This window comes from Eschscholzia californica, unplaced genomic scaffold (assembly GCF_041429995.1).
Source record: "Eschscholzia californica isolate CP2 unplaced genomic scaffold, dmEscCali1.0.p SCAF_1, whole genome shotgun sequence".
Lineage (NCBI taxonomy): Eukaryota > Viridiplantae > Streptophyta > Magnoliopsida > Ranunculales > Papaveraceae > Eschscholzia > Eschscholzia californica.
Genome location: NW_028238198.1, coordinates 59,050,080 through 59,193,487, shown reverse-complemented (window position 1 = coordinate 59,193,487; position 143,408 = coordinate 59,050,080). Strand labels below are relative to the sequence as shown.

General features: G+C 38.5%; 5 protein-coding genes and 6 long non-coding RNA genes across 15 annotated transcripts; 8 read left to right on the top strand and 3 right to left on the bottom strand.

Annotated features, from left to right (window-relative positions):
- Positions 1-2,997: 2,997 nt before the first annotated feature.
- Positions 2,998-11,747, bottom strand: LOC147567884 (uncharacterized). Its single transcript, XM_086658666.1, has 5 exons — positions 11,277-11,747; positions 4,877-6,458; positions 4,244-4,505; positions 3,271-3,751; positions 2,998-3,066 (listed from the first exon to the last, which is right to left on the bottom strand). Exons 1-5 carry the CDS (start codon positions 11,745-11,747, stop codon positions 2,998-3,000), a joined length of 2,865 nt encoding a protein of 954 aa, XP_086514792.1.
- Positions 11,748-24,621: 12,874 nt separating this feature from the next.
- Positions 24,622-36,391, top strand: LOC147567883 (shaggy-related protein kinase alpha-like). 3 transcript variants are annotated; one of them, XM_086654392.1, is made up of 26 exons: positions 24,648-25,424; positions 26,093-26,183; positions 26,998-27,081; positions 27,169-27,214; positions 27,358-27,480; positions 27,943-27,996; positions 28,095-28,158; positions 28,552-28,623; positions 28,732-28,872; positions 29,795-29,844; positions 30,353-30,436; positions 30,558-30,649; positions 30,809-30,849; positions 30,928-31,026; positions 31,119-31,298; positions 31,477-32,311; positions 32,591-32,644; positions 32,725-32,847; positions 33,649-33,752; positions 33,859-33,908; positions 34,645-34,737; positions 34,845-35,004; positions 35,476-35,568; positions 35,730-35,758; positions 35,880-35,997; positions 36,117-36,391. In XM_086654392.1, the coding sequence occupies exons 20-22, from the start codon at positions 33,867-33,869 to the stop codon at positions 34,947-34,949; spliced, it is 240 nt and encodes a 79-aa protein (XP_086510518.1). In that variant the 5' UTR covers positions 24,648-25,424; positions 26,093-26,183; positions 26,998-27,081; positions 27,169-27,214; positions 27,358-27,480; positions 27,943-27,996; positions 28,095-28,158; positions 28,552-28,623; positions 28,732-28,872; positions 29,795-29,844; positions 30,353-30,436; positions 30,558-30,649; positions 30,809-30,849; positions 30,928-31,026; positions 31,119-31,298; positions 31,477-32,311; positions 32,591-32,644; positions 32,725-32,847; positions 33,649-33,752; positions 33,859-33,866; the 3' UTR covers positions 34,950-35,004; positions 35,476-35,568; positions 35,730-35,758; positions 35,880-35,997; positions 36,117-36,391. The 3 variants fall into 3 exon arrangements, 1 of the variants encoding a protein (XP_086510518.1); XR_015230883.1 differs by lacking the exons at positions 32,591-32,644; positions 32,725-32,847; positions 33,649-33,752; ... (5 more) ...; positions 35,880-35,997; positions 36,117-36,391 and adding an exon at positions 28,288-28,427 and having other exon boundaries at positions 24,622-25,424; positions 27,169-27,267; positions 27,351-27,480; ... (1 more) ...; positions 29,795-29,840; positions 31,477-32,091; XR_015230882.1 differs by lacking the exons at positions 32,591-32,644; positions 32,725-32,847; positions 33,649-33,752; ... (5 more) ...; positions 35,880-35,997; positions 36,117-36,391 and having other exon boundaries at positions 27,169-27,267; positions 28,558-28,623; positions 31,477-32,091.
- Positions 36,126-45,288, top strand: LOC147567882 (uncharacterized). Its single transcript, XM_086654391.1, has 4 exons — positions 36,126-36,198; positions 43,610-43,747; positions 43,825-43,954; positions 44,609-45,288. Exons 2-4 carry the CDS (start codon positions 43,632-43,634, stop codon positions 44,744-44,746), a joined length of 384 nt encoding a protein of 127 aa, XP_086510517.1. The 5' UTR covers positions 36,126-36,198; positions 43,610-43,631; the 3' UTR covers positions 44,747-45,288.
- A 157-nt stretch (positions 45,289-45,445) lies between these two features.
- LOC147567881 (uncharacterized) lies at positions 45,446-47,997 on the top strand. The gene is made up of 7 exons (XR_015230886.1): positions 45,446-45,577; positions 45,778-45,888; positions 46,017-46,052; positions 46,932-46,961; positions 47,101-47,216; positions 47,551-47,649; positions 47,874-47,997. It is a non-coding gene; the product is annotated as an uncharacterized LOC147567881 (long non-coding RNA).
- Positions 47,998-51,966: 3,969 nt separating this feature from the next.
- LOC147567880 (uncharacterized) lies at positions 51,967-52,668 on the top strand. Its single transcript, XR_015230889.1, has 3 exons — positions 51,967-52,104; positions 52,372-52,474; positions 52,581-52,668. It is a non-coding gene; the product is annotated as an uncharacterized LOC147567880 (long non-coding RNA).
- Positions 52,669-53,163: 495 nt separating this feature from the next.
- Positions 53,164-54,521, top strand: LOC147567879 (uncharacterized). 2 transcript variants are annotated; one of them, XR_015230888.1, is made up of 3 exons: positions 53,164-53,430; positions 53,711-53,863; positions 54,353-54,521. It is a non-coding gene; the product is annotated as an uncharacterized LOC147567879 (long non-coding RNA). The 2 variants fall into 2 exon arrangements; XR_015230887.1 differs by lacking the exon at positions 54,353-54,521 and adding an exon at positions 53,919-53,985 and having other exon boundaries at positions 53,299-53,430; positions 53,711-53,778.
- Positions 54,522-55,413: 892 nt separating this feature from the next.
- LOC147567878 (uncharacterized) lies at positions 55,414-56,230 on the top strand. The gene is made up of 3 exons (XR_015230890.1): positions 55,414-55,569; positions 55,672-55,949; positions 56,091-56,230. It is a non-coding gene; the product is annotated as an uncharacterized LOC147567878 (long non-coding RNA).
- Positions 56,231-57,255: 1,025 nt separating this feature from the next.
- LOC147567877 (uncharacterized) lies at positions 57,256-64,489 on the top strand. Its single transcript, XM_086654390.1, has 6 exons — positions 57,256-58,979; positions 59,061-59,150; positions 61,977-62,140; positions 62,413-63,180; positions 63,406-63,546; positions 63,731-64,489. Exons 3-6 carry the CDS (start codon positions 61,988-61,990, stop codon positions 63,980-63,982), a joined length of 1,314 nt encoding a protein of 437 aa, XP_086510516.1. The 5' UTR covers positions 57,256-58,979; positions 59,061-59,150; positions 61,977-61,987; the 3' UTR covers positions 63,983-64,489.
- An 8,581-nt stretch (positions 64,490-73,070) lies between these two features.
- LOC147567876 (uncharacterized) lies at positions 73,071-75,235 on the top strand. 2 transcript variants are annotated; one of them, XR_015230884.1, is made up of 3 exons: positions 73,071-73,245; positions 73,381-73,449; positions 75,053-75,235. It is a non-coding gene; the product is annotated as an uncharacterized LOC147567876 (long non-coding RNA). The 2 variants fall into 2 exon arrangements; XR_015230885.1 differs by lacking the exon at positions 75,053-75,235 and adding an exon at positions 73,657-73,780.
- Positions 75,236-87,839: 12,604 nt separating this feature from the next.
- On the bottom strand, positions 87,840-90,574 carry LOC147567875 (uncharacterized). The gene is made up of 5 exons (XR_015237941.1): positions 90,274-90,574; positions 89,198-89,228; positions 88,942-89,040; positions 88,489-88,647; positions 87,840-88,174 (listed from the first exon to the last, which is right to left on the bottom strand). It is a non-coding gene; the product is annotated as an uncharacterized LOC147567875 (long non-coding RNA).
- A 37,263-nt stretch (positions 90,575-127,837) lies between these two features.
- Positions 127,838-128,825, bottom strand: LOC147567874 (zinc finger protein ZAT11-like). Its single transcript, XM_086670149.1, has one exon. The coding sequence runs from the start codon at positions 128,657-128,659 to the stop codon at positions 128,015-128,017; it is 645 nt and encodes a 214-aa protein (XP_086526275.1). The 5' UTR covers positions 128,660-128,825; the 3' UTR covers positions 127,838-128,014.
- Positions 128,826-143,408: the final 14,583 nt, after the last annotated feature.

The following is a 143,408-nucleotide window of genomic DNA, read 5'->3' as shown; positions in this document are numbered from 1 at the left end:
ATAATCTCTAACGTGTATCTGTGCACAAGAGAAAAAATTGCTCAATCCTGTAAGTAGTACGGAAAATACCTCAATTTAACGTGACTCGTCTATACGCGTTCTTGATTCGTAAGTGTCTTTATTTTGTACATGCCTCCATTTTGCACGCGATTTTCAGTTAGTCTATCTTGTACTCGTGTGAGGCATTCCTGAGTGTGTTTTCCCTTTGATACGTAGGATTGCCAGGACTTTCCCATACAACCGTGAACAAAGTAGCGCTGAGCTTTCTCCGCATTTAGGTGGAGAGCCTCATGTTGACTCGTCTTCTGATGACGAGATCGATGTGGAACAACAACTCTCGGTGCTGACTGAGGAGTGCGTAGAAAACCTCAGGATGAGGTATCAAATTCCAGCAACTCTAAAGATGAGAGCGCCTGAACCCGGTGAAACTGTAGTCGAGTTGCGTCGACCTGGATATTATGCCCTTTATGAGAACTTTCTGGAAGCGGGCATACGATTCCCCATTTCTTGTCTGGTGAGGGATGTGTTGGTCAGGTTTGGGATAACCCCTACTCAACTCATGCCGAACGCGTGGAGGTTGTTGATGGCTTTGGAGAAGCTTGGGGAGAATCTGAACGAGCCTTTAACCGCGTAAGATGTAACCGCCCATTATTTCATGAAAGCAAATGATCATGGATCAAGGCAGTACCAACTCAAAGTCCGTCCAAGGATGCAACAAGTTATAGTCGGTTTGCCACGTTATGAAAAAAATTGGCAGCGTCGGTTCTTCTTTGTTAAGAGAGACGGCGTGTTTGCCCCGCGCGAGTACGGGAATGTCTCGTTCAGATGGAGAGACGCTCGTGAGTGTTGTCCATATTGTCGATTTCGCTTTCACATGCTTTGTTTTCGTGTGTTTGGTTTTCACATGTTTTGTTTTCACATGTTTTGTTTTCACACGTTTTGTTCCACATGTTTTGTTTCACATGTTTTGTTCCACATGTTTTGTTTCACATGTTTTGTTCCACATGTTTTGTTCTGACATCTGCTCTGTGTAATGTAGAATTGGCAGACGGGAACTTGCACGGACTTTCTCGTGAAGATCAGATAGCCAAGTTCCAGAATTTCTGGGAGGAGCCCGTATTGAGGAGGAGTTGGAGAAGGTTGGTTTTCGGAGAGACTGAGTCTGTAGCTCCTAGACGCGCACAGGGTACGTGTTCAGCTTTTTGCGCGCATCAGCTTTTTCCAGCCGTTTGACTTTTGCCTGTTTCCTTCGCGCGTGTAGATGTATTCTTCAGCTGTTTCCTTTTTTTTTTACAGGTGGAAATATGACTCCAAGAAAGAGTTTGAAGGTACCATCAGCTAAGGAAGTGGCCTCCAAGAAGAAAATTCCAACGAAGAAGCCGAGGGTCGAATCGTCTCCCGAGCGTGTGCACGTTCATCCCCCTACTTCTGGTGTTGGGCCCTCTTCCTCGAGAGTTAATACGCATGAGGCAGACTCTGGAGCGATGCACGTGGATTTTTCCTCCTCGATGTCGGTGTTCGAAGATCCATCGTCCCTTCGACGTGTTTCTAGCTCCTTAACTTCTGAGAGTGATAAAGCCTATCTTAAGAAGATAGGTGTTCAGAAGGCGTTGGAGCATACGGCGCTTAGTGGTTACCAGGTTTGTAATTCAAAAAGTGTTGGAGCAGACGTCTGCTACGTCATTGGCTTCCCGACTTGTGTGTGTTAACATCCATATTCTTTGTTGTAGGCGATGATGAGTGCGAACTACGCCCAGGAACATATTAGTTCTTTGAACGCGCAGATCGAAGCGGAGAGTAGTCGCCACGCAGAGTCGGAGAGAGTCATGCAAGGGCGCTATGAGGAGTTAGAGGCCAAGTACTCCAAGCTGAAAATCTCACATAAGAAGTGTGCGGGAGTGCTTAAAGAGATGAGTTACAATACCGTGGCAGTAGCTCGAGGGGAGGTGATGAAGGAGTATGTCGCGAAGGAGCACACAGAGTGGGACTTGGAGGGGGAGATTGCGCGTCATGAGGCCCTGAAGGATGTTGACTACTACCTAGATTCTTGCTTTGACTAGAGATGTCTTTTGAGTCGTGGACTCTATTTCTTTCTTTGCTCGTATGTTTTTGTTTCAGTACTAGTTGATGGATTTCGTAAATGGGTGAGTTTTTGCCGCATTCTTTTTAAGTATTTTGACTTGAACTTGGTGAGACGTTGATTCTCACTTGTTATATTCTGAATGAAGTATTTCGTTTACGCTTATATTGTGTACACAAGTTGTGAATGTGTTCTTTGTATGAGCAATCGGGTTGCCTTTTATAAGTCGTGTTGACTTATGTTTTGTAGACTATATTGAACTTGTGTACGTATAAAGACGAGTAGAAGTAAGAAACTTAGGCTTTGGAATCCACACATAAATGAAATAATACCTCGAGAAATCCTTTATTGAGACAAGTAGTACGAGTACAAGACAATCAGGTTGTCGTCTGTAAGCCTTTTTACAAGAAGAGAGGCAATCGGGTTGCCGAGTACATGTAAAACAAATGAGCAATCGGGTTGCTAAGTATATGTAAAGAAAATGAGCAATCGGGTTGCCACTTTGTCGATGCTTGCGAATGTAGACAGACAAACGGATTGTCTTGTAGTTGAGTTTGTTGTACATTCACACCTGGTTTATGTTATCTTTTCATGCGTTTTTATTGCTTCTTCATCTGTTGCTTCTTCATATGTCTTTACGTGCATTTCGTTGTTTCTTTCTTCATGCTTGCTTGCTTTTTCCCACATCTGTTTGTCCTGTGAAAATACATCATGAGTGTGTTCCCCCCAGCCTAAGTGTAGTACTGAACTTTGTGCTGGACTTAGGCTGTGTTATCCTTCGGCAAGAGGTGTCCTTGATTTCCTGTGGGGGAAGAAACAAGTGGTCAATGGCATAGCCATTGACCCTCCGACGCTCAAGTTAGTCAAGTACTAAAAGAGAAGCGAAAGTTGAAATATTTGAGTTTAGAGTGCGGAAACTACTTCCCATTTCCTCTCGACATGTTCTTGTGAGTGTTAAACGTGTACTGGTGTGAAGATGTTTCTACCTGCACAATTTCCGTTGAGGGGCTATAGTCGGTGGAAATCCCACCGACTCTCCGATGCCTAAGTCAGTACATGTACAAGCAGGAGAGAAAACAAAGAAGTAACAATAGAGTTTAGAAATGATACAGTTTGAGATGCACGGCATTCCAACTGTTGTTTATGTCACGTCCATCTTGTGCTTGAATTTTATACGCGCCTTGTCCTACCACTTTAGTGATCTGATACGGGCCTTCCCAAGTGGGTGCAAGTTTTCCAGCACCTCTTTCTTTGGTGCTCTGGAACACTTTTCGAAGTACCCAATCTCCTACCTTAAACGTTCGAGCTCGAATGTTTCTGTTGTAATGACGTGCCACTTTCTGCTGGTAAGCTGCATTTCTAATGGCTGCCATATCACGAATTTCATCGAGCATGTCAAGATTGTGGTTGAGTTGTTGCCAATTGCTTTCTTCTTCCGTCCATTGGTAATGAGTAGACGGAAGACCTGCTTCTGCTGGTATGACGGCTTCTGAGCCGTAAGCGAGAGAGAAAGGGGTTTCTCCTGTTGGAGTTCGCATAGTTGTTCTGTATGCCCATAGGACTCCAGGTAGTTCATCTGCCCAGGCCCCTTTGGCCTTCTTCAGTCTTTTCTTTATTGTATTCATGATTGTTTTGTTTGAAGATTCGGCTTGTCCGTTAGCTTGGGGGTATCTCGGAGTTGAGAAGTTTAGTTTGATCCCCCATTCTTTGCAAAAATCTTGAAAGTCGAAACTAATGAATTGCGAACCGTTGTCGGTCACAATTTCTTTTGGAACGCCAAACCTGCAAATGACATTCTTCCAAATAAAACTTTTTACCTCTCTATCTCGAACTTGGTGGAATGCTTCTGCTTCAATCCATTTGGTGAAGTAGTCCGTCAAAGCTAACATGTACACCCGTTGCCGAGGTGCTGTAGGAAGTTTTCCTACTATATCCATCCCCCATTTCATGAATGGCCAAGGAGATAGTATTGAGTTGAGACGTTCTGGGGGGAGATGAGATGTGGGTGCGAAGCGCTGACAACTATCACACTTCTTTACGAAGTCAATGCAATCTGACCTCATAGTTGGCCAATAGTACCCGGCAGTGAGGACTCTAGTTGTTAGACTGCGTCCTCCGGAATGATTCCCACATTCTCCTGCATGTAATTCAGTGAGGACGTACCTGGCTTCTTGTGGGGTGATACACTTCAGATAAGGTCCTGAGTATGACCTCTTGAGTAGTTGTCCATCTAGGTAGGTGTATCGGGCAGCTTTAGCATGAATCTTTCTCGCTTTTCCTTTGTCTTCTGGTAATTCATCATTTTCCAAGTATCGAATCAAGGGATTCATCCAGCTATCGATTTGATCCGTAGCGGCTACCCTGAAGTAGGATTTTTCCACACTACTGGCCACTCGAGCAAAACTAGAGGAATATTTTGAGTTACCTTTGTTTGAATTGAAGAACCGAGGTTAGCGAGCGCATCAGCGTGTCCATTCTCTAGACGAGGTATCTGTGTTATGTTCATTTCTTTGAAGGACGTTTGTAACTCTTTTACGTGAGCAAGGTATGCAGTCATCTTGGCGTCACGTGCTTGATAAGTTCCCTGTAACTGGTTGACAATGAGTTGCGAGTCTGACTTAACGTCTAATCTCTGAATTCCCATTTCTTTTGCAAGTGTAAGCCCAGCTATAAGTGCCTCGTATTCAGCTTCATTGTTTGTTGCTTTGAATGCGCAACGGATAACTCGTTGTATTAGATCTCCTTCGGGAGAAGTCAGAGCTATCCCCAACCCTACACCGTTCATGTTGCTTATACCATCTACTGATAGGTTCCACTTCTGTTCGCTTTTGTCGGTTAAGCACAACAACTCTTTCTCTGCCTGTATTAGTATATTAGGTGAAAAATCAACAAGGAAATCAGCTAATACCTGTGATTTGATGGCGGTCCTTGGTTGGCATGAAATGTCATACTCACTCAGCTCCACTGCCCACTTGGTGAGACGTCCAGAAAGTTCAGGTTTGTGGAGAACATTCTTTAGAGGAAATGTCGTAACGACCACTATTGAGTGACGCTGGAAATAAGGTCTGAGTTTACGAGAAGCAGTAACCAGTGCAAGGGCAAGCTTTTCTAACCGGCTGTATCGGGTCTCTGCGTCTAGAAGTGATTTGCTCACGTAGTAGACTGGAAGTTGTTTTTTATCTTCCTCTCGTACCAGCACAGCGCTTACTGCTGTCTCCGCAACTGCCAAATAAATGTAAAGTTTCTCACCTTCTTTGGGTTTTGAGAGTAGAGGTGGTGAGGTCAGGTACGCTTGGAGTTGCTGAAGTGCATCTTCACATGCTGGCGTCCACTCAAAGTTTTTTGACTTGCGTAGGGTGGCGAAGAAAAGGTAGCACTTTTCAGAAGATTTCGATATGAAGCGACTGAGTGCGGCGACTCCCCCTGCTAACTTCTGCACGTCTTTTATGCAAGTGGGAGATGGAATGTTCATGACTGCTTGTATCTGTTCTGGGTTGGCTTCGATTCCTCTTTGTGTCACCATGTAACCTAAGAATTTTCCTGAGGAAACACCAAATGAACATTTAGCAGGGTTCAGTTTCATGTTATACCTTTTGAGGACGTCGAAGGCTTGGCGAAGGTGATCGAGATGTTGTTCCGCTTCCAATGACTTAACCAACATGTCGTCTATATACACTTCCATCATATCCCCTATCATTTCAGCGAACATTCGGTTGACGAGCCTCTGGTAAGTGGCTCCTGCGTTCTTCAAGCCGAAGGGCATTACTTTGTAGCAAAAGATGCCTCTTTCTGTCACAAAGGCAGTTTTCTCTTGATCATCAGGATGCATCAAGATCTGATTGTACCCGGAGAAGGCATCCATGAAACTGAGGAGTTCGTGTCCAGATGTAGCGTCGACTAGCATGTCAATATGTGGTAATGGAAAGGAGTCTTTTGGACACGCCTTGTTGAGGTCGGTAAAATCGATACACACTCTCCAATTGCCATTCTTCTTTTTTACCACTACTACATTAGCAAGCCAGTCGGGATAGTGGACCTCACGAACTGAACCGATGTCGATCAACTTTTGAATTTCTTCGTTGATTACTTTGTTTCTTTCTGGAGCAAACTTTCTCCTCTTTTGCTTGACCGGAGGGAAGCTCGGATCAACCTGTAATTTATGAACGACAACTTGCGGATCAATACCTGTCATGTCAGCGTGTGACCATGCGAAGCAGTCATGGTGAAGCGTGAGGAATTCTACTAGCTTTTCTTTGAGCGTAGGATTCAGTCTTGAACCGATCTGTACTTTATGATCTGTTAGCTCTGAGTGAATCTGTACTTCATCCAACTCCTCCATAGTTGGCTTGTCTGGGTCACTATGGAGTAGTTGTTCTGTCTGTAATTGTTATAAGGGAGCTTTGGGTGTCTTCAAGGTGTTTTTGTAGCAGTTTCGAGACGTGCTCTGTTCGCCTTTGACTTCACATACCCCCCACGGAGTAGGGAACCTTATAACTTGGTGGATGGTTGATGGGACCGCCCTCATGTTGTGGATCCAAGGACGTCCAAGTATGATGTTGTAGGCGGAGGGACTGTCGAGTACTACGAAGGTTGTACTCATGTTGATTCCACCTGCAAAAACAGGTAAAGAAATTTCGCCGAGCGTGTACTTTTGCTCGCCACTGAAACCGATGAGAATGGTGGGTCGGCGACATATACTCGTTTCTTCCAGTCCCATTCCTCGCAATGCATGTAAAAACAACACGTTAGTAGATGAACCATTATCAACAAGTATTCTTTTAACAAAGACGTTCGAGATAGTGAGTGAGATAACGAGAGCATCATGATGAGGGTTGACGAGCCCTGATGCTTCATTGTCAGGGAAGCAAAGAACTTGATCAGTGAAGGCATTTGAAGAGGCTTTAGGTGAGTGAGCAGCTGGGTTGGCAGCGATACGAGCACTTCTTTTGGCGGCTGAATGACTGGCTCCGCTTACTTCTGATCCTCCCGTGATAACCAAACATGTTTTTGTTGGAGTTGGTTCCTCTGGTTCCTTTGGATGAACATCTCTTTGGGCTATAGTGTTTTTCCTTTTATCTGTCAATAGGTCAGTGAGGTGACCTCTCTTCAAGAGTTCATGATGTAGACGCAGCGGAATAAATAAAGAACAATAAAATAAACTAAGAACAATAAAGAAAACTGTAAGAAACGATAAAATAAACTAAAATTCTTAATAACTTCAATGGTTTTTCTCTTCAAGGTGAATAATAACATAGACTAGATCTCCTTTAATAAGATAATAAACCTTCCTAGATAGACTCAAACTAGGATTCCTAAAATAATAAACTACTCAAACATAGAAACTTTAAAAATAAAGAAATATCAAATTAAAGTAACTTCTCCTATACTAAATAAACTACTATTATAACCAAATAGGATGTGGGCACGCGTGGACGTGGGCCCACACGTTTATGCCCCTGCATCAGCACCCTGTTCCGCAGAAGGTTCGTCCCGAACCGATTTCGATGAAGAAAACAAGTTGATGCACCCGCAGACGATGAACTTTGTCATGGCGATCCGTAATTCCCACTTCGAACGAAGTTTGCACTGGAATGGAAGGATACTAATGTGCAAGTAATCGTCAACCTCGTACCCAAACTCATATGCCAATGATTCTCGCAAAATTAACCTTAGTGAATAAATAATGTTCATCTCGCCATCTTCCCACGGTAGGCACAACCACTTAATCTTCAAGAAAGTGTGAAGTACTATGAGCAAGTGTGAAGTAAAAGTAATTGTAACAAATTTCCAAAATACTTCATCAATAGCCAAAGTATAAGCATAACCATCGCTAACTAAGATATCGATATGGAACCATGTAGTGTAGATATGCCACGCAAAATTGACTTTTCCAAGTTCATCTTGATGTAGTTTATGTACTCTAACGTGATCAATACCTGTAGCCCACTGTTTGTTTTCTTCAATTGATATGTGAAACCTAGATGGAAGTTGTTCAATTGGTATGTGATCTTTGACCATTGAGTATAGGTTCATTGTAAGAATTGGGAAATTGATCCTCTTTTTCTTAATTGTTTGAAGAAAATTTGGTAGGAAGAGATTTGATAGAGAAAGCGGCGATGTGGGACATAATTGATTCGGAAAATTCTGGGTTGTTCTTCTTGTTCCTCTTTTTCTTAATTGTTTCTCTTGTTGCTCTTCTTCTTGGTTGTGATGGGTTTTGATAATTGCTTTTTGTTCTTCTTTTCCTTCACTAAATTCTGGGTTTTGATTACTTGGGTGTGTTGATAACTGAGCTTCAACTTGAGGAGAAGATTCAAAATTTTCTGACAGAAGTGTTGGGGATATGGAAGATTCAAAATTTTCTGGTAGAAGTGTTGGGGATATGGAATAGTAAGGAGAGGTTTGTTGTGTTGGTGATGGTGTTTGACACCAAAAGATTGGGAGGGAAACAGGAACATGTTGGTGATATTGGGGTAGGGTTATTTGGGTGGTGGCTATAGATGGGATTTGAATATTATGTATAGGGAAACTAGGGGTGCCTATAGAATCCGGGTTGTAGCCTACATAACTAGGGTTTGTATATGTGTGGTGGAATGTTTGGTTGGAGAAGGGTTCCTGTAGAGAATGAGGAGAAAGATGATGTGGAGGTGCTTGTAGTTGTTGTTCCTCATTGTAAACTTGTGGGTGGTTATAAAAGTTGAATTGGGAGAAGCTGAGTTGGTTATGGGTTGAGTGGCCCAGGGTGGTTAATGGTGTTGTAGGGTATGTGGCAGTAGGTAGTGGGTTTTCGAAAAAAGTAGGGTTTGGGGGCTGATGGTCGGGTATGTGATGATATATTAGAATGAGTTGGCCAATTGTTCCAATGTTTGCGGAAGATTCGAGAAAGAGTGGGTTTGAGAATAGAGGGTAGGGTGCGGTTATGTGGGGGCTAGTAATGTTGTGTGGAGTTCTATTGGTGGTTTGAATTGGTGTAGAAGATGTGGGTGGTATACTGTTGTAGGTAAAGTGGAATGGTGGGGGTGTTGTGGGACATGGGTTGTATATTGTAAAACCAAAGAGTGTGTGTAGTTGGATTAGTGGCATAAGTGTTGGAACTTCCTGGGATGTTGAAAGTGTTGGTGGGTACTGTTGGTGGACTAATGGAAGTCGGGTAAGAAGTGGGTTGTTGGGCGGTGGATGGTGGTGGTGTCGGTAGAGATGAGGGTTCGGGGTTGCGGTTTTGGTGGTGGGGTTCGAGTGGAATGGTGCTTGGTGAATAATATTGCCGAGGGGTCTAGAATGGGTATGGTTGGGTTATACTTGGGTTGGTAGTAGATTGGTGGTCGTTGAAGGAAAAAGGTGGTGTGGTTGGAGTGGTTGTAGGGTTTATGTATGTTAATGGGAAAACCGGTAAGAGTGGTGGTGTAGTGTTGATGTGAATCGGTGGGAGGAATGTGGTCGGGTATGGGTTAGTGATAGGTTGACCAAGTAGGGGAATTGAAATTGGTGTTGTGGTTGGGAGTGGTTGTGGTGATGATGTTTGAATGGAAGTAGTAGATGAAGGAGTGGTGGTAAAAGAGGGAGACTTACATATGCCTTCGAGTTGTTTAGATAACTTCATGATGGAATCATTGACTTGATCGAATTTTTCCATATTTTCCTTCTTGTAATTTTCGAAAGCTTCTTCCAATTTTGTAACCGAGGATAACTTCTTGTTGATGTTGTCCCATTCGGAGGCAAAAGTTGGTGTCTTCTCTTTGATTGTTGGTGTAGGAACGGTAGGATTAACCATTGTGATTGGTTAAAAAAAAAAATGGCTCTGAATACCACTTGATGTAGACGCAGCGGAATAAATAAAGAACAATAAAATAAACTAAGAACAATAAAGAAAACTGTAAGAAACGATAAAATAAACTAAAATTCTTAATAACTTCAATGGTTTTTCTCTTCAAGGTGAATAATAACATAGACTAGATCTCCTTTTATAAGATAATAAACCTTCCTAGATAGACTCAAACTAGGATTCCTAAAATAATAAACTACTCAAACATAGAAACTTTAAAAATAAAGAAATATCAAATTAAAGTAACTTCTCCTATACTAAATAAACTACCATTATAACCAAATAGGATGTGGGAACGCGTGGACGTGGGCCCACACGTTTATGCGCCTGCATCAGTTCAGCTACTTCTAGTCGAAGAGCTATGCAATCAGCGGTCATGTGCCCGTGGTCAGCGTGGAACTCACACCACTTGGTATTGTCTCTCTTGTCACTAGGAGTTTTTGTCTTGGCGGGCAATCTTACTACATTGCCCATTCCTTTCATTACAGCGACTACTTCGACAGGTTCAATGTTGAGATTGTATTTTGGAATTTTGGAGCGAACAGGCGCTTGATTTTTATCACTTGGACGCCCAGAGGGGGTGCTGAATGGTTTCCTGTTCTCCCTGGACAAGGGTCCTCTGGATGTTGGATATGGTTCTGCATGTCGACGATCGGTCCTTCTGTCGGACTGTCTAGAGCGTCGATCACTGTTTCTTCCTTTATACGAGTATGACCTGTTTCGGTGGGCTTCGTCTTCTTCCCAACGAATTTCTACCCACGCCCTTGCTAATACGTCTTCCATTGTAGTGCAGTTGAACTTTGTGAGTTCTTTGTAAAGTTCTCCATCTGGTAGAAGACCTTTTCTGAAGGCGTCTACAGCAGTTTCCTGGTTACAATAAGGGATAGATACTTTCTCCCTGTTAAATCTTCCCACGTAGTCCCGTAGTGGTTCTCCTCTTCTTTGGTGGACTCGGTACAAGTCACCAGAAAGTTTTTCCAACTTTTTGCTGCTGGCGAATTGTTCGACAAAGGTATCCGTCAACTGGGCAAATGATGCAATCGAGTTATTTGGGAGGTTTGTGTACCACTGCAATGCTGGTCCGATGAGACTAGACCCAAAACTTTTGCACATGCAGGCTTCACGAAGGTCTCTTGGAATAGCTGCTGTGAACATCCTCTGTTTGTAAGAGGCAATGTGGTCATCTGGGTCAGATGTACCATCATACATCTTCATGTTCGGGAAAGAAAACTTCTTTGGCATCTCCACCAACGCGATAGCATCGACAAAGGGCGAGTTAGCGTAGCTGTGAGGAAGACTCTTTTTGAAAGGAGTGGGCATTCCTGGAATACGTGTAATCAATGCTTCCATCTCTGCCAATTTCTTTGCCATTGCCTGTTCTAGAGGAGTACCTGTAAATGTAAACGGAAGCGAATCAGAAGATACATTAACTTGAGTTGATCCATTTGTCATAGGATACATAGTAGGTAAAGTATATGGGAGAGAAGAGTAAAAGGGTGTAGTAGTTGGAAGAGTTTGATGCTTGTGCTGGGAGACACGTAATGGTGTGACTGGAGTAGCGGTAGGGATTGGAGTTGATCCTCCAACTGTTACTGGAATTTCTTGACTCGAGGGGCCCGCTCCTTCTATACTTGTAGGAACTGGTCTGGCATTTCTCGAGGTATGAATTCTGGAACCTCCTGGAGTCGTCATAGAAAGTTCAGTAATTTTTTCCTGGAGTAACTGGTTCTCTGCTCTAACCAATAGGTTCTCTTCTTCCAATGCTTTGAAGCGTTCAGAGTTCTCTCGTACTTGAGCGGTAAGTGCAGCAAGTTGAGCAGAAACGTCAAGAGGAGCAGATGTCATATTCTTTTCCATTTGGCTGATTGTCTTCGTTGTTAGTTGCTGAGGCCCCACGGTGGGCGCCAAACTGTAGACGGTGAGAAGTCTACGGGTCGGAAGTCAGAAGGTCGGAAGCGTGAACGTCTTCTAGAATTCCAAACGTCGAATTCTTGATTGATGGGCACCAACAACGTCTAGAAGAAACCTGCAAAAGAAAGTGAACAAACACGAACAAACCCGTGAAGACTTGGGGGACACCGGGATGGTGCCTGCCAAGGGCCCTCCGACGGTCAAGTCAGCAAAGTATTACAATGAATAATAAATGAAAAGCCGAGGGTATAACCGTTGATGTATAATCGGAGAGTGGCTAGGCTCGTAGAATGACCGGAGTTCGAATCTACGGGAGTGAAATGATCAGAAGTATGAGAGTAGATGTTACCAGTAGCGTCGAGCAAGAAGAAGGTTGTGATCTCCTCGAAGACGTCTGGAAGCGTCGAGCAGGAAACGTCGAGCAAGGATAAGCTTTAACACCCTTGAGGCGTCTAGTAGTGTCCACGACCAGAACCAGGTGAACTTGTATGCAAAATGTCTCAAGGATAGTCGAAGAACAGAGAGCGAGTGGAGAAAGAAGAAGTAGTATGGGTTGCTTTGCTCTGCATTCGATGTCTGAGAAATGAAAGTGCTCCTCTTTATATAGGCTTGAGGAGTGATCCGTTGGGGGAAGTAAAGGCTTGACCGTTACAGAGTAAATGCATGGCAAGATACCTGGGATGTGGTGACGTGTGCACGAGTTGTACATGCACAACGGTTGTGCATGTTCTCTGGTAATGACTCTCAGTGTGCATGTACATGGTCTCATTATTTATGTGAGACGTTACCATGTTATGCCTTTCATCAATGGGGGAATATTCGTTTTTGGAGTTACGTTGACCAAGTCTGAGATCTTTGTCATTATGGATATTTTTGACATATAGAGGATCTCTTCATTAAATAATCTCTTACACGTGGTGCGTGGAGATATAGACGTGTCGATCGCCAGACATGTGGAGATTCGGGCGTGTGGAGTTTTGTGCATGTGGAAACTCTTTGCACGTGATTGGGCCTTGACACGAGTTTTAAGGTCTAGTTGACGAGGGTCCATTAAGAGACTTCTGGGTTGGGCCCAAACAAGGACAAGCGAGCCGAGTTGGGCTTGACGTCTCAATGGACATTTTATCGTCGAGGGCCCAGGTGTAGTTTTTGGTCAACACAACCACCACAACCTATATCCAAATCCCTAAGCCCCACCACCCGTCTTGTCTTTTATCCTCTCATCTTCATCTTCCATTTTTGTCTTCTTCAAAAAAAATTCCAAAAATAAAACTTATCTTGCCAAAAAAGGATCAATGCAGAGAGAACTGGACAAATTCAAATCAGATCACCCACTTCAGATAGGCATAAAGGTTTACAAAATCAGGACTAGTTACTCGACCTTTTCTTCCGAAGAATAGACTCGATCTATTCTTGAGAACTGTTCTTTTGAAAGATAAACTCTAGGTTTTCAGATATGTTCTTAATGCTTGAAGATGAAGTTTGTTATTAACGCTTGGAGATTAAGTTTGTTCTTAATGGTTGAAGATCGATTTCTTCAGATCGGGGATAGACTCTGAAAATTCCAGGACCCCTTTCTCCTAGTCTCCTCTTTGTCTATCTCTCTCTATTTGAAATTTAATGAAAATAATAAGGGAGAAACATTATGTTTCTCTATCTACTGCTTTGGATATTTGAGATCTATTTTTTAAATCGATTTTTGAGATACCTGTTCAGATCTTCGCCATTGGTATATTGGAGATGAGATGGAGCGGTGGGTGAATAGAGACCAACCAATTTCACTATCACTTCAAAAGCATTTGATGAAGATGAAGGTTTTGTCGAAATTGACATATTCAAAATGTACAACTCTACTAATCCCACATACTGATCTTCTCTATCAATTTAACTGGAGTGGTTATTGGTATTTGTTGCCATTAATGGATATCAATCATGGGGTATTGCTTGTCTACCCAGTCCACCAATTATTCTCCTGATCTTTTTTCAATTTCGCTATTCACATCTATTATTTGATTTTATTTATTTTTTTGGATCCGATTTATTTTACTATTAATGAAGATGACAATTGAAAAGATGATGATGGTGGTGGGGGGATTTCTTCATATCCGTCAATTAGAGAGAGATGATAGAGAAAGAGTACCCAATTAAAGATAGAGAAAAACATGAAATAGAAAATAAAAAGAATTAGAAAAAAGAAAAGAATTTACAGAATTGCCATAAGAGCAAAGTTGGTACATTTGACAAAAATTGGGGGCCAAAACGAATTGTCTGACACAATTTGGGCCAAAACGGGCAGTTGGTCACAAATTCTGGGCCAAAACGAAATTAACCGTTAACTTTTTTATACTCTACTTAAACTCACATTTCTAATTAAACTTTTACATTTTTAACTAAAACTCATACATTAATAAGATTAAATATCTTAAAATATGAAAAAAAAATTATTTCGAAAATAGTTCAAATATGTGTTTCAGACATGCATGAGATCACACACATTTTCCGCACACCAGAAATAACCCACACACGTATTTAAGACAAACACAATTTTTAAGTCTAAGTCGATCGCTTTAAAGTTTGGAAATCTCGCAACCTTGATTTAATTTTGGGTAGAAAAAAAAATAGTTGTTTGGGTCTAAGCCCCTCATGGGTTGGAATGGTTCTATAAGACTTTAGGGTCCGTTTTTTATGTGGGAAATGGAGTAAGAAAATCGATTTTCTTACGAAAATTGATTTTCTTACGGAAATTGATTTTTTGTTGTTTGATTTAACCAAAACGTGGGAAAACCACTTTCTCGTGAGCAAAAAAGTGGGTAAAAGAAATTGTACCACCTAAAAGGTGGTCAAACTATATTTCCACTCTTATTGTCAAATTGCACTCTCTCTCCTCTCGTACCCATCGACCATTCTCTCTCGCTCTGCATACTACTTTATCCCTCTAACTCTATTCGCAATCAATCCCTAAAATTAAATGACTACAATTCTCATTTCAGAAATTTATGTAGTCATTTATTTCTAACATAATTACCCCTTTTGGTTTCAATGTGTAATTATTAAATCACAATTTCCAGGCTAATTTGTTTCCATTCAATCACTAAGACTTTCAGATTTGAAAATTTTAGTTTAGGCTCCATAAAATTTTCATTCTTAAAATGTGACGTATTTTTCTCCCTTTTAGTTAGTACTCCTTTTGGAGCCTAAACTTTAAGAATGAAAATTTCATTCTGAAAAGTTTATGGAGCCTAAACTTTAAGAATGGAAATTTTCATTCTTAAAATGTGGCGTACTTTTCTCCCTTTGACGGATAAAATGTGGCGTATTTTAAGGGCCGCGGCTTTGGGGAATAAGGAATAATCTCCGGGGAATAAATTCTCTAGGGAATTCATCTTTTTCTGTATATTCTCGGGGGAATACTTTATTTTAGTCCAAAATCTCACTTGATTAAACATTGATCCCTAATCTTCATCTTCTTTATCACCTTCACCACCACAACTTATGTAAAAAAAAAAGCTTCGAACCACCACCATTCCGACCACCATTGCCACATCTTCTTTTTCCTCTGTAACTTATGTTACCGTCTCCCTCTTGTTGTTTTCTCTCTCTCTTTAGATCTCTCACTGACTATTTCTCTCTCCCGCTCTCACTCTAGATCTCTAGATCTCTCTCTTTCCAATAATCAGAGAACAATCCAAACCCTAAATCAAAACCACACGAACAATATATTAGAAAGATGGATTCACGGATCTAGTACTAGCAATAAGTTTAATTTCAGATTCTGTGTTAGTTGTTAGATTATATAAATGTAACAAATTAGAAACTTTAGATGATGGAAACTCAACCTTCAAAATTGAAAGATTTGGTCATGTTTACTTCTCATGATCTCATCAATGGTATAGAAGGTAATTGTGACAAAGGAGATAAATTGATTGATGTTTTAACATTAAGAAATAAATCTCCATCTTCTTTATCTTCTCCAAAATCCCAGCCACCTACTCTTCCACCTCCAATTCAGTCACCCACGGCTCAACCACCAAATTCATCACCACCCAAAGCTCAACAGCCAAAAACCCACACACCAAATCCTTCTTTTCACCATCCCTAATTAGAACCACCCCACCCAAGTCTTATCATAACCTTCTACAACTTAGGAAGAACAGTAAATCAAGTATGAATCAATTAGGGTTTTCCCTTTTCTTACCTTTGTTGTTTTGGGTTCTTCATGTTTTCAACACCCAGGATATCATATGTACATGTTTTGCTATTGAATATCATATGTTGTTAGACAGAGAGAGAAGAGCAGCATGATAGAGAGAAGAAAATGAAGATTTTGGACCTAAAAACAATCTTGCGAATTCTTGGATTAAAAGAAAACTATGCACTCAGAGTCAAACTTGATCGACTAATTTTTTATTCCCCGGAGATTTTTCTTTATTCCCCAAAGCCGCGGCCATTTTAAGAATGAAAATGTGGAGTATTACTAACAAATTTTTATTCCATAAATATGTATATTCTAAATTGTTACCATAATTTTCAAAAATTAAATTTGATGAATTTATTTCTATGACATTAGGAAGCTTCCAAATTGAACTTTTTGAGTGAGATTTCACCCATTTTTCACTCCTAAAATGTGGCTAACTTTTTCTCTTTTTAGTTAGTACTAGTATTACTTTAACAAAAAAAAAGTTAGTACTAGTATTAACAAATGATTTTATCCCTTAAATATTAACTTGTTACCATAAATTTCTAAAATAAATTGTGACAGACTTCACCTATATGAAATCAAAAAACGTTCAAGATTGAAATTTGAAATTTGTAATAAGGTTTTTCCATTTTTCATTCATAATACGTGGTCCATTTTTTTCTCTATTTAGTTACTACTAGCTAACAAATACTAGTCGCTAAATATTGCTCTAAATTTTACAATAATTCAAAATTCAAATTTGGTGATTTTACCTCTAATTAGGAAACTTTCAAATTGAAATTTCGTATACGATTCTACCGATTTTTTATTCTAATACGTGGTTCGTTTTTTTTCGCTTTATAGTTACTACTATTAACAAATCTTTATCTCTTAAGTATTCCTCTAAATTTTACCATAAATTTCAAAAACCGAATTTCGCGATTTTATATCTAATTAGAAAACTTTGAAATTGAAATTTCGAATAATATTCTACCGATTTTTTATTCTAATACATGGTTCATCTTTTTGTCTTTTTAGTTACTACCACTATCAACAAAGCCAATTTTATCTCTTAAATATTTCTCTAAATTTTACCCTAAATTTCAAAAATCGAATTTGGGGAATTTACCTCTATGAATTAGGACAGTTTGAAAATTGAAATTTTGGATAGAATTCCAAATGTGGCGCCTTTTCTGTATTTGGTACTAATATAACTTCACCAATTAATAGAATTCCAAATGTGGCGCCTTTTCTGTATTTGGTACTAATATAACTTGACCAATTAAATACTCTGTATTTGGTACTAATGTTCAAAAAGGGTTCGTGGGTATATAGACCAAAATAATGTTCAAAAAGGGTTTAGGGTCCAATCTTGTCAAAAAATTGATTTTTAGTCCTTTTGCTCTTGGGTCTAAAAACCCATACTATCTATAAAACAATTCCATTCGTGTCCCAAACCATTTTCACGGGATTTTAAATTGTGGGCCGAACCGAAAATTCCAACAACTTAATTAACCGTGAATTTGGGATAAATTATAGGTAACAAAATCGAAACTTTCCCAAAACGAAACGTTTCCAAAAATCCTAACCTAAATCTTCGAAACGCCATTACCAGAAACTAATCAAACGCTGAAAAGAAGGAAATCAAATTTGGGAGTGATTTGGGGAATTTATTAGCAAAAAACGGATAGAAACACATCATAATTTCTCTCTCCTCTAAACAGATTTGTAAATTAAATTTATTTTCTCTCTCTAAACTTTCAGATTTGGAAAGAGTATATTTTCTGAGTCAATTTAGCGTGATTTGGGGGTTAATATACAAAATGTATATATCACTTTCTCTCACTTAATTTTCGGATTTGGAAATAATATATTTTTCTGGGAACATTACAACAACATTTGTTTTTGTTTTTACTCATACATAAATACACATCGAATACAAATTATGAAAAAAATACGTAAATTATTTGTTATTTATGACGAGGAAACCAACATTTGTCATGTATACAACGTAATTTATCAACTGTACGTGTGTCATGTTCAATAAATTACACATAATATCTTTTACATTACACATCGTTTACATTCTGTTACAAAAAAATCGTTTACACTATATTCTCGTACAGCATATGTAGTCTTGAGCAGGACAAACAACATTTACACTATATTGTTGAAGAGCATATCCAAATGCTTTTGCACCACCAAGAAACAAATGACCAACTTCAGTAGGAAATTCCATAAGTAACAACAAAACTACAAAAAGAAAACATATACATTTGTCAACAAAACACATAATTTACTAGAAACGACATGTATAATGGAATAAATTATGCATACTGTTTGTTAAACTTCATAATGTGTTAGGAGACAAACATAACTTTAGCTTGAATCACAAAGTCACTGTTATGTGAAAAAATATGTATAATGTGCAATCAATTACATATAATTTTTGGAACATTTATTGTACTATAAAGAACAACTGTTTTGGGGAAAAAGTACGCGTAATGTTGAATAAATTATATATAATTTATGCAGATTTATAAGATGTTTTTGATATTATTTATAAAATATGTATAATTTGTAACAAAATACATATATTTTACATTCTGTTATAAAAATATCGTACAGAAGATGTTTGAGTTATGTATGTGTTATGTTCAGTAAACATTATGTAATGTCGTGTAAATTATATATCGTTTACATTCTGTTACAACCAAATCGTACTAGATCTTCTCTGGATCAAAAATGATATGTAATTTATTGTAAACGATCCGTAATTTATTTTAAATTATATATCGTTTGCATTCAGTTATAACAAATCGTTCGATATCTTCACTGCATCAAACATTGTACGGAAACCTTGATGAAGATTTGAAAAAATGATCTAAAAATCAAAATCTGTAACCTATAACTACTAAAAAGTAACAAAATACACAGAGACAAACACTTTTTAATCGAATAAAATGAATTGTAAAGACGGATTTAACATTAACATCATAAAATCGGTTATGAATCTTAGAGAGAGAAAATACTAAATAATGATAAAGATTTGATTAGATGATACAGAGAGAAATTTGATTATAATGAAATTCATGAACAAAGTTAAAGATGAAGATGAAAAACATTAAACATAAAAGAACGACGAAACTAAAACCTTTAACATTACCTGAAAAGCAATATTAAATCTGATTCAGAATCTGTTTTAATGGAATGAAAAATGACTTTTGCAATGTGTTTTACCTGATAAACGATGAAGAAGATGATTTCAGTTGGTCTAATAAAGAAGAAACAAGATTTCTGAGATTAATGGATGATTATCAAACAGTTACTTTGTTTAGAGAGAGAGAAAATAAGCAAGTTTCGGTTACTAAAGATAATGAAGATCACGGTTACTTTGTTTTGAAACATGATTGGAGACAGAAAGGTGGGAGATAAAAATGGAAAAAGATATTTTGAATTTTAAAATGTAAATCAGATTTTATATATAAAGAAGGTTAGTATAGGTATTATAAATTAATATGTATTATAGGAATTTGTGTTTTCTCTCTAGATGACACCAAATGGAATAGATATCCATTTGTATTATTTTTTGGTTTTGAAACCCTTTATAGGATTAGAGAGGACTAAATGTCTTATTAGGGCCCATTTTTTGGGCTATAAACCCAAAAATTCTTAACCAAATTTGAATCGTGTTTAATAGGTGCCATAAATTTTCATTCCTAAAATTTCTATACAATTGGACTAGCAAATATGCAAGTTTCCATAAACAACTTCTATTCTTTTTTCAGTTAAGAAAAATACCAAACCATTGCATTACACTACTTTCTTTTAATCTTTTTCTTCCTATGCCAAATATGAGTGATCTACATCAACCAAACTTCCATTCCAAGAGAAAATTAACAAACCAGTAACGTCAAGAAATTCTAGATTATCTCTTGAAGAAAAGAGATAATGGAAACCTAAAGAAAAGAATCATTAAAGATACAGCAGAGTTATTTTGTCTCCATAGGAAAACAATACAAAGAATTCGGAAAATATCCTAGGAATGTCGAGCTAATGGAGAAACTGTGAATCTGTATAGCAAATTCGTTGGTAACGTTGGTTGTAAAAGAATTCAAATTGATCGTAGCAAAGTATTAGAAATTCCTTTAAGACGTAGAACAAATATTCGATCGATGGCCAATGCTTTGGATGTTTCAAAAAGCACGCTTCACAGATGAATCAAAGAAGGTATGATTAGACCTCATTCAAGTGCTCTGAAACCATCTTTAAGCATTGAAAAAAAAGGCAAGAGTACAATTTTGTTCATCGATGCTTTATACGACAAAATGGTTTTATATGGTTTATTGATGAAAAATGGTTTTATATGACAAAAGAGTCACAAAGATACTACCTTCTTCCTGAAGAAACATGATAGAGAAAGATATTCTCTATATTTAATATTAGGATATATTTTAGAAGATATTCTATATTTATTTAATATTACGAGTTTCTATATTTTAAAAGATATTCTATAGTTATCTAATATTAGGAGTTTTTATATTTTAGAGTTTCTAAGTAATTTAGGAGTTTCCATATTTTTATATTTCTAAATATTAAATCCTAGTTGGAGTCTAAATTCTCTTATTGTAGCTTATATATATGGCTGAGTTCATAGTAGTAAGGACATGAATATGAATTTTGAAGTTATTATGAAGGTTTATATTAGTATTACGTTTATCTTAGGCTGACCTAGAGAAGGACTTAGGTTCTTATCAATTGGTATCAGAGCCAGGTTGTCAGTCGTAATTTTGGCTGAGAAGATGGTTGAGATGACGGTAAATCAATCATTATTGATTGAGAAGATTGATCGATTGGTCGACAATAGTGAGATTGTGCCTCAAAGAGGTGATCGTTTTAAAGGTGAAAGGTTATATTTTAAACGATTTAACGGATCAGATGTGGAAGGATGGATTTTTCAAGCTGAATAATATTTTGAGTTCTATGACACTGCACAAGACCAAAAGATTCAGTTTGCAATCAATTACTTGGATAAAAAAGCATTACAATGGTGTCGTTGGGCTAAAAGAGGTATTCGTTTATGGGAAGAGTTTGTCGAAGCGGTTGTCGGTCGCTTCCCGGAGAACGACGTATGAAGCTGCAGAGGATGCAATAGCAAAATTACGACAAACAAACCCCTAGTATGAATATCAAGAAAAATTTGATTGTCTTTCAAATATGGTTAAGGAGCCCGAAAAAGATAAGGAGAAGACAAAGAGAAAAACAACCAAAGTAGAAGAGAAGGAAGCTCACAGAGAGAACACAAAAATCTCAGAGGAAGACGACATTGATGCCATCCTGATGAATATACAAAAAGCAGAATCCAAAAAGAAGGAAATTCACATTGAAGAAAATGTTCCTAGACCTTCTTCTTGATCAAACTGTTCGATGAACATCAATCCACTGAAGGAAACAAAACTGATCATATATGGAGGATATTCCAAACAAGTAGCATCTAATAAGAGTATGAGTAACTGCTTTGAGAAGGAAAGTTCTACAGTAAGAAGGGCGTCTCTGAAGTTATCTCCAAAGTACTATGGTCCATACAAAATACTGGAAAAAATCGGTCCAATAGTGTATCGTTTGGAATTACCAGAGGGCACTAAAATTCATCTTGTTTTTCATGTTTCTTGTGTGAAGAAGGCACTTATCCTCAATATTGTGATTGATGATGAAATACCAATTGTCGAAGATGAGGGAGACCCGGTGTTAACTATGACCGAGAACATTCTTGAGGGCAAGGATGCTGTCAAGGGAGGAAGAATGATAGCGAAAGATACTCTCTATATTTAATATTAGGATATATTTTAGAAGATATTCTATAGTTATTTAACATTAGGAGTTTTTATATTTTAGAAGGTATTCTATAGTTATCTAATATTAGGAGTTTCCATATTTTAGAGTTTCTAAGTAATTTAGAGTTTCCATATTTCTATATTTCTAAATATTAAATCCTAGTTGGAGTCTAAATTCTCTAATTGTAGCCTACATATATGGCTGAGTTCATAGTAGTAAGGATATGAATATGAATTTTGAAGTTATTAATAGGTTTATATTAGTATTACGTTTATCTTTGGCTAACCTAGAGAAGGACTTAGGTTCTTATCAAAACAGATCCTTATCGTACGTGTAAAAACAAGAGCTAGGTTTATCTCAAAAGTTATGTTTATGGCGGTTGTTGCTAACCACGTTTCAATCATGAAGGTAATGAAGAATTTAATAGAAAAATTGGAATTCTTCCTTTTACAAGTAGAATATCGGCAACGAAAAACAGCAAGAACTGTGTTGCGGGTACATTAGAGACAAAACCAATGGTATCTATGAACAAAGAAACTATTCGATCTTATTTAATCGAAAAAGTTTCGTTGGCAATTAAAGAAAAGTGGCCACTCGATGGTATTTCAGGTACTACTATTTTTTATCCAGCAAGATAATGCTAAACCCCACATCAATCCTGATGATGATGAGTTTCTTCAAGCCGTTTCAAGGACTGGACTTGACATTCGTTTATGTTGTCAACCACCAAAAAGTTCAGATCTAAATGTTCTAGACCTTGGATTTTTTCGAGTAATTCAATCGTTACAACATCAAGAAGCACCTAATACCATCGATGAGTTACTTGAAGCTATAGCGTAAGCATTTTATGATTTACCCGTAAAATTTCTTAATCGTAATTTTCTAACTATGCAACAATGTATGTTTGAGATACTAAAAGTGAATGGGGAAGATAATTATAAACTCCCTCACATGAGTAAAGATCATTTGGAAAAAGTTGAAAACCTTCCTTCTCAATTGAAATGTGATCCTGATTTAGTCGATAATGTTTTACGGATTTTACAAGAGTAGAAGTGTTAGTAATTGTGTTGTATTGGCTACATTAGATTTGGTTCAATATGATTATAGTGAATTTATTTGCTTGTATACAATTTTTCTGATTTACTGTTTTTATTAAACTTGTATGGTTGAAACATTAAAATTGGTTACTAACAACTAAGAGTAACTAGATTGGTGGAAAAGAGGAGTATTTTGTTTGTTGGAAAACAAACTTGTTTTTTTTCTTGGAAATAGTCAAATGCATCGATTGGCTTAATTAATGCACCATATTAGCAATATCAAGAAAAGGGTATATATGAAAAAAGAAGGGATTTTGTATGATAAATAAGGTGTGGGACTCTTAATTTGGGACATCCAAAAAAAGAATAGTGGACTCTTAATTTGGGACGGAGGAAGTATTTTTTTTTGTTCAACGAAACGGGAAAATCGACTTTCTCGTGAAAACGACTTCTTTGCGAAAACGACTTTCTCGCTAGCCCCTCTTCCTCTTAAAAGACGTTAGAGTAGAGTTACTTTTTAAGGCCTGTCTGTTACATAGGAAAATGGGGTAAGAAAATCAAATTTCCTACGAAAATCAAATTTTGGTTGTTTAATTGGACCCCAAAAGGTAGGAAAGTCGATTTCCATCCCTCACATGTGAAAGTCGATTTCTCACCCACCCTTTTAGAACTTGCTCTCTCTCTCTCTCTCTCTCTCTCTCTCTCTCTCCTCCCTAAAAGATATTTTTGTACTTCTATAAATCATTCTTTCTCTCTCCTTCCAACAGAACTTTCGGTTCTCTCCTCTCCAAACCCTTTTTCAGCCCATATCGATGTCTATTCCTTCGATTCAAGTAACTAAAACTAAATCTATGACTTCCATATCAAGTATCTACCTTTCATGAATCAGGGCTTACGATATCAATGTATTACTTATATATTGTCCTAATCAGCTTCAGATACGCTGAATAAACCCTAGATCCATTATTTGTTCTTGCTTTAGCTTTCAATTGTTCATAACTACTTGTGACTTACATAAATGTTTGGTTAACCAGTTAGCTTTTATCGTTTGAATAGTTATAATATTGATTCTAGATTCACGAAAAGCTCTCTCAAGTCTCAATGTAGTGTAGTAATGGTCTCTGGGTGTTTTTCTCTTTCTAACTTATAGTAGCTAAGGAATTTGAAGTTGTTGTCCAACGGGGGAAGGGATTTGACGGTTAGAACTCCACCTTTCTCCATTTATTATGATTTATGAATTTGATTTTAATCCTTATTTAATGTTTTTAAATGATCTTGATTTTCAATTGTTGAAGCCCTTTTTGGAATCTCACTTACTTAATTATTCTACCATGATTTTAGGTTCTCTTCCGGCTCTCGTGATCCGATAATGGTAAAGATCCTCAAATATTTCAGGTGCAAGTCCTAATTAATTAATAAGTAAAACATATCAAATTCCCATTATGGTTGAAGTAATGGACGAGAGATGAAGTAATGGACGAGAGAGTTAACAAACCGAGATGAGAGAGAATGGAGGATTTGAGGTTCAGTAAACCCAATTAGGTTTAATTGACATGAGTTTTAAATGCACCTAAATGTTCCTGCAACCAATGAAACGGTAGAACTTAAATTAGATAAATAAAAAGTTTTTTCTTTCCCATAAGAAAAAAGAAATCATTTTCACACTCAAACCTTTTCACACGTATCAAAAGGACCTTAGCCACGTCAGTCCATTGTTCCAACGGGAATGTTAGAATTAAGTCAGTAAAGATTGTATCCTATCTCAATGATGATAAAAATTCTGATATTAAAAGTTCTCTTTGACACATCGTCTTCTTGGAGCCGTTATGCCATCTTTCTCTCTCTACTCTCTCTCGCTACTTTCTTCATCATTCTTCCACGATCTTCATTATCATCATCAGAGATAGTTCGTTCATTCATTCTCTGTATCTAACAAATCAAACCCTAGTGAATTCTTATCATTGAATGAAGAAATTACAACATCCGACTAGCAAGAAATGCTGCCAAGAATTTGAAGCATTATGATCAAGATTTCAGTTCACCCAAAAACTCATGCGATTGAACTTATTGAAGTTGCAAATTTCAGTTCATACATTTCGTACTTACAGTTAGTTTTAAATTAAACCTAATTTGTGCTTTCATCCTGAATCAGGTTGCCTTTCTTTGTAACTACGCCTTCGAAACTTAATTGGTTCCAAAAAATTTACCCGTTACAATCAAGATACAGTTTATCAAGAACTCTTGCGATTAAAACTTCTCGAAGTTGCAGAGTTTCAGTTCATACTCCACTTCTAACTAATTAAACCCTAGTCATTGATGGATGAAAGAAGAAATGACTAAAACTGGACCAACTTGAATTGCTTCCAAGAATTTCAAGCGTTATTGTCAAGATTTCACCAAGAAATCAAGCGAAAGTTTTCTGTTCATACATTACGGACTTACAGTTAATTATAAATTAAACCCTAATTTGTGCTTTCATCGAGAATTAGGTTCCCTTTTCTTGGTAAAGTTGAGATCCTTCGCATATGAGATTAACTTCTTCGCATATGAGTATAAGAAAAGGTAAATTCTGAAGATCCAATTTAAGACGTAGAAGGATGTTTCTAATGTTCTCTTTATGACTTCCAATTTACGAATGTTGGTACAAAGAATCTTTAATAACACTTTTATTGCGATAATTAGTAACTCAAAAACGAACATAAGAACCTCTATCCTCTTCCAATTTAGTTCTTGATGTTATCATTACAACGATAGCAGTATCGTATTGATTTATACATTTTTTGTGCGTTATGAGTCTTGATGATGAACTAAGCACTACTTTTGTCTTCAGATGTTTCACTCTATCTATTGACAGATTATTTCCAGGATTCGCTTACGAGTTATGAGACCATTGCTAGAGTTTTCAGAGATTTCCCTTGCTAACAATAGATGATATTAGTTCGTTGCAGCTTATACAGATTGGATTTAAGCATCCCGATCGGCTTCTCCGTTATGCTTAATCACTAACACTTCAAAGGCACCCCCACTGGAGGTTGCTAGAAGTATATTAAGTTTTCAGACAACACAATTGCATCACTAGTTCTCACATTTTTTTAAACTGACGAAACACTTTGTGTTTGAACTGATAATTTGTTGGATATGCTATTTGTTAGAGCTGTATTTCATTCATTAGTTACTTTAAGCACTAACCATGCAGTAAAAAAACACATCCACTTATCTGTATATGACAGGATAATGCCGGTTTCTAGGATTCAATACAGTGATGTGCTGGAAATCGAGTGCTTTTGCTAGAGTTCTAGACAAAGGGGAGCAAGAAGATAGGTATGACTTATACCAATGGCTTGTAAGGTTTCACTTACTTTCAGGAAGAAGACTGCATTTAAATGTGTGGGTCTTCTCGCTCAATTAGATTTAAACTGACTTTCCCAGTGTATGCAACCTGTAAGATTAAAACCACCATCCGACCTCTGTATTTTTGAAACCATTTACTTGTGAACCATTGACCATTTAAGTGTTCGTTTTGTGTTTTGTATTTGGCTTCAAGTGTTTGTTTTTGTGGTTGTGTTTGAGTTCGATGTTTGCAGTGTGTTTTCTTGTATTTGTTCTTGTACTGCTTGTTTGTGTATTTCCTCTGAAATACGACCTCTTGAAGTGTTTGGATGTCTCTTGCACTTGCTTTTCTTACGGCGCTTATGCATCTATTCACAAAGTGATGTGCTGGAAATCGAGTGCTTTGTCATAGACTTCACCAAAGGGGAGAAAGACGATAGGCATGATTTATGCCGGTGGCATATAAAAGTTAGGTTCGTTTTAGGGAAGAAGACCTTGTTAGTAATTGGCCTTTTGTGTGGATTCTGTTGCTTAGTTGGGATTAAATTCGCCTTTTAAATGTATGCATCATAAAAGGTTATAAAACACCATTCGACCCCCGTCTTTTTGAACAATTACCCTTCTAGAGATTGTGAACTCACGTACTCTCGTTGATGAATTAAACAAATAAGGGATTTCATGTTTACGAAGCTCTATAAACTCGATATGTATAATTTATTTCTTTGTTATTTTATACTTTCATTTGTAAATTGTGTTTGAGCATCTTGATAACCTAGAATTTGATGTTTTTATATGGATAGCGCAGGTGGAAGTTCATTGTTCGTAAGCACTTCCAGGTCTGGCTTTGCCAAGTAAATGGCATACCAACTAGTTTCAGAAACAGTAGAGGGTATAATAGCTTTATTTATCATGGCGTTGTCGTTATACTTGCTTCTAAATCAACTAGCAGCTAATTTTTCTACATTTCCCATGCAAGGCTTGGGGAAAGGAAGAGAATACGTTGATTGAAACCTTAGACTGACGTATGATAAGATTTCTTTCATGGTGGTCTGTTTTGTCCCTTTTAATGAAATCGGTATCTATATATTCTTCATTTTAATTTATCTGTTTCTATCAACCTTATGTTGTTATGCATGTCATTAGCTGATATAAGTTCAGACTTCAGTAGGTAAAATGAAAATAAAAGTTCGGTTGTGGTTTTGAGATTTGACTAGCAAGAACTTATGTCCAATCCAGAAGTGGTATGGATGCCTTTCATTTGCACTTTTCGACCTTCAGAATGATCATGGTATGGATGCGTTATTCTTGGAACTCTAATATTATTTGTAAATCTTGGGAATTTCAGAAATGTAAATCTTCATGCTTCTTTAAGCATTAAATCTCCATAAGTTTTGAAGTATATACTACTCTGCCTTTAGATTTGAAGTATTATACTACTCTGTGGGGTTGTCCAACATCATTTATGTGACACTTTGTTGTATTGAAGAATTATACTATGTCTTCAGAACTGAAGAAGTGCTCTGTGTAAGAACTGAATTATTTCGAAAAAGCTTCACGTTTGAATTCTATATCAGTCTTTAGAACTTTAGGTTAGATTTTGGATGATGTAGGTTTTTTAGGGTTTAAAAGATTGGTCTGCTAGAAATCAGAGTGTTTTTCTCGGAGTCTTTAGAACTTTAATTATACTTCTGAGTTTGTTTATTTTTCTTGTTCTGCATTTTTTCCGTCTTTAATTGTAATTTTGTAATAGGAGCAATGACTCCAATTCGGAATCTGATGTATGAATGTTATGCTCTCTGACTAGGTATGTTTCTAGATTTACTTGATTTTGTGATTGACTATGTGTTCGATTTTTTTTTTTGTTATTACAATCTTACTCTTATCTTTGTTTAATGTCGAAAGGAATTTCATGCTGGGTGTTTTACGGACTGTTGCTTCTGTGATCTAAAAGAGAAAACTGTTTATTGTAAGTATAGCTCGCTGTAATATTCATTTACACTTGAACACATAAACTTCTGAAGAGAAAACGGTTTATACCAAGTTATTGAGGTGCAAGCTGGGATGATTTCTTAGAGATCTGTTTATTCAAGTGCAGAATAGATAGGGAGTATTTCTGAAACGGCCTAAGAAGATGGATATGAAAAATAAAATTTTATTGAAGGAAAGGCAAAATTCTGATTGTTATAAAAAAAAGTTCCCGTCTATTTTGTAGTCTCTTGCCATCACTTCTCTAAAGTGAGTTAGTTTCGTCTATTTCGTATTCTCTTGCCATCACTTGTCCGAAATGAGTTAATTATGTAAGTGTAACTAGTGGAAATGGTTGCATACCGTTTCTTCTCTTACTGATATAAGATGGTAGTCTCAGGTACTCGACACTTACTAGAAAGTCATAGAAACTCAGTTGATTGATGGTGACCACTTGATTAGAAAGGTACATGAAATTATTTTGTGCTTACATTTTCCTTTTTCTTTGTCCCCCAAATCACTAACACCTTTCTAACCCCAAATAGTGCCTCGTGTCTTATATGTATATATATAGGTTGATCTATTTTGACTGTGATGGACGACTTCAAGGAAAGATTGTATTGTAAAGCACAAAAAGGGATTTCGGGAAATGAAGAGAATATGTTGAATCTTCGATATTGGGGCTTCCTAAGAGGATAAGTACACTGATGAACTGGTATGTCAAGAACTAGTTTTTCCTTTTAGTCCATATAAACTATTGCTCCTAGTGCCAACAACCCTTGGTTGGCGTGGTAAGAGGTATTTCCACTTTAGAGGCCAGGGGTTCGAGGCACACGCTGAACAATAAAAAAAACTATTTTGTTCCTTAGTCTTACAAAGTATATTAGGCCTGTAGTTAGAGGCATGATATTCTTTCGGAGAGCTTTGAAGCTTCATTTTTTTTTCAGACTTTCGATGAATTTTATTCAGAAAAAAAAAATACAAGGTGAACACAGAGGGCCTCGACCGTAACATGCTTTTGAAAGTGGTATATGAACAAATCTTTCAGTTGTTGCAATAGTGCCTCATGGTTGTTATGATTATGTAAATATGTGTGCATGTGTGCTTGGGTTTATTTTTCTCTTTTAATTCATTCAAATATTTAAAAAAAAAAATTATCAACGACATTTGAGAGCAGAATTAGCTTCCTCCTTGCAGAGGTATCTTTTGCATCTCTCCTTAATCATAGTATAACTTGGTTTTGCTCTCTGATCCATGTGATCGATAGTTATTGGACGCCGTTTTAAAAGTGGAGTCTTTTGGACGAATACAACGAGCACCATGGAATACGCCCATCTACAATTTTAGGTTTTCATGATGACGACTTAATACCTATGAGCTATTGCATTGCTCTTATGCTATTATTTTAGCTAATAGAAAGGTGATTGATGCCTCTATGAGGTGTTTCCTTTGGTTTTGTTACTATATGATTTGTTGTTTCGTTACATGGTTCTTGATTTAATTATGGCCATCCTGATTTTTCTTATAGAAACTTCAATATTACATGCGTAGGAAATGATTTAATGCAGATTTATACTTGATGTTCAGATTGCTAAAGTTATTGTTGTTTATGGGGTTCAGTTCTTTTCTCTTATTAGGTTTCCCAACCTCACAGCGAGTGACATCTAGCATTGTGGGGCTATTGTAGGTGGAAATTTTGTTTCTTGTTTTCCCATCTCATCTCCTTTTAGAGATTTTTGTTTACCTAATAACCAGTATGAATAATGATAGATGAGAATCATAGATTTCTTGATTTTTGTTCGACCAAGCCTTCCGTCGATGCATTTAAATATTACATATCCACACCGATGGAGAGAAACATAACTAGAACTTCTATTATTAACCAAAACCAACAAGAAACTGAGAACACGACGCAGGTTTAACAGAGAGTCCAGGTTAGACTTTACAAACCTCAAGTTATTTCAGTAGCTTCATCAAATTTTTGTTCTTATTGAATGCCTTTACCAAGTGAAGAGGGTTTATAGAATTTCCCTGAAAGCTGTCTTGGCATATGGAAATACTCTATGACTCCCGGTCTTGGCTGTATGCCTACCTATTTTTACTGCAGATCACGATCACCAATAGTCATTACGTGTTTTTGGCTTACTCATTTTCCTTTTCTGATATTTCCTTTTTCTTATTTTCTTAATGAGTAGGTAACAACCAACGAGAGAAGCGAATGTAATCGATATTATTTCACATTGAAAGGAGCCTCGAGAGCCAGGTATTCTTCGTAATGGGTAATTCATGTGTTTTATGTTATTCGTCTCCTTATTAGGATATGTAATCAATGTTTTTTTGGACAAGCAAAATGCAGGTCATGTAAGGATCTGATACTAAGTTTTCTGGGTCGTTCTACAGGTTATAGCTAGGCCATGCTCCTCAAATTTCTCTGAGTGGCAATTAAATTTTGTCACCCCATAACCAAAAGAGCCACTTCTAGGAAACTTAAGGTAAAAGTTGGATTCACTTATTGTTATTAGATTTCTGCACAGTTTGTTCGTTTGAGCCGCTGCGCAAAACAGATTTAATCACAAATGTTCCACGACATATTTGGGCAAAGTCATTTAAACAACCTTTATGGCCTATTTTATTTAGTTATGTTTCATTAGGTAATGCAGCTTGGAGATCTCAACAATATTGTGGCAAACTGGTAGGATCGAGGTCTTGAGTACGACTATAGTACGTTGTTGTACTTGTGATGTCTCTAATTTCCTTTTTTATTGATTAGGCTCCGGGTAGTGGCGGGTACGGTTATTCGTTCAGTGAAAATGATATAAAACATGCTAAGATTTTGAAGGTCTGTTTGCATTCTCAATAATGCACCGAGGTGATTGAACTTTATCCACTTCTTTGGATATCTTTGTTTTCGTGAGAAGTATCCAGTGGGACATATTACTAATATTTTGAACAAAGATTTAGTGGGGCATTATTGATAACAACCGTTGGAAATTGAGAGTGTGAACGTGAAGGCCATGTATAGACGGGCCGGAGTAAGCTCCTAAGATTGACCTTGGCCATATTGAAGTTGAACCATGTTTAAATATGGGGAAAGAAACGTAGCTACCAAAATGACTAATCCACCATATGTCACAGGGACAGGTGATTATCATGTTCATTAGGTTAATGAGTAACTTTTGCTTTTAATTAGACTATCTGAAGGATTAATGAGTAACTTATGCTTTTAATCTTTAGCCCTATTTTTATTTAAACAACGTCAATAGTAGAACTGAAATGAATCTTTTGCTTTTTTAATTCTTTGAACTTTATCTCTAGGCAGCTATTGCATGAATGTGAAGTTCTTTGTTCCAGGCTTCGAGTATGTGGTGTTAAAATCTTTGCAGAGGAAGATAAGTTCTCTTTCATTTCTTCTGCATTGTCAGAATTGACTTCCTTCTTGCAGAAGTACTTTTGCATCTCTCCCTAATCGTTAATTTGGTTTTGCTCTCTGATCCTTGTGCTCAATCTTTATTGGAAAAAGTTTTAAAATGTGTAATCTTTGGGACGAATTCAGCTAGCATAATGGAGTGTGCCTAATTCTAGGTTTCCACGATGATGACTTATTTCTATGAGCTATCAAATTGCTCTCTATGAGGCATTTCCTTTGGTTTTGTTACTATAAGCCTTGTTGTTTCATTACATGTTTCAATTTCAATATGGCCATCCTGATGCTTTTTTTTAAAAATAAAATTTTCAATATAACATGTGTAGGAAGAGATTCAATGCAAATATATACTTGATGTTATCAGATTTTTGCAACCTCACAGCGAGTGACATCTAGCATTCTGGCGCTATTGTAGGTGGAAATGTTGATTCTTGTTTTCCCATCTCATCTCCTTTTTGAGCTCTCCTTTTTTTTTTGAAAAATTTGAATTAATATTGACGGAAAAAGAAATACGAAGTTGAAATAAGAAAAAAAGAAAAAGGAAAAGGGATGGAAAACATCGGTTGATGAGAAACATTGATTTCTCGATTATGTTAAACCAAGCCTTCGGGCGAGGCATTCAGATATTACAGATTCTCACAGATGGAAAGAAACATAACTAGAACTACTACTGTTAACCAACACTAGCAAGCAGCAACTGAGAACAGGATGCATGTTTAACAGAGTCCAGGTATGCCTTTACAAACTTCAACTTATGTCAGTAGCTTCATCATGTTTTCCTTCTTAATGAACTCTTCTACCAAATGAAGAGGGGTTTATAGAATTTGCCGGAAAGCAGTTTCGGCTTATGGAAATATTCTATGATACTCCGTTTTATCTGTAGGCGCACCTTTTTGACTGCTGCCGGAATCACAACTACGAATTAATTGTCCAGAGTGATTAGGTGTTTTTTGCTGAATTCGTTTTCCTTTTTTTAATAATTTTCTTTTCTCATTTTTTAAATGAGTAGGTAGAAACCAATGAGAGAAGCGAATGGAATTGATATTATTTCATATCAAAATGGGTAATTCTCGTGATCTGTGTTAATCATAACCCTTATAAACATGTGAACTAAAACATTTTTCTTCGACAAGAAAAATGCAGGTCGTGCAAGGATCTGATACTTACAAGTGTTAAAAGAAATCTTGTCAAACCATAACCAGAAGAGCCCATCAGAGGAAGCTTAAGATGTAAAAGAGTACAGTTGGACTCACATATTGCTATTATGTTTCTGCATATTTTGTTGTTTTGTGACACAGTGCGAACGGATTTAATCACATATGTTCCACGAGATATGTGGCCGATGTCAATTAAACGGCTTTTATGGTCTATTTTATTTTGTTCTTTTTGTTTCGTTGTAGGTCATGCAGCTTGGAGATTCTTCAAACAATATTGGGGCAGACTAGCAAGATCGAGGGGTCCCGAATATAACACTATAAGGGCAAAAGTAGATCTGTTATGTTCTTAGTAAGAATTAGTGCTCAAAAGAACATACACGATAAGGGCAAAACTCACGAAGTTACAGAGTGACGGTGTTTTAAATTCTTTAGGTATGCTCAAACAGTTAGAGCTTTAGGTACTCTAGACTCACGAAGTCTGGCATCTCCCACTATAGTTTTACCCATCTTGATTTGTTTAGTGTTATTGTTGTCGGCATATGTTTTGTATTTGTGTTTCTGTTTGTGTTTGTTTGAGCTTGTTTGAGTCTGTCTGTGTATTGTATTTTTAGGTTTTTGGTCGTGTTTATGTATATGTTTGTGTTGTTGTTTGCTTTTGCTGTTGTGTTGATACTGCTGGCCGTGAGAACGCCTAATGAATACAGGCCTTCTAAATGTGTCAGTCTTGTTGCTCAATTAGGATTAAATTGACTTTTCAAATGTACCATTATGGGCCCCTATCTTCTCGAACCATAGATGGTGGTTATTATCTGCAACTCTGAGGGAGCATTTAATTTTAATACTTGGTAGCTAACCCTTTGCAATCCCTGCCGGAGATTGTAACTGGCATGTTGATGACTCGGGGATCCAGGGAAAGCAAAAAATGGAAGAGCCTTGCTTGGTGCAACTATGATGAATTAAACAAATATTTTGACGGGATATTATGTTTACAAAGCTTCTGATCTTCTTATAGAGGTAATAATCCGGATTGTATAATGTTTACTAAGCTTAACGGCCATTCAGCGCCAGGGGTCTTATTATGCAATGAAAATTAAATTGCCTTTGTTTTTGTTTTTTCTAGTATTATATATGGCCGAGTTCATGGAGAAGCTAATACAGAGGCCACACAAGGTAAATTCCCACCTTTCATCATTTCTTCTAATGATGTTGTATAATATTTCGTCTTTCAGATTTTCATTGCATCCCAATTTTGTTTTGGTTACCGAGATCTGATTAATTGAAACGTATATGTGCTATTATTTAATCAGTGAGTCGTTTAAACTATTCTCAGTGTCTTAGATGGTGGGAAAACTTTTTTCAGTAACATTCCCCTTTTCAGTGCCTTCCTGGAATCTTCTTTTCGGATAAGTAAGACTTTCTTGTTTCCTGTGGTGAATGCAAATTATTGCAACATACTAAGGGCTAAATATGCATCTTGTTATAGCTTTCAAAAGGAGTTTATCACTGGGAAGGACAAACAAATTCAGAGTCAAATTGCATGCTATAGATAAGTAACCAGATAAAAAGATTTGTTATCTGAAAGAATCGTTTCAAACAGCAAACATTCCAACAATTAAAGGACGAGTAAGAGACATTTATTTTATCTTTGCAGATATTATTTTCCATGTTCAATAATATCAGTTTGTGACCATTTACTTTGTAAGTAGTGATATCTTGCGAGGAGATTCTTTGGTTAGTTCTTCGCAAACTGCATCTTTTTGTTTTTAATTGTCTTTTTCTCATCAAATTTGGAGAGCGAACACTTATCTCTATGAAGATATATGCTTATTGATACTTGCTATTTCTACAGTTTACCATTTTATTAGATTTCATCGAGATATGGGTTTTAATTCTTGTGTTGCTACAGGAATTGGAAGCGACTATTGTAGATGGAAATGGAATCGAGACAGGCAACATAACTGTTACAACTATTGGTGGAAAAAATGGACAACCGAAGCAAGTAAGTTAGGATGTTCTTGATTCATCTAGATATTTCTTCTTTGGCATGTGCCCTGTAATATTGAAGTGACCTTTTAAATTGAACCTTTTACTTGTCCATGTCCTCAGCAAGTCAAAGTTTTAATTCTTGTTGACTATCTATCTTCAAGCCCTTTCTTTGTTGACGATTCAGATAGTTATAAGAGCCCCTCATTCAGCCTGATGGAAATATGATGATTTAAACAAATATTCGAAGTTTCAACAAAAGAAAAAGACCAATATTTCGAAGGTATATCATGTTTACAGAGATTTTTATTGTCTTGAAGAGGTAATAAACTTTGATTTGTATATTGTTAAGCTTAACATCATTTATGTGATTTATTTTGGTTGCTCTCCTGGAGATGATTTATGCTTCATCCTGTTTGCATTTGTGCTACCACGCAGTTTCCGAAAAAGTAGTGGGTGTAACACCTTCATCTATCACGATAGTGTTTTTATTTGTGAAACTTTAAATGAATATATATTGATATCTAAAATATGTACAAGGGGGTTTACAGGACAGTCATGGGATCTTTCACGATATCACGACAGTGTTATTATTCTTGGTTTTGAATTTACTAGCATGTAATATTTTTACATTTCCCTTGCTTCAGCGGTGGATTGAAAACTTAAACCGTTATTGATATTTATATCTCATCTTAGTTCATCTCTTTCTATCCTCCTTTTGCATGTCATAAACTGATATAAGTTCAGAATGCAGGTAAATTGGGAAACGAAAGTTTTGTTGTGGTTTCGAGGTCTGCTGAATTATGATTAGCAAGAACAGGCGTCAAGTCCTGCCGGTGCAAAAGTGGTATGAATGCCTTGTAGTTGTATGTTCTTATTCTTGTAATGCTAATATCATTGGTAGATCTTGGAAAATCTTGTAAATGAAAATTTTTAGATGTCCTTAAGCATTAAGTCTCCCTAGATTTTGAAAAATTGGGTTATTAAATCTGTAACTTTATGTAACAGTCTGTAGGTACTAGGCATACGGAGTCACTGTAAGTTACGAGCTGAAGTACTATACTACTATTTTGAATCGGAGATTGACAACGTTTGTTACTGTTTTCGTTTTCTTGATCCATATATTTATTATTGATGACTTCATCCACTTACCTACAGCGAAGAATTTTTTTGGAAGAGAAATGCCTAAAAGTCAGTTGCCCTTATCGAGTGAGTTCGAAGTTGAAGCTCTTAGTACTCTCATACTCTGCTCAGTTGCAACTAGGATTTGTATGAGGTGAGTTTGTATGGTTCAGATTTATTTATTTTTTGGTACACTGTGTTTCATTCTCTAGAACTTCAAACTTTACTAGAAATTTTCTGTTCATGATCAAGAACACACACATTATAATGCAGATTTCTAGGTTATAAAGAGTGATGTGGTGGCAATTGAGTGTTTTTGTCATAGAGACTTGGACAAAGGGGAGCAAGAGGATAGGTATGACTTACGTCGCTGGCATATAAAAGTTAGCTTAGCTTTAGGGAAGAAAACCTTGTTAATAATTGGCCTCTTAAATGAAATTATTTTGTGCTAACGTTTACCTTTTTCTTTGTCCCCCCAATCAGTAACACCTCACTCTATGCCTCTGTATATGTATTTTTCTTTATATGCAATTTTATGCTTCTAATTATCTTTATATCCAATTTTTGTTCATTCTTAAACACAAAATTTCGATTTCATAAATGCTGCTCTACAGGAATTAATAATGGAAAGTAATTTTAGGCTTAACTCATAGTAGACAGAAAGCTTATTGAGAAGGGCCTAACTGATGAAGTTAGGGTATGCATTGACAAGTTAAGTTTGGACTTTTAGATAACACGTGGTTAATATACTAACTTAATTGTTCTTTTATTGGCATCTTCTCAAAATTTTTTTGAATTGACGCGTCTGTGTCAATTTTTTAAGCAATCCGTAGATCAATATATAGTCCTAGAATCTTTTTTTTTTCTTTTACTGAATTCTTATGTTACCTCTAGATAAAAAGTGTGGGTGCGTGAAGAACCTAATGTTATAAAAGCAAGGAATGAATTTCGGTTTCGGTGGAAATCTCGGTCGGTTCAAAAGTGGAGACGTTTCAGTCAGTGTGGAAATCTTACAAATCTACAAAAATGATAGAAATATGATGCAATTATGTATAACAAGATTATTAAACCATAATGAAGCATAAAAATGATATTTCTAATGGATTAACATTATCTATTAGTTTGAGGGAGTATTAACAATTACACAGTTACGTCCGGGGGTAAATTAAATAACTTTTTGGCTTTAACACTAAAAATATAACATTCTTACTGGTAATAGCTAATAGGTAACAAACTATGTTAGTTTGAGAAGGTATCGTCAATTACACAATTATATCATGGGTTTTTCTAAGATAAAATCAATTTAGACAGTTGAGTCTGGGCATAAATCATTCAAATAGATTTAGAAACCATCAAAAACATAACATAAAAATCAAGAGATATCTATGAGAAATGAAGATGAAAAAGATGAAGGAAGAGATATGTTTCTAATATTAGTTCCTCCTGTTTTTTTTTTTTGCTAGATTTCTATTATGTCGGTCGAAATTTCCATCACGTCGGTGGAAATTTAGATATTTCTAACCTTTCGGTGGAAATTTCAAATTTCCAACAATTTCGGTGGAAATTTCGATCGTGTCGGTGGAAATTTCCAACAAGTTAATGCTTTGGGTTGTGAGGTGGGTTCTCTCCCTTCTAATTACCTCGGCCTTCCTCTTGGACAGTCCTACAAGTGCAAGGCCGTTTGGGACCCTGTGGTAGAGAGGGTGGGTGAATAGAAGATTATCATCATGGAAGGCTAAAATCCTCTCGAGAGGAGGCAAGGTCACTTTAATCCAGTCTGTCCTCTCGGCACTGTCTCTTTACTACCTTTCTCTTTTCAGTATGCCTGCATCAGTGCTAAAAGTGATCGATAGGAAAATGTGTGAATTCCTCTGGCATGATAAGGAGAACACCAAGAGGATTCATTGGGTGTCTTGGGAGGCAATATGCAAGCAGTTAGAGGTTGGGGGGGGGGGGGGGGGGTATCAAGAACTTAAAGGTGATGAATGACGCGTTACTTAGTCTAAGTGCCTTTGGAGATTTGCTCAGGAGAAGTCTTCTCTTTGGAGGAACATAATAGCGGAAAAGTTTGGGTGTTCTAGTGGAGGGTGGAGACAAGGCAGCATTAAAGCTCCGTTTGGGTGTGGACTTTGGAAGGGGGTATAGCAGCTCGAGAGAAGGACTTTTTGAAAATCACTAAGTGGCACTTGGGGGATGGCAAGTGTATTAGCTTTTGGGAGGATGTGTGGTGTCTTCCGATAGCTCTTAAAGAGAGATTTCTAGCCATTTATTTCATTTCGTCTTCGCAAAAGGAATCAGTCTCTAATCACTTTAACTGGTCTTTAGGAACTTGGGAGATCCGAACGAGAAGGAGTCTTAACGATTGGGAGATCTCAATCTTCGCCGACCTTCTGAGGGTTCTTGATCAGTTCGTGCCTATTGAAGGCAAAGAGGATTCAAGGGTGTGGGTTAAGGAGGGGGACGAGGTATTCTCGGTTAAGAACTGTTACTCCAGACTTAGCCCCAGATCAGATCCTTCGTCAGACCAGTTTGATTTTAGTCTCTTGTGGTCGAGTCGTATCCCTCCTAGGGTGAACTTCGTGGTTTGGGCAGCAGTTCTAGGGAAGATTCCAACAGTGGACAACCTCAAGAAGCGTGGCTGGATCTTACCTAATAGATGTGGTAGGTGCAAAGAGAGTGAAGAATCAGTGTCTCACTTGATGATTCACTGTTCGGAGGCTGCGAAGCTTTGGAACTTCTTCCTGCTGGTAGCAACCTTCTAAAAACACGTGTACGAACAGCTATCCTGCAATGTTAGGAAGGTGTTTTGACCAATGGAGCACCACACTGAAGTATACTAAGGGAAAGGTAAATAATGGTTGTTCTATGTATTTTTCAACAATGGAACCGCATTGAAGTATACTAAGGGAAAGGTATGCTTTCAGTTTGTGTATGTCCGTGTAATATTAAATTGACCTTTTAAATTGAACTACTTACTTATCCATATTCTTAGAAAGTGAGAGTTTTAATTCTTGTTGACCAACTGTCTGCAAGCCCTTTCTTTGTTGACGATTGAGGTAGTCATAAGAGCCCCTCATTCAGCCTGATGCAAATATGATGGTTTAAACAAATATTTTAAAGGTAGATCATGTTTGCCGAGCTTTTGATCGTCTTGAAGAGGTAATGAACTTAAATGTGTATATTGTGTTTTTATATCTTAAGCTTAACATCATATATGTGGTTTATTTTTGTTGAGGTCCTGGAGATGCTTCATCTTGTTTCCATTTGTGCTACCTTGCAGCTGGAATCGTCTTAGTTCATTTCATGTTTAAATTCTTTACCTAGATACACTAGACTCGGGAAGTCTGGCATCTCGGACTATAGCCTAACTTAGTCTATCATCTTGATTTGTGAAGTGTTATTGTTGTCGGCCTTTGCTTTTTTGTGCATTTTCTTAAGTTACGGTTTGTTTTTGTTTGAGCTTGTTTGAGCCCCCTTGTGTATTGTCGTCTTGGGTTTGGGTTTATGTTTTGCTGTTTACTTTTGCTATTGCTTTTGTTGTTGATATTGTTATTGTAAATGTTGTTTCTGTTGCTGTTCCTATTGTGTTTATATTTGTATTTGTGCTTGTACAAGTGTTTGTCTTTAAAGTTTATTGTGTGTGCTGTACTGCTTGTTTGTTACTGCTCTAGCTTTTTTGGTTCTTGTTGGGACTCACTATTATTTTTCTTACGGCGCACACTTGTACAAGTGTTTGTTTTGTGTTTGTGTTATGGTTTTTTCCTCTGTTCATGTCTGGGTTCAAGTTTATTGTGTGTGTTGTACTGCTTGTGGTTCCTGCCTTGCTTTTTTGGTTCTCTTTGAGACCCATAAAGTGTTATTTTTGTTGGCCTCTGTTTCTTTGTGCATCTTTTTGCGTTATGGTTCGTGTTTGTTTGAGCTTCTTGGAGTCTGTGTGTGTGTTGTCTTTTGCTTTTGGTATTGCTTTTGTTGTTTATATTGTTATTGGAATTGCTGTTCTGTTGATGTAGCTCCTGTGTTTATGTAAAACATCTGGAAAGGTTCTTCAATACAAGTAAATGGGGGTTTGAAGGTGCAAGTCCAAAAAGACGCATTCGAACCATGTTCTTGTGCTTGATTTTCTTATATGCATTGATGATCAGTTTGGCCAGCACTGCATGAGTTATATATATATATATATATATATCGTATTTTTAAATTTTGTTATGATATATGTCAAATTAGTGATCAAGGTTTGCTTCTCTTGGTTGCGGTTGATTTTCTTATATGCTTTAATAACCAGTTTGGCCGGCATGAATTATATATATATATATATATACATATATCATATTTTTACATGATAAGATTGCAGATTGTTATGATATATGTCAGTTTAGTAATCAAGATTTGCTTCTCTTGGTTTCGGTTGGATCCTGACATGTACTCGACAAGATTTGGTTGTTCAACTGAAGTTTTCCAGGTATTTTAAAAGTAATATATCTTGTTCTTCTATTTTACAATTGTAAATGCTCTTTCAGCATCTTGAAACCCTTCAATTTAATATTTTCTTCGGTTTCTCATTGTTACTGTTAAGTGCATTTTATGTATGGACGAAGATCTCAATTTCATGCATTTTTGGGGGTTTCAAGTATGAAAGATTGCAAATGGATGACGTTGTCAAGTCATACACTAAAAAGTAATATATCACCAGATAAAGCTTTTTGCAAAAGAGCGAAATGTTTCTTCGACCCGTTTAGTGATTTCCAGTGCAGTAGTTTCTAGTGGTAATGTTTGAAGACAAAACTCATTAATTTGATTATTCATATGGTGAAAGATAATCTTCTTGTGGGTGTTTGGACTTTGTTACAACGTTCTGGATAACACAGGAGGAAGTTCATTGACAGTAAATACTTGTTGGTGTGGTTTCACCAATTAAAGGGCATACCACACAGTTTCATACAAAGTAGTGTGCGTAACACCTTTATATATCACAACGGTGTCATTGTTCTTGCTTTTGAATTATTAGCAGATAAGATTTTTACATTTCCCTTGCTTTGGCGGTTGAAAACTCAAACTGCAATATGATAAGGTTTTTGTTATTGTGGTCACTGCCTCACTGGTATTTTGTCCTTGTAATGATGTTATTTGTATTTTTCATCTTAGTTCATTTGTTTTTATCAACCTTATGCGTGTCATGAGCTGATATAAGGTTACAATTTTAAAGGTGAAATGGAAAAGAAACCACGGTTGTTTCGTGGAGTTCTGCTGAAATATGACTAGCAAGAACACGCGTCAAGTCCTGCTGGTGCAAAAGTGGTACGGATGCCTTGTAGTTGTATGTTTCCGGCTTCAAAGTGATCATGGTATTGATGACTTATTCTTTCAACTCCAGTTTAATTTGTAGATCTGTGAAATCTTGTAAATGAAAATTTTTCACATGTCTTCAAGCATTAGATCTACATAGATTTTGAAAATTTGGGTTATTAACTTTATATTTTCAGGTAACAATATGTAGGTACTAGGCATGCAGACTCACTGATAAGTTATGTGCTGTAGTGCTATACTACTCTTTTGAGTTAGAGATTGACAACTTTTGTTTTTGTTTTCTCAAGCGATATTTTTAGTCTTATTATTGATGATTTCATCAACTTACCTCTAACGAAGAATTTTTTGGAGTAAGAAGTTCGCTTTTATCAAGTGAGTTTGAAGCTCTCAATGCTCTCATACTTGGGTTCTTGTTTTCCCGTCTCATCTCCTTTCACAGCTTTTCGTTTAACCATGACGTAATAATGGTAGATGAGAATCAATGGATTTTTTTCGAATTTTATTCAACAAAGCCTTCAGTCGACTCATTCAGATATTACATATTCACACTGATGGAAAGAAACATAACTAGAAGTACTATTATTAACCAACACCAACAAGCAACTGAGAACATGATGCAAATTTAACTAAGTCCAGGTAAGCCTTTACAAACCTCAAGTTATTTCAGTTATGATTTTTACATTTCCCTTGCTTCGGAGGTTGAAAACTCAAACTGCAATATGATAATGTTTTTTTTATTGTGGTCACTGCCTCACTGGTATTTTGTCCTTGTAATGATGTTGTTTGTATTTTTCACCTTAGTTCATTCGTTTTTATCAACCTTATGCGTGTCATGAGCTTATATAAGTTTTGAAGGTCTGTTTGCATTCTCAATATGTACCGAGGTGATTGAACTGTAAACACTTCTTTGAATAGTATCTTTTTCTTCGTGAGAAGTATCCAGTGGGACATTATTATTAATCTTTTGAGCAAAGATTTGGTGGGGCATTATTGACAACAAGCGTTGGAAATTGAGAGTGTGAATGTGAGGCCCTCTTATAGACCGGCCCAAGTAAGTTCCTAAGATCGATCTTGGTAACAAAAAGCATGACAAACAGACACTTTTTTTTGTGAATATATATGTCTGATGGGGTGTATGGTGATTTGGGTGGGTTCCTTGGGACTTGGGAGAAGGTGAAGAAGAACAATAGGAAGATGCCAAGTTGTATGAGTATATTTTCTCATACATGAGCAAATTAAACCTCTTGATTCAAATTGAAGATGCCAAGCTGTCAATAAAACACCTTACCTGGAGGCTAAAGGAAGGGTAGAGCAACAAGAGGGCTTTACCCTGTATGATGGCTGGGGGCTGGAAGAGGGTTGTGGGTTGTATGAAGGTTCTGAAAGATATTTTGACTACTGGTAGGGGCACTTACTGATGGCTGATCTGCCGTACGAGGACTTCAATGAATGAAAGAATGAAGCTCTATCAACTAAAGGGAAGGTGAGGCACATAACTGACTTGATGGCTTGGGCTGCAGGGAGAGACAGTGAAGCTAACTCGAGTCATCGGACAAAGGGTGAGGAAAGAAAGATGCACCACACGGAGGATGAAGGAGTACGAGTAAGATAATGTAGGAAGTTGCGGTTTCACAACTAAGGAACAAAGTGATGTCACAACTATGACAAGCCCAGGTACCAAACCACCTGGAATCGTCTTATTGATTTATTGACAAAGTTACGACATGCTGGAGTACACCGTAAGGACAAAACTTACAGAGGTGATGGTAGTTTGAATACTTTACCTATTTAGGAATTCCGGTAAAATAGAGTTCCAGGTAACTTAAACTTTTCAAGAAATCTGGCATCTCCAACCAGAGCCTAGATTATTACATAAATCTTTTTTTGTATAATATATTTATCGGCCATTGTTTGTGATTAATAATTGGATTGAGTTTGTCACATTAATTGGTTTTAGGATATAATATCTAAACCAACTTCTACATTCATAAAGTTTTAATCAATTAATCCGAAATTTGACATTGATTGTAAAAATAGCTGAGAGATTTTATAATGTGCAGGTTATACCAGCACCTACTGTGTGCAATTTTTTTCGGACTAAGCTGAAAATTTTGCCTATAAGCATGCCGATCGGCTTCTCCGTTATGCTTAATCACTATCACTTAAAAAGTGGACTTCCAAGTGAGTAAAAGGCATTATGTTGCCAATTTAAAGGCCCCCATCTGGAGGATGCTGGAAGTTCATTGAGATTTAAGACAATACAATGGCATACCAATAGTTGCAATTTTAATAATGAAAGGGTAACTTGGACGGTTTTAACGTTTCATAAACTGAAGAAACACTGTTTTAGAACTGATTTTTTTAGGAAATTTTGTGTTAGAGCTGTATTTTATTCATTAGTTACTTTAAGCTTTGACCACGTAGTGAAGACCACATTCATTTTATTACTCCATATAATGCAGGTTTCTAGGTTTTGAAAGAGTGATGTGCTGGAAATCAAGTGCTTTCACTAGTGTTCTAGACAAAGGGGAGAAAGAAGATAACATGACTTGCATCAACCTGACAGTGACATCTTTTCCAGACTTTTGGCGCTTTTGCAGGTGGAACTGTTGGTTCTTTTTTTCCATTTCATTTCCTTTTGGAGCTTTATATCTAACTAATATATGAATAACGGCAGATTAGAAACACAGGTTTCTCAGTTCCACCAAGCCTTTGGTCGAGGCATTCAGATATCAAGTATTCTCAATGATGGAGATTTCACAGAGTCCACTTATGCCTTTACGGGATGCAGATTTAATAGAGTCCAAGTATCCCTCGACTTGTTTTAGCACTCAGTAGCTTCATGCCTTCGTCAAGTTTATGTTCTTAATGAATTCTTTTACCAAGTGAAGAAGGGCTTATGGAATTTTTGAAAAGAAGCTTAGGCAGATGGAATTCTATAGGACACCCCTTTTGGCTATAGGCACACCTACTTGACTAGGACAAGGAACACAATCTGTGCATGTGTGGTGAGTGATGATCACCAATCACCAATTAATTGTCTAGAGTCATTGGGTATTTTTTGTCTACTCCTTTTTTACATCTTTCCTTCTATCAGTATCTAAACACGTAGGCATAAACTAATGGGAGAAAGCGTGTTTGATTGACAATATATCACATCGAAGGCAGCCTCCCCAGTCATTATTTTTTAAAACTTCGAATGAATATATTAAAAGCAAAATATTTACAGGAGTGATAGGTAACTGAGATCCAGACTTGTTACATCGTCCAAGCCTCCGAATTAAGTACTATATCGTTAGGTCATGTAGCTTAGAGATCCCTCTAATGACATTGAGGCAGACTTGTAGGATCGAGGTCGTAAATACACCGACAGTATCTACTTCTGGTGAAATAAAACTCCTAGGTTCTTAGTAAGAATTACTGCTACTTATGTTGTCTCTAATTTTCTTAATCATTTATAGGCAGCTAAGTTTACCACGTACGTTTCTTCGTTTGATAAAGATGGAAAGAAATTAACAAAGTGTCGGAAATTGGGAGTTGAACGTGAAGGGGCTGACTGGAGGCCCAAGCATACATCTACCTGGATGATCTCGATCTAGCTAAACTTGAGATCAAGAAAGCTGCTCTGATGGGTTGTGTGGTGTTTTAGGTGGGTTTCCCAGATAAGGTAAGGATGCCAAGTTTTGTGAGAATATATTCTCAAAGATGAGCAAATTAAGCCCTCCTGATTCAAATGTAAGTGTTGCTAATAAAGCACCTTAGACAGAGAATTCTTATGTGGGTTTGTTTTTTTAAGTTGCTAATTAACAACTAAGGAACAAAGTGAGTTCACAACTAAGGCAACAGAGTTACCAGAGCAGCTGGAATCATCTTATTGATCTAATGACAAAGTCAAGGCATGCTGGAGTTTGAATACACTGTGAAGACAAAACTTACAAAGACAATGGTACTTTGAATTCTTAACCTATTCAGGAAGTGTGGTATAATGTTATTTTTATCTTCCATTATTTGTGATTGTGTTAATCTGTTGAGTTGTGTTTTGTTTCTCACATTGATTCATTGTAGAATATACTGTCTAAATCAACTTCTACATTCATAAAGTTGTAATTAATTAATCTGATCTTTCACATTGACAGTAAAAGTAGCCGAGGTATTTTATATCTCGCAGGTTATAGCTGCACCAAATCGTGCTTATATTCTGGATCCTGCTCTCATTGGTCGGGTAGTTTAGATCGAAAAATTGGGTTCCCTCATCCGACTAAGAAGCAAGAGCTAGAATCTTGCACGCGGGTAGACGGGTCTTGTCAATATTATTCTTTATTTGTTCTATTAATGACAAATAATGAAGGTTTTTAGGTCATAAAAGAGGATGTGCTGGAAATCGAGTGCTTTCGCTGGAGTCCTGGACAGAGGGGAGAGGAAGAGGATAGGTATGACTTGTACCGTTTAGTTTCTAGAAGAACGGCTTGCTGCTCAATTAGATTTGAGTTCACCTTCTAAATGTCTATGCCCTGTAATGTCTATGCCTCTATTAGACCCCTGCATTTTTTAACTACTTACTTATCCATATTTTGAAGCAAGCGTTTAGTTTTAATGCTTGTTGACTAACTATCTGCAATCCCTTCCCTAGTCGATGATTCAGGTATCCATACGAGCGCCTCATTCAACCTAGCGCAAATGTAAACTCATCTCTCGAAATGATATCATGTTTTCTTTTAGAGCTTTTGATCGTTTTGAAGAGGTAATAAACTTCGATATTTGTATTGTATTTCTAGATCTAAAGCTTGACATCATTTATGTGGTTTATTTTCGTAGACCTCCTTGAGATGATTTATGCTTCACCCAAGTTCCATTTGTGCTATCTTGCAGCTGGAACTGTCTTATTGACTTCATATTTAAATTAAGGTATGTTGCAAAAGAACAAACAACTAAGGAAGAATTTACAAAGTTACAAAGTGATGCTAGTTCAAATTCTTTACCTATGGTTAAATAATTAAAGCTTTAGGTACTCTAGACTCGGGAATTCTGGCATCTCGCACTATGGCCTGACTTATCCTATCTTCTTGATTTGTGAGGTGTTATTTTTATCTGCTTTTTGTTTTTTTGTGCATTTTTTGCGGTTCCCTTTGTGTTTATTTGAGCTTGTGAGTCTGTGTATCACATATTTTGGTTTGTAATTGTGTTTCTCTTACTGTTTGGTTTTGTTATTTTATAGTTATAGCTATTTGTATCGCTATTGCTATGTTGTTCTTGTTCATATTCGTGTTTGTATTTGTCATGGTGTTTGTGTTTGTGTTTGTGTTTGTGTTTGTGTTTGTGTTTGTGTTTGTGTTTGTTATTTGTCTTTGTGTAAGTTTTTGTTTTTGTGTTTGAGTTTGGAGTTTATTGTTTGTTGGTTGTATTTGGTTGTGTATTTTCTTGTATCTGTTCCTAGGTGAGGTGCATGCATATGTGTTATTGTACTGCTTGGTAGTGTATTTTCTTGCCGACATGGTCATGCACGAGCGGTTTTGGTTCTTGTTGAGAGTCGCACACTATTATTTTCTTTCGGCGCACATGCATTCATTAACACACTCATGCACGAAAACACATTGTAATGTCTGTTGCGCTTCCTGATAGCAAAATCCTAAAAGGAAATAGATTGGATTGCATAGCTCTGCGATCCACATTCATTGATTAACTGCATAGCTTTGAAGGTCAACTCTAGTGATTGACTGCATAACTTGACATCCACTTTATTGTTAACGGATTAGGTGAAATTTTTTAATTTAAGCATTTTGGCAGATCCGACTCCTTGCAACTCTTGCCGAGAAGGTATGCTTCCATTTTGTGGAATTTTTATGGGTTTGCCTACACAAGTCGCTGTACTAGATTTTTTTTACTGAAATAGTATTTTTCTTTGTAAAGCATCTGGAAAGGTTCTTTGATACAACAAGTAAATGGTTTTTTGAAGGTGCAAGCTCCAAAAAGATGCATTATGGATATGGGGATTTGCTGCGACTGTGGTTTCGTCATTTGCTGAAATATGAGTAGCAAGAATTTATGTCCAGTCCTACCAGCGCATAAGTGGTATGTAGGCCTTTTATTTGTACATTTCCAGCTTCAGAACATCAGATATGGATGACTCATTCTAGGAACTCTAATATAATTTGTATATTTCCTACAAATGAAAATTTTCATGTGTTGCTTAGCATTTAATCTCCTTAAGTTTTGATAATTTGGGTAACTAACTTGGTAATCTCAAGTGACAATTTGTAGGTACTAAGTATTATACTACTCTGCCTTTAGAACTGAAGAAGCACTTTGTTTAAGAACTGAATTGTTTTGTAAAAGCTTTACGTTGGTACTGTATTTCAGTCTTTAGTACTTTAAGTTAGATTTATTCATGGGTTTGCCTACACAGGATAACGCAGGTTGGTAGGTCTGAAAGAGCGGTGTGCTGGAAAATTGGAAATCAGAATACTTCTCTCAGAACCTTGGACAATTAGGAGAAGGAGGATAGGTACGCTTGTACCGCAGCCATAAAAAATTGCTTACTTTAAGGGAAGTAGACCTAGTGAATAATAGACCTTTAAATGTGTCGCTTTTCTTGCTTAAGTAAGATTAAATTGGCTTATTAGGACAAGTGGGACCCCTATGTATTTGAGCCATTGATGGTTCTTATCTGTATCTCCAAGGAAGCATTTATGTTTAATTCTTGGTAACTAACCGTCTAACCCTCTGCAGTTCCTTCTAGAGATTGTGAACTGGCGCGTTGAGGACTCGAGCATCCATGAATAGCAAAAACGGAAGAGCCCCCATTTAGTCTGGTGCAACTGTGATAATCTAAACAAATATTTCGAAGGATATCATGTTTCCGAAGCTAATGATCGTCTTAAAGAGGTACTAAGCTGGGTATATATATGTATTACTATATCTTAAGCTTAATGACCTTTTAACAGTAGGGTTCTTTTTGTGCAGTTTAGTTTATCTGCCTTTGGTTTTTTGTTCCCATTATATAAGTTGGAGAATATGGCACTGAAGTTTATATTCATGACACATCTGTCTTTCATATCTCAATAGCCGCCAAATTTTGTTTGGGGACTTGGACTCTGAAAAATTGAAGCGTTTGTGTTATTGACTCAGTGGCTCGTTTAAACCTTTCTCAGTGTCTTTTTTTTTTTCTCACTTTTAAGATAAGTAATATATTCTTGTTTCATGTACCAGCCTACAAGGAATGCAAATTGTTGCCACTAACGTTCACTTTTGAAAATGATCAGTCTTCTCTGGTTAAAGCTTTTAATGAAGGAATTTATTGCTTAGCTCCAAAATCAAACAAGTGTAGCAAATTGCACGCTACAGATAAGTAACCACATAAACCATTTACATGAGATCATCTAGAGTAGTACTATAGATCTGCACGTGATACATTGTGCTGAGTCTGATACCAATATTTGATTTTGAGGTACTGATGCAAATGATTCTAGGATATGGTGGAGATTCTCTAGTGTATGGAACAGTCTAGTTAGTAGTCTAATTACTCAAAGAATATTAAATTCTAAATACTAACCTGTTTGTTTTAGGTATTATCGTCAAATAAGTTGGAATGCACATATTGAGTAAGACTTCATTGCAAATTTCATTATGAATCCTCTACTTCCGTTGCAAGAAAGTTGTGGAGCTTGGGGGGATTTTGGTAAGTCATCGGTAAGACTCCTTAGTATATTTTCTTGTATTTGATCCTAAATGAGCTGCATGTAGGTGTGTGTTGTTGTACTGCGCATTTTGTATTTTCTTCTATTTGATCATTTGCAAACGGCTAGAAATTGTTTTTCCCGCGGAGACGACCATTACAAGTGCTTGGGTGTCTCCTGCTTTTGGTTTTTTGGTTCTTGGGAATCTCACTATTATTTTCTTGTTGAATGGGCATTCTACTTCTGTCACTTCATCGTTTGAAGTGGCATTGAAATCTTCTACACCTTACGCTGCTTCGGTGTTGAAAGATTTTATTCAAATTTGGCAAGAGTGGTGACTGAGTGGGGGATTATCAAGTTCAATAGGTTAGTCTGTAATTTGTGGACTTCTGAACTGTATTTTAATGGATCGTAAAATTTTATTCCCGAAGGAGCCTGGTTGCTTAGTTATTTGAAATTTTTTCTCACTTTCTCTTGTTATATGTTTCACTTATAATGTTGGTTATATTTGGTAAATGTTCTCAGGAAACAAGAAAAGTTTCTGGTTACGTACTTTTGAGTAGAAAAAGGAATTGGTACTCTTTTGTTTCTTCCAAACATACACCCACCTTTAATGTTTTTTTACAGTTTCTTCTTCATCCATCTTCCCTTCCCACCACCACCATCAACTTCAGCGACACCTCCACCATCAACTCCGGCGACACCTCCACCATCAACTCCGGCGACACCTCCACCATCAACACAGACCTCAGTGCAAGTACTTCACGATTGCAGTCATGCTATTAAGGGCACTGTGGTCCACTGGTCCTCATTGTCATGTTGTCCTTCATCGGCAACTCTAATAAATTTAAATAGTGTTACTTCTTCTCTTCTTTTTATGTTTATTTCACACACATTATAAAATCAGTTTTGTGTTAATAATCTTGGTAACTAAGTGGTATCTTGTATGGAGTCTCTTCTCGTGTTCAATTTAGTTTGAATTTTTTAATAGCCATGTAGTCAATCAATTAAGTATCATTAAGCACTGCCAGAGTCTGTTTATATTTTTTTTTTTGTAATTTTCTCATTGGACCCATGCCTTCAATGCATCAAACTTTGATATATGTTATGCTCTCTGACCATGTATCCTTCTAGATTACTACATTATGTGTTCATGGCTTCTTGTTAGTATTACAATGTTACTCTTATTTTTGTTTAGTGTCGAAAGAAATTCCACGCTGGGTTCTTTGTGGACTATTATTTATTTATGTGATCGAAAAGGGGAAACGGTTTATTGTAAGTATAGCTCGCTGTAATATTCCCACATACTTGAACACAAAAACATCTGAAGAAAAAACGGTTTATTGCAAGTTATTGAGGTGCGAGCTGGGATGATTTATTAGAGATCTGTTTATTCAAGTTGAGAAGAGCTAGTGAGTACTTCTAATACGAGCTAAGAAGATTGATTTGAAAACCACAAGTTTGTTGAAGGAAAGGCAAATTCTGGTTGTAACAGATTTTTTTTCGTCTATTTCGTGTTCTGTTGCCATCCCTTTTCTAAAGTGAGTTAATTATGTAAGTGTAACCAGATCGTTTCTTCTATACCGATGTAAGATGGTAGTCCCAGCCTCCCAGGTACTGGCGCTTATTAGGAAGTCGTGAAAACTGCAGTTGATTGAATTTGTTCATGACAACTTGATTAAAAAGGTAAATGAAATCAATTTATGCTTACATCTATCTTTTTCACTACCCTCAAATAACTAACATCACAATCGTGGGCCTTGGAACACAGTGAGACTGATGGAATCAGGGTCCTTCTGAGAACCACCCGTAGGCTGATGTGCAAGAACTTTCGTTTCTGATAATAATCGTGGTAACTAAGGAAATTTTTCATCTTTATTTAATAGTAAACATTATTTACAGCCGTGTCTTTATTAGCTATATGCTCTTATCTGTCTACTTTTCTTTATATGCTAATTTATGTTTCTAATTGTCATTTTCTCATTAGAAGCCTTAACTAGCAAAGCCGGCCCAAATATTTGGGAGGCCTAAGCGGAGTTAAAAATTGGGGTCCTATATGTTAGAAAAAAATAAATAAAATTTTTGGTAGTGTTTATGGGAGGATTAGAACCATTGACCTGTTGCACACATACTAGACTCTTAATCACTTGACTACAAATTAAATTTTGTCACAAGTTTGTTTAGAATATAATTGTTATTTGGAAATTGATATACAAAATCCAAAATATGAGATCTTTCATTATGACGGGGCCTAAAGCAGCTGCTTTGTGGTGGCTTTGGGCCGGGGCTGCCCCTGAACTTGTGTATCAAAATTTGATGTGCAAAGCGTTAATCTGATCATGTGCTTCTGATTTTACTTAATTTTATGGTTTACGACTTTACGATGTTCTCTGTTGTTTGCTAATATCACGTCCTTACTTTTTCTTTCTTTGTTTAGTATGAAAATTAATACAACGTTGGTTGCTTGAGGGACTATGGTTGAGCTATTTTGAGGTAACTAGGTAAGTATACGTCATGACTTCGGATTGAATGGTTAGTGTTCATTACTCTTCTCTTTGTTCATTGTGGAGGAAAATGTATCGTGTTTGCTCCTTGAGGCACTGCTGATTTTCCTATTTAATGGATAATGTTCTGTTTTTTCATTCATTGAGAAAACTGACACCTTTTTTTAGGCAAAATACAAGATTTTTTTTGAAAAAATAGCATTTCTTCATTCTTAAACACCAAATTGCAATATGATAAGTGTTGCTCAACAGGAATTGATTACCAGAGTCTATTTAGCTCACTATAGACAGAAATCTTACTCATAAAGTTGGGGTGATATGTGTTGACAACTTAGGTTTGGACTTTAAGATAGTTGGTGATCTGCTTTTGAAGGTTGTTGCAGTATTTCTAGCACATGGTTAATATACTAGTTTGTTTGCAGTATCTTCTCAATTTTAATTTCGTTGCATTGCCGCGTAGATGAATATATAATCCTACATCTTGTGTTTATCTTCCATTTTTGTTTTTCCTTTTACTTATTTCTTATGTGACCTCTAAATAAAAAGTATGGATGGGTGAGTAACCTAATCCTTTAAATGTAATGATCAGTGAGGGCAACAATGAAGGCATGAACGAGGTGATACATTGTGCCGAGTCTGATACCAATATTTGATTTTGAGGTATTATCGTCAAACAAGTTGAAGGCCACATTTTGCGTAATACTTCATTGCAAAGTTCATTATGAATCCTCTACTTCCGTTGCCAGAAATTTGTGGAGCTTGTGGGGATTTATCATTTATGTGAGTCATCTGCAAAAATCCTTCTTATTTTTTTTTTCTTGTATTGGATCCAAAATGAGCTGCATGTAGATGTTTGTTGTTGTACTGCGTGATTGTGTATTTTCTTCTATTTGATCCTTCGCAAACGTCTAGAAATTGATTTTCTCGCAGACACAACCATTACAAGTGTCTGGGTGTCTCTTGCACTTTTTTTGGTTCTTCTTGGAAGTCTCACTATTATTTTCTTGTTCAATGTGCATTCTACTTCTGTTGCTTGAACGTCTGAAGTGGCTTTGAAATCTTCTACACCTTGCGCGGCTTCGGTGTTCGAAGATTTTTATTCAAATTTGGCAAGAGCGACGACCAAATGGGGGATTATCAAGTTCAATAGGTTACTCTGTAATTAGACTAGCCCTCTATTTTTCATTAAACACCTTCATAGTAGAACTGAAATGAATCTTTTGCTTTTTAATTCTTTGAACTTTATCAATATGCAGCTATTGCATGAATGTGAAGTTCTTTTTTCCAGGCTTCGAGTATGTGGTGTTAACCTCTTTGCAGAGGAAGATAAGTTCTTTTTCCGTTCTTCTTCATTGTCAGAATCAGTTACTCCTTGCAGAAGTACTTTTGCATCTCTCCCTAATCGTTAATCTGGTTTTGCTCTCTGAAACTTGTGCTCAATCTTTATTGGAATTTGGAAAAAGTTTTAAAATGTGTAACCTTCGGGACGAATTCAACTAGTATCATGGAGAGTACACTGTCATAAAATTTTAGTTTTCCATACTGATAGACTTAATATCTATGAGCTACCAAATTGCTCTTACGTTATTATTTTAGCCAAACGAAAGGTGATTTATGTCTCTATGAGGCATTTCCTTTGGTTTTGTTACTATAAGACTTGTTGTTTCCTTACATTGTTCGATTTCCATATGGCAAGCCTTTTTTTTTACAGAATTTTCAATATTACATGTGTCAGAAGAGATTCAATGCAAATATATACTTGATGTTCAGATTGCTAAAGTTATTGCTACTCATTAGGTCCACTTTTTACTCTTATTAGGTTTCTCAACCTCACAGCGAGTGACATCTAGCATTTGGGCGCTATTATAGGTGGAAATGTTGCTTCCTGTTTTCCCATCTCATCTCCTTTTACAGCTCTCTGTTTAACTGGAGATGAATAACGGTAGATGAGAAACATAGATTTCTCGATTTTTGTTCAACCAAACCTTTGGTCGAGGCTTCAGATATTACATAGTCTCACGGGGGAAAGAAACATAACAAGAAGTATTATTATTAACCAACACCAGCAAGCAACTCAGAACAGGAAGCAAGTTTAACTTAGTCCAGGTATGCCTTTACAAATCTCAACTTATTTTATTAATTTCAATAAGTTTTTGTTCTTACTGAATACTTTTACCAAGTGAAGAGGGGCTTATAGAATTTTGCTGGAAAGCAGTTTCGGCTTATGGAAATTCTCTATGATACCTCGTTTTGTCTGTAGGCGCACCTTTTTTACTGCGGCAGGAATCACAACCATCAATTAATTGTCAAGAGCGATTAGGTGTTTTTCGCTGATCCATTTTCCTTTTCTTTTTTGTTTTTCTTTTCTCATTTTCTAAATGAGTAGGTGGAAACAAATGAGAGAAGCGTATGGAATTGTTATTATTTCACATCGAAGGAACCTCGACCAGCCCGGTATTCTTTAAACTGGTTTATTCTCGTGTCCTATGTTAATCGTCTCCTCATTAATATATGAACTAAAATGTTTTTCCTTCGACAAGTAGAATGCAGGTCATGCAAGGATCTGATACTTGGTTCTCTTGGCCGTGCTACAGGTTATAGCTGGCCATGCTCCTGAAAAAGAACGACGTATTTTAAGCTAAGAGACTTGTTATGCTATGTTAGTAAACTTTTCATTGTTATTTTTGAGTTGTTTGGCAACACTTCAGACTTTATACTATGATAGTAAAGTAGAAAAATTTGTTATGCTATAGTTTTACATAATTGATGTCATTGTCTTTAGCAAATTCCTTTCGTACTTTACGCATCAAGGCGCGCCTCGAGGCACCGCCTGGCCTTGTGAGAGCAAACCGCCTTGAGGCATAAAAACGTATTCTAAAACCTTGTTATATTCCAACATATTTTGTTCTTTTCTTACGCAGTGCAAATCATATTTAATCACATATGTTCCATGAGATATGTTGCCAGTCATTTAAACGGCAACGGCTTTTATGACCTATTTTATTTTGTTGTTTTTGTTTCGTTACAGGTCATGCAGCTTGGAGATTCCTCAAACAATATTGGGGCAGACTAGCAGGATCTAGGGTCTCGAATACAACTATAGTATGTTGTTGTACTTCCCCAAAAGTAGATCTCTAGCAAGAATTAGTCCTGCAGAAGAACATACACTATAAGGGCAAAATCACGGAGTTACAAAATGATGGTGGGTTAAATTCTTTAGGTGTGGTCAACAATTAAAGCTTTAGGTACGCTAGACTCACAAAGTCGGGCATCTCGCACTATAGCTCGACCAATCTTGAATTGTTAAGTAATATTTTTGTCGGCCTTTGTTTTGTATTTCTGTAAGTTTGAATGAGTTTCTTTGTGTATTTTTTTTTGTGTTTTCGTTTGAGACTGTTTGTGTATTGTATTTTTAGGTTTTTGGTCGTGTTTATGTCTATGTTTATGTCTATGTTTATGTTTGTCTCATCGTTTGCTTTTGTGTTGATATTGTTATTGTGATTGTTTGTGTTTTGTCACTTTGTGTTTGTGTTTGCATTTGCATTTGTGTTTCTCTCTGCTTTTGCATTTGTGTTTCTGTCTGCTTTTGCATTTGTGTTTGTGTTTGTTACCCTGTTTGTGCTTCTGCTTGTCCTTGCTCTTGCGATTATGCTTGTGGGTATTTTTCTGTATAAGTGCTTGTTTTGTTTTTGTTTGTTTTGTGTTTGAGTTCGGATTTTATTGTGTGTTTGTTGTACTTGTTTCGGTATTTTCTTGTATTTTGTTTTGTGAAGTCTGTTGTTTTCATGATGCCAATATCCAGCAAGGAAATAGTTGGAATGCATTGCTTTGACATTCACTTGATCTGACTCTTAGCACCTCTTGTTGAGAAGGTATGCTTTCATTTTGTGGAAGTTTTTGGGTTTGCCTACACTTGTCACACTATTAGATGTCTTTTACTGAAATACTACTTTTAGTTGTAAAGCATATGGAAAGTTGCAAGGTCCAAAAAAACACATTCAAAACCATGTTCTTGTGCTTGATTTTTCATATATGATCAAATAATGAGTTCGGGCAACATGAGCATTATATATATACCATAGCTTTACCTGATAAGATTGCATACCCATGAGTTCTCGTTTAACTTGATATTTGCAGACTCTATTACTGTATATGTCATTAGTAATCAAGGTTTGCTTATCTTAATTTCTGTTGGATCATGACATATCTTCGACAACATTTGGACATTCAACTAAAGTAACCTTGGTATTTTGAAATTAAGATATGCTATCATTCTATACTTCCAATTGTGAATTTTATTAAGCATCTTGGAAACCTTAATTTGATCTTTTTATATGGATATCACAGATAGGAGTTCATTGATAGTGAGGCCTTGCTGGTGCGGCTTTGCCAAGTAAAAGGCATACTACCTTTATATGGTGTTGTTATACTTGCTTCTATCAACCTTATGCATTCATGAGCATAAGTTTAGACTTTAGTAGGTAAAATGAAAAAAAGAAAAACATCGGTTGTGGTTTGTGGATTTGCTTAAAACATGATTAGCAAGATCTCGTGTCCAGTCCTACCAGTGCAGAAGTGGTATGAATGCCTTCTATTTGTTCAGTTCCAGCTTCCGAACGATCATGGTATGGATGACGTATTCTTGTAACTCTAATACAATTTTTATATCTTGGGAATCATAGAATGTAAATCTTCATACGTCTTTAAGCATTAAATCTCCATAGGTTTTGAAATTTCGGGTATTAACTTGATAATTCTTGTAACAGTTTGTAGGTACTGAAGTATTATACTATACCTTTACAACTGAAGAAGCAGTTTGGGTAAGAACTGAATCATTTTGGAAAATCTTTCTATTAGAACCATATAAATGTCTTTAGAGAAGTTAAATTTTATTCATGATTAAGAGCACATTCACTTTTCAAGTATATTACACGATAATTCAGCTTTCTAGGGTTGGAAAGAGTGATGTGTTGGAAATCTAAGTGCTTTTCGCGGAGCCTTGGACAAATGGGAACAGGAGGATAGGTATGACTTAAACCAATGGCATTCAAAAGGCCTAGTTAATATAGGCTTCTTGAACGTGACGGTCTTGTTGCTCAATTATGATTAAATTAGCTTTTTACATATACTACCATGGTGTCCTATCTTCTTGAAACATTGATGGTTCTTTTCTGTAACTCGAACGGAGCATTTAATTTTAATGCTTGCTGGAGATTGTGAACTGGCACGTTGATGACTCAGGGATCCATGAAAAGCAAAAAAATGGAAAAGCCCCTAATTTAGCTTGGTGCAACTATGATGAATTAAACAAATATTTCAACGTGATATAATGGTTACAGAGATTTTGATTTTTCTATTAAATAAGTCCTAGGTCATGGAGAGGCTAATATAGAGAATCTCCTTCTTGCTTGCTAGGTAGGTAAATTCCCACCTCTCATTTCATTTCTTCAAATGATGTTGTATGATATTCCACCTTTCAGATCTTCATAGCAACGCTATTTCGTTTTGGTTACTGAAATCTGATTAATTGAAGCGTATATGTGCTGTGATTAAATCAGTACGTCGTTTAAACTATTCTCACTGTCTTAGTTGGTGGGAAAACTTTTCGCAGTAACATTCCCCTTTTCAGTGCCTTCCTGGGATTTTCTTTTTGGATAAGTAGTACTTTCTTGTTTCCTGTAGCAGAATGCAAACTATTGCAACGTACTCAGGTCTAAATATGTATCTTGTTATAGCTTTCAAAAGGAATTTATTACTTACCTCCAAAAAACAAACAAATTTAGAGTCAATTACCATGCTATATATAAGCAACCAGATAAACTTTTACCTTACAGAATCGTTCAAATAGCGAACACTCCAACAGTTGAAGCCTTGAAGGACTAAGAGACATTCAAAAAAAAAAGTAAGGGATATTTATTTTATCTCATCTTTGCAGATATTATTTTTCCATGTTCAATAAGATCAGTTTGTGATAATAATCTTTGTAAGTAGTGATATCTTGCAAGGACATTCTTTGGTTAGTTATTTTCAAGTTGCATCTTTTTGGTTTTAATTGTCTTTTTCTCATCAAATTTGGAGAGCGAACATTTATCTCTGTGAACATGTATCCATATTGCTTTACTTTATTTTGTTTACTGCATAAATTATTTCGTTCTTGAGGGATGGTGGATCGTGTGATTTTGATTATGCAATAGTAACATACTTCTAAGTATAGCATACTGTAATACATGTAAATGCTTTAATATTAGAACTTCTGCAAGAAAAATTTTTGTCGCCAGGATTTCTAGAAATGCATACTTTAACGTTATAGACCAAAAGTTTCTAGAGAAAGGCCTAACTGATGAAGTTCATGCAACTACGAAGTTTGAACTTTAAGACAGTTACTGATTTCTAAGGCTGCTGCAATCTTTGTAATTGTCATTTTCTCATCAGAAGCCTTCGCTTGTGTTTATCGAATTTTTTTGTGCAGACAGTTACTCTTACCAGGTATGCTTCTGGTTTTACTTGATTTTATGGTTTATGTCGCCTCTGCCACTTCTTCAAATCACAGTCTTACTTTTTTCTTTGTTTAGTATGAAAATGGTTCAATGTTCAATGTTGGTTGATTGAGCTGTCCTGTTGGTTCCTTAAGGGACTGCTAACTTTAATCTTCCACAATCTTCATTAAAATCATCAGAAATAGCTATTTAATTGAAGGATCAGTCAATTCACTGGAACTAGATGATCTCTCAGATTGATTTAGTCACATTTCTTCTAAAATTTTCACTCGTTACAGTCAAGATCCAGTTTATCAAGAACATATGTAATTGAACTTGTTGAAGTTGCAGTATTCAGCTCATATTTCGTTTCTAACAAATTAAACCCTTGTGGGTTTGTGCTTTCAACGAGAATCTGGTTGTGTTTCATTGTAAGTACGCATTCCAAACCTAATTGGTTTTTCATCGAAAACCTGTTTAGAGTAAATTTCTTCCTTCATTTGAATGTCTCTCTTGCTGTACAATAATTACGTCCTTCGTCAAGTTTGTTTAAGAAAAGGTAAATCTAAAGATCCTTTTAATTGAAAGATGTAAAAGGATGTTTCAAACATTCTTGCTGTGATTTTCAACAAGTTTTCTTTGGTTTTGTTCAATAGTTTAAGATGCATCTTTTGGTTTATAGCGATAAAACATTCATTGCGAGCGAACTGAAGGAGCATAAGAACCTTTATTTGTTTTATGTGTTCTCCTTTCTTAGTAGTGTTTGAAGATGAAGTCTGGGTGCTCTTAATGCATAATATGTACTAGTTCTTGATGTCGTCATACCAATGGTTGCAGTGTAATATTGATTTATAACTTTTTTTTTTTTGTTTATTGTGAGTCTTGACGAAGAACTAATACTAATTTTGTCATGTTTCACTCTATCTATTGACAGATTATTTCTAGGATTTGCTTACGAGTTACAAGAGCTAAACCGGAGTTTTTGGAGTTTCTCCTGGTTGACAATTGATGATGTTAGTTTGTTGCAATTTGTAGAGGTTGAGTTTAAGCATGCCGATCGACTTCTCCGTTTTGCTTAAGCACCAACACTTCTGGAGATTGTTGAAGTTCATTGAGATTTGAGAAAACACATTGGCGGCACTTGTTCTCAATATTTCAAGAACTAACAAACACTTTGTGGTAGAGCTGTAATTCCTTCATTAGTCACTTTTAGCTTTAACCATGCAGTAAAGATCTCATTCATTTTTCTGTATATGACAGGATAAGCAAGTTTCTAGATTTTAATAGAGTGATGTGATGGAAATCGAGTGCTTTCGCTGGAGTCTTGGACCAAGGGGAGCAAGAGGATAGGTATGATTTATACCATTTGCATAAAAAGCTTTACGTAGTTTCAGGAAGAAGACTACCATTTAATGTTGGTCTTGTTACAAAATAGGATTTAAATTGGCTTTCTAAATGTTTGTGCCCTGTAAGATTAAATTGACCTTTTAAGTTGAACTATTTACGTATCCATATTTTTAGCAAGTGAAAGTCTTAATTCTTGTTGACTAACTGTCTGCAAGCCCTTTCTTTGTTGACGATTTAGATAGTCATAGAGCCCTCATTCAGCCAAATGCAATAATAATTATTAATCAAATATTCCGAAGGTATATCATGTTTACAGAGATTTTGATAGTCTTGAATACGTAATCAGCTTCGATATGTATATTGTATTTCTATATCTTAAGATTAACATCATTTATGTGGTGTATTTTGGTTGACCTCTTCGAGACGATTTATGTGTCATCAGGTTTCCTTTTGTGCTACCTTGCAGCTAGAATCGTCTTGTTGATTTCATGTTTAAATTTTTTGCCTAGATACACTAGATTCGGGAAGTCTGGCATCTCGCACTATAGCCTGACTTATTTTATCATCTTGTTGTAAACTGTTATTTTTGTCGGCTTTTGTTGCTTTGTGCATTTTTTTGTGTTATTTGTGTTTGTTTGTATATTGTCTTTTGTGTTTGTGTTTATGTCTTGCTGTTTGCTTTTGCTATTGCATTTGTTGTTTATATTGTTATTTTGTTGTTATTGTGTTTGTGTCTGTGGTTGTGTTTGTGTTTGTGTTTGGTGTTTGTGTTTGGTGCTTCTACATGTGGTTCTGTTGTGTTTCTTTTTTTTTTTGTTTTTTTTTTGTTTAGTTGTTTATTGTGTGTGTCGTACTGCTTGTTTGTTCCTGCTCTTGCTTTTTTGGTTCTTGTGAAAGCATACCTTCTCAGCAACAAGAGCTACAAGGAGGAAGTCAGAATTGTTATATTTGTTAAATAAATAAAAAAATCACTTGATCTGTTAACAATCCAGTGAATGTCAAAGCTATGAAGTTAATTAAAAGAAGTGAATCTCAAAACTATGCAGTTGGATTATTCTAATAAGAACGTGTTGAGATCAATGGGTTTATTTAATCATCTACTATCATAGGGTTGAGGTTGAAGTGTTGAATTGTTGAGAATTCGAGAGATCAAACTTTGTTTTTTCAGGTGGGAGAGAGAGAGAGAGAGAGAGAGAGAGAGTGAGTGTCTCAGTTATAACAATTCTGACTTCCTCCTTGTAGCTCTTGTTGCTGAGAAGGTATGCTTTCATTTCATGGAAATATTTTGGGTTTGCTACACTGCTTACACTTTTCTATGTCTCTTACAGAAATAATACTTTTCTTTGTAAAGCGTCTGGAAAGGTTCTTTAACATAATGAATGAGGATTTTAAGGGAGAGGATAAATCTAAGGCCCAAAAACACAGCCCAAATAGGAAATCCAACCCAATAGGGATTTATATTTAAAAAAAAACCCAAAATGTTAGATTACCTCTCTATCCCTCCAAAAGAAATTGTTCCCTCTCTTATCCCTCACACATTTCCCGCCAACACACCCAGCCTTTCTCTTTCTCTCCCTGACTTCGATTAGACACAACACACATCCCTCTCTTGGCTTCCGCGCTCTCTCTCTCTCTAACTTGAAATCCTATCTTCTCCCTCCATCAAAACGTTTCATCTCTATCTCTCTCTCTATTTCGATCAAACTCTCTCTCTTCTCTCTCTCTCCTCATTCAAACCGGTAAGACACAACCCTCTCTATCTCTCTCTTCATTCAACCGATTCACTCTATCTCTCCTCTCTATCTTTCCTCTCTATCTCGATCAAAACCAGAAAACCGGTCCATCTCTCTCTCTCTCTGTCTCTTTTTCAAGCGAAATCCCTCAGCCATTAACGCCTCTTAGAGTCCAAACGTTACAGCCGAAACTCTCTCAACCAAACCTATTTAAACAACCGGATCTCATCTTTTTTCTCTCTATTTCTCTCTGTTTCAACGAATCTAAAGCTTCTCTCTCGATTTCTCTCTCTTTCACAAACAGGTACATCTCTGTTCTTCCTCTAACTCTTGATTCTATCTCTGTTGTTGGTAAATTATTATGATTGTTGGAACATTTTTTGGGTTTCTTGTTTCACATCTGTGGGTTTTGGTACAGATTTAGGGGTGTTTGAAAATTTGGGGGAATTTTCAAACAATTAGGGTTTATGATTTCAAGTTTAGTAGTCTGATCTATAGTCTGTGATAAATCATTTTGGGTTGTTTTCCGAAAAAGTTTTAGGGTTAAGTTGCTCTAAAGTTTGTGATAAAACATTTTGGTTGTTGTTTTGTGATTTCGGAACCATTTGGGTGTTTATGGTTCTTCATCAAGCTTCTAGGTTAGTTTTGTTTTAACATTTAGGGTTGTGATCCGAAAGTTAGGTTTCTGTGGAGACATTTAGTACTTTGTCTTTGTTTTTTGGGGGTCTGTCTTTGTTTATGAAGTGCATGATTTGGTTTATCATTGTGGGTTGTGTTGAAGAAATGTTGGATTATGTTCAGACATTTTGATAGTTGTTAGTGATTTCGAAAGCATGCATCTACACATAAAGGTCATTTGGGTGTTTATGATACTACATCAAGTTTCTAGGTTAGGGTTGTTTTAACATTTATGTTTCTGTGGAGAAATTTAGTCATTTGTTCAAGATTTATGGGTTGTTGATTAACAGAATGTTTTTTTTTTAACATTCATGGTTGTGATAAAAAAAACTAGTATATGTTTATACAATTTGGTTGTGTATATACATTCTGCTTTTGTTTGTCTTTGTGTTTGTTTGAAACATATGAACTTTTGCAGACAATCCAAAGATGGCTAAAACTAACACCAAGAAAGTAGATGGTGCTGAATTGAAACAGCAGACTCCTGTGAGGGCTAGCCCCAGGAAGAGACCTGCTGAAGAGGCATCAAGTGCTGGGCCCAGCAAGAAAGGCAAGAAAGTTGCCAGCCCACAAAAAGCAAAGGTGTGTTATTGTATAAACATTTTTTACTATGTTCTGACAATAATGTTTGTGTTCTCACATTTCTTATAATTGTTATGCATATTTGTTAGTGTGTTAACATTCTGTAAACTGTTGCTTCAATTATTGATCTGTCATTATTGTGTAGAGGCCTATGCTTATTGTGTAGACACATTAAACAATGATCTCCCATTATTTATTGTGATGAAGCATTAAGTCTACTGTTGTAACATTTTGTTGAATGCCCTGACATTTCTGTTATTGTTTCTGTGAAGCACCGTGGGTTTACTTCAAAGGCGAGAGTGGACAATGTGGAGCCTCAACCAAAACCAACAGGGGCTAAAGAGCAGAAGAAGAAAGCTGCTTTCAATTACAAATGCAACTTCAAAGCAGTTTTCAAGGTGGCGCGGGAATTGCAGTTATATATTACTGAAGAGCAAAGGGAGATGTTGCTTTCTTCACCATTCGGGGCCTTATTTAAGGCAGTGACCAGTTTTAGTTTCCGATCAGAGAATGTGATGGAGAAGCCGAACAAAGCCATCTATGATCTTCTGTACTGCTATGACAAACAGAGCCAAGCCTTCAACATCGGAGGGAAGTTGATTCAGTTCACTCCCGGAGATGTTGCTTTGTTGTTGGGAGTCCCGATGGAAGGACAAATATATGATGCATTCCCAACCAATGTCACCATAGATGTGGCTAAGGACCAGTTTTTGAGCAAGTATTTCAAAGACTGTATTGTTGAGGGAAAGGCTGCATCTTTTGGGGGTCCCAACATCGAGAAGGCTTTGCATGTGGCTGCAAGAACAAAGGCTCCGGCCATTGAGTTCTTGAAACTATGGATTATGTACATGGCAGCCACATTCCTGTTTGCTTCAGCTGCCGGCTCCTCGGTTGTCGGGAGTTTTTATCACAATCTCCAAACGGAGAGAATGATGAAAAGAGTTTCATGGGCGAGAGCTATTCACTCCTACATGATGGAGAGAATAAACAAGCACTCGGAAGACCCAGAAAAAGCTTCAGGATGCCTGACTCTTCTCCCCGTAAGTATTCATAACCATGCACTTAAATGTTTCATAATTTCTTATAGTGATAAAATTCAAATTAGTTTGCTCTGACATTCTTTTAAATGTTTCATCATTTTTTTGGGGCTTCTGTAATGCTGGAACATTTTGGAGAATGTTTGGGCATGTTATAAATTGTGTTTCCATTTCTTATGGTGATAAAGAAAAACAGTACTGACCTAAGAGTGTTTAATTTCTTTGCAGTACTGGTATTGCATGCACACCAGGATCCATGAGGACCTGGTTGGAGAAGTAGGGGTCAGTCCTAGAATAGCTCGATGGATGATCGAGCCATTCTTCCTTAAAGGACTGGAAGAAGAGCTGGAAAGCATTACAGAAGAGCAGGTAATTTGTTTTAACATTTCTTATAATGTCTCGGTGATTTAAACTAATGTTCTAACATAACTAATGTCTGAGTGACATTTTAGGAAATGTTGGAACATTTGCACAAATGTTGGAACATGTAATTAAGTGCATGTGTTTTTTTAAGAGGTGTTGAGATAATAACCTTATGTATCCCTTCTTGTAGGTGAAGGTGGAGTTGGTGGCGGAGTCTGTGGAAGAGGAAGAGTTGTTAAAGTTCACGGAGAGGGTGGTGGAGGAGATGAATGAGGAGGAAGTAGAAAAGTTGAAGGAGGAAGTGGAGAGGTTGAGAGAAGAAAATTTGTTGGTTAAGAGAGAGTGTGAGAGGGTTAAGAGAGAAAGTGAGATGGTTAAGAGAGAGAGAGAAGTATTAAAAGAGGAGTTGGAGAGGATGAAGAGAGAGAGGAGAGAAAAATGATGTATTGGAATTTGATTTTGGTGTAGGAGGGGAGGTGGATGTTAGAGACGAGGTTGGTAGAGAGTTGGTGACTGTTGGAGAGGAGGTGGAGGGTGGGGAGGTTAGACAAGAGGTGGAGAGTGGAGATGGTGGAGAGAAGATAGTGGAGCAGGAAGTAGCCCCAAAAAATGCGGAACAAGTAAACGTAGAGGCCCGCAACGAAAAAGAAAGTGATGCCGAGGCCCAAGCTGAAGGAGCAGAAATAGACAATAAGGGTAAGAGGGCAATTTCTGATGAGTTGGAAAAGGGTCAAACTTCAGGGGAGGGGCACAACCAGGAGCAGAAAGAGAGCCAAGTTGCTGGGTCAAGTGAGTAAATGCTCACGCAATTCTTTACTTCTGTTGACATTCCTGTCTTTGCTTGATAAGAATTTGGAAATGTTGGAGCAAACACCACAATGCTTCAACATTTGAGATACTGTTATAAAATTAATGGATATTGTCTTTGTTTAGATTAAAGTTGGTATTATTTCTAGTTTTTTTTTTAAAGCAACGTATTAACTTGTGTGCAATCAATATATCTTCTCTGAAATTCTTACTTACTTGTCAGATGATTGGTATGAACATAAATTGTTCGGCCATCGTTACAAGTTTTTTGATAAACGGTAAGTAAAAGAGTTCTATCGTACTCCCACGATGTCTTTTACCACGACAATTGAAGACTTTCTTTTACCACGAACGACAATAGACTGGTCGGCTAAGTAATAAATAAGAAACAAACAAGTAAGTGTTCTTCTCCCACATAAATACGTAAAATGTTGGAACATCCGTGATAACGTTTATATATATTGATCAAAAATTGGAGAATGCTTTTTGTTAAGATTTGGGTTTTATATCGAATGTTGACTAGTTAAACGTGTGGTGGTGGGGGACAGGTGAAAAGTCTTTTGCAAGTGTTTTGAATGTAGGTGAAACAGAGACGGGAGAAGTAGACTTCCAGCTGACTTGGCCTTCAGCTTTCTTTTCAGAGGTTTGTGAAGTGGCCAAAGAATATGAAAACTACGAGATCGTGGAGAACGAAAGTTCTTCTGAAGACGATTTTGTAGATAGGCCAAAGGTTGAAACGGCTGAAGTTGTGGAAAAGAAAGATAAAAACAAACCAAACTCTTTGGTGAAGAGGGTTAAAACACAGCCAAGAACCCGAACCATGACCGAGAAAGGCAAGCAACTCGAGAAAAAGAAAACAATCAATGTAGAGGACATTATAGAGTTGGGAGCCGGAAAGTCAGAAGAGGAGAAAGTTAAGAAGCTTGGAAACTGGAGAAGAAGCCCAGTCTGGAAGAATGTCAAGGAAGATGAAAAGGGTCTGATGGAAGAATTCATCAGGAAAAGTGACAAAAGGTACGAGTAGGTTACTGTAATGTTCATGCACGGACAAGAATGTTTAAACATTCTTGTTTGTGTTGTAACATTAATTTTAGCTTACTGTAATGTTCTAGCATTGGCTGATATGTCCTATCATTGCAAAAAGTGACACTGTTTTTTCCACGTTTTCCAGTACTAAAGTGTGGTTTAGTGACGGGATAAACGACATATGTGGAAAGCAGCTCGACATGTTGATGATGAATCTAGAATGCGATTCACAGATTATCAACTGGGTCAGTTCCTTCGTCACTAACCAAAAAGAATTGAAAGAAAAGTGTGTGCTTTGCCTCCCATCAGAGATCTACGTAAGTGAAGAGATTAGAATGTTTTCCTATCGTCATCTTTTATATGAGAGAACATTTTGATAACTTTGTGTTTGTTCGACAGACAATGATAAAGTCGGAGGTCAACCAAGCTTCAATCGAACATATGCTCAATCGCACGTTGAGTAATAATGCTGGGAAACCGGAGATCTTGTTTGTGTGTGCACCAATCTGCCACCCAACAACGGGGGACGCAGCAAGGGGGGGCACTGGACACTATTGATATACAATGTATTTCTCCATAGGTGGACCCATTATGACTCAATGTCATTTGACAAGAAGAAGGCCAAGGACTGTTACGAAAATGCCAGGGAGTACGCGGCATATGTCGAGGATGTAATGGAAGAAGTTGGGTTCACAATGTTTGGAACCCAACAAAAATATGCAGATGTCGTTGGGGAGCCAGAATTCCCTACTCAGGGAGAAAAGTAAGTGTTCTCACTCTTTATTTGTTCCAACATTATGATGCATGTTTTAGTTAGTTTGACATTGTTCCAACATTCCTGGAAATGTTGGAACAAAAACTTATATGTCTTCAGAAATTTGATAAAAACACACGTAGTTATAAATAATTTAGTCTCATTTAACATTATGTTTCAGAATTGTCTGTGACTGTAGACACATTATTGGTTATGCTTTAACATTTCGTTTGTGTCTTGAACAGCCCGGATTGCGGTCTGTTTGTCATTTTGAAAATTGAAGAGCTCGTGGCAGACTGCACGACAACAGGACCCAAACAGCGTACAGAAAACCCAGATTGGGTATCCCTGGCACAAAGGAAGAGGGCCAAGCTAACCCACAACATTTTGAAAGAGAATACGATATCTTGGAGGATGGCCCGAGCTTGAAGTAGTTTCCCCTGTGTATGTTTTTTTTGTAAAGGATCTTTTTTAATCAAAAATGAAGTAGTTGTTCAGGTAACGGGTTATGTTCATATCACTAATCCCGAAACGACTTCATTCTTGATTAGATTACAAACAAACTCTATGCTTTGTAAATTATTTTGGGATGTTAACAACATACAATGATTTTGGATGGGATGTTTATGTTAAAACAATATGAAGTAAATTTGAATATATTATTATTTTTCTTCAACAACATGTGTGACATGCATTGTCCCCTTAGACTTTGTTTCTGGTAAGAACATACACAGATATGTTAGAACATTCCTTTCAATGCTGGGACAAATTGACAAATGTTTGAGAAATATGTTATAATGTTCCTTCATTAATACGAATGTATTAAAAAAAATCATAATGTGGACACATTGTAAATAATAGCTAGACATGTAGTAATTCTTTCACTGAACATTTTGTAGAATGTTATCACATATTCACTAGACAAAAATATATGTACTAAAGACCAAAAGATTTTACTAAACATTGAACACAATGTAACAACACTCTGTTACATGTTGGGACATATCGGTGAGTGTTATAACATTTAGTAAAATGAGACTACAGTTGGGCTCGACATGTCGCACTGTTGTGATAAGCGGGTTGGTTGCACCTGCGACATATTCTTTTCCTCCTGGTAACATCTCCGGAACTCTTCAACCTTGTTGTACGTGGTCTGCCTGGTGCCCTTCTAACTAGTGGAGGAAGAGTCTTGGTTAATGGATCAAAAGTATATGGTTCGTCAAAATTTGGAACGGGGTAAACACAATGTTGGTAAGTGTTCCTGTAAGCCTCCACGGTCCAGACCGGATCGTAAAAACATGTACTATCACCACGAGTCTTGTTGATGCATAACATTGCATGTTGACACGGAAGCGAATCTACTTGCCAACGCCGACAAGAGCATGTGAGAGTACCAAGATTTACGGAATGGCGTGGAGTAGAATATACTTCATAAACAAGTGGGGCTGCCTCGACGTATCTCCAAGTCTCCGCAACTTTGTATTTCGCTTGTTGCTCCAAGTTAATGGATGGGCAAAGAAATGTATTCCATCCAATAGAAGCGTCTCTATGCTTTCGCATCTTGTTCATAATCTTCTGTCTTATGGCATCCAACAATGCTGTAATAGGGAGCACGCGGGCTTTCTTGACCATGTTGTTGAAGCTCTCAGACAGTTGGGAAGTGATGGCGCCATACCTGTGAAAAAACATTAAATGGGATGCTTGTAAAACATCGTGTCGTGTTAAAACATTGCGCGAAATGTATAAACATGTATATGCCTGACGGAACACATGAACAAATGTATATTCATAACAGAAAGATATGATTAATGTTAAAAAATAACTGAAAAAGAGAAAACAAAATACCTATCCCCTGGGAAAAAGGAATCTGCCCATGATTCCGGATTAAGGGATTGGAAAAACCTCTCGACATTGGTTCCACCCATCTCAACCATTTGTTCAATGGTTGCGTGATACTCGCTCTCGGGTAATGCACGTGCCGCCGTAAACATAAGACTCTGAAAATAACGTGACTGGCGCGCCCCGTTACGTATCCTCAAGTTCAGATTACATCGTAAGTGCCAAGCACAGAATGAGTGATGAGCGGTGGGAAAAACGTTCTTCACGCCTTTTAGAATTCCAGCATGTCTGTCCGAAATAAAGGTGTAACGTTTGATCGGATCTACTGCTAATTTCAAATTTTGCAAAAACCAATCCTAATTCTGATCATTCTCAATGTCCACAACTGCGTAAGCAATGGGGAAAAGACCTAACAAAAAAAAATGAAATACAAAATTAGTTCTGTTGATGCATGAATCAAAAGTGCATGAGCATTTTTGGAAATGTAAAACCATATTTGGGAATGAGGTATGACTTCAATAAATTACGCCGCATCTTTATCTATGTCGCGTCAATAATGATCATGATCTAACATTTTGTCACGTGTTAGCAGGAACACTAGAATGTTAACATGTGATGTGAAAATGAAAACATACCGTCGTTTCCGTCCTTGGTAACCGCAGCCAAAATGCAGCCATTAAAACGAGTTTTGGCGAATGTTCCATCAATATAGATCACAGGGCGACAGTGTTGAAACCCAAGGATAGATGCGTGAAGGGCAATAAAAACTCGGACAAATCTGTTGGTAGTGGGTTCGATTTGCAAATCAATTATGCTATTGGGATTAGTACTCTCCAAAGCATCTACGTACCACTTCAACTTTGCGTAGGAATCACCCTCCTGCCCAAATACTTTGTCCATGGCTACCTTCTTACCACCGTAAGAAAAATAATAGGTCAACTCAACACCGTAATCGTCTTGAAACTTTTCTTTAACTTCAGCAGTACTCCAATTTGGGTGTCTTCTGATGTCTTCATTCATTAGGCTGCCAACAAGTTTACTAGACAACTTGGGATCCGCAGGTTTGAGAACAACATCGAGACAAGCGTGATTCGGTTCGTACTCTTTCAACAAAAAAACGGATTTACATCCCAATGGTGCAACCCCGTGCACTCTCCAATTACATCCGGGTTTGGAACAAACGGCAGTGACACGACCTGGTTCATTCTTGATATATTTGTAGTTGTTCTTGGTTGCAATGGTATATCGACCAAGAGCTTCTCGAAAAGCTTTGACACCACCGGGGAATATTTGCCCAATCTCCGTAAATACGTCGCCCCATGAGTCACATACTAACTTCTTCTCATTATTTTGAGATGTAGAAAGTGACCTTTCAGTTTCCATACTGCAAAATGTTAACAAATGTGTGAACATCTAGTGTAATGTCTAAACACCGAGCATAATGTTTTGACATGCGTAGGAATGTTTGGTTATCATGGAGAATGTTGTAGAATTATACGTAATGTGTGAGTTTATGTGAAAATGATGGATAACATTATACTGATTGTTTCGAATATGTGGTATAATCAGGTGGTCCAAGAAGCAATGTCTGATCATTCTATCAAATGTTGAAGCAATGTCTAATCATTCTATCAAATGTTGGTCTAACTGCTAGTTCAATAGCTATGAAACAAATGTGTTAACACATGATAAACTACTTTTAACATGTACCATGTGTTCAGACATTTTAGAAAATGTTAAAACAAACTTCAAAGTTGTACCAGAAACCAAAAGATTGTACGGACAGCGGTAGAACTGTACGGACATTCCAGAAACTCAACAGTAGACGAGAAGGAAGAACAAGAGCATAAAAATCATAAAAAAGAGATTCAACATCAACAGTTACCTGGATTTATAGGACAAGAATATGGTGATTCGAACAAGTTGATGAGTCTAGAAACAAACAAGTTGATGGCTTATCTCTATGATGACTGAAGGAATAAAGGGTTTTGTAACTCGGTTTGGAGATGTAGGTGATGACTGAATATTAGAGAGAGAAACGTGAAAACGAAGATGATGATCGAAGAGATGAAGACTGTAGATAGATGAAGGTGGAAAAAAAGGGTTTGTATTTCGGTTTAGGTAGAGAGATAAAGTGAAAAAGATTTTGGAGAGAGAAACAAAATCAGATTTTGGAGAGAGAAAGATATGAGTTGTTAGAGTTGAGGGATATATATAGGAGGGCAAAAGAGGGTTTAAAAGAAAATAGGAAATCTTAGAGATAAGAGTTGGGCCCGGATTGCACATTGGGATGTGTATTTGGGTTTGATATGAGTTATTATTTGATTATTGGGTTTTGGGTGAGATATTAAACCTTGTTGGGTTTTTTTTTGTATTTGGGCCCAAAATTTGGGCCTTTCATCAAAATTTTCATTTTAAGGTGAAAGCTCCAAAAAGACGCATTTGAACCCTTTTCGTGTGCTTGAGTTTCTTATATGCTTTAATAATCAATTTGGGCAGCATGAGTTATATATATTGTATGTTCACATGATAAAATTGCAGATTTTATTATGATACAAGCCAGATTAGTTATCAAGGTTTGCTTTTCTTGGTTATTATTGGATCCTCACTTATATTCGAAAACATTTGGATGTTCAACTGAAGTTTTCCTGGTATTTTTAAACTATATATATCGTTCTTCTATATTTCCAATCGTAAATGCTGTTTCAGCATCTTGAAACCCTTCAATTTGATCTTTTCTACAGTTTCTCATTGTTATTTGTTAAATGCATACCAGTTATGGATGAAGATCTTATTTTCATGTATTATTTAGGGTTTAAAGTATGATTAATCACAATGAACGACGTTGTGAAGTCATACATTTGATCACCAAATAAAGCTTTTGCAATCAGAGTAAAATGTTTCTTCGACCCTTTTAGTGATTTCTGGTGTCTTTGTTTGTAGGCGAAACTCATAAATTTAAATATTCATAGTGAAAGATAATTTTCTTGCGAGTGTTTTGGACTTCGTTTGAACTTTTCGGATAACACAAGACAAAGTTCATTGATAGTAAATACTTTTTGGCATGGTTTCACCAGGTAGAGGGCATACCACATAGTTTCATAAGGAGTAATAAAGAGTAATGGGTGTAACACCTTTATGTATCGACGGTGTCATTATTCTTGCTTTTGAATTACTAGTATGTAAGATTTTTACCTTTCCCTTTCTTCAGCGGTGGACTGAAAACTTAAACTGCCATATGATAAGGTTTCTGTCATTGTGGTCACCAAGTACTTTTTCCTTGTAATGGTGTTTGGTATTTATATATTTTCTTTATCTTAGTTCATCTCTTTTTATCAACCTGATGCATTTTATGAGTTGATATAATTTTTGAATTCAAAAGGTAAATTGGAACAACAAACCGCGATTTTTGTTTGGAGTTGTGCTGAAATATGACCAGGAAGAACACGCGTCAAGTCCCACTAGTGCAAAAGTAGTATGAATTCCTTGAAGTTGTATGGTCCATGACTTCCATCTTCCAAGTGATCAAGGTATCGAGAACTTATTCTTGTAACTCAAATATAATCAATGGATCACTAAAATAGAGTAAATGAAAATTTTCACATGTCTTCAAAGCCAATGAGCTCTGTACATGGGAGGGCAGAAGCGTGCCATACGTTTACCGACTTAATTTTGAATCTTCCCAAAGATCTTAGTCGATCAAGATCTTAAGTATGTAAGTAACTTGGGCTTCAAGAGTCTCGAAGGTGGAAACATTTCTTAGATAGTCTATCAACTCGCACTACAAAAAAAAAGGTTATTGCCGACGTCTTACGCCGACGGCTATATCCAGTAGTCGGCAATAATAGTATTATCGACGGTTTTCTGTTCTATCGTCGGTAGTATTTGACTATAGCCGACGATTTCTGAGAGACGCCGTCGGCATAAGTCGTTCCGTGAACTGTCCGCGTACTCTTTGTTGCCGACATTAATTATTTCCGTCGGTATAGATTTGGAGAGATATTTTTTTTGTGGATAAGTTTCGCGCCCTATCTCATAAAAAAAAAAAAAATTCGCGCCCTAAAAAAAATTTTCCGCCAAAAATTTTGCACGTTGATTTTCTATAAGCCGTCGTCGATTATTAATTAGGCGCCAAACCGCTTGGAGTTTCCGCGAAATATTACAACGACGGGTTTTGGCCTTCGGTCGGTAGTGTTTTGAGAAGGCCAGCGCTTTGAGGAAATCAAAATCGTTTCCGGGGTGTGAAGACTTTGTCAAAAACTGGTCAACTTTAGTTGACCAGTATATTTTCTAATTGTTAGGGGGAAAGCAAATTTTTTGACCATTTCTTCTCCATTCCGGCAAGGGTTGTCGGAATCCGAACACCACCATCATCACCAAAATCCGCCCACCACCATCTTCACCAAAATCCGACCACCACCATCATCAAGGGTTTATGGGATAAAACACAATTTCATAATTCTTAATTAATAGTAATCACTTACCTCCTCATCACTTCTATAGTGTCCATCATCATCATCTTTCCTCTTCTTCTAACTTCTTTTCTATTTCTCTCTCTCTATACTTTCTTTTACTCTCTAAATAGATAGATAGATAGATAGATAGCTTTTATGTTTCAACCAACAACCTGTTAACCAGAGAGAGAGAGAGTAGAAAGAAGGATCTCTAGTACTACTTCAACGCTCCCTGCCGCCAGTGTTTGCCTCGAAAAAGAACTTGTTCAGAACACTGTACGTGTGTGTAACCCCACTACTCCCCAATATCACATCCCCATCTCTCTCTCTCCTCAGTAGGGTCCTCCATTCCTCCCCCTAAAAATCATATTATAGTACCATTTCAACTTTTTTTTTTTTGATGAGGAAGTACCATTTCAACTTTGAAAACATATAATGGAAAAGAAGAAGAAGAGGAAGAAACAATGTTTGGTTTCCCCTTAAAATTTGTTTCCCCGGAAAATTTCTAAAATTTGACACATTCCCTTTAAAATTTTACACCCCGGAAACTATTTTGCTTTCCCCAAAGCGCTGGCCTTTGAGAATAGCCGACGATATTTTATTTTCCGTGGTTGGATGTCATATGCTAGCCGACGACTTATGCCCTCTTCGTCGACAGTATTCACAAAAAAGAAAAACCCGCACTATTCAGCTTCTTTTCTATTCGATTCTCTCTCTTGGTGCAGAGAAAACCCTAACCAACGATTTTCTCTCTTCTTCTCTAATCGATTTATCTGCTCTCTCTCTAGGATTTTTGGTTGAGGAAAAAGCCCTAAACTCAGCTTGGTAAGTTCTTCTCCCTCTTGCTATTTGTAGTTTTTTTTTTTTAACTTTCTTCATCATTAACACCTCTATTTCCTAAGCAAAAAATATGAGTTCTCTCTCGAATTTGATGTTTCTTCTTCTCCAATTTGATATCAGGTCTATTGGAATCGTTTGAAGGCAGTAGATCAGAAGCCCTTGACGACTTCAGCTTGAACAAAATAAGTTGTGAGTTCCCTCCTATTTCTTAAACTCTTTATCTCTCTCTTTAACCCTAACAAAACCCATTTCTTCAACTTGTTCCACAATCTTTTGAAATCGTTCAGAATTAATTGTAAGAAATTTTGGTTGGGTTAGTAATATAGAAGTGATATTGGATTCTGGGACATTTTTATCTCTCAAAAGCTTGATATTTGGCACAATACCTTGATACAGATCTTCATGAAAAATACGAGTAGAACGTTTTAGGGCAGCAACAACCTTACTGTTAGTGTGAAGAATGCTCTTGAGGAAATCAAAACCAGGAATGATTTGGTTTTGTATGCTTCTTTTGAGGAGACTAGGATTAGTTGAGATGACCTTTATTAGGTCAGGACCAGTAAGTCCAACTGAATTGAAAAAAATCAAATTTGGTTTTGTTAACCATTTTGAAAATTTGGGGTTGAGTAAAACTGAAGGCACTTCCTGCTCCTTCACCATCTACATTCCCAACTCCTTCCTTCACTCGAGTTAAAGAGAATGCACCTGCAGATCCACCCTTGAATTCTTCGAACACGGAAACTGAACGAAAACCTTATCGGGTTGTGACGTATGTTTCACTATCTCTTTTCTTTAGGACATTCTTGATGTGGGTTCTTTGTTAGTTTGGGTAGTTTAATCATTCTTATGAATTTTGACATTCTTACAATTGATGAAACCCTATAAGTTCAATCGTTCTATAGCGCGAGTAGGGTGGGTTTAAGTTAATCTTGAACACATATATAACGATAAACAAAAACATAGCTTGATAGGTATGAACTAATAGTGGACATGTCTTTTATCAACAATGTGGTTAAACTGTTGTTGTTTACTTGTAATTTTTACTAGTTTGGAACTTCAGATATGAAATTAGCCTTAGCTACTAGGTAACTCAAAAAAAGCTACACCTGAGAAGCTCGAGAGAAATGGAAATTTGCATAAGAAAGATACCCATGAACGATGCAATCTTACAGTTCTTATTAATGAACTCAAATTATGTTATCTAAGTGTGTGAAATTGAAAGACTATGAGCTACTTGTCCCACCCTGTGCCGGATTATTAACTCATTCCCAAATCCTGTAAAACTTTTAGTGAGCTGTATTATATCTTGTGATTTTGCGTCTGAGTTTAGATGAGAAGAATGACGAATATCAACTCATTAGTTTTGCAGGGGAGCATCTAAACGCAACTCATTAGTGTTGTGGTAATTGGTGTTAGGATTATTTATTCGTGGATTGCTTTTCGTTTGTGCCTTTTGTGGAACCACAGAAATTACTAAGTACTAGCTCTACCATTAGCTTCGTGTTATTAGACATTATTTTTGCTGTCTTGGAGATCTAAAAAATTATTTTCGATAATGTTATATCCCTTTTCTTCTCCTGCTTCATCCTGTTCTCTAAGCTTGTTCATTTTCATTTCTTTTTTCAAAGGTCAGGAAGAACTCTTATATTCGATAATGTTAAATCCATTTCCCTTTTTTCATGCTGTCCCCAACTTCTTGTGCATTTTAATGTATTCACTGTTAGAATTACTCTTTCATTTGTTTTCACCTATCCCATGCTTCTGATAGGGGTAATCGGCAATTATTGTGCAGGTTTGTTGGTGTTTCAGAGGTGATAAGATACTTGTTGAAGATCAGATTTTTATAAGTTCTTTGTTCCTAAACTAGTTTTGTAATTTTGAATCCTCAAATCTTTTATGGTTTTGTTTTCGTTAGACAATGGCTATTATGAAACATATGACTTGTTTTTCAATGTGTATTAGACATTTTGATACTTATGCAGGTTAATATTCATTATGCTGCTGCATTTTATGGATTACCAGGTGCAGCAGCGGGTACAAAAATAGATTTCAAAAAAAAAAAAAAAAAAAACTTTTGCCGACGGAGTAAAACTCGTAGGTGAAATCAGCACCTGCCGACGGTTTTTTGGAAGACAAACCGTCGGCATAGGTCAAGAAACTCGCGGGAACTGGTGTTCTCGCGAAATTATCTTTCTCACTGCCGACGGTGTTTTATTTACACAAACCGTCGGCAGAAAGTCTGTCGACGCTTTTTATTCGTCGAGAACTTCGTCGCGGATAGTTTTCGTGACGCCTCTATTGCCGACCATTTTTTTGTCGTCGGCAGTGAGCTATGTCGACGACTTTTATATGATCCCGACGCATTTTCACCGTCGACAATACTCGCGATTTTTGTAGTGTCGGCAGGATATCTAGCAAAGATCTTAGAACAAAGGAACGTCTAAATATCCAAGATACGAGATAAACTCAAAAAGGAAACCCTAAACCTTCCAACTACCGAAGAGTAGTTTTGATCCCGAACGGTGGATCTAAATCGTTTCATCCACACCTTTTATCAACAGTCGGTCCAAAACAACCTATGAAAAGGCACCAAATAACCTCGAAGAAGGTACGTTCAATACACGTTTCATACAGTCCACAATGATCATTCAACACTCGTACTTTAACTGCAAAGGGCAATCTAACTGTCTTAGACGTCACAGAGGCGTCCAAACTCCTTGCAGGTTTTACCCCTAGGTTTTCAGGAGCGGGAATCAAAGAAGCAGAATCACTCATTCAGATGAGGTCCAACATCGGGTCTCTTTTCTGTGACTAATAATAAGATTAACAAATTTGGTATCAGTAGGATCCTCCATCTAGACTAAAGCAGCTCAGACTATCCCTTTGGTTCTCCTCGAGTGGCCAGTTGTAAGGAAGTCTCTAACCTCCCAAGTGCCAACTACAGATCTTGTTGATAATTGGATGATGCCAATACTTTGATACTTAATAAATGACGAGCTCTTAGAAGATAACAATGAAGCAAAGGAGATTCCAGCTACTGAAAAGATCGTACTCTAGCTCATATCTTAGATGCATCACTCTTAATGAAGCCAGTTATGTATACTATTATCGGAATTAATTGAAGCTTAGTGTGGTAATCATGCAAGTGGTCGCAGCCTGGTCAAGTGAGCCCTCACGGCTGACTAGTATTGGCCAACCATGAGAACTAAAGTTTCAAACTTCTCTAAACGGTATGATAGTTTCCAGTGATTCTCCCTACCCTCCCATTTTCTACCGGAACACCTGAACTCCATTTTATCACCTTGGCCTTTCATGAAATGGAGGATGCATATCGTAGGCAAACTACTAATAGTTGCAAAGCAACAGGTACACATGCTAGCCGCTAATGATTATTTTACCAAGTGGATCTAGGTCGAAGCCTACCACCAAGTTCGACATGGAGAGGTAATAATCTTTTGTGTGGAATAATATTATTTGCAGGTTCAAAGTCTTGAAAGAGATTGTCACAAACAACGTGTCTTCATTCATCACTTTTAATTTTCAAGACTTTTTCAAAATTGGGAAACCAAACTTAGCTTCTTCACCCCAAGTATAATTGAATGGACAAGCAGAATATTTAAACAAAACTATCATAAAAACCTTGAAGAAAAGGCTCAAAAAGACCAAAGGTGCATGTTTGGACGAGCTGCCGTGGAGTCCTCTAGTCACACCGAACAACCGCTCGAACTCCAACTGACGAACACCTTTCTCCTTTGCATAAGGCTTAGGAGGTGTTCTTCCAGCCGAAGCAGGAGTTCTGTCAGCTAGTTACTAGTGGACTAGCGAAGAATGGAACTGGAAACAACTCAACCATAACTTAGACACTATCGATGAGTTAGGAGACACGACAATGATTTGAGATGCAACCTACCAGCAGAAGGCAGCTCGCCACTACAACAAAAATATCAGGGCTCGAACCTTCAAAATGGATGACTGGTATTCCAAAACATTAAAGAAACTGAGGCTGGATAATTAGCATCAACTTGGGAAGGACCTTACCTGATCACTAGAGTAGGACGGCAAGGTGCATACAAACTACAAGTCAGAGATGGACTCAACATCAATAGCTGGAATGCAACACATTTAAAGTTGTATCAATTCTAAACTCTAAACCTTTTGTTTAAATTTAATCTCGAATACTTTACTGACTTAAGCATTGGAGAGTCGGTGGCGTAGCTCGAATTTTTGCAGGTTAGAGCATCTTACCAAGACAACCAAACGTCTCGTCAGAAGTGTATCTCTAACCATCTAAAACTCTACCTCAAAAGTTGACAATGTCTTAAAACTCTACTAAGTAACTTTAGCAGAGCGGTTACAAACAACCGAGGGACAAGCATCGCTAGAAAACAACACCTCCATCATCTACCAACTTTAGTCGACTCGAAAGACAATAGTCTGGAAAAGTTGATTCAACTTCTAGACTAAAAGACGTGAAACGTTCTCCACCATCAATCATGGGCAAAAAAATAGCAAATGATTCCTTGGTAGCACGACCAAGCCGAACCATTCTCGAGTCTTGCACAATCCTAGACTCAATACAAGGTTAAGCAATGTTCGTCAGAATACCCGTGAACATAACTCGGAGTATCGAATGTCTTCACCCCGACAGAGTTCCCAAACTCAACAAGGTCGATGAAGAAGATGATTGAAAGGTCAAAGATCATGAGTTTAGAGAGAGTAAGGGACGGAGTCTAGACTTTAGAGAGATAAAGAGAGAAAATTTGAGAAAGAAAAAGGAAGAAAGAACCCTAAAATTCTTATGTTTTTTTAAGAGAGAGAGAATTTTAATGAGTAGGGATTTTTTGGGGATGAAAAAAAAATAGAAAATGACATGTTTACTACTCAGTGATATTCTTTCACATAAATGACAAACAGTCATAATAATCATAGGCCAGCGCTCTGGGGAAAGCTAAATAGTTTCCGGGGTGTGAAGACTTGGTCAAAAATTGTTCAATTTTGTTTGAAAATTTTATTTTGTAAATTGTTAGGAGGAAAAATAAAAATCCCCACCTCACCTCTCACTCTCCACCTCACCTCATCATCTTCACCGGCGAAGGTAGCCGTCCGGTCAATTTTTCGGCCGGCGACCTTCAAACATTAAAAAAAAAATTGACCGGCCGGCGACCTTCAAACATTAAAAAAAAAATATATATTTCTCTCTCCTCTCTCTCTCTAAAAAATATATATTTTTTTAATTTTAAGACCTAGATCTGGCCTGTTCTTGAAGAACAGACCAGATCTTGGTCTGTTCTGTTCGTGAGGAACAGATTTGTTCTTGAAGAACAGACCTAGATCTGGTCTGTTCTTCAAGAACAGACCGGATCTAGGTCTTAAAACAAAAAAAATATATTTTTTTTAGAGTGAGAGAGGAGATAAAATGTTTTTTTTTTTAATGTTTGAAGGTCGTCGGCCGGAAAATTGACCGGCCGGCGACCTTCGTCGGTGAAGATGATGAGGTGGCAGAGATAGAAGATGAGATGGAGGAGAGAGGTGAGGTGGAAAGTTTTTTATTTTTATTTTGAAACATATTCCCTATTCCCCATAAAATATGTTTCTCCGGAAAATTTTCAAAATTTTGCATATTTCTTTTAAAATTTCACACACCGAAAACTATTTAGCTTTCCCGAAAGCGCTGGCTGAATCATAACACTTTGTGATTTAAAAAAGCAAACTTTTTTGTGCTTATTAGGTAGAATATTTTGACCCATTCTTTCATAAGCGGAGCTAGTAAGGACTATTTCTTAATCAACTGGAAATAATGGTCTAATCTCTAATAAAGGTCTGCCCGGGCAGTTGTCTTCCGTAGCATAATTGAATCCTAAAGCTTTTAAACCCGAAATTGAGTAAGTAGAGTTGTTCTTGGTTTAGGAAAAAAATTAAATTCTCTCGCTATATAAACATGAATTCATCATCAAGCACCCGCACTTCAGAACACAGATTTCTTTTATCCTGGTGAAGTTTTCTACCAGGAAGATCAAGTTCCTTGAGCAGCCATGAATGACAATATAGACAGCTTCAACTATGAAAATTACCAAAGACAATGGTTGTTGTTTATGGCAGAATTAGAAGAACGCATAAGACTAGATTATTATTGTCAACAACTACAACGAAAATATTATTACCGACAACTACAACGAGATTATTATTACCGACGACTACAACAACAATATTATTACCGACATGCTTATCTTAGAGATACGCGTAGAAGAGACTATATTTGCAATGTTCAACCAGGAAGACAACCACAAGAAAATAGGAGTATTGATTATGAGGGATTAACTTCTTTCTTGAGACCTGATAACTCTTTCTTTTCTCCATCGAGTTGGAAACCAGATCAAGAATCACCAACCACCACTACTTCTAATGCTTTTACAAACACGGTGGACAAGAATGTGAACAACTCGTCATCCGTTGTTAGTAACGAACCGGACCCAACTTCGGAGTCAATTCCAGTTTATTGGAATTTGAAGCCGGGTTCTTTTTTCAGTCATGAGGTGTTGGATATGAAACCTGACCGGTCGAGAGAGTCTTCAGGAGTTTAGTTACACTGTTTTTTTACGATTTGTTATAATGTTAATATTATAGTTTATTATGATGTTCATCAATATATCTAAAAGTAAGCAGATTGTATTAGTATTAATTTAATGATTTCGGGTCCACCAATCTTTGGTGCAGCGGTTGGACGCCCCTCTTAGGCCCACGAAGTCGTGGGATCGAGTTTCGTTGGAAGCAGTTTCCATCAAGATTTATCCATATATATAGGAAATAATATAGGTCACCAATACATGGACAAAAGCTTTTGTTATGTGGACAACAAAAATGGGTGTAATTAAATTTTGTTTGAGGCAACTGAATGGGAGGACCTAAAACTAAAGTAACCATCTTTTTTTCTTCTTCATCACCGTGGCAACGATGAGTGACGATCCATCTTCACAAGCAGCAAACCAGCTTCATCGGCAACTTCCATTTTCTTTGGCAACTAAGACCTCCCTCTTCGTCACCACCAATACATCATCTCGTGTCCTTTATCTCTCTTATTGCTCTCTTTGTGCTCCATTTTCGTTTCCATGATCGACTGGTCAGGCAAAACCTAGTTTATGTTATTTTAGTTTCCATTGATTTCTAATAAGAGTTTTAGTTAATCAATATAGTAACTAAAAAATATCTTCGGATTTCTATCTAGTTTATGTTCTTTGTTCTTGATGATGAACTCTGGAGTTTTGCAGGGTTCGATAGTTGTTTATCTACCATGGAAGATGGTAAATGTTCATCATCTTATCAAGGTTGCGTCCCTTTCAGGAAGTTTATGCTTTCTTCAAATCTCACATCATCAAAAACCATGGAGTTACACTATTATACACCCGAGTGGCTCAATCTTTACCCGATTAAAACCACGTTTTTCTTGTTTGTTGTTCTTTTTTCTTGGCTCTATTCCTTGATCCACTTTACTTTGATCTTTCTTATGTGGGTGGTCAGACTTGCTTGACAATCGATATTAAATCAGTTGCTTTTCTAACCCTTTCTCTAACAATCGGCCAAGAGGAGGATGGTGATGAATATGAACATGGTAGTAGACTAGTAGCCAAAGAAAATGGTGGTCGCCGCATTGATAGTGATCGCCGGTGAAGATTGTGATGAGGATGGAGATGAAAAAGTAAATGAGTTTTTAATTTCAGGTCCTTTAAATTGGTTGTCCTCAACTAAGTTTACTTGCACCCAAATCCTGTTGTCCACATAAAGGAAAGTGTTTGTCCATATATTGGCCACCATAATATAATAAATTTGTCGGGTTTTAGGCCTCTTTTATTATGCAGGATTTTAGACCTCTTTTATATTGTCGGCCTTTAGGCCTCTTTCATTATGGTTTAAATTAGGCGGTTATCATGCTTGTATGGGCCAAAATGCGACACCAGGAGCGCCCCTAGAAATCCACGATAAATGGGCTGACGCGGTGGCCAAGTGATGCACACGAAAAAGGTTGCACACCCAAGCGGAGGTATCAAGTAGTAATCCGGCAAAGTCGGGATCGATCCAAGGATAGGAAGGTAACTCGGATATCGAAAGGTTTTGTTCACCGATTTAAGTATCACAAACTAACTTAGACTAAGACCGAAAGAAATAAAGATAACTGAGAGTGTTTGATGAATAGGTAATAAAAGAAGAAAGCAAGTAAAGCTAAACTAAATAATCAAAGTAAACGGGTAAGAGAGGTTCGAGAGAAGTGTCGGAGGAACAAGAGTCGGGAAGTAACAAATAAGTGAGAGAGGTGTCGAAGTCCGGGAATCCATGATAATAAACCTATAACTATGTACGATCCAATCTAACGTGTTGAATTATAATCGAAATTCGAGTCCTAAATTGATGTCTATAAGTACTACGTATTTCCGGAGATCATACTTAGTCAAACAAGCGTCTTAATCAGTTAATCCCGAGTCATCGAAAGTGTCGTCTAGTCGCCTAACTACGTGAAGTGCATGACAAGACACATGAAATTATGACTTAGACTACGATCGATATCGAATACTTTGCTTCATCTATTAACTATGTGAGGTGCTTGACAAGACACATGAAAATACAAACGAAACGATAATCGAATCAAATGAACATCAATTTATAATCAAAACATCAAATCACATTAAACATAATCACGAATTCATCACATTTCATCTCATATAATCGACACACTAAAGTTAGCTAAACATGGTGATTGAATAAGAAATGGAAAGAAAATGATGAGAGAATCCCCCTTTTTCGATGTGGTTCGAGGCTAAGATCGTCGAAAAATATGAGTCTTTAAGGTGCAGCCGATCTCCCGAACTCGGAGCAGCTTCCCGTGCTGGTTCTGTTGCTGTTTCGTTGGAGAAGCTTCTCGAGCAGGCTGCTGGTCGCGTCCTCCGTCCCTTGCATGCTTCCCGTGGACGCGTCCCTGTGCCGGCATGCTGCTGTTGCTGAACGAGCAGCACCCGAGCTGCTCCTATGCCGGCCAAGCATGGTCGGCCTAGTGCTGGCCAGCCAAGCTTAGGCCGACCCCTTCTCTCTTGCTCTCTCTCCTTCCAAAACCCTAAAACTCAAGAACTTGAAACCCTCCTCTTTGCCTCTTTTCTCTCTCTTCCTTCTTGCCTCCTTTTCAAGGTAGAAGATGATGAATAGTATAATAGACTACTAAAACCCTAGGGTCCCTTGACTTAGTCACTTCATTTAGACTTTGTTGACTTGGATTCATAAAGAGAGAGTGCTCATAAAATCTTCCTTGTCATTCTTCTTTGGGCTCTTGGGCTTTGATTTAGAAACCAAGAGGCTGCCTCCATCCTTATCTCTACATCTTCAAATTCTCACAAAGGACTTAAATACCCTCGGACTTCTTTCTTTAATAACTTCCCCGTCCGAACTCTGATTCAACTTGCGTTTTCACCGTCGGACTCATCATTGATTCCACTTGTCATTTGATTTACTTTGGTATCTTTTTCTCCCATTTCGTCCCCATGAGATGAAAGTGATAATTGCTCCGTTTTATTCCGAATCAAAGCCCTAGCTCCAAAATAGAAACCTAGCATAAAAAATACATAAACTCTTATTTATAATACCTGAAATGAACTAATTAGTCTAAGTTAGACGCTCCAAATGTGACATTTTCGTGTCACATCAAGATCCCCAAACTTAAACTTTACTAGTCCTCGAGTAAACAAAACAAAATACAAGCCTAACTCACTTTCAGAGGCATCCCGGTTGCATTTAGCGAATGCAACAAGCCTTTAAACCTCTAGGTTACCCCTGGAGGACGAGTGTTGTCTCGTGAGGGTTTTCATAGATGCCACCCACAAACATCATGGTTTCAAACACACAAGGGTTCAACATCTATATCATAGATAAGCATGATTCATATAGTAAAGGGTTTAAGCATGTCAGCACATAATGAATCAAGTAAATAAGTTCATATAAAAGCTAAGGACCTCTTCACTAATGATCTTACCCTAAAGTGCAAGTGTCATACCACAATGAGCAACATTTATGTTCTGAAGTTACAAAACTTTGATTCTTAAGTTAGTACATTTCGCCTCGACTTTGGCTTCACGGACATACACTCTAAAAATGAAATCACTCAAGAATGGTTCGCTCGTATGTGTGAGTGTGATCACTAACATGGACTCAACACATAAAAAGGGGTGAGGACAACATTTTAGAACGAATGATCTTCGAAAAGGAAGTAACCACTAAATGGAGTGGGGAAGCTCACTCACCCTTCTCACCCATTCTACCCTCTAAAAATGTCTTCTAAAGGTTAGCGGATACTAGAGATGGATGATGATGGTGGATTCCCGAGAATGTTGACTTCTTCATGATAGAACCTCTTAAGCACTTACACATTTGATTCTTGCTTCGAATACTTATTCATGAACAAAAACACCAACACATATATACAATCACATCACTCACATAAAAGAGCTAACATGCTCAAACATACACATAAACCACTTTATTTCACATTCTTTTTTTTTTCATAACACAAATACCATCAACCAAAACAAAATACAAGACACATAACTCTATTCTTGCAATCAACTTTGCATTTCATACTTGCTTTTGACATTCTACATTTCTTCTCATGTCTTCATTCTCGAGATATAACATGATGGATGGTGATGGAGTATCCGCCCTCCTCTAGTTGGCATTCTCATCGGGTTTCATGGATTACAAGGGCAAGGTTAATTCACTATCCTAATGTCACTCCTAATGGCTAAGGAAATTGAGCACATGAGATCAAATGAGCTCTTTTAATAGTTACGAGGTTGAGTAGCTCTTCATTCTACTCGGAGTCAGCGCAGAAGGGTACACTCGAAGGACAATTTAGGCTTTGAGCCTCAAATGGGTTAAGTCTCCACTAATGACTACTCTAGGTCTCTCAGAGATGTTTCTTCTTCACTAAGATCTTACTCCCATAGTATAACAAAAACACTCAATGACTCGACTTCATGCAAAGACCATGAGCAATCACAAACTCATCAACTCGACACATATGCATCAACATTCTTAAAACTATCTCTATAATCACATGCAAATCTACTAAAAATGTTAAAAAAATTTCAAATTTTGGCTAATTTGAACCCTTTTGTCTTTGAAACCCATAGTCATGCATTGTTTATGGTCAAATCCCCTCATCCCCAAACTTAAAATTAACATTGTCCTCAATGTTCTAAGTATACACTTACCAAATGATAAAGTGACACATCAATTTAAAGAGAAGAGTGGAGAGGTATTACCATAACCGAAGGGGATAAAAGATGATACTACCAAGACTCATGTAATAAGAGGTTCTAAGTTGATGACAAGCTCGCGTCATCCCCAAACTTGGAACAAACAACGCCTTAGAAGTAAAACAAGTAAGAATTGGTCCTAAAGTATCGACAAATATTATAAGAATGAAGCACATAGAAACATGACCTTATAAAATGACCACTCACGAGGGATCACTTGATTGCATTGAACTATGAAATTAGCCTTTAATTCTCTTGTTTTCACACAAGAGCATGAGTTATGTCTCAAGGATGGTTTCCAAAGATGATACCCACAAACATCAAGGCCCGTCTTAGTCGGCTTAACGATCATAAAGCAAAAGACGGAAGATTTGGGGGTCAACCCAAAGAAAGCTATATACAAAAGTTAATCATCTCACAACTATGTACAAACTAAGAAGTGCAAGTGAGACGAAAAATGAAAAGTAGCCATCCCCAAACTTAGTGGATGCACCGTCCACTAAGTAAGCATAAATGTTAGGGGTGACGACTAAGCAGTCGTCAAAAGGATCGACATACAAATGAAGGGTCAGGAAGTCAGTCGAAGGTAAAGAGTCATTCTCGAGCTTAGTGGATAGAATATCCACTAAGTCCCTAGACATGCCAGGAAAGACGTCCGAAGTGTCCCAAAAGGGGTTAATAATCGAGTCTGAGTTCATGTGGAAGATTGAACTAGACTCTAAGGGTAACGCAATAGGCTCGGGGACCAAGTCAAGGTCCGAGGTTTCCTTAGGTGAATGGTCCGACAAACTATCCATTATCTCTTCAACTACTATGTTATCGACGTCCTTAAAGGCATTTGGAGCTCCAAAGTTCGTTGCAACACCTTCACTTCTACAAAACTCATCCAAGTAATCACAAGTGCTAAAAATTCGAAAGTTCAACATCATGTGATCCCTAAACTTGCTCATAGAGCTATCATCCTGAACACCAAAATCTGGTGTAGTCCTTTCATGGTGAGATGACAATGGTCAAGGGAGTTATCAATGAGGGTCATTGGTCAGTTTATTCTCAAAGGGTCTATCAAGAGCTTCTTCGACATTTAACTTAAGACTAGAGTTAGGTGTATTACCCTTACCATCATTCATAGTCTCTTCTTGAGTTTGGGGTGCCCAAACCCCTTCCTCGTCGACGATAGGCTTTGACTCAAGTCTATCAACAATTTTGAGAATCCGTTCCGTGATCTCCATTACATCTCGATTAAATCTAGTCTGATACTCCAAAAATGCTCGGAGAGTATCTTCAGACATCTCCTCGTAATAAGGAACATGAGTATAACTAGACGAAGACTCTTGCGGAACACGGATCATGGGACAATACTCGGTCAAATGGTCTAAGCTCGCACAAATAGCACAAACCGGACTAATAGTCTCCATGGTCCTTTCTTCACTACCTTTATGTAGATATGTAGACTCGACTCTTAGAGTGGAATCATCGAGTCGGGAATTGTCATTACCAAGTGAACCGTTCATATATGCTTGTCGATAGTCACGAAGACTTCGACGTCACTACAAAAAATAGGTCCATTAGGGACGGCAAAAAACTGTCCCCATAATGGAAAAACCGTCCCTAATAGATTATTGGGGACGGTTTGAATCTGTCCCCGAAAGTGGCGTCCCAAATAATATTTGGGACGGATAACATCTGTCCCAAAGTTGTTTTGGGACGGTTTGAAACTGTTTCCATATCAATTATTATTAGGGACCACATATATTTGTCCCTAAAAAATTTGGCAAAAGTTTCCTCTCGCTAAAATTTGGGACAGTTAATGTCTGTCCCTAAAAATGGCAGAAATTTCCTCTCATTAGCATTTGGGACAGATAATAGTTGTCGTTATAAGAGCGGCAGTGATTTTCTATTGTTTGAACCTGATACAGTTAATATTCGTCCCTACAAATTTGGTTGGGAGTTTTCCGGACAATAATTAGTGTATATAGAAGAGAAAATTCTCCTTAATACAATTTAAAAAGCACAAATTTACATGAATATGTTTTGAGAAGTCCCCCGAAGAATTTCACAAGGCCGCGGCTTTGGGGAATAAAGAAAATTCTCCGGGGAATAAAGACTTTTCTTAAAACTATTCAAATAAGATTGACTTTTATGTTTCTTTTTATTGCTAAGAGGCTTCTAATTTTAGAAGATGCTGTAAAAAAAAACTCCTCCATCTCACCACCTCATCTTCACGTCATCTCATCATCTTCTCCGGCGAAGGTAGCCGGCCGGTCAATTTTCCGGTCGGCGACCTTCAAATATAAAAAAAAATAAAAAATTCTCTCTCTCTCTCTCGATTTTTTTCTTTTCCCTTTCTTCTCTCTCTCTAGAACAGATCTAGAGAGAGGGAGTGTTGATCACGAACATATTAAAGGGTTGGGGTTTCAGGGATAGGCCATTAAATTCGATATTAAGAACATTAAAGATTACATTTTATTACTATTGACCATGAACTCCATTTCCAGTTCAAATTCTTAGATCAGAAATCATTATAAATAAATTCACAAAGAAATCAACATCTATACAGATTCTAAATCTAAAATCAATATAAATACCCACATGCATGAATTAAAAATCTTAACAAGAAACATTCCTTTAAATTCCAATCTATAATTAAGAACAGATCATAAAGCTTGAGAGAGAGAAGAGAGAAACCTGTGTAACGGAGAAATCGAGGCAAATTGAATAATGGGTAATGGGGAAAACTCAATCTTCAACAGGTAATCAACCATCAATCACTCTTCTAAACTCCCAATGAAGGAAAAAAAGGATCTAAATAAAGAAGAATAAGAAGAGTATTTTAGGGATTGATTTGGTGGGCCATGAAAAAGAAGAAGAATTTACAGAGAGAAGTACTGAAATTGGACAGAGGTGATGATGAACATTAAATTTGCTTCTTACGGGAACTGGAGTATTTGACTATACTAAATACTACTTTGTTAACCCTAATTACTCTTTCAAGCAAGTACATTCATTTGCTTCTTATGGTCAATAGTAATAAAATGTAATCTTTTAATGTTATTAATATCGAATTTAATGGCCTATCTCTGAAACCCCAACCCTTTAATATGTTCATATCAAACTCTCTCTCTAGATATGTTCTAGAGAGAGAGAGAAGAAAGGGGGAAAAAATCGAGAGAGAAAGAGGAGAGAGAATTTTTTCTTAATGTTTGAAGGTCGCCGGCAGAAAATTGGTCGACGACCTTCGCCGGAGAAGATGATGAGATGGCGTGAAGATGAGGTGGCAGAGAGAGGTGGTGAGATGGAGGAGAACTTTCAAAAAAATTTAATCTGTATTCCCCATAAAAATTTATTCCCCGAAGAACTTTCAAAAAAAAATCTGGATTCCCTTGAGAATTTATTCCCGGGAGAATTTTCTTTATTCCCCAAAGCCGCGGCCTTTCACAAACCTTGACGAAAAAAAAAGTCAACCAAAATAAGAGAATGAACTAATAACTCTTCCACAGGAAGATAAAATTCTATTACAAAGAAACTACTCGAACTTCATCCTCTCATCTTGTTTCTCGTTTTGTAGGAGGAAACATGGAAACACCATTAGCATATCATCATCTCAGTAGAGCTCCATCCTATCCCTTTGACATGGTCACAAGAAACAGAAGACAACGAAAGCTATTAGTTTCTTCTTTAATGATCATATTTATCTAAGAGTCTCAGACAACGATTATGTACCATAAGAATGCAGTACAAGTATAACCAACAACCTAAGTATATTTCCTAGTCCAGACTCTGAAATAAGCACACGTTATGCAACTGGGACAGAACAGTACAATAGTATTATATCAAGATAAATCAGGAAGCATGTAACAGGGAGCAGCTAAACAGAATAACCCACTCAAGAAAGGGTAAACAAACTAAAAAAGCTGGTGAGTACAAGGAAGGAACATACCAGCACTTTTGTACTTCCACAATCGGAAAGCTTCACTTGAAATAGGGAGAGAAGTCGAAAAACACTCACAAGAAAATACACCACTAACTCTGCAATTATGGTATAAGAAGTTGGTTCAAGTCAAACACTAAACGTCTTCCAGATTCTCCAAACAACACCCTGTAAAAGAACTCAATAATATTACTTAACTTTCCAAATTTTATACCAAATAACTCTTGAACCATAAAATACGAAAAACAACAAAAATATGAGAGATTAACCATAACAGGAAACTGCTCAATTGCAAGATCCATTTAATCTTATCACTGGATTCATTTATTTTATTTAACCAATCATATAACCAATAAGTAAAAGATTTAATCATGAGTTATTAATATAAGAATCTACAATAGATCGCGTACGTAGAAAAAAAAAAAGCATAATGAAAGAATACAAGCAGGCTTTGTTACTTACGTTTTACCATTCAGAACATAAGGTTAACTGCTTCACAGATCTCTCGCATAATCCCCAATCCTCATAGCAGCCCAAACAACCATCAACAAAGCACTAAACCTGAATATTCGTAAGAAGGTTTTGAAATAAAGAAGATATACAATCATAAACAGATATTCTAATAGCATAAAAGAAACGAATTAAGTTCAGAAACAGGCATTATGATTAGAAGAATTATAATAGGGTAAAGTAAAAATGAAAAAATGAGAAGACAAACCTGCAATTCTTTCGCGGAAATATCAAGTTTTCTATGAACAAGGACGTTAAAAATCACAAAAGAAAAGTAGAATAGTTAGTGGAATATCTTGTATGGAATTTCAACTCCATATATTAGAAATCAACTCTAATACACCACTGCAAAATCATTAAATAAATCAAACCAAAACATAGTGGACTACTTACACAAAATGCATTAGATATCAGCTCCCTGATTATATCCTTATTGTTGTAAAGAGAGTTGATAATGATTGTATAAGTTGAGACATTTAACCAAACATGTGTGCCAATTTTTTAAGCACTGGTTGATAAAAAAATGACTAAGAATATATCAAACAAACTATAAAAGACACCAATCCCGATACTAACTTAGTCATTGTGTAGGAAATATAATAAGAGATGAGATATGATCAATGTTAATATCAATTAATCAAGACTTCTCTTAGTTTCATACATAAAAAAGCAATCCTTGAAGGCTAGAACAGTAACGAGATATTGCAGACAAGAAATATGAACAAAACCCATGAACTATTAGTAATAAAATCAAGTACCTAGACCAATCAATTCAAACGAAAGCAAAAGAATCAAATTTTTCATAGATATCTCCTTAACTAGAATCATCTAATTTTATGTGATGTGAAGTATAAAACAAATCATACATAAACAAGTTCAAATGAAAGGGTTTTATGTGACAATGAAGTTCATTCGTAAATAAGTTACACAAAAAAAGGTTTGTTCCAGATATATTTGGTAAAACAACTTATTTCCTCCCTAAAACCTCAATTTCTACTAAATCAAAGAATGAAAATGCAGCTCCAGCTTTGATTGATTCACAATACAAAATAGTTTTTTTTGTAAAACAAACAAAATATATTTGCAACAACCTAGAATCCAAATCTTTCCCAAGGTATGATCTATAACTACTTCATCTTCTAGAAAGGGAAACCCTAAATCAATTTCTTTTTCTTATATTCTTGAAAACCCTAGATAACTTTAGTGGATTGTAGTACATATTAACTAGGGGAAGAACAAAAAAATGAGATGAAGAAGTGATTTAATCAAAGGTAAAGAGGATACCTGTAGGAGCAACTATTTTTGAATTTGGTTTAGTCGATCTCTCTGGTTTTACTGAATCCAATTTGTCTATTTCTCTGATTATTTTGGTTTGCAGTAACCGAAGAAGCAGAAGTAGAAAACTCAAACCCTAGTTGAATAAATCGAAGAGAAGAAGCATCCAAGCAAGAGGAAAACCGAAGAAGAAGAAGAGGAGAAGAAAACGGAAGCAGCAAAAATCGTGGAGAGAGAGAGAAAGAGGGAAAGAAATTATTTGGGAATCTTTTCTTTTTTGCGTTTGACCGCCAATACAATACTCCGCGGGACTCAAAATTTGAAAACTTTCAAATTATTATGGATAATTAAAAATTGTCCCTACCATTTATCTATTTGTCCCCATTGTAAATTTAATAGTGACCAACACTAGAAAAATGTCCCTATTGCGATTATGTTAGGGACAGACGTAAAAATGTGTGTCCCTATTAGCCCATTTTTTTGTAGTGCGTGGTCGATCATACTCATAGAACTACGGTCCTCATCAAATGACAAATTCATATATGTAGGTGTGGTCATCCCAAATTCTTGTCGATAGTCTTGAAGACTCTTACGGGGTTGATTACCCTCATGCTCATAATTCCTAAGACCATATTCATGACTTGTCTGACCGACTCCATACATCCGTCGGTATTCACCCATGGTCATCCTAGGTCGGTCAGGCTCAACTCGCCTATTCCTGTCACTAGTCGAACCATTCATATATAAGTTTGAGTAGTCTTGACTACTTCTAGGTGGTACACTAGTGTTGGAAATTCTTAGGATAACGTCATCCTCATCATCATCAAATGACCAACTTGCCATGATATCACAATATTCAAAGATGCAAACACAGAATCACAAAATGGGAACTAAAACTTATAAACAAAAGAATCACAAACAAGTAAAAAAGGAAGAGTTAGAATGCGATACTAGCAAATGCTCCTCTCGTTTCGTTTGTCTTTCCTCTTTAGCTTCTTGATTCCTTCCTTTTCCTTCGCCTTTATGTCACTTTTGGCTCTTTTCTATAAAACGATACCTAAAAAAGAAATGAAATTAAGAAACTACAAAAACAAAGAAAACAAGAATGTCTAAGTAAGCAAACAACACTAAACTAATGAACAAAACAAACAAACGATGTCCAAACTACTAAACTTATTCCTTGCAGCGGCGCCAAAAACTTGATGCACCCAAACAGGTTGCACACCGAAGCAGAGGTATCAAGTAGTAATCCAGCAAAGTCGGGATGGATCCAAGGATAGGAAGGTAACTCTGATATCTAAAGGTTTTGTTCACTGATTTAAGTATCACAAGCTAACTTAGACTAAGACCGAAAGAAATAAAGATAACTGAGAGTGTTTGATGAATAGGCAATAAAAAAAGAAAGCAAGTAAAGCTAAACTAAATAATCAAAGTAAACGGGTAAGAGAGGTTCGAGAAAAGAGTCGGGAAGCAACAAATAGGTGAGAGAGGTGTCGAAGTCCAGGAATCCATGATAACAAACCTATAACTATGTACGATCTGATCTAATGTGTTGAAGTATAATCAAAGTTCGACTCCTAAATTGATGTCTATAAGTACTACGTATATCCGGAGATCATACTTAGTCAAACAAACGTCTTAATCGGTTAATCCCGAGTCATGAAATTCTGACTTAGACTACGATCGATATCGAACACTTCTCTTCATCTATTAACTATGTGCGGTACTTGACAAGACACATGAAAATACGAACGAAACGATAATCGAATCAAATGAACATCAATTTATAATCAAAACATCAAATCATATTAAACGTAATCACGAATTCATCACATTTCATCTCATATAATCGACACACTAAAGTTAGCTAAACATGGTGATTGAATAAGAAATGGAAAGAAAATGATGAGACAATCCCCTTTTTCGATGTGGTTTGAGGCTAAGATCGTCGGAAAATATGAGTCTTCAAGGTGCCGCCGATCTCCCCTTAGCGAATTCTGGGTTCCCCATAACGGTCATCATCATCTTTTCCATTTAGAACTCAACCTCAATTAAAGCTAAACCCTAACTTTCTCTCTCTACAATTTCTAGCCCAAAATCAAATCAAACCACATGAGAAGCAAGATCATGGCATGGGGAGTAAAAGCCCTAAGGTTTCCGGCCAAGAAAGTGCTGGTTCTGAACTCGGAGCAGCTTCTCGTGCTGGTTCTGTTGTTGTTTCGTTGGAAAAGCTTCTCGAGCAGGCTGCTGGTCGCGTCCTCCGCCCCGTGCATGCTTCCCGTGGACGCGTCCCTATGCCAGCTTGCTGTTGTTGCTGAACGAGCAATACCCGAGCTGCTCCTATGCCGGCCAAGCATGGTCGGCCTAGTGCTGGACAGCCAAGCTTAGGCCGACCCCTTCTCTCTTGCTCTCTCTCCTTCCAAAACCCTAAAACTCAAGAACTTGAAACCCTCCTCTTTGCATGTTTTCTCTCTCTTCCTTCTTGCCTCCTTTCCAAGGTAGAAGATGATGAATAGTATAATAGACTACTAAAACTCTAGGGTCCCTTGACTTAGTCAATTCATTTAGACTTTGTTGACTTGGATTCATAAAGAGAGAGTGCTCATAAAATCTTCCTTGTCATTCTTCTTTGGGCTCTTGGGCTTTGATTTAGAAACCAAGAGGCTGCCTCCATCCTTATCTCTACATCTTCAAATTCTCACAAAGGACTTAAATACCCTCGGACTTCTTTCTTTAATAACTTCCCCGTCCGAACTCTGATTCAACTTGCGTTTTCACCGTCGGACTCGTCATTGATTCCACTTGTCATTTGATTTGCTTTGGTATCTTTTTCTCCCATTTCGTCCGCATGAGGTGAAAGTGATAATTGCTCCGTTTTATTCCGAATCAAAGCCCTAGCTCTAAAATAGAAACCTAGCATAAAAAACACATAAACTCTTATTTATAATACCCGAAATGAACTAATTAGTCTAAGTTAGACGTTCCAAATGTGACATTTTCGTGTCACATCACCAAGCCCATGCATTAATGGCTAATGGACCCGACCCATTTATCTTCGGGCACCTCGGAACAACGCCAAAGTATAGAAGCGCATCAAGCCCTGGGTAAAGAGATCCGCCCCCATGATGTGACACGAAAATGTCACATTTGGAGAGCGTAACTTAGACTAATTAGTCTTTTTCGAGTGTTATCAACAATATTTTATGTGTTTTTCTTATTAGGTATCATTTTTGGAGTTAAACATGTAATTTGGAATAAAGAGAGCGAATTATCACTATCATTTCATGTATCGAAAAATAGAGAAAAGGACTTCAAGCAAATCAAATTACAAGTGGAGTCAACGACGAGTCCGACAGTGAAAACGAAAATCGAACCGGAGTTCGGATGGGGAAGTTATGAAAGAAAGAAGCCAAAGTCTTTTCTTGAAGGCACTCCCCTTGGTTTATAAGTCAAGCCCAAAGCCAAGTCCAAGCCCAAAGAAGAATGACAAGGAAGGATTATATGGGCACCTTCTCTTTATGGATCCAAGTCAACAAAGTCTAAAGAAATTGACTAAGTCTTGACCTAGGGTTTTAGTATTAAAGAGGTTATTATTCATCTTCATCTTCATTTTCATCAACCAAGAACAAAAGTAGAGAGAGAAAAGGAGGCAAGGAGGCTAAGGCTTTTAGGATTCTTATTCTTGAAAGAAGAGCTTGAGAGAGAGAAAAAGAGAGGAAGGAGAAGGAGGAGTGCCGGCCAAGCAAGGCCTGCCAAGCTCAAGGCCGGCCAAGCTTGGCCGGCGCAGCTCGGGCTGCTCGGTAAGCATTCACGGGCGCAACAGCTCCGAGACGCGCAACAGCAGCTCCTTCACGAATCAGCAACAACACGGCAGCAGCTTCACGCCGGCATCAAGCTCGGACGTGCATGGGTTTTATAGCTCGGGACGCGACAAAGGACGGCAGCTGCAGCTCAGACGTGCATGCGATGCGCGCACGGGGCTCGGAGCATGTGCATTTGGTCGGATCTAAGGTTGGCCGGAATCCTCACTTCTTTGACCGGATTTTGCTAGGTGTTCCAGCCACTTTCTTGGCCGGAAACCTTAGGCCTTTTATTCCTCATGTTGTTGGCTAGCTACCCATGTGGTTTGATTTGGTTTTGGACGACAATTTCTAGAGAGAGAAAGCTAGGGTTTAGCTTTAATGGAGGTTGTGTTCTAAATGGAGAAGATGATGGTGGTCGTTATGGGGAACCCAGAATTTTGCTAAGGGGAGATCGGTTGCACCTTAAAGACTCATATTTTCCGACGATCTTAGCCTCGAACCACATCGAAAAAGGGGGATTCTCTCATCATTTCTTTTCCATTTCTTATTCAATCACCATGTTTAGCTATCTTTAGTGTGTCGATTATATGAGATGAAATGTGATGAATTCGTGATTATGTTTAATAAGATTTGATATTTTGATTATAAAATGATGTTCATTTATTTCCATTATCGTTTTGATCGTATTTTCATGTGTCTTGTCAAGCACTTCGCATAGTTAATAGACGAAACGAAGTATTCGATATCGATCGTAGTCTAAGTCATAATTTCGTGTGTCTTGTCATGCACTTCACATAGTTAGGCAACTAGACAACACCCTCGATGACTCGGGTTTAACCGATTTAGACGTTTGTTTGACTAAGTATGATCTCCGGATATACGTAGTACTTGGAGACATCTACTTTAGGAGTCGAACTTCGATTATACTTTGAAACATTAGATCGGACTACATACAGTCGTAGATTTATCATTTTGGATTCCCGGACTTCGACACCTCTCTCACCTATTTATTGCTTCCCGACTCTTGTTCCTCCGACTCTTCTCTCGAATCTCTCTCGCCCGTTTACTTTGTTGCTTAGTTTAGTTTTACTTGTTTTATTCTCTTCTTGTTGCTTATTCAATATCATAACCCCCCATTTATCCTTGTTTCTCTCCTTTTTAGTCTAAGTTAGCTTTTAATATATAGACCGAGGGATAGACCCTTCGATATCCAAACTACCTTCCTATCCTTGGATCGATCCCGGGTTTGCCGGATTACTACCTGATACCTCCGCTTGGGTGTGCAACCTTTTCGGGTGCATCACCCCACTCCTCAGCAGACCCCCCTTCGTATATCTGTTGGGAGACGTTACCGTCATTGAGGTACCGTATATACTCGTTTAGGGGTGACAATATCCGTAGTAATGGTAACAACTCCATGCATTACCACATTGAAGACGACAGCTCACTGCCAAGTGACAGTCAACCACTAACACTACAAAATGACCAACAAAAAGATGATACGGATAATCTAATTGTCGCCAAACATACATACTCCATATTCATCTGACATCACTGTCAAGCATCCCAAGATCATCTGATAATTGGCAAATACATCAAGTATAGAGTTAACACCATCATCCAACTTCCAACTAAAACACTCGATCATCTGAGTCTTGCTCTTTGATAGGGTGTCGCTCCATCGCATAGTCCCTGTTTTCTTCCTCTCACCTAAATACGATTACGGTCTTACACCCAAGTAAAGGACATTATCAAGTACTGTTCATAGAGGATACAAGACCTTATCATCCACCGAGGTACGAGGTCTTACCAAATACGAGGTTGAGGAATCATCCACCGAGATACGAGGTCTTACTAAATACGAGGTTTAGGATCTTACACCCAGGTGCAGAACCCTTCCAAGTACAGGACTTTATCAAGGGTCTGTCTAATTTCTCTCTCCTGACGACCGTTTTACCAAAGAAGGGCGACCTATATTTCTCTCTCCTGAGCAACCTGACGACCAAGGAAAGGCAACATACATCTCTCTCTCCTGGGCGACCTGATGACCAAGGAAGGGCGACCTACATTTATCTTTTCTGGACAACCAGACGACCGTTCTACCAAGGAAGAGCGACCTATCCTTCTCCCTACTGACGATCAAAGTAGGCAAGCTACTTTGTCTATCCCAGAGGTCAGACCATCTTTACTTCACCCACGTGATTATCTACGAGGTTAGACCAATGAGGCTTTTCACTTTATTTAGCTACGGTACATACCCCTCAACAAGGCATACCTCACGAGGGCTGCCTTAGTCAAGGACATACCAAATAGGCTGTCATAATCTCTCTCCAACCAAGTTAGTCCATCCGAAGAGATCGAGCTCTGACCACTCTGCGAGTCGTGCCTAAACTCCGACCATTCTCCTATACGGTAACATTTCAGGGATATCACTCGCGTATCTATTACTTCTCTTGCAAGTTTACTGACGTGACCGTCAGTGCCCCTTTAGGCCGGCACCATCCTGGTGTCCCAGGATCTTACAGTCACGTGTTTTTGTCTCTTGTCACAGGTTAAGCCCAAAGACATCGTCGGTGCCCGCAAACAAATATTGACAGGTGAAGGTTTGAACTTCGGTTAACGACCCGATCCTCCAGACTTCTTGCAAGCTTACTGACTTGACCGTCAGTGCCTCCTTAGTCCGCCACCATCCCGGTGTCCCAGGGATCATACGGTCACGTGTGTTTTTGTCTCTTGTCACAGGTTAAGCCCAAAGACATCGTCGGTGCCCGCAAACAAATATTGACGGGTGAAGGTTTGAATTCCGGTTAACGGCCATGTCCTTCTGACTTCTTGACCCGCGGTTTTGACCCCGCACAATTTGGCGCTAGAAGGAAGCCCCTGACAACTAACTACTGAGCTTATCCCGAGGGCACAAGAGATGACCAACACTCTATCTGAAGTAGCGTCCAAGCTTGCACTATTGACAGCTCAGATGCACGAGAATACACAACGATTCAGAGCCTTAAAGGAGGAGAATATCCTAGTTAGAGTCGAGAATCAATTATTACAGGAAAAGATCACGGAGCTATCTGTAGCTAGTCGTACCACCTCGAAGACCAGTTGCTCCGAGGCGAACAGAGCCAAACCTGCAGAGCAGGCTAGAAGTACCTCTGAACCAAGAGACATACCTAACCTGACAATCCTTCACTCAACAACCCCAAATCAGTCAACCAGGAAAGAAGCGGGTGACCCTTCAAACCGACCAGTCACTCAACCAAACTTGGATGACAACCAACGCCCATCGATGCAGACCACAACTGCTCCTCACTCCTCTGCTCTTCCTTTTTTTTTACTGTACCTATATTACAGACTATTAAGACCTACATCCCTTCACACCCGTACTCTCCTAGAGATAATTCTCTAGAGCAGAACTTGGCAAAAAGACTAGCTAACCTAGAAGCCTTACTTACACGCATACCTAAGGTCCCGACTCTATTTAAAAAGAGTCTGCCCCAAAGTTATACCGACTCACCCTTCGTAGATGCCATTGCTTTAGTCGAGGTGCTTAGTAAGTTCACCTTCCCAAATATGAAGATGCACGATGGTATGTCTCACCCAGCTGACCACATTGTTTCTTACAAGCAACGTATGTTTACCACTGCTATACCGAGAGACCTAAAAGAGGCCCGCATGTGTAAGAGCTTTGGCTCTAGCCTCGTTGGCCCAGCCTTGCAGTGGTATACTAATCTTCCTAACAACTGTATTTCATCTTTCGCACAACTGACTGATACTTTTGTTGAGCAGTTTGCCAGTAGCAAGAAGATAGAGAAATTATCTGGCGACCTATACAGAATGCAACAAAGGAGAGGCGAACCTCTTAGAGAGTACGTGGGAAGCTTCAGCAGGGAAAAAGTATCAATCCCATATTGCAACACAGAGACAGTTGTGTATTTCTTCAGGATAGAGCTACTTCATGATAGAGAGTTGTATAAAGAACTAACCAAGTTCAACTGTACAACTCTTGATGACCTACTGTCCAGAGCCTGGTTGGAGATAAGGTGGGAAGAAGACAAGACCCACCGAAACAAGGGATATTCCTAGGACGGCTAATCTAGCGATCGACGATCTCAGAGACCTGATCATAAGCCGGAACAAAGAGGCAACATGGACCCATACCAACAAGGCGCCCGAATGAAAGGAAGAACAAGAGACCTCTAGATTGTCCACCCAGACGACCTGATGAGAAGGTCCATACTCCTCCCAGGGCAAGACTTCCAGAGTAAAACCTCAATGTTGAACCCAACGAGGTAGTGGTCGTGATGAAAAACATGGACAATACCGTAAGGTGGCCAGGTAAGACCAGAATTCCAAGTGATAAAAAGGACAACTCCAAGTGGTGTGAATTTCATTCGGATCACAGACAAACCACTAGAGATTGTATAACTCTGAGATTGGGGGTGGCAGATCTCTAAAAAAAAGGGCACCTCATAGACCTGCTAACCAACAAAGGGAATAGGACGCTAGCACTCAGGGATGAACAGACGAAGGAGCCAGAGCCGCCATCCCTGACAAGGGCATGCTCGATGATCACTGGAGGTTCGGAAGTAAGCAAAGTCAGCACTCAACTGCCAAAAGGAGCGCAAAGATAGCTCACAACCCTGGATCGCACTGAAACTATGCTCCGTAACCATCTTGTACTGATCTAATCATCAGCTTCGTAGAAAACGAAGTCACAGGCTCGTCAACCCTCACCATGATGCTTCTGTCCTATCTCTTACAATTGCTAACGTTCGAGTAAAAAGAATTTTAATTGATAATGGGTCATCTACTAATATATTATTTCTACATGCTTTACAGGGTATGGGCTTAGACGAGACAAACATATGTCGTCGATCGACCGTACTCATTGATTTAGTGGTGAACATAAGCAGACTCTAGGAGAAGTATCCCTGCTTGTCTATGCTGAAGAACTCAACTTGCCGACCACATTCGTGGTGCTAGACTCTTCACCGGCCTACAACATTATATTAGGTAGGCCATGGATACACACAAGGAGGGTGGTACCTTCAACCTTCCATCACGTAATATGGTTCCATACACCTTGGGGAGTCAGGGAAATTAAGGGAGGCCAAAGAGCCTCCCGTAATTGAAACAAAATACGATGAAATCTCCTAAGGCCCCTTTGTACCAATTACAGACTAAGCAGTCACATAGTGCTGACTCTGACCAACCTAGCATAAAGGAGCAGGATGAAGTACAAATCCATCCAGACTACCCTGACTAAAGTACATGTAGGGTCTAATTTGAGTCTTGCTCTTAGAAAATAGTTGATAGACTTCGTGACCACACAACACGACTGCTTCGCATGGTCTCACACCGAAATGACAGGCATAGACCCATTTATTATAACACCTAAACGAAGAAGTAGAAAAATTGTTAGACATAGGATCTGTCAGGGAAGTCCATTACCCTGACTGGTTAGCAAACGTGGTAGTCGTTAAGAAGAAAAATGGGAAATGGAGGGTGTGCATCGACTTCACTGACCTGAATAAGGCATGCCCGGAAGACTTATTCCCCTTACCTCACATAGATATGCTAGTGGATGCGACTGCTAGTCGTGAGCTTCTTAGCTTCATGGATGCCTTCTCGAGGGTACAATGAAATTCTAATGCACCCCGAAGACCAGGAAAAGACCTCTTTCATTACAGAGAGAGACATATTTTGTTAAAAGGTTATGTCATTAGGACTATAGAATGCAGGAGCTACTTACCAAAGATTGGTGAACAAGATGTTCGCCAACTTGCTCGGCAACACAATGGAGGTGTACATTGACGACATGCTGGTTAAATCTTTGGAAGCTGCACAACACAGCGATCATTTGCAACAGAATTTCGAGGTTCTGAAAAGGTACAACATGAAACTGAATCCAAATTAATGTTCATTTGGTGTATATTCAAGGAAGTTCCTAGGGTATATAGCCACATACAGAGGGATCGAGGCAAATCCAGACCACATACAATCGGTTATAAACATCCCCTCTCTCAAGTGTGTGAAAGATGTGCAAAAGTTAGCAGGAAGGGTAGCGGCCCTGAGCTGATTCATCTCTCGGTCATCTGAGAAATGTCATATCTTCTTTACTACTCTGAAGAAACCCAAAGACTTCAATTGGACACCAGCATATGAGGATGCACTCTAGCAACTAAAACAGTACCTCGCCTCACCTCTATTGCTTTCGAAACCCAATCCAGGTGAGCACCTTCACATCTATTTGGCAGTGTCTGAAACAGCTGTCAGCATCGTCCTGATGAGAGAAGAAGAAGGTAAGCAACTCTCAGTTTACTATGTCAGTAAGTCCTTGATGCCGAGACATGCTAGAGTCAACTAGAGAAGTTGGCTTTAGCTCTGTGACAGCTGTTATAAAAATTGAGGTCGTACTTTCAATGTCATTCCATTGTGGTCTTCATAGCCTTCCGGACGAAGAATGTCCTGCAAAAACCAGACATGTCTAGACGCTTGAGTAAGTGGGCAATCGAGCAAAGTGAGTATGACATCACATACCAACCAAGGACTGCGATTAAATCTCAAGTATTAGCTGATTTCATTGGCGATTTTACTCCGGACTCTCTAGTGCAGGCCTAGAAAGACCTACTCTGTCTCACTGAGCCAACACCCCAAAAATGGACCTTGTCAGTGGTCAACCAATATGAATGGAGCTGGCCTAGGTGTCATCCTGACCTCCCCACAGGGGGACATAGTCCAACAAGCAATAAAGTGCGATTTAAGGCAACTAACAATGAGGCAGAGTATGAAACATTAATTGCAGGTCTGACCTTGGCAAAAGAATTGGGAATCCAGAACCTTGATGTAAGGTCTGATTTGTAGGGAATTATACCCTTATACTAGTGTTTATAGCGGATAACGACATCTAATGTCTAACACTAGTATCCCCAAGATCATCATGCAAAACTAGTAATTAAACTAATGGAGATAGTAGATTACCTTAATCGCTTTTCCCTCGAACTAGTTGAATTGATTAAAGAAGACCAAGAGCTTCAAACGTAGCTCCTCTACTTGGGACACCGAATAGTGTATTTAATCTCCCTCCTTGAAAGCTCGCTAGCACTCCAATGGTGGTTTGATAATAAGAAGACCTTCTTCTTGCTTGACTAGAAGATAGCTTGGGAATTAGCTCACTTTCTCCTCTCTACTTGATGTGGTAGAGTAAGAAAGCTTAGAGAGAAATTCCACACCTTATTCTCTGCCCTAAGAGTTTTTATGTAGAACCCAAATAAGAATCCACCTCCTTTTAGGTTTCCTAAAACACCCTTTAGAATAAGATTTAGGGAAATAGTCGAAAATAGCAACTAGTTGATATTTTCTCAATTCCCTAAGGAGATGACGTCCAAACCCAGCCAAAATTGGCAGATTTAATGTCCATAACATAAGGAAACGTCCCTCCAAAAATCAGCCCAATCCGAGCCCTAAAAGTGCCCGAATCGGCCTAGGCCCAAAACCTATATTTCGGGCCTTTTTGCTATCTTTTGCCCAAATTCTATTTAGGCCTGTGAGATATGTTTATGGGACATTCCCAATGTTATATCACACTCCCACTAGTCATATCATCCGATTAAATACCCATTCTTATGTGTAACCCGATGTAGGATCCGATCGAAGTTAGCCGCGAATTACTTCGTAATTCGACGATCGTAGTTGGTTTCTAGCTAAACGCTACGACCCCTAAATCAATCGGACTTGATGATCTTCTTCATCAATTGTCCTAGCCGACATATTGCTCGCATTGCCATCTTGGTCGAAGGACATCTCCTTCAACTCCTTCAGACTCCTACTTGGACTTAGAACAAGTGCAATGCCTCGATTCCCGTGTCAATTTAGTATCCCATCTGATACGTCACGTCATTCAGACTTTCTTGATATCCGAGTACAACTGTAAAATACAAACGATTAACTCCTAATCCGTTTGAGCATGGCCACGCATTTTCAGTTGCTACTCATCAAGTGGCCTTGAGACACTTTGTACCTAATGTGATTTAGGATGACACAATCCATTCTTGCGCTCCCACTTAACTTCATGTCTATCCTGTCCTTCCCAGTATCCGTCTTTATAACCTCCTTTTACGGCGCGGCGTTTGACGGAACCAAAGTCGGACATTCCTTTCATAAGATGATTGGAGCACTCATGTTTTGAAGAATCTCTCCAATTGTCTTTATGAGAAGTATTGACGTTCATCACGAGTGATGTACTTCTCATTTGAGGGTTATCCAGTGTATAAACCTTTTACATACCCACGTAGTCGAATAGAATATACTATTCCTATAGCCCATGAAACTGCGCTATCCCATCGACTCTCGTGCTAGTCTTCGTGAGTCATTGTTGTCCATGCAATGACCTGGACCAGGGATTTGATAATAAATATTCCAAGTTCACTTAATAGGGTTTCATTCATCAGATCACGTATCTGACAAACCTATTCGGAATGTTTTATCATCAATGGACTGTCGTTTAAACACTAAACCAAATTAGACGACTTGTGAAATAACTCTATTATTTCTGATAACGAGAGTTGTAAATCTGAGCCTCTTTCGTAAAACTCTTTTTACCCACTCAGTTTTACTTGTCGAGGTTTAAAATTATACCTCATGCCTTAGACTCGTGTACGACTCTCATACTTTGTCTTAGGTGACAGTTTAGTTTGACTACGGATGTAATCCGTTTAAACTTTGCTAATTATCAATTAATTTGAAGACCGTTATCTTCAACCTTGATAATTTCTAGTAACTTTTACTAGAGTTAAGGCTTTTAATTCTTCATGTAGTATTTGCAACAGTTCCCGACTTAAAACACTCTTAGCCTACTTTCCTTCCATGTCTGGAAGTTTGCTACGATGACATGTTCAACTTTTGTACTACTTCATCCTTTAGCCTTCTAGGATGTTTCTAAGTAGTGTTTCGGTTTTCAAATCCGAATTTGGATATTCAAATGCTAATCATATCCAATATGATTGACTTTATGTATTCGAACATAAATCTCCCTCTCATGCTTTGTTTTCTGCATCGGTGTCTTTTCAAACTCCGATTTAGCAACGCTCTTAGTCATGAGTTTTGGGTCGAAATTCTTTTAGACTTTCCGAGTCTTAGATTTTCTGTTTCGAATCTCAAGCATCTCAGCGTACTGAGTCTCTCTAATCCTATCATCCTTTTGATCTCTATGCTTATAGATCTTCAGATGCCCAAAATGGCATTTCATCCTTGTGTGTGGTCCTTTTATTGAGTCAGTGTGTTCACTGTTACACAACATCTTATGTCGTACTCAATCTTTTGTATGTACTCAGCATACGGACCCAGAAGGTTTGTTTCTCCCACTTACCTTCTTGAAACTCGTGATTCAAGATTTTCTTCATTCCTCAGGAATCAAACTTTTTGATTGCCTTTTTGAATCGAAGATTCTAACTCTTGCGTGCTTTTAATCCGTCGATAGATTTCTGAAGCATGCCTATGGACATAACTTGATTGGAAGAATCTTATTCTTCTTGTCTAGTTTCGGAAACATGAATGTTTCCATCCTTCTCAGTTTTCTACTTTGGAAAACCAATTTAGGTCTTCTGTTGACTTAAATTATCAAGCTTCATGTCTTGACGAGATATGGATTCCACGATGATTTTGACTTCTAGCCAAAATCTAGAGTCAGTTTCCGTTTCTGCGCAGGTCTTTTATCTCATCAGAAATAACCTTTATTTTCTGAGTCTTTAAAATTTTATTTTGACCTTTTAGGGCTTTTGAACAACAATTTGGAATTTTCTCAACTACTTTGAGATATTCCTTTAGAGACACTTTCACTCGCTTTGAGAGTTCTCCTGCGAATGACATTCGCTTTTGTGCGGTGGGTTTACAAGATCATATCTTTAACCTTTCCTTTTTCGAGGAGCCGCAGTTTGTTGCTCTTGGTCGAATTTAATCGTCTTGTACAAGTTTCATGATTGTTCTTCATGACCCTCCATGATTTTTCTCATGATCGAATTAAATCGACTTGTACTTTTCTCCCACTTATTCTTGTAATTATTATTACTTTTCTCCCAGACTACTAGGTGTGCTAATTACTAGAAGAATACTATCATGAGCAACAAACACTTTGTTCTCTTGATTGGTTGTGGAAGAAGCCCAAATTTCTTCTAAAAGAAATTGCGTCAGATATTAGCTAGTTTTGTAACGTTTTTACAAGTTTTAGCTTTAGACGGAATAGGTTAAGTGTGAAAACAATCGTGTCTAGGCTATATCCCAAAATATTCGGAAGACTGGCTTAAACCCATCTTTGATCGAATCATGCATAGCAATGTTCGATTACTCCCACTGAATCCACCATCCCACAGATGTGTTCCATGGAGCGAGTTGGGAATTGGCTTCTCAACTCCTTTGATGGTTATCAAATGTTTGACTCAAGTTTTTACCACTCCAATCTAATCGGATGACTTAAACTCTCTTGTCAAAATGATTCTTTACTTCGGTTTGTACTTTGTTTAAACCTTTCAAATATTCTGACTTATACTTTATGATTTGTACGTTTCCATACTTCATGAAGTTATCAGCGTACATATTGGAGTAGCTCTTGTTAGCTTCTGCAAGTAAACTTATAGGTCTGCATAACACTGTATGAGTCCTAATAGATTACTAGTCTCTATGCCTTTTGAAAAGGGTGACTTTGTCAATTTAGTCCTTAAGACCTAATTGACAATGCTGAAGTTTAATGAGTTTGAATCTCTTGATTTTAGCCATTATCAATGTTAACCTTCAGTTAATTTTACCACTGGTTTAAAACATCAGACGTTTCTAGAAGAACAAAATAATCACTATTAAGTTCTAAGCTAGATCAGTGTCTAAAAGAAGACTTTGATCCCTTTCAGCATCCTTAGCATTACTGCTTTTGCTCCCTCTTGGATCTTTACTTCTTTTAGTCAAGTATGTGATTTCCTTGAGCTTTACCGAGCCGTACATCCGGTATAAAATACCTGATGAAGAAATTTTACGATACTTGTTTTTAACTTTGTTAACAAGGATGTTGGAATCGGAATTCGTAATTCCATTCCTTATGTCCTCCAGGTGCTAAGGGTAGTTTCCTCTTGAATGGTCTAGCCATTGTTTGGAAACATTCACAGTAATGAGAAATACTCTTGATCATGTACTCGGTAACTGTTTGCCTTTTCTTCGATCAAATGTTTGTCTCACTTGACTGACCCTTTGCCCTTTTGAATCTTAAGAGCTCTTTCCTAGATTTTTGTACCAAATCTCAAGAACCTTTCTTAGATTGGATATTCCTGTATGTTCTGCTCAGTTTGTTCGTAACAACCTGAGTGACTCATCTAAGGTTTTATCTATCTTTGTTCAATCGATATTGAATTGGGTGATAGATGTATTCTGTTGTCTTCCGTTAGGATGACTTTCAGATTGCCTTGGAAGTCTCGTACCTCTCCATTTATGACTTCTGTGGGAAATTCTTCCTCAGTCTGTCTTAATGGTTATGCTAGAATCCATTACTCTTCCAAAGAGAATGTTATAAGATTGCTTGCAAATGGCTTTTGACCTTCTTCGGTATGAGTCAACATTGGGATTGGGTATTCTAGTAAGCTTTGCTTTTGAATCTGAGAACAATTCTCGGATTCATTCTTCCATTCTAGGAAGTGGATCAACACCTCCCTTAGGTGTGATTTTAAAGTTGAAACTGTTTTCATGTGTCATCTTAATTCTACATAAAGAAATGGCAAAGTTTTAAAACTCGTAATCGTTTTTGAAAAACTTAGTTTTCCCACATTATTCAATAAAAATCGTCCCCGATTGAATAAGTGATTCCAAGATCTCAGTTCTTCGGAGTAAAGCGGACGAAGGCCCTACCCTTTGACTCCGTCGTTCCGGGTGAGTGAACTACTTCACTGATCATACCTTATGACCCTTGGTTGATAGATTTCATTAATGAATGACTAATCTATCCTTTTGCCTCGAGTATCCAAGACTCTCTTGCTGATCTCGTTGAGTAGAACCATTTAGACGTGTAGGCCTCTTCTATAGACCTACCCGCATTGTCCCAAGGTAGAGGAGGTACTCTGCGAAGGCCGACCCACCTTCCTCGAACAAGGGCGCAACGAGTGTCTTAATCTGGATAGGCGATTACTCAAGATTACGTTTTAGGGACTTTTACGCTAGTCTGGCGTTTGTTATAGTGAACTATTTAGCCTAACTAACATCCACGACATAAAGCGTAAATAAGTAAATGCGCGCGAGAAAGTAAATCAAGCAGACATGGATCCTAGTATGGCCCCTAACCTAGAAGATCTAATCTTCTTTGGTTTTCTTCTTGTTTCGCCTTTTGGTTCGTCTTAGATCGCCATCTTTGAACCTCCATTGATTTCTCCCACTCGCCTTTGGATTATCTTGGGAGATACTTTTGTTGACATCACATGTCACATTACGGACCTTAAGTCTAAATTCGAAGAATTCAACTAATGGTGCGTTCCGGTTTTATCTTTTATGATTTCTAAAATCATCTTTAAGAAAAACTCCGTTTCGGGTTCTAAAAGCCCGGGTCAATTTCGGAAAAAATATTGGTTCGATTCTTAATGATTTCTTAAATCAATTTAAAGAGAAATCCGTTGGCATAGGAAAATGCCTTATGATGAGCGAGATACTTCGATACCAAGGAAGTACTGTAGACAGTCCAGATCTTTTAGTGAGAAAGCATTATTTAGAAATGTTTTTAACTGGGAGATAGCATGATCATTATTTCCCGTGATAATTATATCGTCTACATTGACAAGAACATAAATTTGAGTGGAGTGAGAACGAAAGGTGAATAGAGAATAGTCACTCTTAGATTGCGAAAAACCACGTTCGATGAGAACGGAGGAAAATTTTGAAAACTATTGTCGAGAGACCTGTTTGAGACCGTAAAGGGATTTATGAAGAGGACATACTTTAGACTCCCCCTGAGATGAAAAACCGGGGGGTAATTTCATGTAAACTTCCTCATTAAGGTCACCTTGAAGGAAGGCGTTATTAACATCCAGTTGATGGAGACTCCAACCTTTAATGGCGGCAAGAGAAAGAAGGACACAAACGGTTACTAATTTAGCAACTGGAGCAAAAGTGTCACTGTAGTCCAGTCCCTCGATTTGGGTGTAGCCTTTGGCCACTAGGCGAGCTTTGTATCGCTCGATAGATCCATCGGATTTGAATTTAATTTTATGCACCCATTTGCAACCGATGGGCCTTTTGCCGGGTGATAAACTGGTGATTGTCCAGGTTTTGTTTTCTTTCAAGGCTGAGATTCTTTGGTCATGGCCTCTTTCCAATGGGAAGACTTCATTGCTTGAGTGAAAGAGGTTGGTTGGTTCTTTCAACCAAAGAACGACCATGTCCACATATACAAGGCTCAGTGATTAGCAAGGAATTGAGTTCATCTTGAAGAGCCTTGAGATGTGTAAAATACGTAGAAACGTCCAAATTTTCTTGTTTGAGACAAGAAATAGCTCTTTTCAATTGAAAAATTTTAGGAGCATTGGTTTGATGGAATCGATCAAAGAGATTCTTTCATATATCGTAGGCGGTTTCATCGTATAATATTGATGATCGGAGAGGTGGATCAACTGAATTGATAAGCCAACTAGAAACGAGATCGTTACATCGTCCCCATTGATTTAATTCATTAGGATTGGTGGGTGTTTCGATGCTACCACTGTAGACGGTGAGAAGTCTACGGGTCGGAAGTCAGAAGGTCGGTAGCTGAAACGTCTTCTGGAATTCCAAACGTCGAGTTATTGATTGATGGGCAACAGCAACGTGTGAAAGAAACCTGCAAAAGAAGGTGAACAGACACAAACAAACCCGTGAAGGCTTGGGGGGACACCGGGATGGTGCCTGCCAAGGGCCCTCCGACGGTCAAGTCAGCAAAGTATTACAATGGATAATAAAGGAATAGCCGAGGGTATAACCGTTGATGTGTAATTGGAGAGTGGCTAGGCTCGTAGAATGACCGGAGTTCGAATCTACGGGAGTGAAATGATCAGAAGTATGAGAGTAGATGTTACCAGTAGCGTCGAGCAAGAAGAAGGTTGTGATCTCCTCGAAGACGTCTGGAAGCGTCGAGCAGGAAGCGTCGAGCCGGAAGCGTCGAGCGGGAAGCGTCGAGCAGGAAGCGTCGAGCCGGAAGCGTCGAGCCGGAAGCGTCGAGCAGGAAGCGTCGAGCAAAGATAAGCTTTAACACCTTTGAGGCGTCTAGTAGTGTCCACGACCAGAACCAGGTGAACTTGTATGCAACGTCTCGAGAATAATCGAAGAACAGAGGGCGAGTGGAGAAGAAGAAGTTGTATGGGTTGCTTTGCTCTGTATTCGATGATCTGAGAAATGAAAGTGCTCCTCTTTATATAGGCTTGAGGAGTGATCCGTTGGGAGGAGTAAAGGTTGACCGTTACGGAGTAAATGCATGTCAAGATACCTGGGATATGGTGACGTGTACACTGGCTGTACATGCACAACGGTTGTGCATGTTCTCTGACAACTACTCTGCATGTGCATGGTCTCACATTTATTTGAGACGTTACCATGTTATGCATGTCAATAATGGGGGAATATTCGTTGCTGGGGTTACGTTGACCAAGTCTGATATCTTTGTCATTATGGACATATTTGACATGTAGAGTATCTCTTCATTAAATAATCTCTTACACGTGGTACGTGGAGATATAGACGTGTCGAGCGCAGACGTGTAGAGATTCGGGCGTGTGGAGCTTTGTGCACGTGGAAACTCTTTGCACGTGATTGGGCCTTGACACGAGTTTTAGGGTCTAGTTGATGAGTGCCCATTAAGAGACTTCTGGGCTGGGCCCAAACAAGGACAAGCGAGCCGGGTTGGGCTTGACGTCTCGATGGACATTTGACCGTCGAGGGCCCAGGTGTAGTTTTTGGTCAACACAGTTTGTCCCCCACTCTCTAAGTAAATAGTCTATTTCCTTGGAGAGTAGATGAGAAGGAAGGAACGAGGGCGGTCCCATTGGTTAGATGATTTCTGTGTCAGGCGTGTGAACCAGATAACAACGTTGCAGCCCTGCTTGGGAGGAGAAGTCCGGGAGACCTTCCCCGTCGTCGAGCAGGTTTCGAGATGTCCCTCGCGTTATTGGAACACGTCGAAGGTTCGTCGGGCAGGTTTCTGACGTGAAGCAAGGTCAAAGGTCTCCACGCTGCCTGGCAGCGTGGAGCAGGATCTCCACGCTGCTGGGCAGCATGGAGCTTCTCACGCTGCTGGGCAGCGTGGAGCTTCTCACGCTGCCTGGCAGCGTGGAGCTTCTCACGCTGCCTGGCAGCGTGGAGCTTCTCACGCTGCCTGGCAGCGTGGAGCTTCTCACGCTGCCTGGCAGCGTGGAGCTTCTCACGCTGCCTGGCAGCGTGGAGCTTCTCACGCTGCCTGGCAGCGTGGAGCAAGATCTCCATGCTGCCTGGCAGCGTGGAGCAAGATCTCCACGCTGCTGGGCAGCGTGGAGCAGGATCTCCACGCTGCTGGGCAGCGTGGAGCTTCCCACGCTGCCTGGCAGCGTGGAGCAAGATCTCCACGCTGCTGGGCAGCGTGGATCCTCCCACGCTGCCTGGCAGCGTGGAGCAAGATCTCCACGCTGCTGGGCAGCGTGGAGCCTCCCACGTTGCCTGGCAGCGTGGAGCAGGATCTCCACGCTGCTGGGCAGCGTGGAGCCTCCCACGCTGTCTGGCAGCGTGGAGCTTCCCACGCGGCTGGGCGGCGTGGGGCCAGTGGGGAGCTCTTGCTCCACGCTGCCGGGGCAGCGCGGAGGCTTCTCCCGCTGCCGGGGCAGCGCGGGGGATCCACCGTTGTCGAGGTACGACGCTGGGAGTTCTTTTTTCGGGGAGACCGAATTTGGTGACTTGGCGGAGTAGTGCCATGTGGACGCCCAGGTGGCGTTTATGTCATGGGTCGTCAGGATCTTGCCATGTGGCGATGTGACCCATGAGTCGATGTGGCCCTTTGATCAGGGGTTGGGAGTCCTATAAAAGGGGTCCTTAGGCCCTTGAAGTTCATTGTTGAGAAAACTTTTTTAGAGCTCTGGATTCCTAGAAGCGGTTTTCTCCTGTTCTTCGCGTTCTTCGTGATCTTCATACCAATTCTCAACAAGTAAGTCATTTTTTCATTTTTTGAAATTTTGATCCTTCGATCTGTTTTCGTCGTATGGAACTTGTTATTTTCCGTTTGTCTTACCGATCAGCATGTTCTTCCATATTAGTGCTTGTATGAAACTTCCCGTATGCATGTGAACTTGTAGTAGGCGTATGCGTCCACTCGTAGTAGTTATAGGGATACACGGAAACCTGTAGCTGTTGTGTAAACTAGGAGTAGTTGTAAATGTGCATGCAAACTGGTAGTAGTTGTAGTACAAGTAACCTTGTAATTCGTATTGGCGCACGAGTGAACCGGCGAAGCATGTAGGAGTACACGTAAATTAGTAGCGCGTGTGGGAGTACATGTAAAGCTTTATGATATGTGTGGTTGTACATGTAAACTTGTGAGGTGGAGGCGTGTACACGTACTCATGAGGAGGATGCGTGCAAAATCTTTGACGTGTATCTATTCACAAGAGAAAAAATTACTCAATCTTGTAAGTAGTGCGGAAAATACCTCAATTTAACGTGACTCGTCTATATGCGTTCTTGATTCGTAAGTGTCTTTATTTTGTACATGCCTCCATTTTGCACGCGATCTTCAGTTAGTCCGTCTTGTACTCGTGTGAGGCATTCCTGAGTGTGTTTTCCCTTTGATACGTAGGATGGCCAGGACTTTCCCATACAACCGTGAACAAAGTAGTGATGAGCTCTCTCCGCATTTAGGTGGAGTGCCTCATGTTGACTCGTCTTCTGATGACGAGATCGATGTGGAACAACAACTCTCGGTGCTGACTGAGGAGTGCGTAGAAAACCTCAGGGTGAACTATCAAATTCCAGCAACTCTAAAGATGAGAGCGCCTGAACTTGGTGAAACTGTAGTCGAGTCGCGTCGGCCTGGATATTATGCCTTTTATGAGAACTTTCTGGAAGCGGGCGTACGATTCCCCATTTCTTGTCTGGTGAGGGATGTGTTGATTAGGTTTGGGATAGCCCCCACCCAACTCATGCCGAACGCGTGGAGGTTGTTGATGGCCTTGGAGAAGCTTGGGGAGAATCTGAATGATCCTCTAACCGCGCAAGATGTAATTGCCCACTATTTCATGAAAGCAAATGATCATGGATCAAGGCAGTACCAACTCAAAGTCCGTCCAAAGATGGCAAAGATTATAGTCGGCTTGCCACGTTCTGAAAAAGAATTGGCAGCGCCGGTTCTTCTTTGTTAAGAGGGACGGCGTGTTTACCCCGCGCGAGAGCGGGAATGTCTCGTTCAAATGGAGAAGTGCTCGTGAGTGCCGTCCATATTGTCGATTAGCTTTCACACGCATTGTTCTTACGCGTTTGGTTTTCACATGTTTTGTTTCGCATGTCTTGTTTCACGTGTTTTGTTTCGCATGTTTTGCTTCACGTGTCTTGTTCCACGTGTTTTGTTTCACATGTTTTGTTCCACGTGTTTTGTTTCACATGTTCTGCTCCACATGTTTTGCTCCACGTGTTTTGTTTCACATGTTTTGTTCCACATGTTTTGTTTCACATGTTTTGCTCCATGTGTATTGTTTCACATGTTTTGTTCCACGTGTTTTACTCTGACATCTGCTCTGTGTAATGTAGATATAGCAGACGGGAATTTGCACGGATTTTCTCGTGGCGACCAGATAGTCAGACTCCAAAAATTTTGGGAGGAGCCCGCATTGAGGAGGAGTTGGAAAAGGTTGGTTTTCGGAGAGACTGAGTCTAGACGCGCACAGGGTACGTGTTCTGCTTTCAGCTTTCTCCAGTCGTTTGACTTTTACCTGTTTCCTTCGTGCGAGTAGATGTTTTCTTCAGCTATTTCCTTTGTTTCTTACAGGTGGAAACATGGCTCCAAGAAGAAAATTCCAACGAAGAAGCCGAGAGTCGAAACGTCTCCCGAGTGTGTGTTCGTTCATCCCCCTACTTCTGGTATTGGGCCCTCTTCCTCGAGAGTTAATACGCATGAGGCAGACTCTGAAGCGATGCATGTGGATTCCTCCTTGATGTCGGTGTTCGAAGACCCATCCTCCCTCCGACGTGTTTCTAGCTCCTTAACTTCTGAGAGTGATAAAGCTTATCTTAAGAAGATAGGTGTTCAGAAGGCGTTGGAGCAGACTGCGCTTAGTGGTTACCAGGTTTGTAGTTCAGAAAGTGTTAGAGCAGACGTCTGTTACATCATTGGCTTCCCGACTTGTATGTGTTAACGTCCATATTCTTTGTTGTAGGCGATGATGAGTGCGAACTACGCCCAGGAACATATTAGTTCTTTGAACGCGCAGATCGAAGCGGAGAGTAGTCGCCACGCAGAGTCGGAGAGATCCATGCAAGGGCGCTATGAGGAGTTAGAGGCCAAGTACTCCAAGCTGAAGATCTCGCATAAGAAGTGTGCGGGAGTGCTTAAAGAGATGACTTACAATACTGTGGCAGTAGCTCGAGGCGAGATGATGAAGCAGTACGTCGCAAACGAGCATGCAGGATGGGACCTCGAAGGAGAGATTGAGCGTTATGAGGCCCTGAAGGATATTGATTACAGCTTGGATCCTTGCTCTGACTAGAGATGTCTTTCGAGTCGTGGACTCTATTTCCTTCTTTGCTTGTTTGTTTTTGTTTCAGTACTAGTTTGATAAACTTCGTGAATGGGCGCGTTTTTGCCCCATTCTTTTTAAGTATTTCAACTCGAACTTGGTGAGGCGTTGATTCTCACTTGTTATGTTATGAATGAAGTATTTTGTTTACGTTTATACTGTGCACACAAGGTGTGAACGTTCTTTGTATGGGCAAACGGGTTGCCTTTTATGAGTCATATTGACTTATGTTTTATAGATGTGGAGCGTGCCGAACCTTGTGCAAGTATTTTGTGCATGTAAAAAGACAAGCAGAAGTAAGAGACTTAGATTTTAAGTGAATAATACCTCAGGAAATTCTTTATTGATACATGTGAAAATTTCGTGCGTTAGTACGAGTACAAGACAATCGGGTTGTCGTATGTAACCCTTTTATAGGAAGGGTGGCAATCGGGTTGCCGAGTACATGTAAAAAAGATGAGCAATCGGGTTGCTAAGTACATGTAAAGAAAATGAGCAATCGGGTTGCCACTTTGTCGATGCTTGCGAATGTAGACAAACGGATTGTCTTGTAGTTGAGTTTGTTGTACATTCACACCTGGTTTGTGTCGTCTTTTCATGCGTTTTATTGGTTCTTCATCTGTTGCTTCTTCATATGTCTTTACGTGCAATGTTGCTTCTTCACATGTCTGTATGTGAATTTTATTGCTTCTTCAACTGTTGCTTCTTCATACGTCTTTACGTGCAATGTTGCTTCTTCTCATGTCTGTATGTGTATTTTATTGCTTCTTCGTTCATGCTTGTTTTTTCCTACATCTCTTTGTCCTGTGAAATTACATCATGAGTGTGCTCCCCCCAGCCTAAGTGTAGTACTGAACTTTGTGCTGGACTTAGGCTGTGTTAACCTTCGGCAAGAGGTGTCTTCGATTTCCTGTGGGGGAAGAAACAAGTAGTCAATGGCATAGCCATTGACCCTCCGACGCTCAAGTTAGTCAAGTACTAAAAGAGAAGCGAAAGATGGAATATTTGAGTTTAGAGTGCGAAAACTACTTCCCATTTCCTCTCGACATGTTCTTGTGAGCGTGAAACGTGTACTGGTGTGAAGATGTTTTTACCTGCACAATTTTCGTTGATGGGCTATAGTCGGTGGAAATCCCACCGACTCTCCGATGCCTAAGTCAGTACATGTACAAGTAGGAGAGAAAACAAAGAAGTAACAATAGAGTTTAGAAATGATACAGTTTGAGATGCACGGCATTCCAACTGTTGTTTATGTCACGTCCATCTTGTGCTTGAATTTTATACGCGCCTTGTCCTACCACTTTAGTGATCTGATACGGGCCCTCCCAAGTAGGTGCAAGTTTTCCAGCGCCGCTTTCTTTGGTGTTCTGGAACACCTTTCGAAGTACCCAATCTCCTACCTTAAACGTTCGAGCTCGTATGTTTCTGTTGTAATGACGTGCTACTTTCTGTTGGTAAGCCGCATTTCTAATGGCTGCCATATCACGAATTTCATCGAGCGTGTCGAGATTGTGATTGAGTTGTTGCCAGTTACTTTCTTCTTCTGTCCATTGGTAACGGGTAGAAGGAAGTCCTGCTTCTGCTGGTATGACGGCTTCTGAGCCATAGGCGAGTGAGAAAGGAGTTTCTCCTGTTGGAGTCCGAACAGTGGTTCTGTACGCCCATAAGACTCCTGGTAGTTCATCTGCCCAGGCGCCTTTGGCTTTCTTCAATCGTTTCTTTATTGTGTTCATAATTGTTTTGTTGGAAGATTCAGCTTGTCCATTTGCTTGGGGGTATCTCGGAGTTGAGAAGTTTAGTTTGATCCCCCATTCTTTGCAAAAATCTTGAAAGTCGAAACTAATGAATTGCGAACCGTTGTCGGTCACAATTTCTTTTGGAACGCCAAACCTGCAAATGACATTCTTCCAAATAAAACTTTTTACCTCTCTATCACGGACTTGGTGGAATGCTTCTGCTTCAATCCATTTGGTGAAGTAGTCCGTCACAGCTAACATGTACACCCGTTGTCCAGGTGCTGTAGGAAGTTTTCCTACTATGTCCATCCCCCATTTCATGAATGGCCAAGGAGATAGTATTGAGTTGAGGCGTTCTGGGGGGAGATGAGATGTGGGTGCGAAGCGCTGACAACTATCACACTTTTTTACGAAGTCAATGCAATCTGACCTCATAGTTGGCCAATAGTACCCGGCAGTGAGTACTCTAGCTGTTAGACTGCGTCCTCCGGAATGATTCCCACATTCTCCTGCATGTAATTCAGTGAGGACGTACCTGGCTTCTTGTGGGGTGATACACTTGAGATAAGGTCCTGAGTATGACCTCTTGAGTAGTTGTCCATCTAGGATGGTGTATCGGGCAGCTTTAGCACGAATCTTTCTTGCTTCTCCTTTGTCTTCTGGTAACTCGTCATTCTCCAAGTATCGAATCAAAGGATTCATCCAGCTATCGGTTTGATCCGTAGCGGCTACCTCTGAAGTAGGATTTTTCCATACTGCTGGCCACTCAAGCAAAACTAGAGGAATATTTTGAGTTACCTTTGTTTGAATTGAAGAACCGAGGTTAGCGAGCGCATCAGCGTGTCCATTCTCTAGACGAGGTATCTGTGTTATGTTCATTTCTTTGAAGGAAGTTTGTAATTCTTTTACATGAGCAAGGTATGCAGTCATTTTGGCATCACGTGCTTGATATGTTCCCTGTAATTGGTTGACAATGAGTTGGGAGTCTGACTTAACGTCTACTCTCTGGACTCCCATTTCTTTTGCAAGTGTAAGTCCAGCTATAAGTGCCTCGTACTCAGCTTCATTGTTTGTTGCTTTGAACGCACAACGGATAGCTCGTTGTATTAGATCTCCTTCGGGAGAAGTCAGAGCTATGCCCAACCCTACACCATTCATGTTGCTTGAACCATCTACTGAGAGGTTCCACTTCTGTTCGCTTTTGTCGGTTAAACACAACAACTCTTTCTCTGCCTGCATTAGCATGTTAGGTGAAAAATCAACAAGGAAATCCGCTAATACCTGTGATTTGATGGCGGTCCTTGGTTGGTATGAAATGTCATACTCACTCAGCTCCACTGCCCATTTGGTAAGGCGTCCAGAGAGTTCTGGTTTATGGAGAATGTTCTTCAGCGGGAATTCTGTAACCACTACCATCGAGTGACATTGGAAGTAAGGTCTGAGTTTACGAGCAGCGTGGACCAGTGCAAGTGCAAGCTTCTCCAACTGGCTATAACGCGTCTCTGCGTCTAGAAGTGACTTGCTCACATAGTAAACTGGAAGTTGTTTTTTATCTTCCTCTCGTACTAGCACGGCGCTTACTGCCGTTTCTGCAACAGCCAAGTAAACATAAAGTTTCTCACCTTCTTTGGGTTTTGAGAGTAGAGGTGGAGAGGTCAGGTACGCTTTGAGTTGTTGAAGTGCGTCTTCGCATGCTGGCGTCCACTCAAAGTTTTTTGACTTGCGTAGGGTGGCGAAGAAAAGGTAGCACTTTTCAGAAGATTTTGATATGAAGCGACTAAGTGCGGCGACTCTCCCTGCTAACTTCTGTACGTCCTTTATGCAAGTGGGAGATGGAATGTTCATGACTGCTTGTATCTGTTCTGGATTGGCTTCGATTCCTCTTTGTGTCACCATGTAACCTAAGAATTTTCCAGAGGAAACACCAAATGAACATTTAGCAGGGTTTAGTTTCATGTTATACCTTTTAAGGACGTCGAAGGCCTGGCGGAGATGATCCAAATGTTGTTCAGCCTCCAAAGACTTGACTAACATGTCGTCAATATATACTTCCATGGTATCACCTAGCATTTCGGCAAACATTCTGTTGACGATCTTTGATAAGTGGCTCCTGCATTCTTTAACCCAAAGGGCATCACCTTATAACAGAAGATACCTCGTTCCGTCACAAAAGCCGTCTTCTCTTGATCTTCAGGATGCATCAAGATTTGGTTGTATCCGGAGAAGGCGTCCATAAAACTCAAAAGTTCATGGCCAGAGGTAGCGTCGACCAGCATGTCAATATGTGGCAATGGAAAAGAATCTTTCGGACATGCTTTGTTGAGGTCGGTGAAATCGATGCAGACCCTCCACTTACCATTCTTCTTTCTTACCACTACTACATTAGCGAGCCAGTAAGGATAGTTGACTTCGCGTACTGATCCGATATCGATCAATTTCTGAACTTCTTCATTGATAACTCTATTTCTCTCTGGAGCAAACTTCCTCCTTTTTTGCCTGACAGGAGAAAAACTTGGGTCGACCTGCAATTTGTGAACTATGATTTGAGGATCAATACCTGTCATGTCAGCGTGTGACCATGCGAAGCAGTCATGGTGAAGCGTGAGGAATTCTACTAGCTTTTCTCTGAGCGTAGGATTTAGTCTTGAACCGATCTGTATTTTATGATCCGGTAGCTCTGGGTGAATCTGTACTTCATCCAACTCCTCCATAGTTGGCTTGTCTGGGTCACTATGGAGTAGTTGTTCTGTCTGTAATTGCTATAAAGGAGCTTTGGGCGTCTTCAAGGTGTTTTTGTAGCAGTTTCGAGACGTGCTCTGTTCGCCTTTAACTTCACGCACCCCCCACGGAGTAGGGAACCTTATAACTTGGTGGAAGGTTGATGGGACTGCCCTCATGTTGTGGATCCAAGGACGTCCAAGTATGATGTTGTAGGCAGAGGGACTGTCGAGTACTACGAAAGTTGTACTCATATTGATTCCACCTGCAAAAACAGGTAAGGAAATTTCGCCGAGCGTGTACTTTTGCTCGCCGCTGAAACCGATGAGAATGGTGGGTCGGCGACATATACTCGTTTCTTCCAGTCCCATTCCTCGCAATGCATGTAAAAACAACACGTTAGTAGACGAACCATTATCGACAAGTATTCTTTTAACAAGAACATTAGAAATAGTAAGTGAGATAACGAGAGCGTCATGATGAGGGTTGACGAGCCCTGATGCTTCATTGTCTGGGAAGCTGAGAACTTGGTCTGTGAAGACAGGTGAAGATGTTTTAGACGAGTGAGCGTCTGGGTTGGCCGCTACACGTGCACTTCTTTTGGCGGCTGAATGACTGACTCCGCTTACTTCTGATCCTCCTGTGATAACCAAACATGTTTTTGTTGGAGTTGGTTCCTCTGGTTCCTTTGGATGAACATCTCTTTGGGCTATAGTATTTTTCCCTTTATCTGTCAATAGGTCAGTGAGGTGACCTCTCTTCAAGAGTTCAGCTACTTCTAGTCGAAGGGCTATGCAATCAGCGGTCATGTGCCCGTGGTCAGCGTGGAACTCACACCACTTGGTATTGTCTCTCTTATCACTAGGAGTTTTTGTCTTGGCGGGCCATCTTACTACATTGCCCATTCCTTTCATTACAGCGACTACTTCGACAGGTTCAATGTTGAGATTGTATTCCGGAAGTTTGGAGCGAACAGGAGCTTGATTCTTATCACTTGGACGTCCAGAGGGGGTGTTGAATGGTTTCCTGTTCTCTCAGGACAGGGGTCCTCTGGATGTTGGATATGGTTCTGCATGTCGACGATCGGTCCTTCTGTCGGACTGTCTAGAACGTCGATCACTGTTTCTTCCTTCATACGAGTATGACCTGTTCCGGTGGGCTTCGTCTTCTTCCCAACGAATTTCTACCCACGCCCTTGCCAACACGTCTTCCATCGTAGTGCAGTTGAACTTTGTGAGTTCTTTGTAAAGCTCTCCATCTGGTAGAAGACCTTTTCTGAAGGCGTCTACAGCAATTTCCTGGTTACAATAAGGGATAGATACTTTCTCCCTGTTAAATCTTCCCACGTAGTCACGTAGTGGTTCTCCTCTTCTTTGGTGGACTCGGTACAAGTCACCAGAAAGTTTTTCCAACTTTTTGCTGCTGGCGAATTGTTCGACAAAAGTGTCCGTCAACTGGGCAAACGACGCAATCGAGTTATTTGGGAGGTTTGTGTACCACTGCAATGCTGGTCCAATGAGACTAGACCCAAAACTTTTGCACATGCAGGCTTCACGTAGGTCTCTTGGAATAGCTGCTGTGAACATCCTCTGTTTGTAAGAGGCAATGTGGTCATCTGGGTCAGATGTACCATCATACATCTTCATGTTCGGGAAAGAAAACTTCTTTGGCATCTCCACCAACGCAATAGCATCGACGAAGGGCGAGTCAGCGTAACTGTGAGGAAGACTCTTTTTGAAAGGGGTGGGCATTCCTGGAATACGCGTAATCAATGCTTCCATCTCTGCCAGTTTCTTTGCCATTGCCTGTTCTAAAGGAGTACCTGTAAACGCAAACGGAAGCGAATCAGAAGATACATTAGCTTGAGTTGATCCGTTTGTCATAGGATACATAGTAGGTAAAGTATATGGGAGAGAAGAGTAAAAGGGTGTAGTAGTTGGAAGAGTTTGATGCGTGTGCTGGGTGACACGTAATGGTGTGACAGGAGTAGCGGTAGGGACTGGAGTCGATCCTCCAGCTGTTACAGGAACTTCTTGACTCGAGGGGCCTGCTTCTTCTGTACTTATAGGAATTGGTCGGGCATTTCTCGAGGTATGAATTCTGGAACCTCCTGGAGTCATCATAGAAATTTCCGTAATTTTTTCTTGGAGTAACTGGTTCTCTGCTCTGACCAGTTGATTTTCTTCCTCTAACGCCTTGACACGTTCAGCGTTCTCTCGCATTTGGGCGTTAAGTAGAGCAAGTTGAGCAGATGTCATGTTCTCTTCCATTTGGCTGATTGTCTTCGTTGTTAGTTGCTGAGATGCCCCACGGTGGGCGCCAAACTGTAGACGGTGAGAAGTCTACGGGTCGGAAGTCAGAAGGTCGGTAGCTGAAACGTCTTCTGGAATTCCAAACGTCGAGTTATTGATTGATGGGCAACAGCAACGTGTGAAAGAAACCTGCAAAAGAAGGTGAACAGACACAAACAAACCCGTGAAGGCTTGGGGGGACACCGGGATGGTGCCTGCCAAGGGCCCTCCGACGGTCAAGTCAGCAAAGTATTACAATGGATAATAAAGGAATAGCCGAGGGTATAACCGTTGATGTGTAATTGGAGAGTGGCTAGGCTCGTAGAATGACCGGAGTTCGAATCTACGGGAGTGAAATGATCAGAAGTATGAGAGTAGATGTTACCAGTAGCGTCGAGCAAGAAGAAGGTTGTGATCTCCTCGAAGACGTCTGGAAGCGTCGAGCAGGAAGCGTCGAGCCGGAAGCGTCGAGCGGGAAGCGTCGAGCAGGAAGCGTCGAGCCGGAAGCGTCGAGCCGGAAGCGTCGAGCAGGAAGCGTCGAGCAAAGATAAGCTTTAACACCTTTGAGGCGTCTAGTAGTGTCCACGACCAGAACCAGGTGAACTTGTATGCAACGTCTCGAGAATAATCGAAGAACAGAGGGCGAGTGGAGAAGAAGAAGTTGTATGGGTTGCTTTGCTCTGTATTCGATGATCTGAGAAATGAAAGTGCTCCTCTTTATATAGGCTTGAGGAGTGATCCGTTGGGAGGAGTAAAGGTTGACCGTTACGGAGTAAATGCATGTCAAGATACCTGGGATATGGTGACGTGTACACTGGCTGTACATGCACAACGGTTGTGCATGTTCTCTGACAACTACTCTGCATGTGCATGGTCTCACATTTATTTGAGACGTTACCATGTTATGCATGTCAATAATGGGGGAATATTCGTTGCTGGGGTTACGTTGACCAAGTCTGATATCTTTGTCATTATGGACATATTTGACATGTAGAGTATCTCTTCATTAAATAATCTCTTACACGTGGTACGTGGAGATATAGACGTGTCGAGCGCAGACGTGTGGAGATTCGGGCGTGTGGAGCTTTGTGCACGTGGAAACTCTTTGCACGTGATTGGGCCTTGACACGAGTTTTAGGGTCTAGTTGACGAGTGCCCATTAAGAGACTTCTGGGCTGGGCCCAAACAAGGACAAGCGAGCCGGGTTGGGCTTGACGTCTCGATGGACATTTGACCGTCGAGGGCCCAGGTGTAGTTTTTGGTCAACACAACCATCAACGAATCCAAGTTTGCCTTTAGCTCTTAAGGCTTTAATCATACCTCGTGACCATGAGGAGTAGTTATCACCGGTTAGAAGTGGTGTAATAAGAATGGCGGTGGGGGAATGCGAATGATGAACGTCAAACGGTCCACCATTAGTAGTAGAGTGAACTTGAGTAGTCTCCGAAGTTTCGGGAGTTGTCATGGTAAAAAAAAAAAGTTTGGCTCTTATACCATGTGAAAGGTTGAACCCTTGATGAACACACTCGGATATAACCGAGTGGAGATGAAAGAGATGAAGACACTCGGTGAAGCCGAGTGGAAGAAGAGGAAGATGATAGTCTCGGGTTGATGACCGAGAGAGAGAGAGTGAGAGAGCTTCAGGTTGATAGCCGAGAGAGAGTGAGGGATGTTGATGGTGAGAGACAAGAATTTTGGTAAAATACCTTCTTTGTTATTCACTACAACTTGTGTTTACAATATGTATGGGTATGAGTATATATAGGTTTTACAAGATAGAGTTGTGAAAGATTAAAACTTATCTAAAATACAATCCTAATATCTAAGGAATCCTAATTGTAATAGGATTCCTATGGGACCAAATCCACTCGGTTTGGCCGAGTAGAGTGGACCTTCCAACATCCTTCTTATTAATGGCCATGATTAGTTTTGGATATTGACCAAGAATATATTACTAAATTGTAGTTATTCTTGGAAACCAGAGGAACAACAGAATTCAGTTATTCTTCTAGAAATTATCCAACAACACACTACTAAGGGCTAAATTATTTGTCAAAGTTATTCCTAAAGATTCCATGTGTTGTGAATTATGCAAGAGGCAGAATAATGATTGGCAACATATTTTTTTGAGTGTTCGTTTGTTTAGAGAAGTTTGTTTTGCTCTCCCAATCTCAGTTCGAATTGATTCACTAAAAAAGGATAACTTCACTGAAAGCATGAAATTACTTTTGTCTCTTGTGATGCATTTCATGAACCTGTTATCTACATTATTACTTCAGGATGGTTGATTTGGAAAACTAGGTGCGAAGCTATATCTCAGGAACAAACCCCATCTGTTTCTCAATCTATTACAAGGACCCGTAGTCTTGTGTACACCCAAATCAACAATCAGTAGAAACTAATAAGTAGAAACTAATACAAATTAATAATAGATTGAGATAAACTCTTTTCTTTTAATTAATTCTTGTGTATACAATAGGAGATGTTCTTCCCCTTATATAATTACAAAAGTTACATATATAGAATATATTATATAACGTATTTAGTATATCCCATATATCCCATATATCATATATATCATATATTCAATATATATCCCATATTAAGAGAATATATTCAATATTATGTATATATGCTATATTGAGAGAATATATCCTATATTCAACAATATCTCATATATCATATATATCAATATATTCAATATATATCCCATATTGAGAGAATATATTCTATATTATGTATATATGATATATTGAGAGAATATATCCTATATTCAACACTCCCCCTCAAGATGGAGCATAGATGTCAATCATGCCCAACTTGTCAATCGCTTTGTTAAATATTCGTCCGCAAACTCCTTTTGTAAGAATATCTGCAAGTTGATCTTCTGATTTTACGAATGGAAGACATATGAACCCTTTGTCAATATTTTCTCTGATGAAGAACCGATCCACTTCAACATGTTTCATACGGTCATGTTGAATTGGATTATGTGCAATCATTATTGCCGCTTTATTGTCACAGTGCAGATCCATTGCTTTCACAAGCTTAAATCCAAGATCCTTCAATATATTTCGTATCCATAGTAATTCACACACCCCTTGAGCCACACCCCGTAACTCAGATTCTGCACTTGATTTAGCAACAACTTTTTGCTTTTTAGCTCTAAATGTTACCATATTCCCACATACAAACGTAAAATATCCAGAGGTTGACCTCCTGTCTGTTATATCTCCTGCCCAATCTGCATCGGTGTATCCCATTACTTCCATATCACCACCTTTCCGGAATAAGAGACCTTTTCCCGGAGATTTCTTCAAGTACCTTAGTATTCGAAAGACTGCCTTCATATGTTATTCACTTGGATTATGCATGAATTAACTCACGACGCTAATGGAATATGCAATATCCGGTCTAGTATGAGAAAGGTAAATTAGTCTCCCCGCTAAGCGTTGGTACCTTCCTTTGTCACATGGAACTTGATCTGAAAATATTCCCAAGTGATGATTTGCTTCAATCGGTGTATCTACCGGTTTGCAATCAAGCATCCCAGTTTCAACAAGAAGATCTAATATATACTTTCGTTGGGACATGAAAATACCTTGACTTGATCTTGCAACTTCAATGCCTAAGAAGTATTTTAACTGCCCCAAATCCTTCATCTCAAATTCCTGCGACAAATAGTTTTTCAGAGCCTCCATTTCCACCGAGTCATTTCCAGTAACAACCATATCATCAACATAAACAATAAGAGCAGTAAGTTTGCCTAGCTTTTGTTTTATAAACAAAGTATGATCAGAATTACTTTGTTTATATCCAAATGCCTTCATGCTCTTTGTAAATCGTCCAAACCAAGCTCGTGGTGACTGTTTTAACCCATACAATGCCTTCTTTAATTTGCATACTTTTCCTACTTCAGAATTCGTGACTCCAGGTGGTAACTCCATGTATACTTCTTCTTCTAAGTCTCCATTGAGAAATGCATTCTTCACGTCAAACTGTTGTAATGGCCAACCTTGATTGGCTGCAAGAGAAATGAGTACACGAATAGTGTTTATCTTTGCCACCGGGGCGAAGGTCTCCTCATAATCCACACCATACGTCTAGGTATACCCTTTGGCAACAAGTCTGGCTTTGTACCTGTCAACACTTCCATCTGGATTCGTCTTTACTGTAAAGATCCAACGACACCCAACAATACGATATCCGTGGGGTTTATCAACAAGTTCCCAAGTGGAATTCTTCTGTAATGCATTCATCTCTTCATTCATAGCTTTCTTCCATCGTGGATCTGATAATGCTTCCTGCAAATTACTAGGAATAGATACAGAGGATAATTGATTCATGGTGCATGTAAATGACTTAGAAAACCTATTGGTGGACACATAATCAGAAATTGGGTATTTGGCTTTAGAATTAATATCTGGTTCATAAGTAAATTTTGGAATACCTTTAGTAGATCTTTCTGAACGTCTAGGTTGAACATCATTAACAGTGATAGGATCAAGTAATACCTGAGGTTCAACATTCGGAGGCATGTCTTCGGTAGATGGTGTTAGAAAGTTGGAGTCACAGGCAACTTCTACTATTTCAGCTTGATCTTCCCCTGTTGTCTGATCCTCTCCATTCTCATTAAATTCATCTTCACTACCCTGATCCCCCCCTGAAATTTGATCTGGTTCACTCCCCTTTCCATCATCACCTAGATTACTAGGCCTATTGAAATTACTTGTCAAATCCTCTAGTTCCTGAAATATATCCCCAATAATGGGGAACTTTCCTTCACTATCATTTTGTTTCTCCCCCTGAAGGGAAGATCCCATAAAATATGCATCTAATTCTCGAAACGAAACATCTAATGAGATATATACTTTCCCCTCCTCAGGGTCATAACAATGATAACCCTTTTGAAAATTAGCATATCCAAGAAACACACACTTTCGAGCACAATGATCTAATTTTCCTCGTTGATGTTTAGGTATATGAACAAAGACAACACACCCAAAAACACGTGGTTCTAGGTTTGGCATTGCAGGGATGGTGATAAGGTCATGGAGTTTTTTGAAAGGGGTCTGAAATTCAATGACCCTAGATGGTGTGCGGTTTATCACATAGGCAGCAGATTTTAACGCCTCTCCCCAATAATTTAATGGCATATTCATTCCGAAAAGAGACGCACGAACAACTTATAACAGTTGTCTATTCATTCGTTCAGCTAACCCATTTTGTTGTGGGGTATAAGCGTTAGAAGTTTGATGTCGAATGCCATTATCTATCAGGAACTTCGCCATGTCATTACTAGTAAATTCTCCTCCGTTATCAGATTGATACACTTGTATCCTCCTTTAGAATTGGGTCAAAACCATCTGAAAAAATACTTTAAATACTTCAAAGACTTCACTTTAATGAGTGAGTAGCGATACCCACGTCATACGAGTACACTCATCGATAAAAGTCACAAAGTAACGAGCTCCAGACAAAGAAGGAATATGTGCAGGACCCCATACATCAGAGTGAATAATACTAAAAGGTTCTGAACTTTTATTGAAACTTGGAGAATATGTAATACGGTGACTTTTAGCAAGTTCACAAATATCACACTTAAATTCTGAAACACTACACTTTGAAAATAACGATGAATTTAATTTCTGAAGATATCCGAAGGAGAGATGACCCAATCGCCGATGCCATAACCAAACATTAGCTTTTGCTTCTTCAATTCCTCCAACTTTATTCACCTGATGAATCCTCTGCTCTCCACTACTAGACAGGTCCAAATAGTAGAGATTGCCCTTTCTAACACCACAACCAAGAACCTGCCGCGTCACTATGTCCTGAAAAATACAGAATTGAGGCCAAAACGTCACAGTACATGCAAGTGCAGCAGTGATCCTACTGACTGATAGGATATTATACTCTAGCGCGGGAACAATGAGGACAGAGTTTAATGTCAGATTTTCAGATATGTCAGTGGAACCTTCCCCAATTACAGGAGAGGAACCACTATTAGTTGTGTATATAGAGGTTTGGGTTGAAGGTATAATGGATGATAATATGCTAGTGTCATTTACCATGTGATCTGATGCACCAGTATCAATTAACCAAGTATTATTCAAAGAATTTACAGATAAAACACTACCTTTAATTTTCATACCTGACTGGGCAACATTCACTGATGGAGGAATTATAGCAGAATCCTTCTTCGCAGATATGTTTTTCCTAGGTCGCTTTGTAAAATCCCACCATTCCGGATACCCAATGACTTCATAACACTTCTGTTTTGTGTGTCCCTTCTCTCCACAGTGGGTACACTCAAGATCAAGGCGTAAGGGTCTAGCCTCTTTGTGAGAATTCCAGGAACCTTGAGGTTGTCCCTTTTTATAGTTGACTGCCATAACTGAAGACTCAGTTACAAGTGTTTGGGTTCCCATCACCTGTTTGTGAACTGACACCCTTCGTACTGTCTGATAAGACTGTTCCAAAGTAAGTGGGGGGTCTTTTCGAAGAATCTCACCACGCACCTGATCATACATACTATCTAATCCAGAAAGGAACATGTGAACTCTAAGACGTCCTACAAATTGTTGTAAGATGGCGATAGACTCAGCACTTTTTCCTTTCACATTGTTGCGTTGGTCAATTTCTTGAAAAATTGCTGCTAATTCATCATAATAGGTCGCAATAGATCGACCAGCTTGTTTTGTTGAGAAACACTTCCTATGTAACTCAAAGATTTGAGTTTCATCAGATGTGTCTGTATACATAGCTTCAAGAGAGTCCCAAACTTCTTTCGCAGTTTCCAAACAAACATACCTGTTCATTAGTGTTGTGGGCATTGAGTCACACAACCATCCCTTCACCTTATCATTCTCCGAGTACCAATTTTCATATTCTTCACTTCCTTCTACAGGTTTCGCTTTAGTGCCACTAATATACCCCCACATCTTCCGACCATTAATACGCATCTTCATGACCTTTGACCAAAGGGTGTAATTATTCTCATTCAGGGTATTACCTAATGGAAAGGGTGCATCGATGTGGTTATGAACAACGTGAGGGTTTGATAGTACCATTGTTGCATCATCATTGGAACCCATTGAGCTTTCAATTTCAAGATTCGCAGCGGAATTCAATTCAATTCAATTCGAAATAACCAGGTTCAATTACCGAACCTGCTCTGATACCAAGTAGAAACTAATAAGTAGAAACTAATACAAATTAATAATAGATTGAGATAAACTCTTTTCTTTTAATTAATTCTTGTGTATACAATAGGAGATGTTCTTCCCCTTATATAATTACAAAAGTTACATATATAGAATATATTATATAACGTATTTAGTATATCCCATATATCCCATATATCATATATATCATATATTCAATATATATCCCATATTAAGAGAATATATTCTATATTATGTATATATGCTATATTGAGAGAATATATCCTATATTCAACAATATCTCATATATCATATATATCAATATATTCAATATATATCCCATATTGAGAGAATATATTCTATATTATGTATATATGATATATTGAGAGAATATATCCTATATTCAACACAATCTGGTCTAACCTAGAAGGAATACCCAGCGCAAAGATAACACCGTAGTCTGGACTCCTCCTCCAACAAATACTATGAAATGCAATTTTGATATCTCATTCACCAAGGTTTCAAAAGAGGCAGAAACAGGAATATAATTTTATAAATCTCAATCTATGTGTATTGCAGGGAAATCTTCACTTATTCGATGCAGAACGGTAGATGATGGGCACGCTTTGGCAGCTCTTCAAGCTATATCCATGGCCAAAGAGATGAATTTTGTGAAATTAATAGTAGAAGGTGGTTCTAGCAATGTCATAAAGGCAATTAATGGAGATATCAAAAGCAGCTCACCGGACTAGCCAAGATGCAATCAGATCAATCAAAATTCTTTGTCCCATTTTTGAACTTTTCTCTTCTAATTATGTAAATAGAGCTGTGAATAGCAAAGCCGATGAGCTTGCTAAGAAATGTAAAAGCTTGAAAACTCCACAAGAATGGCGAACTCTAATCTTGTAGACAGAACGGTCCTTATGTACATAGTCTTTTGGTTAATGGATCTGTTTTTTCTTTTTTGTCTGAAAAAAAAACAATACATTGACAAATTTAGACGTCCACAGCTTATGATAAGGTCATAAATTTGAACTTTTATATTTTTAGTTAGATATTTAAGTTACATACATAGAATTATATTAAAAATAATATTCAAATCGAATAAGAAGATAATTTAGATTACTCTGTATATTAGATATGAAATATATACTCATAATGAATGAAATAGTCCAAACTAAATACAATAAAATAATAATAATAATAACATCTGCACTAATAATATTACAAGAGTATATATGAACCAATAATGATCTAGCCATCTAGGTATCAAACTTTGTATATGTTCAAAAATCAAATAAAACAATGAATCATGGGTACTGTAGTAGTTGATGGAAACTGATGATCAAAGTCATTACCACCTGGAGGAGACAAATTCAAATCTAAACACAAAACCCTCCTTGTACTATTTGATCTTTTCAAAACTGGTACTACTTGTTGCTTTTGTTCTTGATTATCAAAAGAATGAAGAATCTGAGAAGATAAACTAGAAGTTACTGTTGGATTCATGGCAGCTCTATGTCTCCTCATATGACCACCCAAAGCTTGTCCTATTGCAAATTCTGAGCCACAAATTGAACACTCATGAGATTTTGGCTTCATTTGAACTGTTTGATTTGTTTTGTTGTTACCATCATCTGTTGAATCTGTAAATCTTGGTTTCTTGTGACTTGCTCTGTGTCCCCCTAGTGCTTGAAAAGATTGAAACTGTCTATTACAAGTTTTGCACTCGAAAACTCTGATAGTCGGCGACCCGGAAGATGGTGAATAAGTTATCATGGAAGATGATGATGAAGTTGGGGAGTTGTTTTTGTTCATCTTTTCATGATGATGATGATCTCCTCCACCACTAAGTGATAACAATATTAAACACTTGGCCATGTTTATATTTGCTGTGTTGTTTTCCATTTCTTCTCTACTTCTCTTCATGATCACCATAGTTAATCTCTCCCTCTCTCTATATATAATTGTTTATCTCTCTAAGGTTGATGTCAAGGTAGCTTAGGTTGGTGGAAGTTGGTTTCAAAGTTTCAGACCTTTGAGTTGTAAGTATGAAATGTTATTGGATGGAATGGAAATCTATTGGATGGACCAATATATTTATAGTTGTTTGCTTACCTTTTTTTCTTTTGTTGCAAGTAGTTGTTTGCTTATTTTTTTTTTATTTGGAAATAGTTGTTTGTTTACTTCTTTTTTTGTTGAAGAGTTGTTTGTTTACTGGACTAACTAGTTTTACAAGTACGAGTTAGTACCTTAGCCGACTATGACCACCGTTAACCATAAATGACCAAAATACCTTTTGTTTAGTGAATAAGTGCATATGAAAACATTTAAGTAATGATTGTTTTCTTGCAAGTTAGATTTCAAATATGACTCTCAAATTTGAATTGACTTGAGTTAAATTATAGATGGTTTAGTTTTTGGTGGACCATTTGAATGGTGGATTAAAGTTAATTTTTGGTTTACTTGATTGAACAACTTAATTTTAGACAAGCCGGATTTCTACATTCAAAAAGAACTGGATTAGGGTATAACTTGTGCCCGATAAGCAAGGATATTTCTATAATTTCAACCCTTTGATACACTTGGGAGGTGTAGTCTTAGTCATAGAAGAAGAGAAGATATTCTGAAAAATACACTTTCCTACCTTATTATATAAATTTATCCGCACAACAACAATCTATATAATAAGAGAGGAGGGTGTCTTGTTTAGAATATACACTCAATGGTTAAGATTACATCTCCCAAACTTATCTCCAAGGGTTAAGATTACACCACCCAAATTTATCTCCAAGGATTGAGATTACACCTCCCAAACTTATCTTCACTGGCTAAGATTACGTCTACCGAACTTATCTATAAGGATTGATATTAAGAATTGTTCGTGTGTACCGGGCACGGATTATACCCTCGTTATCATATATATCATCTTGTCTATGAAAGTCTCACTATTTACAAACTCATTTTCAGATAAATATAATGAACAATGAATTAAATTTGTACCAGTTGTGTACACTGAATAGTTGAAATAATATTGCTTAGCAAGTAAGATGAGATAATCCAAACAAAAAGAAGAAGAGAGAGGGTGATAGATAAAGGATGACAACATTGCAAAGACAGCAAATTGTTGAAGAAAAATGGAACAAGTCATGAATGAGGGGGGTGAATTGGTCTTCTTAGAAACTTCTTAAAGTTGGATTATTTCAAACCTTCGTTTATTCTAGAAGATTCCGTGTGAACCCAAGGACGAGGAGAACGGAGTAAGCGTGGAACAGACGGGTCTTTGTTGTACCCCAACACAACACTACTAAGTACTAACTACTAAGTAAAGATTTGTCACGGTGGTCATCTTCTTCTTCACCAAATTGGTTTTGACTGTCAAACTCTGTTTCCCTTCACACCTATCAGCTTGAGGGTTGCCACGTCATATTACAATTGGGTGTAAAAATGGGCCTTATCTTTATTTCATATAAAATTATTGACTCTAGATATATTGTTATAAAGAGAAGACAAAATTGTTCCAAGGACTGATAGAACCGGAAGCGCCTCTTATTTTAAAGAGAGAAGGGTCGGTTGTTCACAATTTTATCACATTTTTATAACTAAATTTAAACATCCTATATGACTTTGATTACATTAAAACAAAACAAAATTAATAGACAATACGAGGATGTGTGATACATAATATTCCAAGTTTGATACATTGAATGGAGAGATGAAGGATTGGAGGTGTGACAAATCGAGAGCTTGACAGTAGAGAGAAACCGTAAGCTAGAGAGTTAGAGAGAAACTGATAGAAATAATTGTATTTCTCATTAATTCATGAAAATAGTACATAATGCTAAACCAATAGCTGGTCCACTCGGCTATACCATGTGACCCGAACGGGTCTGGTAGTTGGCTGCCCGACTCTATATCCATAATAGATCAAGAGAACACATTCCATAACGTATACCACATGGATTTTTAATTGACTGATGGACAGACATCCATCCTCAAAAATGGACTACATGAATTCTTGGATATTAGAGTACTCTGTTATAGATTTTATAAAGTACTCTATTTCGACGACACGTGACGTGATTGCTAATGGGAGAATGAAAAACTTGTATTGATTATCACATATTAAAAATATATAGAGGAGGTTGTTAGAGATCAATTAGGGTTGGTTAGAGGTTAGTTAGGTTGTTATGAGTGTATGTTCCAGTTTGACAGGCCACACGAGAGTCATTACATCACAACCATATTACACATTAAACTAACACCCTATTTACACTTTGATAACACTCTGTTTATACTATAGCCATTACCACCCCCCCCCCCCCCCCCCCCCACCCCCAAGATGAAATAGGCTGAGAAGAACTTTCAGCTTGGTTTTCAGATCAATAAACTTTGGAGAGGAGAGAGCTTTGGTGAATATATTAGCTGGTTGAGTAGAAGTCTTGATGCAAGCAACCTTGACTCGACCATTTGAGACTAACTCTTTGATGAAGAGAAAATCAATGGCTAGATGCTTTATTTCGAAGTGGAACACAAGATTAGAAGCTAAAGATAACGTAGACACATTATCACACCAGAGAGTTGGAGGATATGGGAGAAACACATGAAGATGCTTAAGAAGATTACAAATCCACACAGACTCAGCTGCACAGTGGGACAAACTCCTATATTCTGCTTCTATGGAGGATCTTGCTACACTTGATTGCTTGTTTGCAGACCAAGAGATGGCATTTGGACCAAGAAAAAGAATGTAACCACCAGTGGACTTGCTAGTAGAGAGATCACTACCCCACTCAGCCATCCCACTCAGCCACCCCACTCAGCATCTGAAAAACCAATTAAAGACATATCTCATTTTCTAAATGTAATACCATGGTGAAGAGTACCTTTGAGGCACCTAAGTATTCTTTTTACAGCAGCAAGATGGTTTTAAGTTGGAGAATGCATATGTTGACAAACTTGGCTAACAGCAAAGCAAATGTCAGGTCTGATCCAAGTTAAGTATTGTAAAGCCCCAACCAGAGACTTATATGAGGAATGATCATCAAGCATAGGGCTATCAGTTGGTGTCAATCTAGAGCCAACTGTAGCAGGGGAAGAGCATGGTTTAGCTCCAAGCATATCACTTTTCTTGAGCAAACCCAATGTGTATTTAGTCTGAGTAAGACCTAAGCAATTACCGTCTCTCTTAACTTCCAAACCCAAAAAATTGTGTAGATCACCTAGGTCCTTCATAGAATAGGAAGAGTCAAGCTGATCAATTAGGGACTTACAAGGTGATACTAAATTCCTTTGAGAGTAACTAACATAGAGAGAGGAGTCTGACATTGAAGTGGTGAACCCCAAACCCAAGAGAGCATCCATGAGAGATTCATACCAGATCCTAGGAGCTTGCTTAAGCCCATAAAGTGACTTATGAAGCTTACAAACATAGTCAGGATGTGCTTCATCTTGGAACCCAGAAGGTTGTACCATATAAACCTCTTCTTTGAGTGTACCATGGAGAAAGGCATTGCTGACATCAAGTTGTCGAATGGGCCAATCATATTGAGCTGCAAGAGATAAAACTACTATTATGGTAGTTGGCTTAGCAACTGGGTTGAATGTCTCCGAGAAATCCACACCTTCCTTTTGATGAAACCCCTTGGCCACCAATCTAGCCTTGTAGCTTTCTAGAGTACCATTAGACCTTTGTTTTAACTTAAATACCCACTTGCAACCCACTAAGTTTTGAGATAGATCTGGTGGAACCAAAGACCAAGTTCGTGCCCTGATAAGAGCATCATATTCAGCTTGCATAGCGTCTCTCCAATGGGGAATTTTGTGAGCGTGAGTGAAACAAGTAGGTGTCTCGGGAATTGCAGAAGTGAGCAAAGCTTGAGGTATGGGATATTTAGTGGCTTGTAACACTTTGGATTTATAAAAACTAGCTTTGGACCTGGTAATCATATGATGAGTATTAGGTGGAGATGGAGCAGCAGGAGCAGGAGACTCAATGGGAGTAGTAGGAATTGGGTCAATGATAGCATTATGAACTGGTTCACCGATATCAGTAGGAGTGGTTTCAATGTGAGTAGTGGGAATATGAGGAATAGAACCTGAAGCAATGCTAAGAGTAGCTAAACACTGAAAAAGAGATACTGAGGGTAAAGAGAATTCAGGACTATGATTGAGATTTGAATTAGAATAATTGGAGATAAGAGATACTGGATACAGAAGTTCATTGAAAGTAACATGCCTAGAAATGTAAATTTTATTAGACTTAGGATCAAAACACCTATAGCCTTTTTGAGTGGAGCAGTATCCCAAGAAAATGCATTGTACACTTCTAGATTCCAGTTTATGAGATGTGTAATGCTTAAGTCATGGGTAACAAGCACAACCAAATGCTCTTAGCATAGTATAGTCAGGAACAGTACCACAAAGCTTTTCTAATGGACTAACAAAGTTTAGAGACTTGGTGGGAAGTCTATTGATTAAGAAGTTGGCTTTAGTGAGAGCTTCATCCCAAAATGAAGAAGGAAATGAAGCCTGAATCAATAGTGTTAGAATGACATCTATAAGATGCTTATGCTTAGATTCTGCCACAACATTTTGCTCAGATGTGTGAGGATAAGTGGTTTGGTGTTGTATACCATGAGAGAGAAACAACAATTTAAGTTCTTTATGGAGAAATTCAACTCCATTAGCAGTTCTAACTGTATCAATCTTGTAGGAAAAATGATTTTCAATTCTAGCTTTGAATTGAAGAAAGACATGTCGAAAATCAGATTTGCAATTAAGAAGAAAGACCCAACAATATTTACTCCAATCATCAATGATGTTAACATAATATTTGGAGCCAGATACAGCAGGTACACTAGTTGGTCCCCAGACATCCATATGAAAGAGTTCAAAGGGTCTTGTAGCATTTGTTATTGAAATTGAAAAGGGCAACTTCTTGCTTCTGCCTAATTGGCAATCCTCACAGAAAAGAGGTTTAGTACAAGAATCTGAAATAGGCAAAATATGTTTTATTCTCTGAATGAATTGAAAGGAAGGATGCCCAAACCTTTTGTGCCAGATGGTGGATGATGCAACATTTGTTTGAAAAGCTGTAACAGCAGGAGCTTGAGAAAGTGATATGGGCATTGGGTATAGATCATCTTCAGCTGGTCCTTGGAAAAGCAGTTTCTGAGATTGAAGATCCTTCACAAGAAATTTGTCAGGATCAAAAGTAACAAAACGCTTGTTATCCTTGGTAAGTTTGTGAATGGACAAGAGATTATGTGAAGCTGTGGGAACATGTAATATGCCTTTCATAGTAAACATATGCTTATTAACTTTAAAAGTAGATGTACCTATATGGGAGATGCACATACCTTGGCCACTAGCTGTGTTTACAGAATCAAGGCCATGATAGGTAGAAGGAGTAGCAATGTTAGACAAATCAGGAATAATATGGTTTGAAGCTCCAGTGTCAGCATACCAAGGATTAATTCCATTGATGTTGGCTGAAGCAAGCATAGCCGAGAGATTCTTTGGTGAATTTCTCCCTTGGAATGAGAAGTTCATCCTATGATAACACTCATAGGCAACATGACCAATCTTGTTACAGATCTTGGTAGAGCTTTATCTGAAAAGGAACCACCTGAATTTCCTGAAGAATTTCCTGATGGAGAAGAAAAATTAGACTTATATGAAGATGAATTATACTGATGATAAGACCTTCTACCACCTCTGCCATAAGACTTCTTGTTATCGTAAGGAGGACGAACTTTAGAACTGTTGTGATGATGAGAAGAAGCAAGAAAGGCTTGATTAACTGGTTCAGTGAACTTCTTGATTTTATCAGAAATAGTAATTTCTTCACTAACCAACATATTATGTAGTTCATTGATTTTCATTGGTGGATGTCGAACTCTAATAGCTGCTGCAAAAGCATCAAACTCAGATGGAAGTCCTCTAAGCATGGTTACTATGATTTCATTCTTGGAAGCAGGTGATCCTGCTACTACTAGACAGTCAATGATCTTCTTGATCTGACTTAGATAATCTGTCATTGACATATTACCTTCAGAAATGTTTCGGAGCTTATGTTGAAGATGAAGAACATGAGCAGTAGAAGAAGCTGCAAAGTTTTCTTCAAGAGTCATCCATAACTCTCGAGCAGAAGTTATACCAACTACATATGGTATAACAGAATTAGAAAGAGTAAAATCTAACCAAATAAAAAGTGATTGATCTTCTTCAATCCATTCGACATAAGATTGATTTAAAGTTTCAGTACTTTGATCATCTTCATTCAAGAACTTTGGAGGACACAATCTGATGCCTTTGATGATGTCAATTACTCTGTATTTTCCGAGAATAGGTAGAAACAGTGATTTCCATGTCATATAGTTGTCTCCTTAAAATTTTATTAGAATAACATTTGCCAAGGAGTTGATCGAAACTGTATTTTTCTTTGGATATTCCATTTGTCTATTAATTTTAGAACTTTAGTACAAGAAATTGAAATTCGAAGTTGAATTGATGAAGAAGATGAAGATTTTAGTGAAAGAAGATTGAAGATTTTAGTGAAAGAAGATTGAAGATGATGAAGAGAATGAAAATGAAGAAGATGAAGATTCTTGAGAGATAAAGAGAGAAAATTTGGATCTTAGCTCTGATACCACAATGAGATAATGAACAACTTGTATTGATTATTACATATTACAAATATATATAGAGGAGGTTGTCAGAGATCAGTTAAGGTTGGTTAGAGGTTAGTTAGGTTGTTATGAGTGTATGTTCCAGTGTGACAGGTCACACGAGAGTCACTATATCACGACCATATTACACATTAAACTAACACCCTGTTTACACTTGGATAACACTCCTCATACACTCTCGTTATACTATAGCCATTAATTGCCGGGAGATGACAATCGGTAATGCAGCCTCTTCCAAATCCATCAGTATTTTCGCAATAGAGAATTTTCAACACGCAACTTTTTGTTTGGTCTAATAGTCTTCCAATATCATATCAACAATTTATGAAAAATGCAATATATTTTGGGGAGATAGCTTCACCTACAACAACCTTCTCCATTTCCACAAGGAGAAGGTTTTTTGGTGGATTGATGGACATTGATTTCTGTTTATGAGAATGCAATAGTTTTTGGAACTCCTCATTGGTAAGGAATTCATCATTCACTCTATCTTCCTTCCATGTCATTTATGTCGTCTTGTATTAAACTAAAACATTTGTTGTTATCCCGTTAGTTTTGGAGATGATTAGGTTGAAATCTAGATTAATCAATAAAAATTGATAATATAAAATGGTGCCGACCAAGAGGGGATATTACGTTCCAATCCCTCTAATTATATGATTATAAAATTTTAAAAAAAATGACTTTTAAATGACGTGATCCATGATATACATAAAACCTGGCTGACTAAAGTAGTACCAATCTTATCAAAGACTACTACTTGCATTAAAAAACACCAAACCAGTATCGTTGTTGTGGTTGTGGGCTGTTTTATTTATTTTTTTTTTTTTGGAAGTCGACTACGATCAACGTATGTCGTTACATCTGGCATTGATACATCAAAGATGTGACACGCTCAATAACTGCCCACTCAAACTGAAACAAGACCGGGCCTATAGCCCAACAAGATAATGGCCTAAAGCCCAACTACATTATTTACACCCTAATAATCCCAAATTAAATACCAAAGATTCCACCTTCTCTGGGATTCGAACCTGAGACCTCCAGGGATTTTTGGAGTTTATGTCAACACCTTGGAACCACTTGGGCTGCCAACCGTTGACGTGGGCTGTTTCATTAGAAGTAGAAAAGACGGCTTAATTTAAAAATCATTCTCTCTCTATTTGTTATAGGTAGTGTGCCGGAAAAGAAATGTGAATGTCCAAATTCAAACACTTTATTACTATTGATTACATGGGAGATGCTAAAAGCACCCGCCAAAATGCTATAAGCGGACATTCTATAAGCAGACGGCCAAAAATTTCCAAATTCTATACAGTTTTGAAGCCATGCAGGAATAGTGAGGAAGGGGAAGCCGTTGCTATCCTCAATGGTCTTGTATGGGCAGCAGAACATGATTATAAAGACATTATCATCGAGAGTGACAACATTAATCTTATTACCCATCTTCAGAATCCCAAGCATGAAGTACATTGGCAATCTCGAGTTCATCTCAAGAAAATTCGCGATAGGAAAAATCAGTTTAATAGAGTTAAATTTAACTACATCAACAGGAACATGAATATACCAGCTGATAAGCTTGCGAAACGTGCGAGGAAAAAGTATAAACCGGAAACTTGGATCAGAATTCCTTTCTTTCTTACTGCTATGTACTGTAATAATACGTTGGTTTATTAATTTAATCTGAACACCTTAACAAAAAAAAAATACAGTTTTGAAGCCAGTCCAAATATACCCATCAATACTTGTTTAAACGACATTGTTTCTAGTATACTGTGCCCCTCTTACTGCCGTCATCTTGCTACTTTTGGGTATTCATTATAGTATCAAAGCAACTTCTTTCTGTTTGGTTAGTTCTATGACATTTTTTGTTTGAGAGAAACAAATAAGATTAAAGTGATTTCTTCTTGAGAAGATGTTCCAGAAAGACAGAGAGAGAAAGGAAGATAGAGTGGGGTAGAGTTTAGAGAGAGAATACTGTATAGGATTTGAAAGTTTTGGCTTGCCGGCAAATAACCTTGTTGGTAACTAAAAGTCGCGGAAGCTATCGAACCTATCCTAGAAATTGATCCGATTATGAAGATTAATCGAAAAGCTAAGCCAAAATCTAAATATGCGAACAGAATTAACGAGGTTCGGCCTAAAGCCTACGTCCTCGGGCGAACAAGAAATCTTTATTGAAGGATAGATGAAGACGACTCACACAACCCGCAAGTTCGTCCCAAGATGGTACCGTATAGTAATAACCTTCTATACTAAATCTTCGACGACCGAGAAATTTAACACCGCTCAAAAAACTATGAAAAATTTCTCTCACTCTTGCTCTCTCTCTCTAGCTCTCTCTCTCTAGCTCTCTAAAGAAGAGTTGTTGTTGCTTGTGTTGATGTTGTTGAATACAAACACTCAAACCCCTATTTATACATTATAGCCACCGAACCATAATAGGAAGTAGCAATTTGTAACCAAATTTTGGAAACACCAAAATTTAGAAACCAATTGCAAAACTGCCATTAATAATTGGTGCCAATTTGCAAACCGCCTTTAATCACAATTCCAAAACCGCCATAGCATCTAAACTAAACCGCCTTGAGTTATTGGAAACTGCCTCTCACAATTCTCCACCTCGTACACAATTTGATACTCTTCAAATTTTGGACGAACACCAGGATACTCCTTGTAAGATATATCTGTTTCTTGTAACTTCATCCGACTGCACCATATGACCATGGTTGCCTACGTACCCTTTTACAGGATCAAGCCTACCGTAGTTCTACTAACCCTTCACATAAAGATTACCTTGTCGCCATTACGCCCTTTCGGGCAACTTAACACGAGCCGATTTGTAGCAATTCCAGGCAATGCTGAAACTTGCTACATGTCACCACTTTAGTCAACATGTCCGCGGGATTCTCATCTGTGTGTACCTTCATGAGAGAAACATCACCTTCCTCTATGACATCTCGTACAAAGTGATACCTGACATCGATATGCTTAGTGCGAGCATGATGAACCTGATTCTTCGCCAAGTGGATCGCACTTTGACTATCACACCATAAATCTACGCACTCCTGCTTAATCCCTAGATCATCCAGAAGACCCCACAACCACAATGCTTCCTTCACACCCTCGGCCATAGCCATATACTCGGCCTCCGTAGTAGATAACGCAACTGTAGATTGTAACATCGATCGCCAACTAACTGGAGCACCATGTACCCTAAATACATAACCGGTAGTAGATCGTCTTCTATCTAGATCGCCAGCATAATCTGAGTCAACATAACCGCTTACCTGACATGTGTCTCCACCAAAGCACAAACCCGTATCAACGGTACCCTTCAAGTACCTCAAGACCCACTTCACAGCTTCCCAATGTGTCTTCCCCGGGTTTGCCATAAACCTACTAACCACACTGACCGCCTGTGAAATATCCGGACGAGTACACACCATAGCGTACATCAAACTGCCAACTGCACTAGCATACGGTGCACGATCCATATGATCCTTCTCCACCGTAGTAGTGGGAGATTGTTTTCCTGAGAGCCTGAAGTGTGGTGCCAAAGGTGTTGACACCGCCTTCGCATTCTGCATCCCGCATCGAGAAACTACTCGTTCGATGTAACCTTTCTGATTCAAGTACAGTTTCTTACTTGACCGCTCTCTCTTAATCTCCATTCCCAGTATCTTCTTTGCAGCGCCCATGTCTTTCATCTCAAACTCTTGACTGAGTTGAGATTTCAACTTATTTATCTCCACCATGCTTCGAGAAGCAATAAGCATGTCATCCACATACAAAAGGAGATAAATAAAGTCACCTTCGCGAAGCTTCTTGATGTATACACAACAATCATAGTCACTTCTGCGAAAACCATGCTTTAGCATGAAAAAATCAAATCGTTTGTACCACTGGCGAGGGGATTGTTTTAATCCGTAAAGAGACTTCCTCAAATGACATACTTGATTTTCTTTACCCTCAACCTTGTATCCCTCAGGTTGAGCCATATAAATTTCTTCTTCCAAATCACCGTGCAAAAAGGCGGTTTTAACATCGAGTTGTTCCAGCTCAAGATCCCTGTGAGCAACAATACTCAATAGCACCCGAATAGAAGTATGTTTCACAACCGGTGAGAAAATCTCATTGTAGTCGACCCCTTCTTTCTGTGCATAACCCTTGGCCACTAGTCTTGCCTTATACCTTGTACCCTTGATCTCGGAAGAATCCTCTTTCTTTTTGTACACCCATTTACAACCAATAACAGACTTACCTTCGGGCAATGGGACGACCTCCCATGTCTGGTTCTTGTGAAGAGACTCCATCTCTTCTTGCATAGCAACCAACCAACTCTCTCTTTCCGCCGCGGTAATAGCTTGTTTGAAGGTGACCGGCTCGTCGTCTTCCACCGAGAGTGCATATTCAACCAGATTTGCCTGCCCGTAATGCCTAAGAGGTTTGTCTGACCCTAACCTCTGTACCGGCTTATATAACCGTTTCGGCCTAGTGTGTACCGAAACATCCTGCTGTTGTTGTTGTAAAACTTGTGTACCTTCCCCTTGAACCTCCTCATGATCGGGTTCATCAATTTCCTCATCCTGAGTATTATCCTGATGCTCCACCTGATCATGATTCGTAGAAACCCGTTGGTCTTCGGCTTCTACTTCCACTACTTGAGCTTTAGTAGACCCAACATCACCATAACTAGGCATCGTAGCTTTCGCCATAGCTACCATAGATGACTCATCAAACACCACATCTCTGCTGATTAGAAACTTCTTATCTTCCGTACACCATAGCCGATAACCCTTGACTCCTGTAGCATATCCTAAGAAAATTGCCTTCTTTGCTCTATTGTCAAGTTTGTTACCTTTAACATGGTAATAGGCCGTACAACCGAAAACCCTAAGTCTCCCGTAATCTGCATGTTCACCTGACCACACCTCGTAAGGTATGCCGCCATCTAAAGAAGAATGTGGAGACCTGTTCACAATATAACAAGCTGTAGCAACAGATTCTGCCCACCATTCTACGCCTAATCCCGAATTGGAGCGCATACATCTAGCCTTCTCAAGTAGTGTACGGTTCAATCTCTCTGCGACTCCATTCTGCTGAGGTGTGTTTACTACTGTCCAGTACCTCACAATGCCTTCTTGATTACAAAACTCCTTGAATGCCCCATCCGTGTACTCGGTCCCATTATCCGACCTTAACGTCTTCAGCTTTCGACCAGTTTTGTTCTCAACCATTGCTTTCCACACCAGGAATGTGTTGAATACCTCATTCTTATGCTTCAGAAAATAAAGCCAGACAAATCTCTAATGATCATCAACGAATGTAACAAAATACCTGGAACCACCCTTGGAAGGTAACTTTGCCGGTCCCCAGACATCGGTATGTACGTAGTCTAATACTTCTTTGCTCTTGTGCTTACTTGAAGAGAACATTACCCTGTGTGCCTTCCCGAACACACAATGCTCACAAAACTCCATGCAAGGCTTCTTCATGTCCTTCAACAAGCCTTTCCCGCACATCAAAGATAGACCCTTTTCCGACATATGCCCAAGGCGCATATGCCAAAGCCTCGTACAAGCCGTTGGATCCCTTCCACTGATTCCTACTGCTACATCTCCCGTAATTGTTGTCCCCAAAAGTTTGTATAAATTACCGTAACGAGTACCTCTCATTACCACCAAAGAACCCTTAACTACTTTTATGGAGCCATTCTCTATAATTATCTTACAGCCGTTCCGCTCCAACACACCGAGGGAAATTAGATTTTTCCGCAAATCGGGTATGTGTCTTACGTCCGTCAATGTTCTCACCACTCCATCGTGCATCTTGATACGTATTGTTCCGAGTCCCACAGTTTTACATGTACTATCATCACCCAGTATAACTGTACCACCATCTATAGTCCTATAGGTAGTAAACCACTCCCTATTTGGACACATATGGTGTGAAGCCCCTGAATCAAGCATCCACTTATCGGAGATCTTCTCAGACACCTCTGTCACCGAGAAACATTCGTCCGCCTCTTCTAACACATATCCCGCCTCTTGCATCTCCTTTTTCTCCTTATAGCCTTCGTTCTTTTGCTTCAATTTTCTCTTTGGACAAACCGCTTTAAAGTGGCCAAGCTCACCACAACTAAAGCACGTTTTCTTGAAAGAGCCTCTAGATTTGGATCTAGATTTCCCGCCCTTTCCCTTTCCCCTTTCATTACTCCTCCCCCTCGTTACAAACAACCCTTGTGCTTGATCCTTGTCTACTCCACCCGACGTCATACCGCTAGTAGCAACCTTACGAAGGTCATCCGCTAATAACGAATTTCTCGTCTCTTCCATGCTTAGACTATCACCAACAAGCATCAAAGTTTGAACAAGGTTTTCATAGGATTTAGGCAATGAAAGTAACAATATGAGGGCTTGGTCCTCATCCTCAACCTTAACATCGATATCCTTCAAATCTGAGATAATCCTGTCAAACCTATTCACATAATCCTGAATAGAAGAACCCTCTTCCATTCTACATGTGAATAATTTGGATTTTAAGTAGACCCGATTCGTTAAAGTTTTCGTCATGAAATTGCTTTCTAGTTTTAACCACACACTAGCCGCCGTTGTTTCTCCGTCTACTAGGAACGCCACGTCCCTCTCAAGACACAACATAATATGGTGGCCCGTGCTTCGAGATCTAACTCCACCCAATCCTCATCTGACATATCTCCTGGTTTCTTTCCCGTCAACGTCTTGTGTAATTTCTGCGAGATTAGCAGATTCTTCATCTGCAACCGCCAATAAGAAAAATCGTTTTTCCCATTGAACTTCTCTATCTCATATTTCCCTGCTTTGACCGTACCACTTCTCGATCCCATCTTCTTCTTCGTTCAATCTCAAACAAGGCTCTGGTACCAATTGTTGGTAACTAAAAGTCGCGGAAGCTATCGAACCTATCCTAGAAATTGATCCGATTATGAAGATTAATCGAAAAGCTAAGCCAAAATCTAAATATGCGAACAGAATTAACGAGGTTCGGCCTAAAGCCTACGTCCTCGGGCGAACAAGAAATCTTTATTGAAGGATAGATGAAGACGACTCACACAACCCGCAAGTTCGTCCCAAGATGGTACCGTATAGTAATAACCTTCTATACTAAATCTTCGACGACCGAGAAATTTAACACCGCTCAAAAAACTATGAAAAATTTCTCTCACTCTTGCTCTCTCTCTAGCCCTCTAAAGAAGAGTTGTTGTTTCTTGTGTTGATGTTGTTGAATACAAACACTCAAACCCCTATTTATACATTATAGCCACCGACCCATAATAGGAAGTAGCAATTTGTAACCAAATTTTGGAAACACCAAAATTTAGAAACCAATTGCAAAACTGCCATTAATAATTGGTGCCAATTTGCAAACCGCCTTTAATCACAATTCCAAAACCGCCATAGCATCTAAACTAAACCGCCTTGAGTTATTGGAAACTGCCTCTCACAAACCTCACTCGATAGCATTTGGGGCGGGTGCTTTTTAGTTTTATCTCCAGCCTAAATAAAATCATAGTCCGGATCCGGTTGGAAGCTATATGTGAATCAAGGTAAAAAAAAATCAATTTAACCTAGTTTGCGACGGTAACTATACCATGTATAACCTTACTTTTTTTTTTTGGGAAATCGACGACGATCTACGTTAGTCATTACAAGGCATTGATACATCATGAAGATGTGATGAGCACAATAACTGTATATTGCGTAAATTACATGAGATAAATCTTGATGGGAAACTGCTTCCACCGAGACTCAATCCCACGACCTCGTAGACTTAAGAGGGGTTGTCCAACCGCTGCACCAAATGATGGTGGACATGTATAGTATAACCCTTGCTGGTTATAAAGGGGTTGGAATTGTGGTTGTGGGGTGAGGGGTGGAACCAGTGAGTGGCATGGGAGGGAAATGGTCATGTCTGGAATTTTGGATTAGTAAAGAGCAGTGGCAAATGGATCT

Excerpts from the sequence above, each read along its gene's own strand:
- LOC147567884 (XM_086658666.1), bottom strand. The coding sequence starts at position 11,747 with ATGACATCTGCTCCTCTTGACGTTTCTGCTCAACTTGCTGCACTTACC. Across the intron at positions 6,459-11,276 it reads CAGGTACTCCTCTAGAACAG|ACAGAACAACTACTCCATAG; the intron begins GCAATGGCAAAG and ends TAACAATTACAG. Across the intron at positions 3,752-4,243 it reads ATCACCCCACAAGAAGCCAG|ATACCCCCAAGCTAACGGAC; the intron begins GTACGTCCTCAC and ends CTCAACTCCGAG.
- LOC147567883 (XM_086654392.1), top strand. The coding sequence starts at position 33,867 with ATGGCCGAGTTCATGGAGAAGCTAATACAGAGGCCACACAAG. Across the intron at positions 33,909-34,644 it reads TAATACAGAGGCCACACAAG|GAATTGGAAGCGACTATTGT; the intron begins GTAAATTCCCAC and ends GTGTTGCTACAG. Across the intron at positions 34,738-34,844 it reads AAAATGGACAACCGAAGCAA|CAAGTCAAAGTTTTAATTCT; the intron begins GTAAGTTAGGAT and ends CCATGTCCTCAG.
- LOC147567882 (XM_086654391.1), top strand. The coding sequence starts at position 43,632 with ATGTGCTGGAAATCAAGTGCTTTCACTAGTGTTCTAGACAAAGGGGAG. Across the intron at positions 43,748-43,824 it reads GACTTTTGGCGCTTTTGCAG|ATTAGAAACACAGGTTTCTC; the intron begins GTGGAACTGTTG and ends GAATAACGGCAG. Across the intron at positions 43,955-44,608 it reads GCAGATTTAATAGAGTCCAA|GCAGCTAAGTTTACCACGTA; the intron begins GTATCCCTCGAC and ends AATCATTTATAG.
- LOC147567877 (XM_086654390.1), top strand. The coding sequence starts at position 61,988 with ATGGCTAAAACTAACACCAAGAAAGTAGATGGTGCTGAATTGAAACAG. Across the intron at positions 62,141-62,412 it reads CCAGCCCACAAAAAGCAAAG|CACCGTGGGTTTACTTCAAA; the intron begins GTGTGTTATTGT and ends GTTTCTGTGAAG. Across the intron at positions 63,181-63,405 it reads GATGCCTGACTCTTCTCCCC|TACTGGTATTGCATGCACAC; the intron begins GTAAGTATTCAT and ends ATTTCTTTGCAG.
- LOC147567874 (XM_086670149.1), bottom strand. The coding sequence starts at position 128,659 with ATGGTGATCATGAAGAGAAGTAGAGAAGAAATGGAAAACAACACAGCA.